The 141927-nt window shown below is 50.3% G+C and overlaps 2 protein-coding genes, 2 long non-coding RNA genes and 1 pseudogene across 8 annotated transcripts; 2 read left to right on the top strand and 3 right to left on the bottom strand.

The window, feature by feature from the left end:
• Positions 1-30692: 30692 nt before the first annotated feature.
• Positions 30693-32716, bottom strand: LOC134760860 (uncharacterized). The gene is made up of 2 exons (XR_010138896.1): positions 32480-32716; positions 30693-32339 (listed from the first exon to the last, which is right to left on the bottom strand). It is a non-coding gene; the product is annotated as an uncharacterized LOC134760860 (long non-coding RNA).
• A 14912-nt stretch (positions 32717-47628) lies between these two features.
• CRYAA (crystallin alpha A) lies at positions 47629-65766 on the bottom strand. 3 transcript variants are annotated; one of them, XM_054542598.2, is made up of 4 exons: positions 65193-65766; positions 51153-51431; positions 49783-49905; positions 47629-48364 (listed from the first exon to the last, which is right to left on the bottom strand). In XM_054542598.2, the coding sequence occupies exons 2-4, from the start codon at positions 51339-51341 to the stop codon at positions 48155-48157; spliced, it is 522 nt and encodes a 173-aa protein (XP_054398573.1). In that variant the 5' UTR covers positions 51342-51431; positions 65193-65766; the 3' UTR covers positions 47629-48154. The 3 variants fall into 3 exon arrangements, with proteins under 3 accessions (XP_054398573.1, XP_054398574.1, XP_024095101.1); XM_054542599.2 differs by having other exon boundaries at positions 51153-51473; positions 65193-65762; XM_024239333.3 differs by lacking the exons at positions 51153-51431; positions 65193-65766 and adding an exon at positions 50013-50409.
• An 18132-nt stretch (positions 65767-83898) lies between these two features.
• On the bottom strand, positions 83899-109834 carry LOC129052335 (uncharacterized). Its single transcript, XR_008517341.2, has 3 exons — positions 108040-109834; positions 92513-92692; positions 83899-84738 (listed from the first exon to the last, which is right to left on the bottom strand). It is a non-coding gene; the product is annotated as an uncharacterized LOC129052335 (long non-coding RNA).
• Positions 102451-102833, top strand: LOC100460490 (large ribosomal subunit protein mL51-like; annotated as a pseudogene).
• Positions 109835-109911: 77 nt separating the features above from the next.
• On the top strand, positions 109912-124702 carry U2AF1 (U2 small nuclear RNA auxiliary factor 1). Of its 3 annotated transcripts, none has more exons than XM_024239329.3 (8): positions 109912-110104; positions 113242-113329; positions 117128-117194; positions 121914-121963; positions 122121-122219; positions 122867-123000; positions 123092-123184; positions 124409-124702. In XM_024239329.3, the coding sequence occupies exons 1-8, from the start codon at positions 110061-110063 to the stop codon at positions 124554-124556; spliced, it is 723 nt and encodes a 240-aa protein (XP_024095097.1). In that variant the 5' UTR covers positions 109912-110060; the 3' UTR covers positions 124557-124702. The 3 variants fall into 3 exon arrangements, with proteins under 3 accessions (XP_024095097.1, XP_024095098.1, XP_054398572.1); XM_024239330.3 differs by lacking the exon at positions 117128-117194 and adding an exon at positions 116216-116282 and having other exon boundaries at positions 109950-110104; XM_054542597.2 differs by lacking the exon at positions 109912-110104 and adding an exon at positions 116216-116282 and having other exon boundaries at positions 113236-113329.
• Positions 124703-141927: the final 17225 nt, after the last annotated feature.

Below are 141927 nucleotides of genomic sequence, written 5' to 3'. Positions count from 1 at the left end.
CACCACCATCACCACTGTCCCCACCACCACCACCACTACCTTCACTCCCACCACCACCATCACCACCACCACCATCACCACCACCACCATCACCACTATCACCATCACCACTATCACCACTATCATCACCACCACCACCATCACCACTGTCCCCACCACCACCATCACCATCACTGCAACCACCACTGTTACTATCACCACCCTCACCATCACAACTATCACTACCATCACTACCACCACCACCACCACCACCACCTCCACCACCACCATCACCACCACCACCACCATCACCACCACCACCACTGCCATCACCACCACCTCCACCACCGCCATCACCACCACCTCCACCACCACCATCACCACCACCACCACCACCTCCACCACCACCACCACCACCACCTCCACCACCACCACCACCACCACTGCCATCACCACCACCTCCACCACCGCCATCACCACCACCTCCACCACCACCATCACCACCACCACCACCACCTCCACCACCATCACCACTATCACCGTCACCACTATCACCACTACCATCACTACCATCACCATCACCATCCTCAACATCACCACAAACACCACCACCACCACCACCACCACTACCTTCACTCCCACCACCACCATCACCACCACCACCATCACCACCACCACCACCACTGTCCCCACCACCGCCACCACCACCATCACTGCAACCACCACTGTTACTATCACCACCCTCACCATCACAACTATCACTACCATCACTACCACCACCACCACCACCACCACCTCCACCACCACCATCACCACCACCTCCACCACCACCATCACCACCACCTCCACCACCACCACCACCACCACCTCCACCACCACCACCACCACCACCTCCACCACCACCATCACCACCACCTCCACCACCACCACCACCACCACTGCCATCACCACCACCTCCACCACCGCCATCACCACCACCTCCACCACCACCATCACCATCACCACCATCACCACCACCACCACCACCTCCACCACCATCACCACTATCACCGTCACCACTATCACCACTACCATCACTACCATCACCATCACCATCCTCAACATCACCACAAACACCACCACCACCACCACCACTACCTTCACTCCCACCACCACCATCACCACCACCACCATCACCACCACCACCACCACTGTCCCCACCACCGCCACCACCACCATCACTGCAACCACCACTGTTACTATCACCACCCTCACCATCACAACTATCACTACCATCACTACCACCACCACCACCACCACTATCATCACCACCACCATCACCACTACCTTCACTCCCACCACCACCACCACCACTATCATCACCACCACCATCACCACTACCTTCACTCCCACCACCACCACCATCACCACCACCACCTCCACCACCACCACCACCATCACCACCACCACCACCACCACCATCACCACCACCACCACCACCACCACCACCATCACCACCACCACCATCACCATCATCACCACCACCACCACCATCATCACCACCATCACCACCATCACCACCACCACCACCATCACCACCATCATCACCACCACCATCATCACCACCATCATCACCACTATCATCACCATCCTCACCATCACCACTGTCCCCACCACCACCACCATCACCACCACTATCACCACCACTGTCATCACCATCCTCACCATCACCACTGTCCCCACCACTGCCACCACCACCATTACTGCAACCACCACTGTTACTATCACCACCCTCACCATCACAACTATCACTACCATCACTACCACCACCGCCATCACCACCACCACTGCCATCACCACCCTCACCATTACCACCCTCACTATCATCACCATCACCGCCACCACCATCACCACCACAAAAACTACTGTTTTCATGATCACCACTATCACAATGAATATCAGATCCGTTATCGCACCAGTGCCACCACCAACAACCCCTTGATACAGTTTTCCAGGAGTTTTTGAGAGACTTATTATGGCATCTCTGTTGGAGATCTCAACAGCTGAAAAGCAGAAACTAACATTTGCCAGCACCTCTCTGCCAGCCACCCTGCTGGGCACCGTCCCTCTTATTAGTTACTTCAATCCTCTGAACAACTCTGCAGTTTGGTCATTGCAGGTCCCATCAGAAGCTGGGGATGAGGGAGTAATTTTCTCAAGGCCACACAACTAGAGGTTGGGAGGAGTTGGGATTGAAGCCCAGGTGTGGTCCCTGCACACAGCCCTTCTTACTTCTGGAAGCCTAACAGCATGGGATGAGTGTGTCTGTGGTGAGAGGGGTTTAACTCCAGGGCCTAAAGCTTCAGGTGAGAGAGGGGCTTCCCTCAGCTCCCTGCAGTAACTGTCCCAAGCCAGATCAGGGCAAGGATGAGCAGCAGAACCAAGGAGAGGAGGCTACTCTAGCCTTGGCTAACGCAGGCCACACGACAGAGCTGTGCTGTGGGCTTGGCTGCCCCCCGGGTAGACCAGCACATCCTCTCTGGACGAGGGCTCCACCAGCAGCCCAGGGCAGCACCAGCCCCTCCCCAGCTCCCCAAGGCCAGCTGACGTTGGCAGGCTGCCGCTGGCACCAAGGTAGGAGGAGGGTGGCTGAAGGCAGCCCCGTCCGGGAGACCCGGCAGCCAGTCGGCTAAGGAGTGCCCCTCCCACAGCACTTAGGGGACTGGCCTTGCCTGCAGGGGCTTCTCTCCCCCTGAAATGCCCTTCTCTCCCGCGACTCCTCCCTCCCTCCTCTCCTCTCTCTCTCGCCTCTCTCCTTCCCTCCCTCTCTTTCTTCCTTCCTTTCTTTTTCCCTATGAAAAACAAATGAACAAAAAACACAAAAAGCCATGCAAACTGCCTGCCGCCGAGGGCTGCTCCGCAGGCTCCAGCACCCACTGGGAACTCCTGGCAGGTGACGCACGGTCGCCACCCTGCTCACGCCCTCCTCTCGCACATCCCAGGGAAGGTCACAAGTGGAGCTGGACAGAGGCCAGTGGCAGTGACCTCTGAACGCTGCACAGTGGCGGGTGGGGCTGTATTCTAAAGAGCTGGGCAGAAATGCTGTGCCTGCTCTTGGGAGCTCCACTCCACCTGGTGGCAGGAACATCCCATTCTAAGGCCAAGGCAAGAAGGCTTGGAGGCCACATGTGACTTATCCAAGGTCACAGGGAGCCACACCTGCCACACCTCTACTCCTCCACTCCACCCAGCTGCCACACTCTGTGCTCCTGGAGCTGGATGAGGTGTGAGCTCTCGCCGGGTAGCGGCCAGTGGGAGACAGGCAGTCACAGGCCATGAGACTGGGCCCTGGGCACTGCAAGCAAAGCCAAACCCTGCTTCCTGGAGTGAACGGAGGAACCCCACTGGGCAGTGGGCCACAATTTCACCATTAGAAATGCATTTCTTTTTAGTTACCACGCTGTTCTGTTGCACAAGTCACCAACACGTACGTTTCCTGGGAGGCCCACACCCCGGGCACAGCATCCCTGCCAACTCTCCAAGGTCAGAACAGCCTGGAGATGGGTGAATGCCTGGGCCCTCCAGTTCCATGGCCACAGAAAGCAGACCAGCCCAGACCCACCCTAGGTGTGTGACAACCCACAGCTCTCTTGGCTCGGGGAACAGGCTGGCATGGGGCAGGCTCCGAGAGGGAAGAGTTCCCTCTCCCAGACCTGGCCAGGGGCAGGGCCAGAACTCAGAGGCCTTTGCCAAACCTTGATTCCAAGCAATGAATATCAAAAACAGTGAACAACGAATTAGCACCAGTTGTCCATATAGTAAAACCTCCTGTCTCCCCACAGCACCCCTCCTGTGACACCTGGGGAGGGCCCCTCCTATCCTGGGCCAGCTCTCTGCGTGCACTGACCTGGTCCAGCCTGCCTTGCTCCTGTTCCTCAGGCCACCGCTGGCTTTCCATTTGTCCTGGGGCTGACACCTTGGGGACTGGGTGGATGACTCAGATTTGCCTTGTGTGTGCCAAGACCAGGGAGCAAGGTCACTGGCTAGCCCCCCAGCACCAAGCAGCTCCGAACTCCCCAGGGGGAAGCAGCTCCGGACTCCCCAGGGGGAAGCAGCTCTGGACTCCCCAGGGGGAAGAGGTTCTGACAACGTTGTTCCCTTTGGCAGCCACACAGGACGGCACCTTAAAGTAGGAGCCCGTGACGACAGAGGCTCGTATGCAGCCAGCTTTACCCAGGCGCCCTCACTCATGGTGCCGGGAGGCAGGCAGGCTGCGTGGGGCCGCGGCACAGGCTCTGGACTCAGACAGGCCACTGTGTCAATTTGGATGAGTGACTCAACCTCGTAGTGCTTCTGTCTCCTCCTCTGGAAGATGGAGCAGGACTGAGTCACTGGCCTGATACTAGGACGAAAAGCAATCCCAACAGAGAAGTTCTAGGTCAGTGTGTGCTCCACAGGAGGCGCAAACACTTCCCGGACGAAGTGCACTCCTTATCCCACTGACAGATTCAGATCTGCAGCCCAGACAGCCAGGTGCTGGCCCAGGGGCAGGAGCACGTGAGGCCAGAGCTGAGCCACAGCTGGGTCCCATGCCCACCGCCCTGACACCAGCCACGCTACTGAGAGGGACAATCAGGCCTTTCCCATCTTCCTACAAAGGTGTGTGTTGTGCCACTGCTCCATGGGACGCAGCAGCAGCCCGGGACAAGCAGGCGAGGACACTCCCAGACACAGGGTATGACTCCAAGCCCCCTGGCAGGGGATTGAGAACTGAGACAGGGAAGTGGGGCCCCCAGCCGCCCTGTGTGGCCAAGCAGGCTGCCACAACGGGCACAGGGCCAATCCCTGCCAGGCAACACTGTTCCACACTGCAGCTACCCCACCGGCCGGAGGGCAACCACAGACGCTGAGCACTTTCCAGACGCTGGGACAAAATGACTTGGAGGCTGGCCGCGGTGGCCTGGCACAGAGGGAAGGTCCGAGGGGACATGGTGGGGGATGCTAACAGCCCCTGCCATTGTCCCTGTGGACAGTCTTAATGGATTTCTTCAGAAACACTGGGGAAGCTAGGAGACAGTTAGCCCCCATCTCTGGCTATGAATCAAGATCAATTTTTAAATATCAGATTCAGAGTGTTCCAGAGAAAATAAAATAAAATAAAATAAGCCTGTGGTCTGTGGTCCTGCCCCTTGCCAGCGTGCTAGGATGGGACGGGCCCCAGACTGGAGTTTGGAGCCCTGGGCCCTTGTCCTTGTTCTCCACCACCTGGATGCAGAGGTCTCTCCTTTCCCATCGGTTTCACAATCCTTGAAATGGGCCCAGTAATGTTTACCCAAAGACATCACAGGATTCGACTCTAAACATGGGACAAAATGTCGTTCAGGATGCTGGCTCGGGAACCTCTTGCACCTGGTCACAAGTGGAGCTGGACAGAGGCTGGTGGAAGTGGCCTCCCAACGCTACACAGTGGGATGCAGGGCTGCGATCAAAGAGCCACTGAGGAACACTGTGTCTGCGCTCAAGAGCTTCATCCCAGGTCTGGGGCAGAAAACGTCAACTCTGTCTCCCATGTTAACAGAAGATCACCAACAACACAAAAAGTCATTTCAAAACACCCCAGAAATTCACACGTCCCACACCCCCCAGACCTGGGGGCAGGTAGCTCTGCTGCTTTCCCTGCCCAGAGTCACCAGGCAGGCTGGGATGCCTGTCTCCTGGAGGGGAAATTGAGCTGTAGATGGGGAGGCCGCGTGAAGCTGAGTCCACATAGCAAACAGCGGGGCCAGGATGGCCCCGGGTCATCTGAGACCTTGCCTGTGGGCCTCCCACTGTCCGCACTTCCTGCCGTCCGTCCAGGTGACGCATTTACTCCTAAGTTGCGGTCACAGCAGGGCCTACCCTTACTTCTCACCCCGTCTCTGTGTGACACTCAGGTCTGACTTTATGACACCAGACGGGTCAACATCCAAAGCCGTGGGCATGAGTGACAGTTCTCCAAGGGGTGACCCCCAGGTCCTGAAGGAGCAGCTCAGCTTCGATGGGAATCTTGTTTGTCGTTGGATGTCAAGGATAGAAGAGCAGAAAGTTTGAGACCCAGATGCTTATGGCAAGATGATAATTCTTGACTCTCTGGTTGAGAAAACAAGACACCTGTTTCTCAGAAGAGGTTTTTACCCATCTGGCAGGTGAAACATTCTTGGGACAAGAATCTCAAAGATTCTTAAATGTCATGAACCAGACCTCTCCTCCCCATCTTTCCCACCCACTGCATATCCCTGATCCAGGTCACTCAATTGCCCGCCACCCCAGCCCCTTCTCTGACCCCAGGCAGCCCCCCACACACATCCTCCATCCGGCGGGGCCAGTTTTCCTTTCCACTGCTGAGCTGGCACCCCCCTGGTCCTCCCAGGCAGAGGGAACCCCGAGCTTCTTTCCACTGCTGAACTGGGACCCCCTGGTCCTCCCAGGCAGAGGGAACCCCGAGCTTCTTTCCACTGCTGAACTGGGACCCCCTGGTCCTCCCAGGCAGAGGGAACCCCGAGCTTCTTTCCACTGCTGAGCTGGGACCCCCTGATCCTCCCAGGCAGAGGGAACCCCGAGCTTCTTTCCATTGCTGAGCTGGGACCCCCTGGTCCTCCCAGGCAGAGGGAACCCTGAGCTTTGAGCTGGGAGCACTCAGCAACAGGAGTCCTCCTGCTTCTCCCTGGACAGACACCATCAGGACCGTCTCTCCAGCACCCGCTCCCACTGCCCTCAAGCCCCACGGACTTGTCTCATCTGAACAGATTTGCTGGTCATGTCTCCGGGAAATGAATGACACCCAGAGCAGGGCCAGTGTTTCCAGAATCTTCCAACATCAGCCTTGAAAATAGCTTTGAAGCTTCAATCCTAGGGCTGCAGAGAGGTGTCTCCCTCATCTAATTAGACCATAAAATCAGTTTTGGCAATAGGGGAAGGGGAACATTTGGCCAAAAGAGTGGAAAAGCAGCTTCTGGAAGGACCCCAAATCCCGGCCACAGACCCAGCCCTTCTTGTTCATGGATCCACGTGGGAGCACGGGTCAGAGAGGAACCATTTAAGAGAAGGGGGTGGCCGAGCGCTGTGGCTCATGCCTGTAATCCCAGCACTTTGGGAGGCTGAGGCAGGTGGATCATGAGGTCAGGAGATCAAGACCATCCTGGCCAACATGGTGAAACCCTGTCTCTACTAAAAATACAAAAAATTAGCCGAGTGTGGTGGTGCGCATCTGTAGTCCCAGCTACTCGGGAGGCTGAGGCAGGAGAATTGCTCGAACCTGGGAGGTGGAGGTTGCAGTGAGTCGAGATTGCGCCACTGCACTCCAGCCTGGCAACAGAGCAAGACTCCGTCTCAGAAAAAAAAAAAGAGAGAGAGAGAGAGAGAAGGGGGTGACTGCTACTGCAGAAAAGAACAATAAACATATGATTAGCAGCGCTGCCTGGGCACCTGCTTGGCCAGAGGCTGCAGTGCCTGGCCTGGGTCATCCCGGCAGCTCACTGGGCAGGTGGCACCTTCCCGCTGAAAGGTGAGGGAAGAAGGGACTGGCCGTGTCCCACTAACTGGCTTAAAAAGCAGAAAAGAGAAACACAACACACCTTCGGAACGGCTCAGCTGCTTCCCTCCCCTCTCTTCACCTCCATCAATGCTCCCAGTGGCTGCGTCCACGTGTCTCCCCATCCCGATTTCACACCACGGGGGTCTGAGTGCCAATTCTGCTGCAGACCCTCCAAAGGCTTGATCGGCTTCTCCCCCACCTACCCCCGCCCTCGGCTAATAATAAAGACTGTCCTGTGATGCAACGGAGACGAAAGACACTTGACCTCCCCCAGCGAGCTCCGCTAGGTCGGCTTGTAGGAGAGGAAACGAAAACATCTGCGCCATGACAAACCTGTTGGCGAGAGTGACAGAGGCGCTGGAGAGCCGCGCCAGTAGGACAGAGAGCTCCAGCACCTGCAAGAGCAGCCACCAGCCCAAAATGGACGTGCCACTTACTCTGGCTTCCAGGCAGGGCTCCGGTCCCAGCAGGGCACCACCCTTTGTCTGCCCCATGGAAGGTGGGCACCAAAGTCCAAGGCTCAAGAAGGAGGAGGTGTAAAGGCCCTTAGCTCGGTCGCCTAAACTAGTCACCTGAGTGTCCACCCACAATCCACTTGAGCCGACCCAGTCTGCCTTGGGGGAGTCCCCTCAAACACCACAGAGGGGCATGTGTGGTCATTGCCTGTTGTCCACCCAATGGCCCTTCCTGCAGGCTGGATGATATGGTTTGGCTTTGTGTCCCCACCCAAATCTGATCTCGAGCTGTAATCCCTGTGTATCGAAGGAGGGACCTGGTAGAAGGGGATTGGATCACGTGAGCAGTTTCTCCATGCTCTTCTCAGGACAGTGAGGGAGTTCTCACAAGATCTGATGGTTTAAAAGTGATTGGCATTTCCCCCCTTGCTCTCTCTCTCTTCTGCCGCCATGTAAGACGTTACTTGCTTCCCCTTCGCCTTCCACCATGATTGAAAGTTTCCTGAGGCCTCCCCAGCCATGTGGAACTGGGAGTCAATTAAACCTCTTCTCTTTATAAATTACCCAGCCTCAGGCAGTTCTGTTTGTTTGTTTGCTTCTTTGTTTGTTTGAGACAGAGTCTCGCTCTGTTGCCCAGGCTGGAGTGCAGTGCCGGGATCTCGGCTCACTGCAACCTCTGCCTCCCAGGTTCATGCCATTCTCCTGCCTCAGCCTCTTGAGTAGCTGGGATTACAGGCACCTGCTACCACGCCCAGCTAATGTTTATATTTTCAGTAGAGATGGGGTTTCACCATGTTGGCCAGGATGGTCTCGATCTCTTGACCTCATGATCCGCCCTCCTTGGCCTCCCAAAGTGCTGGGATTACAGGTGTGAGCCACTGCACCTGGCCTCAGGCAGTTCTTTATAGCAGTGTGAAAACGGGCTAACACACGGGGAGCCCACCTGGATCATGCACATGTGAAGTTTACATTGCCCAGAACCGGATGGTGGATGCAGAAGCCTATGCACGGTTGGATTCTGGGGGTAGCCCAGGAGGGCACAAATGGGTTCTGTCCCCAACAACAGGGTTCCTCCCCACCAGCAGCCCAGCTGGAGCCTGGAACTCCAGCATTAGAACTTTGATTTCTTTTGACTAAGATCTGGAAAGTTCTCATAGATAGCGTGTTGATGTGGCCTCTGGCATTGACCACTCAGTGGGAACAATTCTACCTGCGATTTTCCAGAGAGCTGGTGTGTAGGGGCTGGGGAGAGAGATGATGGCTGTGGGTCCCTGAAGGCCTGGCCTCCTCCACCATCTGCTTCAGCCACTTCCTTTGGGGGTCAGATCAGAGGCCGACAGAAAAGTCTGCAAGTTCCAGGGTAAGGAGGCCGTCTGAGAAAAGCAAAGCAAATTTAACTAAAATTAGGGGCCAGCACCCCACACAGAGAACTTGTAGGAAAATTTAGAAAACCCAAAGACAATTGGCTTTTTTTTATGTTTTACATTTTGTAAGATTGGGTTTTTATACATGTTTTAGACAACTGGCCATTTATATATATGAATCCAAGAGAAAAGCTTTCTCTTTATCGAGACAGAAAATTCAACTCACCTCTCAAAGCCTGGGAAGGCCACTGTCATCTCCCTGTCTAAATAGAGATTCTTCTACAAAAATACTTAGGTAAATTTTAAAATTGCTCTTCTTCAATCGAATCACTCATTTATAAAAGCCACTTCAGACTCTATAGTGTCCCCAGCCCTGGGCAGCCCTGCACTTGCTCTGTGGGGAGAGACACTGAGAAGGGGTGGGTGAGGGGGTGCCCACCACAGCCCTCCTTATGCCGCCCTCGTCACCCACTGGCAGGTCCTGATCAAACGTCTTCCACATCACCGCTGATTCGATTTCATATAAGCAGGGAAAGATTTTCCCCACTGTAAGGTGTCTTGAGTACAACTGACATTACCCTGTAGTGTAATATACCTATTTTGTAGTGATAATTGTTTTTCTTATAATTCATGGATACCAGGACCATGCTGAATGAATAATGAATTTTCTTCCTTCTAATTGCACATGGATCTTATGAACAAAGGGGCAGGCACTGTGCCCAAATAGATCCACGAATCAGGGTCCCAAGAAATGAGTGCCCTTTACTGAAATATTAACAGCAAAGGGGTTTGCATTGACGGGGAAGTCACTGGAGGCTGCATGGCATTTGATTTTCTCTGAGTGGATATTGACTTTCATTTTCGGCCTCTGCCTCTCACTGAGATGGCTCTTCTGTCAATACGTTAGTTCTTCAGATCTCTTTCCCCTTTCAGACACAAGCTGTTTCCCGGCCTGGTTGAGTCACAGGTGCAGACGGTTAAGACTCCCTCATTCATGACCATTCCTGTCCCACCCCTGCCTAAGGGTGATTCACTTCGTGGTGGGACTGAGGAGCTAGCACTGCAAAGGCGGGGCTGTCTGAGAGACCAAGCCTTCTAACGCTAATGATATAAACACGTGCCAAGCCCCAGAGACACCAGAACCCTGGAGCCCTGGAGAACCCTGGGTCTTCTTCCTGGCCACACGCACAGGAGCATGAGATGCAACCCGGGGCATTTCCAGCGGAGGACAGGAGATCCTACAGTGTGGCTCAGCATGGGAGACTTGCAGTAGGAATACCCAGGCCACCTAATCCCAGACACGGAGTTGGGAAGCCACAGAAGAAAAAGCCCAGGACTGGGAAAGCCCTGGAGCTGGAGGGGCCTGAACAGGGAGAAACTGAGCCTCGCGGAGGAGTCAGGGTTTTATCCTGAGGTCCACTGAGAGCCCTCACATGCTCTTGAACAAGGGCTTAACCTCCTCACAATGCAAAGCATAGGCTGGCCAGGCATCCAGCTGCAGGCAGGCAGAGGAGGGCGATGCTCATTTAGACAAGAGGTAGTGGGACCCTATGTGAAAGCTGCACTGTTAGGGGTTGAGGGGAGAGGCCTGCTGTAAGAATATAAGCCAGGAGCCCCACTCCGAGCGTGAGGGACAACACAGCAGAACTGCTGGCCAAGTTCATGCTGGAGCCACCCCACGCCAACTCCTATCGACGGTGAATCTTTTTATGTTTAACAAGGCAGAGCTGAGCTCAAAAGCAAGTTAATGGAGCCTGAAAAAGAACAGAAACTCTCAACAGGAATCTGAAGTTGAAGTCATAGACTCAGGACTTCAGAAGGCAGAAGTAGCAGGAGATACTCTCTCCGCTGGCCTGGTCAATGGGCACTGATGGCTCTGCCTCTAGTCTCAGGCTGAGGCCAAGCTTGCTGCATGGGCCAGGGAGCTGGCAGTGGCTAGGACTGGGCTGTGTAAGCCTTCTCTGCCTGTAACTGGGGGCCTAAAAGAAGCTGTTACCTTCAGGGGACAGAGATAGCCATACAACCAGCACCTGATCAGGTCAGCCACAGAGCTTCAGGTCCCCCGGGGAGGAAACCCCAGTCTGCTGAGGTAGGACTTGGCTCTAAGTTGTGAGCCCATTGGTGGTTGCTAAAACTCACACACAGAGGGGCAAGCAGCGAGGACGAGGCAAAAGCAAAATAAAAAAGGAAACACCTAATTAAGGTGAATTTACAAACTAAACTTTCAGAACACATGAGAAAAACCAATGTCAGGAAACCCAGCAGGTAAACACAACAAATGGGAGAAATTAAAACAATAAATCAACCAAAAGAGTCACAACATTATATATGTTTAAAATCTTCAGAGAGTTGCGAACAAACCAAAAAGGATATCAGTAAAGAATAGAAGAATAGAGGCCAGGTGCAGTGGCTCACACCTGTAATCCCAGCACTTTGGGAGGCCAAGGCAGGAGGATCACTTCAGCCCAGGAGTTCAAGATCAGTCTGGGAAACATAGCAAGATCCTGTCTCTATTAAAAATTTTGAAAATTGGCTGGGCGTGGTGGCTCATGCCTGTAATCCCAGCGCTTTGGGAGGCCGAGGTGGGCGGATCATGAGGTCACGAGATCGAGACCATCCTGGCTAACGTGGTGAAACCCCGTCTCTACTTAAAATACAAAAAATTAGCCAGGCGCGGTGGTTGGCACCTGTAGTCCCAGCTACTCGGCAGGCTGAGGCAGGAGAATGGCGTGAACCCGGGAGGCAGAGCTTGCAGTGAGCCGAGACAGCGCCACTACAGTCCAGCCTGGGTGAAAGAGTGAGACTCCATCTCAAAAAAAAAAAAATTTTTTTTGAAAATTAGCTGGGCATGGTGGCATGTGCCTGCAGTCCCAGCTACTTAGGAGACTGAAGCAGCAGGATTGTTTGAGCACAGGAGTTCAAAGCTGCAGTGAGCTATAATTGCACCACAGCACTCCAACCTCCAATCTAAGCAACAGAGTGAGGCTGTGTCTCAAAAAAAATTAAAATAATAAAAAAAATCTTAAAGGACAGAAGAATATAGGAAAGAACCAATTTTAAAATGTTAGAAAAGAAAAATATGGTCATGAAATTCTTTTAAATCTCAATGGGTGGGATAAATACTACACAAAGAAGAGGGAATTGGTAAATTGGAAGTTTTTAGCAAGAAACTGATGGAGACAATAATATAGAGATGTCAAGAGAAGAAAAATATGAGAGAAAAGTTAAAAGATGAAGCCAGATAGAGAAGATTTAACATTAGCTTATTAGGAATTTCAGTTTTAGAAAATACAGGAAATATCAGTGTGGTACTGTAAGAAGAGGTTATGGCTAAGAATTTTTCAGAACTGAAGACATGAGTACTCAGGGCACACCAAATGCCAAACAGAATAAATAAAAACAAACATCCATGATAATAAAAAAACAAAATTATTAAAAGCTACTAGGAGAAAGACAGATTTCCTAAAAAGGAGAAAAAACCTGCCAATGGACTCATTAAGAACAATATTCCAAGTCTTTCCAAAAGACTTGTAAGTGATGTAATAACATGCTGAAGAAAAATTACTACCAACCTGGAATTTTTATACCCAGCTAAACTGTTCTTCAGCAAGGAGGAACAAAAGTCATTTCAAAAAAACAAAGACAAGGTGTGTTTGCCTTTCACAGACACTCAGTTTCTACTTCAGGAAATACTTCAGAATCCCAGAATGGCTCAGGATTCGATATATCGGGTATTATGGAAGATGGGGTGAAGGAGAGAGTTGAAAGTTGAAACAGGGGATTTGGTTGAAAATGGGGAGGTCTCCTTTGACAAAGACACCCTCCTTGACCAAACTTTAGTCTCCTTTGAGCCCCCTTCTCAACTAGGCCTCAACCTTAGCCCTCCACACCCTTGGGCTGATGAGCCCAGTTTTAGCAAGAAATGAGTTAGGTCAGCTTAGTGAGAATCCCTCCATCTTTGGTATCTGGTCAAATCCCTCATCCCCAACCTTTGATATCTAGGTCTTTGCCCTGCCTTTAGCAAGAAACTTCCTACCCTTGATGTCTGTTATGGCTGAATTGTGTCTCCTCAAAATTTACATGTTAAATTCCTAACCTGTAGTACCTCAGAATGTGACTATATCTAAAGATAGATTGTTTAAATTATTTATTAAGGGCTGGGCATGGTGGCTCACAACTGTAACCTCAGCACATTGGGAGGCTGAGGTGGGTGGATTGCTTGAGCCCAGAAGACAGAGACCAGCCTGGGTAACACAGTAAAACCTCATCTCTACAAAAAAGTACAAAAATTAGCCAGGCATGGTGGCATGTGCCTGTAGTTCCTGAGGTGGGAGAATCACCTGAGCCTGGTGAGCTATAATCACACCGCTGCACTCTAGCCTGGGCAGCAGAGTGAGACCCTGTTTCAAAAATCAATAAATAAAAAACAAAAAAATAAAATAATTTATTAAAGTATAATGTGATATGAATGAGACCTAATCCAATATGACTGGTGTCTTTATAAGAAGAGGAAATTAGGAGACACAGACATGTGCACACACAAAGGGAAGATCATGTGAGGACATAGGGAGAAGACAGTTGAGGAGAGAGGGCTCAGAAGAAACCAAACCTGATGACACCTTGATCTTGGACTTCCAGCCTCCAAAACTGTGAGAAAATAAATTTCTGTTATTTAATGTCCATCCCGCCTGTGGATTTTATTTTGGTGACCCTAGCAAACTAATACAACATGGAATTAAGTTCCTGTTAGTACTTTTCCATCCACTGACCCCTTTGCTTTGCTCTTTGGCTATGAATTCCCAGCTGTCTTTGCTGTATTTAGAGCTGAGCTTAGTTCTGCACTGAGGTTTCCCCCCTACTGCAACAGCTCCAAGATCTTATGATCACAAAGAATTACTATGACTTACAGTAAGTGTGACCATGGAATTGTGATCACTTGAGAAAATATCCAGTTTTTTACAGAGGCAAACTATAATATGTAGCAGTAAAATTGTATAATATTGGGGATCTGCTTCAAAATTTTTCAGCATAGAGAAAAAAACAACTGAATTGGTGGAGCAAATATCCTATATTCTTGATAATTGTGAAATTTGAGTGGTGGTATATGGATGGGTTTCTTTGAACTACTCTTTCAATTTTGAGTACATTTGCAAATTTCATAAAATATTAACATTATACCTATTTTACATTTAATTTTCTGAAGACATACTTATAAGGCATGTCTTATGCCTTATAAGAATTTTTTCAGCACCTCAATTCATTTTTTTGAACACTAATTATCACTGTTCCTTAAAGTAGATAGGTAAATGGTATAGCTCTTAGCTTCTGAAATACTGTGGAAGTTTAATTCCCTGTGGTCAGAGAATATATTCTGCCTGATTTAAATCTTTTTAACTTTGAGAATTGTTTGATTGTCAAAATATTATCTACTTTGGTAAATTCTATATGCACCTGCAAACAATACGTATTTTGCTTTTGTTAGTTGGAATTCTACATAAATGTCAATTAGATCAAGTTGGTTGACAGCATGTTCAAGTCTTCCATATTCTTATGAATTTTCTGTCCACTATTAATAATTGAGAGAGAAGTTTTGAAATCTCTAAGTATAGATTTCTATTCTCTTTTCAGTTCTATTATTATTTTCTTTGTGTATTTTGAAGGTTTATTACTGGGAGTATACAAATTGAGGGTTGTTATTTCTTCTTGGTGAATTAATTTGCTTTTTCATCATCATGAAATGTCCCTCTTTATCTCTGGTAATATTATTCCTTTCCTAAAGTCTACTTTGTTAGTCACTCCAGCTCTCTTGTGATTACTGTTTGCATGGTGTATCATTTTCCTCCTTCCACTTTTATTTCTCTGTCTTTGTATTTAAAGCTAATTTCCTGTAGTTAGCATATAATTGGGTCTTGCTTTTTTAATCTAGCCTGACAGTTTCTGCATTTTAATTAGAATGTTTAAACCATTTACATTTGATATAATTATTAACATAGTTGGGTTCAAGTCTACCAACTTGATATTTGTTTTCTATTTGATTCATCTTCTTTGTTCTTTTATTTTTCCTTTCCTGGCTTATTTCAGATTGGGTTTTTCAGGATTCCATTTTATCCTTAAAAGAAGTTCTTTTTATATTTATTGATGAATAGGCACACTAGTAAAAAAATTAATTTTTTGGGTGTATCTGAAAAAGTATTTTGCCCTCATTTTGGAAAGATATGTTTGCTAAATATAAAATTTTTGGTTATTAGATTCTTTTTCTCTGAGTATTTTAAAGATGTCATTCCACTGCCTTCTAGCTTGCATTTTTCTAAAGAGAAGTTTGCAGTCATCTTATTGTTGTTCCCCTAAATGTAAGGATTCTCCTCCTCTAGACACTCTTAAAATTTTCTTTTTATGATAGGTTTTCAGCAACTTGATTATGATATGCCTTGATATACTTTTATTAGTGTTTACGCTGTTTGAGATTTGTTTTACTTCTTGGACCTGTGGGTTTACACTTTTTATCAAATTTGACAACTTTGGGGGCCATTATTTTTCGTAATGCATTTTCTCTGCTACTGTCTCTCACCCTTCTTTTATTCTTGAATTCCAATTACAAGCATGTTAGACAACATTCCCTGAGGCTCTGTTCATTTTTTCCAGTCTTTTTTCCTCTATATACTTCTGTTTTGACAGGTTTTATTGCCCTGTCTTCAAGCTTACTGATATTTTTTTCTGCAGTTTTTAATCTGCTGTTGATCCCCTCTAGTGAACTTTTCAGTTGCAAAATTATTTTTCATTTCTAGACATCCCATTTGTTTTTCAATGCCTTCCTTTTCTCTTCAGTTTGCATTCATGTTTTCTTTTACATGCTTGAGCATATTTATAATATTTATAATAGTCATTTAAAATTCTTTTATCTACTAATTCTACCATTCCTGTCATTTCTGGGCCTGATTTTATGGACTGATATCTCTCCTAGTTACGGATCACAGTCTCTACTTCACATATCTCACCATATTTTATTGGGTGACAGGCATTTTGAATATAACATTGATAAACGTATAGATTTTTTTTTCCTTTATAAAGAGTGTTGACATTTGTTCTGGCAAGTAATAAAGTTACTTGCAGATGAGGTTGATCTTTCTGAGGCTTGCTTTTACATTTTCTTGGGGTATCTAGAGTCGCCTATACTCTAGAGTTAATTTATTCCTACTACTAAAGCTTGATCCTTTGTATTGTCTATTTTTTTTTTTTTTTTTTGAGATGGAGTTTCACTCTTGTTGCCCAGGCTGGAGTGCAGTGGTGCGATCTCACCTCACTGCAACCTCCGCTTCCCAGGTTCAAGTGATTCTCCTGCCTCAGTCTCCCGAGGAGCTGGGATTACAGGCATGCGCCACTACGCCCAGCTAATTTTTTGTATCTTTAGTAGAGACGGTGTTTCTCCATGTTGGTCAGGCTGGTATCGAACTCCTGACATCAGGTGATCCGCCCATCTCAGCCTCCCAAAGTGCTGGGATTACAGGTGTGAGCCGTATATTGTCTATTGATTGCCCCAAGTGCTCTATGAGGTCTCCAACTGAATAGATGGAGTTCAAATTTCTTGCAGCCTGGTGTGAGTTCTAGGAATTGTTCAGCTTAACACCTCACTGTTCTTTATTCACTTCCTGGAATTCCACCTAGGCATGCACAGATTGGTATTAAGTGAAGGCTCAAAGGGACCTTATGCAGGTATTTGAGTTTCTTTATTTGAGTATCTTCCTCCTCTCTGCTACCCTGTCTCACCTCTGCCTCCCCACAGCCCACTCTCTTCTCAATTCAGCTAGATCGCCATGTTCTGCTTGGATTCCCCCTCCCTGCCTGACAGTATGAAAACTGCCTCCAGCCAGAAAACAGAGTTGATTGTACAACTCACTTCATTTTTTTCCTATCTCTTAGGGATGCCAGCCCTGCACAGCCTTTTGTCCTGATGTCCAAATCCAGTTGTTTTGTCTGCTTTGTCCTGCTTTCTAGTTCTTTTGGCAAAAAACAAAAACAGAAACAGATAGCATAAGTTCCATACTAGCTACTTTTTCATGGCTGGCTGCAGAAATTCTGAAAACCGTTTTCTGTGTTTTTAAAATCACTTTACTTCCTTGAGACTCCTTAGAATTGTAACTTGAGGAGGTTCAAACAGACAATTAAACCACCTGTGACAGATACGTGCTAAGTGCCTGCCAGTGCCGGATCCTGGGAGACTGACTGGGATATACAAGAGCCCCTGGGCCTGACGAAGAGGGAACAAATCTGGGTGTGGCCATCCAGGAATAGAGGCCAAGTCAGGTTGCAGAGCAGAACAATAAGGGATTCATGCAAAGCCCTTCTAACAATCATTGTTTTGTTACTTTATGTGACTGTATTTGCTCCTTCTTTCAAAAATACAAAAAGTAAAATGCAGAATGTACAAATGTGTGGCTCTCCCTGAAGTGGGATGAACTTGGGATTTCCCATGGATACAGCTCCTGGAAAAGCCACAGTTGAGTAGAGTAACCTGGGTCTGTCCATCGCAGGGCTTCACAGTTCTGGGAGTAAAGCGCTTTCTTCTGAATTAGCAGATCTTTGTGAAGTCAAATTTCAGGAACATTTGATTAGACCTAAAGACAGCTGTAGGCCGTGCACCATGGCTCAGGCCTGTAATCCCAGCACTTTGGGAAGCTGAAGCAGGAGGATCGCTTGAGTCCAGGAGTTTGAGACCAGCCTGCGCAATACGGCAAAACTCCATCTGTACCATAAATACAAATATTAGCCAGGCGTGGTAGCACACACCGGTAATCCCTGCTACTCGGGAGGCTGAGGTGGGAGAATCGCTTCAACCCAGGAGGCAGAGGTTGCAGTGAGCCAAGATAGCACCACTGCACTCCAGCCTTGGCGACAAAGCAAGACTCTGTCTCAAAAAAAAAAAAAAAAAGAAAGAAGAAGAAAAAGATAATTGTGTTAGACATTTGCCTGTGCCCACAGCCCTCCCTAGAGAAAGATGCCCACAAACCCTGCCAAGTAGGCAGGCCTTCAGCTACCATGTTTTGTACTCCTCGACCCTAGCCCTTCTCCTCCAGTTCACTGGAGTGGACGCCTGACTCCAACAGTGAATCCACATGCCTGCTGGTGACTTGTAGAGCATCCAGCGAGGGAAAAATTCCTTTGCTTAAAAGGAAATGAACTAGTAAACACCAAATGAACAAAGACATTTCACAGTGACAACTGAAACTCAAAAGACACTTAAAGAGATAGCCAAGAGCTAGGAAGGGGCTTCCGTCCCACAGCCAACCCCTCTGTGAAAAGGAGGGCCTCAGGTCAGACCTTCTCTCCTCACAGCCCCTTCCCGCCCCTTCCTTTCCCACCTCCCACCGCACACTCTTTCTCCCTCTGTTCACTCTTCCCCAACCCTCAGGCACTCCCCGCTCTGAAGGTGGGCGTGCCCTCCCTGGTGCAACGGGCCGCACACTTTCTCGCAATATCCTTTCTAATACATTCCCCCGTGACTTACGTCCAGATTTGTTTTCTATTTGACACTGTCAAGGGCTTCTCCTGTCCCCAGGACCCCTATCCAAGGGGCTGTAGAACAACATCTGGCCATTTCCTGCCCTGCTAGGCCCCCTCCTCCCTGAAACGCTGCTCAGACCCCAGTCCAGACACCCACCTCCCCTGGCCTTCCCCGCACACCTCCCGTCTGCCCTGACACAAGGGAACCTCCCCGCTGCCCCTTCGGAGATAACAGAGATTTAACAGCACGACTACAGTATTCCTGAGCTTCCAGTTAAAGTCAAGTCCGTTGTCGCCACTGCCCCCACGTCCGCAGCTGTTCCACCTGCTTTCCTTCCTTCATGCATGAAGGTGAAACCCAGGCTTGTCCCTGCGTGAACCCAGCAGAGAGGATTCCAGAGCTGTCTTCCCAGAGCCCTCCCCAACAGAGATCCTGACTCACCCCAGGACAGGAGGGCTGAGGCCAAGAGCTCCGCTTCCAGATGCTTCCTCTGCATTCAGCTTCCAATGTCCGTCCTGCCAAGGCACCCTTCAGGAGCAAGCAGGAGCCCGTCCTGGGGGGACACGTCCCCGGCTCTCTGCTGAAACCACAGGGCTGCTGCTGTGAGGACGGAATGGAACACCACTAAGACACAGCAGCCACGAGCTGGGGATCAGACACAGAGGGAAAGCCACCTACAAATAGTCACCGGAGCCAAACCCTGGTCTCAGCCACGAGCAGTGCCCCACATGCGAATACACCCATGGGTGGAGAGTGTGATGAGCCCCCTCCGCAGAAAGCACCCGAGCAGCAGCTAAAACAGGCTGATCCCAGGCCCCAGACCTCAGACTCCAGCCTTCACCTGCGACCTGGCCCTCGGTTTGGCCTGACCCTGCCTCTGTTTGCAAAGGGCCGGTTGGGGCCCCTGGACGGGTTTCCATTCTCCTTTCATCCTCTCTGTGCTCCCCTGAAATTTCCCCACAGGCCATCAGCCTCAGGCTCTGAGACCAGAATGTCACCTTCCCGTCATATGCAATGTGACAATGTCTCTAGTTATTTCCCTCCCCACAGCACAAAGGGTGGAGGGGGCCTGAGAAATGAGGAGGGGGTAGGTACATCGGGGTGCAGCAGAGTCACTCTCGCCTCCGGGGTCCGGCTGCCTGCGTGGAGGTCAAGTCCGCAAGAACGTCCTCTTTCCCCACTGCAGCAGGCAGGCCAGCATCACAGAACCATTCTGGGAAACAGCAGTTCCCGTCCCCTCCTCCTTGCTTCTAAATGCACGGGGCACACATCAGTCCCCCGACTCCTTCAAGTGGCCCAGGTGATCAAATTGGCCAGTTCCAGAGAAGGCTCAACTTTGACAGCCCTGGGTAGGTGACCCAGATGCCCTTTGACGGGTGTCAAATGAAACAAATCAGCACATAGGCGAGCGGGCTTTATCGGAAAGAACATTGAGAGGCAGGATGCTCCATCCGAGAGGCCCACAAGCCTCCGGAAGGCCAGGCGGGGACGGCTCCTCTCATGGGAGGGGGAAGGAGGGAGCAGGCTTGGCAGGGTTGTTGGCGGGGATGGATGGGCCCAGGCAACAGCAGTGTCCGGAGGTTCCTGGGGCTGAATCATTCTGAGGTTTGCTACCGGGAGGGAGGGAAGCTGATTCGATTCTGAGACATCTGGGGAAACCCAGAGGTCCCACGATCCACACCGGGAAGCAGCCAGAGGGGTGCAGAGCAGGGCCCAGAGGCCACAGCTGCAGGGCAGGTGGCTGTGTCACCAGAACCCTGCTGGCAGCCCTTCCTCCCCGGGGAGCTGTGTCTGGAGAGGGGGCTGTGGAGAAGCGCTAGGGTAAGACCCAATCATGCAGTGGTCCTGAGCCCACGGGGTGGGTGCCCTCCTAAGGTGAGGAAGGGACAGCAGAGCCAGCCCCCGCTCTGAGGACCCTGTGGGAGCCAGGAGGGGCCTCGCCAGGCCCAAGCCCCTGCCCCGGCTGTGGGATGCCCAGCCCCAGAGCAATGAGGAATCCAAGTTGCTGCTGAAGGCCTGGGCCATGGTGCTGAGTTCTGGCCGCCCCAGCTCACCAGCAGCGTGGTGGTGGTGGCCAGGAGGACGGAGCTCAGACACCTGGCCCCACACACTGCCACACAGCCCAGCCTCAGGAGGCCACCATCCTACAGGCAGGCCCCCAGACAGAGGGGCACGGGCACAGGCATAGGCCCCAGGTCCCCTGGCCATGGAGAAGGCATCAGGTGAGTGTGTGTGTGTTATGAGGTGTGTGCAGTGTGTGTGGTGTCTGTGTGATGTGTGCAGTGCGTGTGATGCACACAGTGTGTGTGATGTGTGCAGTGTGTATGTGTCTCTGGGTGTGTGATGTGTGCAGTGTGTGTGTGTGTGTGTGTGTGATGTGTGCAGTGCATGTGTGTCTGGGTGTGTCTGGGTGTGTGATGTGTGCAGTGTGTGTGATGTTTGCAGAGTGTGTGTGTCTGGGTGTGTGTGATGTGTCCTCTGTGTGTGTGTGTGTGTGCGCGTGCATGTGTGTATAGCCCCAGGCCCTGGTTTGTCTCCTCTTGCCCTCTGGAAAGTAAGCACAGCACAGCCTGGCCTTCCCCTCAGGGTCGCACCTGGAACGAATGCCGCCCACAGAGCAGATCCCCCCTTTCTGGAGACTGAGCTGCAAGCTGTGGGTTGGTGGAAGCTCGTGGTTGGTGGAAGCTCTGGGTTGGTGGAAGCTTTGGGTTGGTGGAAGCTCTGGGTTGGTGCAAGCTCTGGGTTGGTGCAAGCTCTGGGTTGGTGGAAGCTCTGGGCTGGTGGAAACTGAGTTGGCAGCAGCTCTGGGTTGGTGCAAGCTCTGGGTTGATGGAAGCTCTGGGTTGGTGGAAGCTCTAGGTTGGCAGAAGCTATAGGTTGGTGCAAGCTCTGGGTTGGTGGAAGCTCTGGGCTGGCAGAAGCTCTGGGCAGAAGCCCTGGGTTGGCAAAAGCTCTGGGTTGGTGGAAGCTCTGGTTTGACGGAAGCTCTGGGCAGAAGCTCTGAGTTGGCAGAAGCTCTAGATTGGCAGAAGCCCTGGGTTGGTGGAAGCTCTGGGTTGGCGGAAGCTCTGGGTTGGTGCACGCTCTGGGTTGGCAGAAGCTTGGGGCTGGTGGAAACTCTGGGTTGGCAGAAGCTCTGGGTTGGCGGAAGCTCTGGGTTGGCAGAAGCTCTGGGCTAGCAGAAGATCTGGATTGGTGGAAGCTCTGGGTTGGCAGAAGCTCTGGGTTGGCGGAAGCTCTGGGTTGGTGGAAGCTCTGGGCTGGCAGAGATCGGATTGGTGGAAGCTCTGGGTTGGTGGAAGCTCTGGGTTGGCGGAAGCCCTGGATTGGTGGAAGCTCTGGGTTGATGGAAACTCTGGGTTGGCGGAAACTCTGGGTTGGCCGAAACTCTGGGTTGGCAGAAGCTCTGGACTGGCGGAAGCTCTGGGTTGGCGGAAGCTCTGGGTTGGCAGAAGCTCTGGATGGAAGCTCTGGATTGGTGGAAGCTCTGGGTTGACGGAGGCTCTGGGTTGGTGGAAGCTCTGGGTTGGCGGAAGCTCTGGGTTGGTGCAAGTTCTGGGTTGATGGAAGCTCTGGCTTGGTGGAAGCTCTGGGTTGGTGGAAGCCCTGGATTGGTGGAAGCTCTGGGTTGATGGAAACTCTGGGTTGGCGGAAACTCTGGATTGGCGGAAGCTCTGGGTTGGCGGAAGCTCTGGGTTGGCAGAAGCTCTGGATGGAAGCTCTGGATTGGTGGAAGCTCTGGATTGACGGAAGCTCTGGATTGATGGAAGCTCTGGGTTGGTGGAAGCTCTGGGTTGGTGGAAGCTCTGGGTTGGTGGAAGCTCCGGGTTTGCGGAAGCTCTGGATTGATGGAAGCTCTGGGTTGGTGGAAGCTCTGGGTTGGCGGAAGCTCCAGATTAATGGAAGCTCTGGGTTGGCGGAAGCTCTAGATTGTTGCAAGTTCTAGCTTGGTGGAAGCCCTGGCTTGGTGTAAACGCTGGCTTAGTGGAAATTCTGGGTTGGTGCAAGCTCTGGGTTAATGGAGCTGCTGGAGTCCACTTAGGTCCAAAGCTCCTATACTGGTACACCTGAGTGTCTGGTGAGAGAAGTCTCCAGCAGGAGGACTCACTCCAGAAACAAAAGAGGAGGCTCAGGGTGAGCCTGTCTTGTTTGACTCATTTGTACCAAATCGCACTGGATGGCAGTTTTATCCCGTACAAAAATGAGCACATGCCACATTAGCAGTAATTGTTGTGGGGAGGAAACAAATAGCTAATGACTAAAGGTGCGGGGAAAAATGCTCGAGGCACTGCTGCCATTTCACACCCGTACAGCGCACCGTGCCCTGGCCAGCTGCCTTTGCTGCTAATTATGGGATCGAGCCCAGGAGGTAGGGGGTCTCCTCTAATGGAAATGGGTCGCCTCCCTCCAGGCACTGGCAGTCGTCCCCTTCCTCTCCCCGTGCTGGCCACCCCCCCTCCCTCCCACCTGACACCGTGTTCCTTCTGCCCCTGTCCCCTTCACACGTCACACCTCTCCTTGGAGTTGAAATCGTTGTTCCTGCCATGTATTCTCTCTCTCATCCTTCAGTGGCCCTGAGCAGTCCACTGTAAGCAAAATGACATCAGAAAACCCATGTGTTAAAGAAAAATCCTTCCATTTACCAGAAGGTCTGATGAGGATGCTGCTAAGTGCTGAGTCCCATGTCTTATTTCCAATAGGTTTGGATTGACAGGAATGGGTTGGGGCTGTGGCTTTCCAGGTGGCATCTCTAAATCAAGGCTTTGTGCACCCTGCCCTGGGGTCTGGGTAGCGACAGGAGTGCTGCTGTGTGTTTTCTGGGGCACCCACTATGTGCATGTGAGGGGTGTGTGTGCCAGCACAGTCAAAACTCACAGCCCCTCGGGAGTGGCCTTGGCAGCCCACAGGTGTGCCAGCATTCCCAGGAAGCCAACGTGACCTTTAGTCCAAGATGCTGCCAGTCCTCTTCCAGGAGGTGGGCACAGTGGGTCGAGGTGGCAGCAGCACTGGCTCCTGGTAGTGTGGCCTAGGTGGGCACTCACTGTCTTGAGGAAGGGAGGGAAAACGCTGCAGCTCCTAGACCCAAGCAGGCTGAGCTGTTGCAGGGTAGGGGGATGATACCAACAGTGGCAGTGACCCCAAAAACAAGCAATGAACCCCAGCCCCACCTTCTGCAGTTGTGGCTAAGAGCCCAGTGCACTTCCTGTATCAGGAAGGGACAAGGAGGAGGGTTCAGACTGTGGATGCCCAGGGTTAACAGCACAACGTGGACGTCCACAGGGAAGGGCTGGGGCTCACATGGCATCCGCACCTAGGGGACAATTGCTGGGCATGTGAGTGTTCACAGGGGCTGCAGCCTGAGAGCCCCGCCAGCAGGGGCTGGGAGGCAAAGTCATCCCAGCAGAGAACCATCGATATAAAAAATGCCTGCAAATTAAACAAAAAAAGCCAAAATATGAAAGTCACGGGCAAAAGACTTCATAAAAGAAGAAATACAAAAAGATACTAACCCATGAAAAGATGATCAGGTGTAGTGGTTCATGCCTGTAATCCCAGCACTTTGGAAGACCAAGCCAGGAGGATCAGTTGAAGCAAGGAGTTCAAGACTAGCCTGGGCAACAAGCAAGATTCCAACTCTACAAAAGAGAAAAAAGAAAAGATGCGTAGACTTATCAATAATCAGGCAAATGCAAATTAGTAGACAGTAACTCAGGCGGACTGCAATCGGAGCTCCTGTGGGAAAATCATTTGCCATGATGTGGTAGAGCTGAGCACAGGTACACCCCATGACACAGCGATTCCACCACTAGGACCCAGAGAGACTTGTGTAATAACACTTGCAGCAGCATTTTCTGTAATAGCCAAAAATCAGAAGCAACCCTGATGTTCACCAGCAACAGAATGGATAAACCGATAAACAATGGAATACTATATAGAGGCATGAAAACAAATGGCCCATGGAGAGAAGCAATCCCATCCGGGTCCACGCAGTATCATCTTGTTTACTTCAGGTTCCAAAACCACAAAATGAAGCATGATGTTTAGGGATGCATGCCTGCCCACATGGAAACCCTAAGACAAAGCAAAGGAATGAACATCACAAAAAGTCAAAATGTCTCTTACCTGCATGGTAAGATGCAGAGCCACACAGCCAGGGGTTTTGATCTGTTTTGTCTGTGGCTATATCCCAAATGCTTAGCACAAAGCCTAGCACATAGCAGGGACTCAATAAAGACTTGCTGCATACATGAACGAATGAATGAATGAATGAATGAATGAACGAATGAGATGCGATCCCAGAGGGTGCACAGGCCACTTCTAAGGTTCTGGGTAAGGTTCTATGTCTTAATCTGGGAAGAAGTTCCCCATTCTTTTTTTTTTTTTTTGAGATAGATAGGGTCTTGCTTTGTCGCCCAGGCTGGAGTACAATGGGACGATCACAGCTCACAGCTTCTGCCTCCTGGGCTCAAGCAATCCTTCCACCTCAGCCTCCCAAATAGTTAGGACCACAGGCATGCACCACCATGCCTGGCTAATTTTTGTATTTTTTGTAGAGACAGGGTTTTGCCATGTTGCCCAGGCTGGTCTCGAACTCCTGAGTTCAAGTGATCCTCCTGCCTCAGCCTCCCGAAGTGCTGGGATTATGGGCGTGAGCCACTGCACTCAGCAGGCTAACCATTCTTTAAAATGTGTATCTGTATTGTATGTACTCTACTGTATGTAGCATATATTTTACAATAAAAATAAAATTGTTCTAAATCACAAAAGTGTTTGAAAAAACAGTCTGGGGACAACTCGTATTTATACACGAAAGACGTCAAATAACGAAAGCCCTGTGATTTTAGAGCAAAAAATAGATAAGTAGAAGAAAATAATGAGTACAGAAAGTTCAGGGAAAGGATGTGGAGCCATTATTTTTTCTTTCCTGTATCCCCGAAGAGCCCAGCAAACTGATTTGGGTTTTGTTCCATTTCTTGGCAAATGCAGAGAAACACCACGAGCTTGCCAAGGGAGGTTGGCATGGGCATTCCGTAAAATGCAAGATCCTCCCAGACCCGGTGGGGGCCAGGAGGGAGCTCTGCCACGCCAAAGAGCTCCCGGCCGAGCCAAGCTTCCCACAGCGACGCAGAAGCAAGGCTGCCAACTGGTACAATTACCAAAGGGGCCGGCATAGCATCGGGCTAATGTTTCTGCACAGAGAAAAGAGAGAAGAGGAGTTAAGAAGGGGGGTTGTGGAGGGGGGGAAGAGGAAGAGAAGAGACGTTCTCAGCCCTCAAGTAGACGAATTAGAAAATCATATCAAATAAAAAAGGAACCAGGAGAGACCACATCTCAAACATCAGGAAATGAAAGTAACGTTCCTCACACCCATAATCCCAGCACTTTGGGAGGCTGAGGCGGGCAGATCACCTGAGGTCAGTAGTTCGAGACCAGCCTGACCAATATGGCGAAACCCCATCTCTATTAAAAATACAAAAAGTTAGCTGGGCATGGTGGCAGGCCCCTGTAGTCCCAGCTACTCGGGGGACTGAGACAGGAGAATAGATTGAACCCGGAAGGTGGAGGTTGCAGTGAGCCGAGATCACGCTGCTGCTCTCCAGCCTGGGTGACAGAGTGAGACTCTGTCTCAAACAAAAAGAAAGTAACCTTCCTATGTGTTGGGTTTCCCACCTCAAGTTGTGGCGAGAGCCACCCCACATCCCACTGCTTAGGTCTGAGGGTGACGAGGAGCGAGGGTGACCAGCCAGCCACCCCATCGGGGGATGTCCTGGCTCTGTGTTTTCCAGACTCAATGACCAAGGGCTGCAGTAGGAAATAGATTTTCCACCATGATCCAGTGTGTATCGTATGTGTGTACCTGTGTGTGTAGCACTGAAGTAAAAGTTGTGAACCAATGTATACTTCCACTCCACTCTACTCTATTGCTTCTTTAAAAATGCTGGTGGAGACCCACTGAATTAATTTCACGGGCCACCCATGGGATGTGACCACAGCTGGGAAAAGATCTAAAGGTTTTGATCCTGGGATCTATGCATGAGCTGGCCCCAGCCCACACACTCCCTGAGTGTATGTGAATGTGCCTATGTGTACACGTGTGTGTGCATTGCATGTGTGCACATGTATGCATGTATGTGCATTAATGTATGTATCCGTGTGTGCACATGTGCATGCATGTGTCATGTGTGCGTGTCTGTTGTGTGCATGTGTCTATTGCTCATGAATGTGTGCTCGTGTGTGCATTGTATGTGCATGTTGTTATGTGCATGTGTGTATGTGTTCGTGTGTGTACTCGTGTGTGCACTGTGTGTGCATGTTTGTGTTGTGTGCATGTGTGTATTGCTCGTGCATGTGTGCTCACATGTGTGCACTGTGTGTGCGTGTGTATGTGTTCGTGTGTGTGCTCGTGTGTGCACTGTGTGTGCATGTGTATGTATTCGTGTGTGTGCTCATGTGTGCATGTTTGTGTTGTGTGCATGTGTGCATGTGTGTATTGCTCGTGCATGTGTGCTCACATGTGTACACTGTGTGTGCATGTGTATGTGTTCATGTATGTATGCCCATAGGCGTGCATGTGTGCATTGTGTATGCATGCTTGTGTTGTATGTATGTTCATGTGTGTGTGCCTAGAAATGAGTCCATGTCTTCTGATCATATTTTCAGAGGTGTCCTTGATCCTCCAAACCCACCCCAGTCCGTTATGTCACAGAAGAAGAAACCGAGGCCCAGGGAGGCCTCAGTGAGTCAGGGGCTAAGCAGAGGCAGAAATCCCACCTCTTGACTCCTGCTCCGAGCCGAGCACATGAGCCTGTGACTCAGGGCCCAGTCCCTGCTGAGGAGCTCCAGCTGCCGCCTCAGGCCTATCTGGCCTCCCCAGGAGACCTGCACTGTATCTGCACACTGTCTTGCAGTAAAGGTTCCCAGGCACTGACCGCATCGGCACTGCCAGGAATCCTGGGCAGCAGCCCCAGCAGACCCCAGGGCTGGCCTGAGTGTCCTGTGGAGCCAAGCCCTGGGCCCAACGCCATCCATGGGGCTTCAGCTGCTCAGCTAGCTATGGTGCACGTGGCACAAGACCCATAACAGCAGGACCCACGGCAGCCGTCAGAGCGATGGCCAGGGGATGGGCGGGCAGGAAAATGGAGCCACGGATGGATGAGGCCAAGGACCAACCCAGTCAGTAAAACCAGAGACCTGCACAGAGCCAGCACCAGCTGCACCGGAGGCCACATGAAAAGAGTCCCCAGCACGGGGAGAATTCATGGAGCTCATGAATATTTTAACAGGGCTTCACAGAAAACAGCCCTGGGTACCTGATCCCCAGGTGTCTGATTGCTGGAGTGGCTGCGTAATGACCAGCAGGGTACAGAGGCCTGGGGCACACCCAGTCTTGAAAGAACGGTTGGCTCCTGCTTTGGAAACAGAAGCCTCTGCTGAATTCCACCCTGCCACTGGCCCAGGGGCCTCAGCCCCTGGAGCCCGTCTCCTGAGTGTGGAAGGGTGACAGTGACACCTGCCTCCTGCTGCTCCACACCTGGCCCCTGGGCCGCATTCAGGATCAGTAAGGGTCGGGCCCAGTCCCCTCTCCTCTTGCTCCACCTCCTCCTCATGGGACATCTATGAGTGGGGCCACAGGACCCTGCGGGGGATAGCGGAGGGTTCGGATGCTGAGCAGGGAATCACCTGCCACATGGCTGATCCAATGCAATCATTCTATCAGAATCACTGGGCTACACATGGCCAGGCCCTCAGCCAACCTGAGGGTAAGCCATCACAAGCACCTGCTGTTGGGTGACCTGCAACCGGTTATGTCACTCCAGTCCCACCAGGACCAAGTGAGACACATTCAGCTGTGGGTAACAGAAAGACCAACCCCAACTGGCTTTTGCAAAACCAGAAAAATCCAGAGATGGTTGGACGTGGTTCCCTTTCTCAGGGGTTTCCCCAGCTCTGCCCTCTTCCCTGCATAGGCTTTGCCTGGAGGCTGCCACAGCCCAGGTCTGTGCATGACCATGTCAGACCAGGAGGAAGAAAGGTCACCTTGCCCACGCTCTCCGCGAGGGGAAGCCTCTTCCCAGAGCTGCACTCACTGTTCCTGCAGCTCGGCGGTCTGGACGGATCGCCCAACCTGAGTCGGCCTCCATCTAGGGAAACACCAGGTGCTGACTGCGAGGAGCACCCATCCCTGAACCCACAGTCAGAACAGACTCAATCCCAAAGCAGTGCGGCTACCCCACAGTGGGCGAGATGCTGGAGACAGGAGGTCGGGGACATGATCACGAAGCCCACGTTGGAACAGCATGGACCAAACGATGGTTTCGGCCACATCCCAGTTCCCAGATGTTCCAGACAACCCTCGCATGCGAGACCATCTTGCCTTTGGTGTTCAGATCTCACACATCTGGGTCTGTGCATTTACAGATGCCCTCCCTGGCCCTTAGGAAAGGCTGGCTCAGCCCACAGCGTGCCCCTGGGGTGGTGGCCCCTCCATCCACCTGGCTTGGGCACTGCTGTCCTCTTTTGCAGGTGGCATCTCAGCCTCTCGAGGTCAGCCTCCTTCTCCTTGCCTTGCCTCTCTGCCCCATCCCAGGGCATGGAGCCCTCCCTCAGATCACTCCCAGGGATGTAACAGGCACCAGGCCTCCCTGAAAGTTTGGGGCCCTGGAAGGGAACTTGATGTGAGCAACCGCTGCTTTCCATGGGGGCTCAGCCTCCTCCTGCCCTAGGAGTGACCTCACCCACGGCAGTGAGAGAGTCCTGAGCATGGCTCTCCCACTCCAAGTCCAGGCTTCAACCACTCAAGAGACAGCCAACATCTGCCTCTAAGTCTTCATTCCCTGCCCAAAATATACCTCCTTGGAGCACGATTGGTTGGGCAAATATTCAAAGACATTTGCAAAACACTCCCATCCACAGCCAGGTGGGCTTTCCCTTTGACCCCCATTAAGAACACAGAATTATCCAGGCATGGTAGCACATGCCTGTAATCCCAGCTACTCGGGAGGCTGAGGCAGGAGAGTTGCTTGAACCTGAGAGGCAGAAGAGCTGAGATCACACCACTGCACTCCAGCTTGGGCGATAGAGCAAGACTCCATCTCAAAAACACAAACAAACAAAAAAAAAGAACACAGAACAAGAAAGGCCAGCATTCAGCATTCACACATTCCCCAAGGTCTGTCCCCTTTCTATGCCTTTATTCTCCTCTCCTATGTCGCTTTGCACTGATTAAAAGTTTTGTAAAATTCCTTTATTCCATCTATTTTGAAAAGTATCTTTTTAAATTTTAGCAGGCATTGCTAACTTAAAGTCTAAATATCTCTCCAGAATAGCACAAAATCCTGGTAATCTTTAAATCCCACCTGACCAATGTTTTAGATCATTTTAAAAGCCATCAAATAGAAGTCCTTTGGTATGTATCTTTTGTATGCTGTTGGTGAACTTCTGGTTTTTGTGTATCTGAAACATCTTTATTTTGCTATCATTCTGGAGTGATAGTTTAGCTGGGTATGTAGGGGACTGATTGTTCTCTCAGCAGTTTGAATATAGTATCCTTCTGTCTTCTGACTATATAATTAACAATGACTTTACTTCAGCACATAGAAAAACTCACTCTATCCCAGGGTTTCTGACGAAAAGCTCAAGGTGCTTGTCACTTCCCTCCTCTAACTTGGTGGGACATAAACTCCAAACTTGGTCTTTCTGGGACTAGCCAGATGCTGAAATGTCTGCCCAGCTCTCAGCCTTCAGCTGTTCCTGCTTTCTGGGCTTTCTGGAGTCTTGGCTTGCACATGCAAACTTTAGATATCAGCCAAGGGTTTCAGGGAAATTTGTGCTAGATTTAGGAGCTCCCCTCTCTGTGGCTCCCTTTTTTTTTTTTTGGCAGCCTTGAACTCTGGTCTCTGACCTCTCAGCCTAACAAAACTACTGTTCCACTTCAGCTCCATTCCATACGGGGCAGTCTGAAGAAGGACCTCAGAACAAAACCCAGATAAGCATGGCTCCCTTTTTTGCAAGGGTCATACCTCTTTAGCTTGGGTTTTTTGGGGTTTTTTTTCATGCTTTATGTCACTTTCCAATGCCTTCAAATAATGGTTGTTTCTATTTTGTCCAGAGCTTATAATCAGCAGGAAGGTTAGCAAAACTAGCATTTTCCAAGAAACTGGAAGTCCTTGGTCAAGCTGGTTTAACCCGAAGTGGTAGCACATAGGGGGTTATAAATTCATCGGAGGGGAGACGGTACCCGCCATGGCACAGCTTCGAGACCAATGGCAGCTTCCCTCCATGTGTTCTCTCCCAGCCTTTTGTTGCTTCCTTCTCATTAACCCATGCTTGGAAAGAACGGGTACCTCCTTCCAGGTAGTGAGGAAATAAACATCTGATGTAAAGAAAACATAACCCACAGAGACACAGATCTGCTAAAACCCATCCACAGTTTACACTACTAAAGGCTTCCAGCCGGGTGCAGTGGCTCACACCTGTAATCCCAGCACTTTGGGAGGCCGAGGCAGGTGGATCACCTGAGGTCAAGAGTTCGAAACCAGCCTGACCAATATGGTGAAACCCTGTCTCTAATAAAAACACAAAAAATTAGCCAGGCATGGTGGCGTGCGCCTGTAGTCCCAGCTACTCAAAAGTCTGAGACAAGAGAATCGCTTGAATCTGGGAGGTGCAGGTTGCAGTGAGCTGAGATTGCACCACTGTACTCCAGCCTGGGTGACAGAGTGAGACTCTGTCTGAAAAAAAATTCAAAAAAAAAATAAAACAATATAAATCTTCCAGGTCTTCCAAGAACAGAAACATGTCCCCCGGCTACACATGTGCAGAACCATGGAGGTCCCAGAGTGAGCAGACAGTCATCCCCAAATGCAAACATGAATCTGTTCTGTGCAGAAGCTGCCTCCAGCTTTGAAGTAGTGGTTTCTTGTGTCTCCTCATCAAGGATTTGCAGTGACTTGGGCTCCAGTCTCCCTCAGGTTCCCATATTTCCTGAGTTGTCTGTTTCAGCTGTGCTGATGACACATCGACCTCTCCAACCATGGCAGTGGCCTTGGAGGACAATTCAAAACCATCAGGCCCTTAAGGACAGGATGCAGATCTCAGCAGGCCCTGTATCATTTGTCATCGCTGTTGCCGTTGTTGTTTCAACCTCTATTTATGTGCTGCAGCGTAGTAGACTTGGAAAACGACAGAGATTGTTTCATGTATTCTTGTTAATTAGCTACACTGATTTTTATGTGACTTTTTTTCCACTTTCAAATTCCATCCGCGGGGGAAAAAAGTTTCTTGGATCCAGTCCAGCCCTCCTCTGGTGAGATGGTTAACATCTCCACCCCCACAGCCGTGCTCGTGACAGGTGCACACAGGCACAGCCCAGCCCAGGAGTTCACTATCTGATGATACCTTCCCAAAGGTGCACACCTGTGGGGACTCGGAGAAGAGCAGCTTGTTGGCATCTCTGGAAACAAGTGTGAACCATGGAGCTGAGTTCGGTTCTGAAATCAAAGGGCAAACAGATAATGACGTTGTCCCAAGGAGACCGGCCATGCTTCAGCCAGGCCTCCAAGCACCAGGGGTACCTTCCTGCCACCCAGTCGTTCAGAGATAGCCTCCAATGACCCACCCAGGGACCCACCTGCACGGAATCAGGCGAGCTCATCCCTCCAGATGATGCTGTGTGCAAACAGCGACCTTGAGAGAAAGGGCAGAAGGGGAAGTCAAAACACAAGACAGCGGAAGACAAAATCCTCGCGGCTGATGGAGTGAAGAAGGATGCACCAAAAACTATGAGAATCGGCAACACGAGGGCCACATCCATGTGGTGAATGAAGTGCCCCGGGCGTGCAGAGGAAGGTGTGAGACTATAGAGGCCGCGGTGGTATGGGTTGGCTCCTGACCCACTGCAAATGACAAGCGCCGCGTCCACTGCTCCCACTGGGTACCCTAGACATGCCTTTGTCTCGGTCATCGCACTCAGCCTGGCCTCATGTGACCACTGGGTCTTCTCTGCTGGCTCATCCCTATGGTGTGGTCACTCACAATTGGTAACAACTGCAGCCCGTCCAGGTGGAACTTGTGCGTTTAAGACATCACCACGCACGCGCCATACACAAATGGAGGCCAACGATTGCTTCTTCAGCATGCATGACCCGGTTCAGGGCCTGACCACTCACCTCCAGCAGGTTTAGCCAAATCAACCCTCCCTCCCAGCTCAAAACATTTTTGGTTACTATATTCCAGTCTATGTTCATCAAAGACTGACCGAGGAGCGTCTGTGGACTCAGCACGAAAAAGCTGTCTGACTTTCACCTATTCGGCAGAGAAACCAGCAGGGAAGTATCTTCTCGTTTCTTTTTTAGGCAGCCTCAGAAAACTAGAAAACGTAGCTGAAATAATTCCCCCTTTAAAACCCGCCCTGGTGGCGAGCCCACTGTCTTAATTTGACTGCCTCAATAATTAGTCAAACGATATGGGTGCTCCCCCTCGCCGGCGAGCCTCATCTCCACCCGCTTGCATGCTAATTTGCCAAAAAGCTCCAACTACATTTGCATATTTTTCCATCTAATTTAGCCTGATCACAATTTAGAGCAGGTGCAGCTCCAGCAGGCAGCTTGAGCAATCAGCCAGGCCCCGGTGGGCTGCGCGGGAACTCATTTAAAGGGCCCCTGCCTGTTGGGGCTGGCACAAACCATGCTGCAAGCCCATTCCACACACAGAGAGGCGAGCTCATGGCCTGTGTTGGTTGTCCCCATCAACACTGCCACTTAATGGGCACTACGCACTCAGGATCCCTGAAGAACAGCAAGGGTGCCAGGGAATGCCCTCTGCCCTTCATGAGCTCAGGCCTGGGACACCTGAGTGGCCACAAGGCCAGGGTACCCCTGTGCTGAGCCGTCTGGGGGCCCTGGGGCTACTGCCCAGCTGTGACCAGCAGCAGAGCCTTGATAGCAGCTGCCAGCCCACCCACATCCCCTCGGCGGCAGCCTGCACCTAGCAGGGCCCAAGGAGGCCCTGGAGTCAGCACAGGAGGAGAACCGGGTAAGTTGGAAGTTCAGCAAATGCCTCGAGGCCAGACGGAGACACAGTCGCACTCAGCACTGGCATCTGTGAGCCGCCTGTGTTCACATGTGTCTTGCATTTAGCCCTCACGGGCATCACCCAGCTGCCAGAAGAGCCTGCCTGCAGTGCCCCCACCCAGAACCCAGGCTGCCCACTGCTCTGCTCACCTGCCAAAGAAGACGGCCCCTGAGACCCCCTTCCCTGAGGGTATTCTGGACAGAACCCCTCACCCTGGCCACTGCGCACGTCCAGACCTGGGCTAACACGGGAGTGGATGCATATCAGGAGTCACAGCATGGAGTGGCAGCAGCTCCAGCAGACGCAAGGCCACCCCTGGGATGCCTCTGATGAGGACGGGGACCCGCCATGGGCAGCTCCAAAATACAAAGTCTCCTATCCAGCTCCAACCACGGCCTGCCCTGGCTGACACTGGACATTTGCCACCAGGGGCCCACAAACGTGGGTAAGTTCCCTGCAAAAACCAAGTACCTGGGCTCAGCCCACTCACAGGGACACACACACACACACACACTCTCACACACACAGCCATTCACAGGGACATCACACTCATACACACACACTTCTACACACAACCACTCACAGGGACACCACACTCATACACACACACCCCTACACACAAGCACTCACAGGGACACCCACACTCACACACTCACAGGGACAGCCACACTCCCACACACACACATAACCCCCTCACAGGGTCACACACACACCCCCACACACAAAACCACTCACAGAGACACCCGCAGTCACACACAACCACTCACAAGGACACACACACACACCCACTCACACACACCCATACACAAACACAGAGACCCCCCACACACACACACAACCACTCATGAGGACACCCACACTCACACACACACTCACAGGGACAGCCACACTTACACACACACATACACAGGGACGGACACACACACAAACCACTCATGAGGACACCCACACTCACACCCAATCACACACTCTAACAGGGATACCCACACTCACATACAGGGACAGCCACACTTACACACATACACAGGGACAGACACACACACAACCACTCAGGGACACTCACACTCATACCCACTCACACACGCTCACAGGGACACCCATACTCGTAATACACTCACACATGCACACATACACATTCACTCACACACAGGGACACACACACACATGCTCTTACACATAGGGACTCACACACACACATTCATTTACACAGGGACACACACATGCTTATACACATGCACAGGGACTCACACACACCCATTCACACAGGGACACACACATGCCTATACACATGCACAGGGACTCACACACACATGCTCACATACACCCATTCACAGGGGACTCACTCACAGGGACACACTCACATATGTACGTGGACCCTCATACACACACACTCATACACTCACCCCCACTCACAGGGACACCCACAGTCACACATTCTCACACATACACGCCCACGGGGACACACATACGCAATGAATATCAAAAACAGTCCCACCAACCTCAGAGGCTTCCTGAGAGGAACGTGTACAATGGCGTATGTGAAGCGTCCCCAAATGCAAGGACACGGGAACTCAGGGATGTCATCCATACTTGTCATGGGTGGAACAGTGTCCCCCAAAACATGCATCTAAGTTCCAAACCCCAGAACCTGGGCATGTGACCTTATTTGGAAACAGAATCTTTGCAGACGTAATTCAGTGAAGCATCAAGGTGAGATCGTTCTGGATGAGAGCGGGCCCTAAACCCAATGGCTGATGTCCTTTAAGGGGAAAGGACACAGACGGGAGGGGAAGGCAGAGGCAGAGACTGGAGCTCAGAGGCTTCCACCAACCGGGAATGCTGGAGGAGGTAAGGAAGATTCACCCCGGAGCCTCCAGAGGGAACACGGCCCTGCAGATACCTTGATTTTGGACTTCATGCCTCAGAGTGAATTTCTGTTGTTTTAAGCTGACCAGCTTGTGGTCATTTGTCACAGCAGCCGTGGGAAATTCCCCACAGCACTGCTGGATTCCAGCTGGTTCATTGCAGAAACACCCTTTCCCACAGCCGCAGGCAGGGGCAGGCAGGAAGAGTGAGCGAGGGGGCTCAGGGGGAGAGCCGGGGCTCCCCGCCTGGCTCCTGGCACAGGCCACACGGCTGCAGGCCACTTACTTAATTGGGTTTCCCATCACCGAGCAGGTAAGAGCACTGCGGCTGCCAGCAGGACCCCTGAGCCAGCTCCTGTGTGGAGTGCAGCCCGGCCCTGCACAATCAAAGGCCCAGCACTTGGCCATTACCGGCCATCAGAAATAAGTCAGCCGCCAGCTCCTCCAAGGGCAGCCGCTGCCTTTTATCACCATCAGAGAGCCACTGCCAGAGTCATCGTGGGGTCTCAGTGTTCCTGCGAACGGCAGATGGGATTTGGGGTGTCCTGCCCTCCCACCCCAGTCCTCTAGGTCTGACGTGTCTTCCCCAGGGGGCGCCCTGTCCCCTCAACAGCCAGCCATCTGCAGTTCTGCATCAGGGCTTTCGGGAGCCCTGCCTGGAGACCCACACTGCTCTGGAAAGCAAGGTTTTCCAGCCAGGATGCTTTTGAAATTGATTTCTCTCACTCCTGGCCAAGGTAAAGGCACAGCGCTCACAGGCTCCCGGGGCAGACAGCTCCGCAGAATAATGAGCCACCCCCTCTCTTCACTGCTCCTCCCTCCCGGTGCCCCTGGGGCGTCCTTGAGCTGCCGCACGGCCCCTCCCTCATACCCGTCCCTCCTTCATGCCGTCTCTGACGTCTCTGCAGGTGGCACGAGGAATGCCAGGGCCCGGGGAAGCTCGATGTCAAAGAGGCTGCTGAGCAGCACACAGGAGGGGGCTCCCCTAAGCTGGAGGGTGGAAAGGGGTCTCTCATGGTCAAGTACAAATCAGACACAGAGGGCAGCTGCGCAATGAAGTAACAGCCCAGAGCTTGACCATGGCCGTGATAGTGGTGTGTGCATCTTCCTGTGGGCTGTGTGAGTGTATGTTTGTGTAGGTGTGCATGGGGGCATTTGTGCACGCGTAGGTTTATGTGCTTCTGTGTGTCCGTATGTGTCCACATGTATTGTGTGATGTGTGTACATGCGTGTTTGTATGTTGCATGTGTGTTTGTGTTGTGCATTTGTGTGCACATGTGTGAGGTGTGTGAGCATGTGTTTTGTGTGTTGTGCATGAGTGTGCATGTGTGTTGTGCATAGGTGCACACTATGCAAACATTGTGCTTCTATGTGCATGTGTGTTCTGTGCATATGGGCACACTGTGTGTGTGTGCATGGATGCAATGTGTATCTTTCCTTCTGTTCTGTTCTAATGGCAGCAGCCTGCACAGCAGGTTTGAGGCCCGCCCACCTTTCCTGCCCCTGCAAACTCAGTCCTTAGCCCAGGGTCTCAGAGGAAATCCCACAGAGCAGGGCCTTCTGGCCTCCCCAGCAGCCCGGGAGCTGACGCTGACGGAGCCTTCACCCAGCCCCTGCCACGGGTCCCTCCCCTGAAGGGAGACTCCTTTCCCAGCTCCCATCCTGGAGTCCAAGGGCAGAACGGGAGGCAGGCGCCTGCCCTGTAGAGAGAAAGCCGCCCTGCCCCCAGCAAGCAGCTCCTTGTCCCTCAACCCCTCGGCTCTCCTGTTGCCTCCCCCTTCCAAGCTGGCACTGTCTGGCACCTGTGCCTGCATCTCTGTCTCAGCCCCCTCTCAGACAGCCACACGCTGCCTTGGCTGGAAGGACCTCTGACCCCGTGACCCCAACACCGCGTCAGCTGGGGCTGCCTGCCAGGGACATTTCCCGCCCTGCGCCACTCACAGGCCTCTGCGGATGTGGGCGGGACGGGGTCTGCTCTTCACAAGAGGCTTCCTAGGAAGAACTGACCTGGGCCGGAAGCCGGGGACTGACGTCATTCTGCACGGAGGAGACCCCCCCAGAGCCCCCGGGGACCCCAGCACAGCCCTGGCCTTCCAGACAGTGACGTCTCCTTTTTCAAGTGATTTTACACACAAGCAAATGAAACCCCAAAACTGCTTATGGTAAAGAAACACAGCCGGCTTCCAGCGCGGCTTTTGTGTCTTCCCATCTCAGTCTCCCCTGCTGGGCACTAGCTCCCCGGGGGTCAGGGTGGGTCTCCCACAGCTTGGCAGCACACAGCCCAGAAGCTCCCGGAGCCAGGCCCTTTGCGGATGTTTGCTGCGGCCGCTTCCCGCTGTCTGAAGGGTGAAGGTGACCTTTAAGGCTGAGGTTCGGCAAGTCTCCTGCGGCCAAGGTCTCGGCGGCCAGGCAAGTCCTCTGCTGCCACCTGGTGGTAAGTGTGAGGCACGCTGGTGATGACTGAAAGGAACTGGGGGCTGGAGGCTCCCTGTGGGCACTCGGTCTCCCTCCTTCTGCCGACTGGCAAAGACGGACATCGAATACTCAGAGGGGTTGATAGATCTGCCCAAAGTCACCCAGCATATCACCAGAAGAAAGGGACCAGTGCCTCAGGCTTCCTCAGCGCCTCCCAGTTTTCACATTATGTGTGACACCGCCCAGCGGTGCTGAGTCCTGGCTTTGGGGTCAAACAGACAGGGCGCACGTGGCCCAAGCCTTCACCAGCTGGGGACACCAGGCAGGTGACTCCATTTCTAAGCCTGGGTGTCCTCAGCTAACAATAGAAACAGGCTACAGGCTGCTGTGCAGGCTGCGTGAGAATTGCCGTTACCAGCGCAGCAGGCACAAGGCCTGGCATACAGCAGGTGCTCCATTAATGCTTTTCCTGCTGCTGCTCATAATGATGATGACAATGATACTGATGACAATGATGCCCAAGGTGAAAATGGGAGCAGAGGAGAGCATGGGCCATTTTCACTCCAGAGTCCAGCATCCGGAGCAGTGGAATGAGGGAGAGCCTCCCTGGAGATCGAGAAGCTGAGCCCCCAAGACTGGAGAGGCAGCTTCCAGTGACACTTCTCTCCCCCACTGCCCCAACCTGAGGAGGCGCCGCTGTCCCGCAGCATCTCCCACTTGCACCTGATCTTAGGGCTCACCTGGAGGCACCAAAGCCCAGCTCCCCGGACTCTGCCCCTCCAGACTCTAAGTCAGTGGGTGTGAGTGGGGCCCAGGAGTCTGTATTTGCAATGCACTGCAGGTGGTTCTCCCTGCCTAGCAGGCTTGGGAAGTACTGGCCAATCCCATCTTTCCACGATGGCCGTGTGCCCTGGAGTGAATGGGGCTGGACACTGACACGCAGAGCTCTCTGAATTCAACCTGAATGCATACCAGGGAGCAGCGGGGCAGTCAGACCACAGGGGCCTTGGACGCCAGGCCACACAATGGGAAGCGGGGGAGAGGTGATCAGAGCCTCGGCCCTCAGAAGGCCAGGCGAGGGGCAGGAAGGCCCAGAGGGCGGAGAGCTGGCAGCAGCACCCACGGAGAAGGCTGGTGTGAGTCCCAGGCCTAGCACTGGGTGGGCAGAGGCAAGCTTGGAAAGGAGGCAAGGGGAGCAGGCATCCTCCCGGCTTCAGAAGCTCTCCAACAGCAGCCCATGGGACCTGTGTGGGTAGGAGCAGCCACCAGGGAGCCTTGGCAGCTGCTCAGACTCCAGGAAAGTGGCTGGGCACCATGGCCAGAGCTGCGCCCTGCATTAAAGCTCACATCCATGTGGCCTCCTGCCCTGGGGGGGCGGGCATGGTGGGGGTGGAATCTGGCGACTCACCTGTGACTCTGAAGGGGTCTTGGGTGCAAAGCAACCCCAGCCCCCAGCACAGGCAGCTCCTGAGCCTGGGCCCGTTGAGATGACTTCAGGGTGCAAGCCTAGGTCTCCAGGCCTTGCCATTGGCTGGCTGGGTCCTTGCACAAGTCCCCGCTGAGCCTCTGTCTCATCTGGACAAGGTGGTGATGAGGCTGCTGTCAGATGACCGTGAGCTAGGTGCCTGCGGGAAGTCCGTGTGACCTTGACCTCACAGTAGCCATGGTGACAGTGAAATCACCGAAATCACCTGGGCGGCCCTTGCAAGGAGGGCTGTTCCAGAATAGGCCCCAAGATGGGAGGAGAGGAGATAGGGGCTGCGGCCAGCCTGGGATGGAGCCAGGCTCTGGGCCCTGTATGGACAATCTCTCAGGCGTACCTAGCCTACCCCAGGCCAGAGGTGAAGCAGCCCCAGGCCCCTGAGTTTAAGAACCGCCCGGGTGGGATGTGATTGGAGGGCCGAGGAAGGATGGCATCAGGAGGCCCCAGGAGGGGAGATGGGAGGGGTCACGCTGCATGTCTTGGAGGCCAGATGAGATGAGAGCCCCTCCCCCCACCCCCTCCAAGTCCTTCCTGAGCCTGTGCTGCTGGAAGACCCAACTGGGGGAGCAGAGGAGGTCAGACAGCCCACCAGCCAGGGGAAGTTCTGCCTGGGCTGGCCCTGGTGCTCCGTGCAACTCTCCAAGGAGCCTGATCGAGGATCTGGTGAACCACCCACGGGTCTTGCAGACCCTGCCAAGGCCTAGCCAAAGGCTATGTCTTTGGGCCTGAATGCGTCGGTTCCTGCAGCTGCAACACCACAGCTGCCGCTCCAATGGCAGACATCGTTTCTGCTGCGTCCTGGAGGCCAGGAGTCCAGGGTCAAGGGGCGGCAGGGCCGGTTCCTCTGGGGCCTCTCTCCTTGGCTTGCAGACAGCGTCTCCTCCCTGTGCCCTCACGGGGTTGTCCCTCTGTATGTCTGTGTCCTCATCTCCTCTTCTTACAAGGACGCCGGCCAGATTGGGCCAGGGCCCACCCCAGTGATATCACTTCGATTTAATCAAAGCCCCCACCTCCAAAGACAGTCCCATTCTGAGGCTCTGCGGGTAGGACCCCATATAATTTTCAGGGAGTCACCTTCCAGCCCCTAACAAGGTCCAGGCAGGACCTGCAGTCAAGCAAGACTGCAGGTGTGAGTGACAGCTCCATTCACTGTGCAGCCGGTAGGATGGGACCCTGAGCTACCAGATGTTGGAGTGGGCCCACCTCCCTGCAATGGCTGCCAGGCTGTGCAGAGCAAAGGTGTCCGCTCAGCTGGTCCGGAACAGACCCAGGAGGAGCAGGGAGCCCCAGACACCCCGATTTTCAAAAACACCCAGCCCCAGCCCCAGCCCCAAAGCACAGTAGGTCATTGTTGTTGCCAACCACAGGGCACCCCCTTCTGTACAAATGGGGACTCAATGGCACAACAGCTGGGCAGGTGCTGCTGGAGGGAGGAGGAGCAGGGAGTCTAGGGGAGCCACTCCTGGGACTCAGAACCCTTCACACCATGGCCTGGCCAGACGAACACAAAGAGAGACAAAGGGCATGGCGTGTTGAGGGGTGTGTGTGTGTCTGTGGTGTGTGTGTTGTGTGTGGTGTGTGGAGTGTGTTGTGTGTGTGGTGTGTGTGGAGTGTGTGGTATGTGTGGTGTGTGTGGAGTGTGTTGTGTGTGGTGTGTGTGTTGTGTGTTGAGTGTGTTGTGTGTGGAGTGTGTGGTGTGTGGAGTGTGTGGTGTGTGTGGATTGTGTGGAGTGTGTGGTGTTTGTGGATTGTATGGAGTGTGTGGAGTGTGTGGTGTGTGTGGAGTGTGGTGTGTGTGGAGTGTGTGGTGTGTGGAGTGTTGTGTGTGTGTGGTGTGTGTGGACTGTGTGGTGTGTGGAGTGTGTGTTGCGTGTGGAGTCTGTGGTGTGTGGAGTGTGTTGTGTGTGTGGAGTGTGTGGTGTGTGTGGTGTGTGTGGAGTGTGGGGTGTGTGGTGTGTGCAGAGTGTATGGTGTGTGGAGTGTGTGTTGTGTGTGGAGTGTGTGGTGTATGTGGTGTGTGTGTTGTGTGTGGAGTGTGTGGAGTGTGGGGTTTGTGTAGAGTGTGGGGTTTGTGTGGTGTGTGGTTTGTGTGGTGGGTGTGGTGTGTGTGGTTTGGTGTGTGTGGAGTGTGTGGTATGTGGTGTGTGTTGTGTGTGGAGTGTGTGGTGTGTGTGGAGTGTGTGGTATGGTGTGTGCGGAGTGTGTGGTGTGTGTGGAGTATGCGGCGTGTGTGCGTGTGGTATGTGGAGTGTGGGCTGTATGGTGTGTGGAGTGTGTGGCGTGTGTGAAGTGTATGGAGTGTGCTGTGTGAAGTGTGGAGCGTGTGGTGTGTGGGAATGTGTGGTGTGTGTGTGGAGTGCATGGAATCTGTGGTGTGTGGTGTGTGTGTGGAGTGTGGAGCGTGTGGTGTGTGTGTGTGTGGAGTGTGTGGACTGTGTGGTGTGTGGAGTGTGTTGTATGTGTGGAATGTGTGAAGTGTGGAATGTGTGATGTGTGGAATGTGGAATGTGTGGAGTGCATGGTGTGTGGTGTGTGTGGAGTGTGTGGAGTGTATGGTGTGTATGGAGTGTGTGATTGGTGTGTGTGGAGTTGTGGACTGCATAGAGTCTGTGGTGTGTGTGTGGTGTGTGGTGTTTGTGGAGTTGTGGATTGGGTGGAGTCTGTGGTGTGTGGTGTGTGTGTGGAGTGTGTAGTGTATGTGGATTGTGTGGAGTGTGTGGTGTCTGGTGAGTGTGTGGAGTGTGTGGTGTGTGTGGATTGTGTGGAGTGTGTGGTGTGTGGTTGTGTGGGCTGTGTGGTGAGTGTGTGGAGTGTGTGGTGTGTGCGGAGTATGTGGTGTGTGTGGAGTGTGTGGAGTGTGTGGTGTGTGGTGTGTGTGTGGAGTGTGTGGTGTATGTGGATTGTGTGGAGTGTGTGGTGTGTGGTGAGTGTGTGGAGTGTGTGGTGTGTGTGGATTGTGTGGAGTGTGTGGTGTGTGGTTGTGTGGGGTGTGTGGTGTGTGTGTGGAGTGTGTGGTGTGTGTGGAGTGTGTGGAGTGTGTGGTGTGTGTGTGGAGTGTGTCGTGTGTGTGGAGTGTGGTGTGTGGTGTGTGTGTGGAGTGTGTGGTGTGTGTGGAGTGTGTGGTGTGTGTGGAGTGTGTGGTGTGTGTGGTGTGTGTGGATTGTGTGGAGTGTGTGGTGTGTGTGGAGTGTGTGAAGTGTGTGGTGTGTGTGGAGTGTGTGGAGTGTGTGGTGTGTGGTGAGTGTGTGGTATGTGGAGTGTGTGGAGTGTGTGGTGTGTGTGGATTGTGTGGAGTGTGTGGTGTGTGGTGTGTGTGGAGTGTGTGGTGTGTGGTGTGTGTGGAGTGTGTGGTGTGTGTGGATTGTGTGGAGTGTGTGGTGTGTGTGGATTGTGTGGAGTGTGTGGTGTGTGGTGTGTGTGGTGTGTGGTGTGTGTGGAGTGTGTGGTGTGTGTGGATTGTGTGGAGTGTGTGGTGTGTGGTGTGTGTGGAGTGTGTGGAGTGTGTGGTGTGTGTGGAATGTGTGGAGTGTGTGGAGTATGTGTGGTGTGTGGAGTATGTGGAATGTGTGGTGTGTGGAGTATGTGGTGTATGTGGAGTGTGTGGTGTGTGGTTGTGTGGGGTGTGTGGTGTGTGTGGAGTGTGTGGAGTGTGTGGTGTGTGTGGAGTGGAGTGTGTGGTGTGTGGAATGTGTGGAGTGTGTGGAGTGTGTGGTGTGTGGAGTGTGTGGTATGTGTGGAGTGTGTGGTATGTGTGGAGTGTGTGGTGTGTGGAGTGTGTGGTATGTGTGGAGTGTGTGGTGTGTGTGTGGAGTGTGTGGGGTGTGTGGGGTGTGTGGGGTGTGTGGTGTGTGTGGTGTGTGTGGAGTGTGTGGAGTGTGTGGTGTGTGGTGTGTGTGGAGTGTGTGGTGTGTGGAGTATGTGGTGTGTGTGGAGTGTGTGGTGTGTGGTTGTGTGGGGTGTGTGGTGTGTGTGGGGTGTGTGGTGTGTGTGGAGTATGCGGTGTGTGTGGAGTGTGTGGAGTGTGTGGAGTGGTGTGTGTGTGGTGTGTGCGCAGTGTGTGGTGTGTGGTATGTGGGGTGTGTGGGGTGTGTGGGGAGTGTGGGGTGTGTGGTGTGTGTGGCGTGTGTGTGGTGTGTGTGGAGTGTGTGGTGTGTGTGGAGTGTGTGGTGTGTGGAGTGTGTGGTGTGTGTGGAGTGTGTGGTGTGTGTGGAGTGTGTGTGTGTGTGGTGTGTGTGGAGTGTGTGGAGTGTGTGGAATGTGTGGAGTGTGTGGAGTGTGTGGTGTGTGTGGAATGTGTGGAGTGTGTGGTGTGTGTGGAGTGTGTGGAGTGTGTGGTGTGTGTGGAGTGTGTGTGTGTGGAGTGTGTGGAGTGTGTGGTGTGTGGAGTGTGTGGTGTGTGTGGTGTGTGGATTGTGTGGTGTGTGTGGTGTGTGTGTGGATTGTGTGGTGTGTGTGTGGTGTGTGTGGAGTGTGTGGAGTGTGTGGTGTGTGGTGTGTGTGGAGTGTGTGGTGTGTGTGGAGTGTGTGGAGTGTGTGGTGTGTGTGGAGTATGTGGTGTGTGTGGAGTGTGTGGTGTGTGTGGAGTGTGTGGTGTGTGTGTGGAGTGTGTGGAGTGTGTGTGGAGTGTGGAGTGTGTGTGGAGTATGTGGTGTGTGTGGAGTGTGTAGTGTGGTGTTGTGGAGTGTGTGGTGTGTGGTGTGTGTGGATTGCGTGGTGTGTGTGGTGTGTGTGTGGGGTGTGTGGAGTATGTGGTGTGTGTGGAGTGTGTGGTGTGTGTGGAGTATGTGGTGTGTGTGAAGTGTGTGGAGTGTGTGGTCTGGTGTGTGTGTGGAGTGTGGAGTGTGTGTGGAGTATGTGGTGTGTGTGGAGTGTGTGGTGTGGTGTGTGTGTGGAGTGTGGTGTGTGGAGTGTGTGGTGTGTGTGGATTGTGTGGTGTGTGTGGTGTGTGTGGTGTGTGTGTGGGGTGTGTGGAGTGTGTGGGGTGTGTGGAGTGTGTGGTGTGTGTGGAGTGTGTGTGTGGTGTGTGTGGAATGTGTGGTGTGTGTGGAATGTATGGAGTGTGTGGAGTGTGGTGTGTGGAGTATGTGGTGTGTGTGGAGTGTGTGGTGTGTGTGTGGAGTGTGTGGTGTGTGTGGTGTGTGTGGAGTGTGTGGAGTGTGTGGTGTGTGTGGTGTGTGTGGAGTGTGTGGTGTGTGTGGAGTGCATGGTGTGTGTGTGGAGTATGTGGTGTGTGTGGAGTGTGTGGAGTGTGTGTGGAGTGTGGAGTGTGTGTGGAGTATGTGGTGTGTGTGGAGTGTGTGGTGTGGTGTTGTGGAATGTGTGGTGTGTGGTGTGTGTGGATTGTGTGGTGTGTGTGGATTGTGTGGTGTGTGTGGATTGTGTGGTGTGTGTGGTGTGTGTGTGGGGTGTGTGGAGTATGTGGTGTGTGTGGAGTGTGTGGTGTGTGTGGAGTGTGTGGTGTGTGGAGTGTGTGGTGTGGTGTGTGTGTGGTGTGTGGTGTGTGTGGAGTGTGTGCTGTGTGTGTGGATTGTGTGGTGTGTGTGGTGTGTGTGTGGAGTGTGTGGAGTGTGTGGTGTGTGTGGATTGTGTGGTGTGTTTGGTGTGTGTGTGGGGTGTGTGGAGTATGTGGTGTGTGTGGAGTGTGTGGTGTGTGTGGGGTGTGTGGTGTGTGTGTGGATTGTGTGTGTGTGGTGTGTGTGTGGTGTGTGTGGAGTGTGTGGAGTGTGTGGTGTGTGGTGTGTGTGGAGTGTGTGGTGTGTGGTGTGTGTGGTGTGTGGTGTGTGTGGAGTGTGTGGTGTGTGTGGAATGTGTGGAGTGTGTGGTGTGTGGAGTGTGTGGTGTGTGTGGAGTGTGTGGTGTGTGTGGAGTGTGTGAAGTGTGTGGTGTGTGTGGAATGTGTGGAGTGTGTGGTGTGTGGAGTGTGTGGTGTGTGTGGAGTGTGTGGTGTGTGTGGAATATGTGGAGTGTGTGGAGTGTGTGGTGTGTGTGGAGTGTGTGGTGTGTGTGTGGAGTGTGTGGTGTGTGTGTGGAGTATGTGGTGTGTGTGGTGTGTGTGGAGTGTGTGGTGTGTGTGGAGTGTGTGGTGTGTGTGGAGTGTGTGGTGTGTATGTGGAGTATGTGGTGTGTGTGAAGTGTGTGGTGTGTGTGGAGTGTGTGGTGTGGTGTGTGTGTGGAGTGTGTGGTGTGTGTGTGGAGTGTGGAGTGTGTGTGGAGTATGTGGTGTGTGTGGAGTGTGTGGTGTGGTGTGCGTGTGGAGTGTGTGGTGGGTGGTTTGTGTGGTGTGTGTGGATTGTGTGGTGTTTGTGGTGTGTGTGTGGGGTGTGTGGAGTATGTGGTGTGTGTGGAGTGTGTGGTGTGTGGAGTGTGGAGTGTGATGTGTGTGTGGAGTGTGTGGTGTGTGGTGTGTGTGGAGTGTGTGGTGTGTGGAGTGTGGAGTGTGTGGTGTGTGGAGTGTGTGGAGTGTGTGGTGTGTGGTGTGTGGAGTGTGTGGTGTGTGGAGTGTGTGCTGTGTGGAGTGTGTGATGTGTGGTGTGTGTGGAGTGTGTGGTGTGTGTGGTGTGTGTGGAGTGTGTGGTGTGTGGTGTGTGTGGTGTGTGTGGGGGGTGTGTGGTGTGTGGTGTGTGTGGAGTGTGTGGTGTGTGGAGTGTGTGCTGTGTGGAGTGTGTGGTGTGTGGAGTGTGTGGTGTGTGTGGAGTGTGTGGTGTGTGTGTGGGGTGTGTGGTGTGTGGGGGGGGTGTGTGGTGTGTGGTGTGTGTGGTGTGTGGTGTGTGGAGTGTGTGGTGTGTGGAGTGTGTGGATTGTGTGGTGTGTGTGGTGTGTGTGGTGTGTGTGGGGGGTGTGTGGTGTGTGTGGAGTGTGTGGTGTGTGGAGTGTGTGCTGTGTGGAGTGTGTGGTGTGTGGAGTGTGTGGTGTGTGTGGAGTGTGGTGTGTGGAGTGTGTGCTGTGTGGAGTGTGTGGTGTGTGGTGTGTGTGGAGTGTGTGGTGTGTGTGCTGGTCAGTGGCCGTGGCACGTGCTGTCACTGGGCGTCACAATGGCCGCCCACGCTAATGCCTGTTGCTGACCTTTTGAAACCCCGGCGTCGGTGTCTGTGTTCTCCCGGGTGGAGGCTGCGCCCCCCGTGGTCGTCCTGCTGGTGCCGTCAGGGTCCCAGTGCTGTCAGGGTCCCGGTGCCTTCGGCCTCCGGGATCGAGGGCGCTTTACTTGGCTGAGGGCGCTGGCAGGGCCCACCCGCCGTGGCGTCTGCTTCTCCTCGGGTGCCCTCTGGCCCCCCGATCCCCCTCGGTGAGCGCAGCAGGCAGCCAGGGCCCTCCAGGCCGAGTCTCCCTCCCCGTGGCGGGGTCTGGCATGGCCGCCCAGTGTCTGGTCCCGGGAGGGGACAGAGCGAGCTTCCGCCTCCAGCTCGGGGCCATGATGGGTTGCCCAGGGGAAGCTGCCGAGTTCCAGCTCCTCAAAAGCACGAGTGCCCTTAAAGCCCAGCCCCGAAGGCAGCAGGACGGCCCCGCGGACCCTCGAGAGAACAGGACGGCCCCGCGGACCCCCGAGAGAACAAGACTGCCCCGCAGACCCCCGAGAGAGCAGGACGGCCCTGCAGAAGGAGGCCAGGGCTGGCGTCCCGCCCCGGTGCAGGCGCGGACAGAGAAAGGAGCCCGGCCTGCCTCCATTCCCTGCAGCGCCTTCCAGGTCCCTCCCCGCCCCCAGCTCTCGGAAGAGCTCCCCAGTCCCTTTCCCATCAGAGGCTCTGCCCCCAAAACCCTCTCCTTCCTGCCCAGTGTAGAGGGAGGCGCTTGAGCTCAGGAGAAGGAAGGGACGCAGGCGACCCCATCACTCCGAGGCCGCCGGGTCCAACACGAGCAGGAGACCCCGCTGTCCTCCCTCCCGGCGCCGCCCTCGTGCCCCTCGTGCCCCTCGCGCCCCTGATGGAGACAGCACCAGCAGACGGCGGGTTGCTTGTATCACCTGCTCTTTATTGATTGCCGCGGGCTGCGCTCTCATGGGCGATCCATGTCCCCAAGAGCGGCACTACATAGAGGGGTTGGAGGAAGACGGTCTGAGAGAAGAGGCCGCGAGAGCCCAGGCGCACAGAAGCCCCGGCCCCACGGGCCTCACGCGCCCCGGGAGGTGTGGGCAGGGCCCGCCGCGGAGGGAGGCTGCAGGTGTGTCCGGAAGCACCTGGCCGGAGGTCACCCCCTCCTTCTGGACCCTCAGCAGAGTTGAGGCGCCTGCACCCCAGGGGAGCCAGGCTGCTATCTAAAGGAGTGTGAGGTGCGGTCACTTCCGCCACTGGCCGGTGTCGGGGTCTGGGACACCCTGAGACCCTGAGCTCTCCTGGCTGCTCTCTCAAACCCTCATTCCATGTGAGAAGGTGGAAAGGAAAAACAGGGAAGCAAAGGAAGACAGACACCCCGCCCTCAGGGTGCTCCCCCCATGATGGGCCGGGGCTGCAGGGGAGCCAGCCGAGGCGATGCCTGCTTAGGACGAGGGAGCCGAGGTGGGCTTCTCCTCCCGCGACACGGGGATGGCTCGCTCGCCGTGGGTGGCATCCAGGCCAGTCTGGATCTTGGGGCCACAGAAGGTCAGCATGCCATCGGCGGACAGGGAGCAAGAGAGGGCCGACTGGTCCACGTTGGACGGCAGGCGGTAGCGGCGGTGGAACTCACGGGAGATGTAGCCGTGGTCATCCTGGAGAGGGTGGGGGCGCACAGTCAGAGGGGCCACTGTGCAGGTGACTGCCTCGCCCCATGCCAGAGAGGCTGCCCTAGCCGCACCGACTGCAGAAGGTGGCCAGCCTGCAGGAGCTCTCACAGGGGCCGGGTGAAGCCAGCCCCTGTGAATTTATGGATTCCTGCCCCTGCTTCTCTGGACCTCAGCCTGGCCTCATGGCCACTTGCCGGGCTATTCCCTGCATGGGGTTGTCTCTTCCTGCTCCATGGCTTCACTCCAAAATCGCAGGATCATTCCATACCAGGCCCCGCACCTCATCCAGGCTTCCCCTTCCAGACCCCACAGGACTGCTCCAGCCCAGGTCTCTGCAGCCCTACCTAACGTGGCCAGACAACCCACACGCTTCCACGTCCCCTGGACGCCCTAAACCACAGACTCAGCTCCCTGGGCTGACCTCCTCCTCTACTGGGTGCAAAGACCAAGAGCTGGGAGCTCAGGAAGCATTTTCCGGGCTGTGCTGGGGCTAAGTGGGGGCTTTACCAGGCCCAGGCAAGGGAGGGGCAGCACATGAGGAGGTCAGGGTTCACCCCCCAGCACCGCCTTCTCCAGCCACTGAAAGAGGACCCCGGCCAAAAGAAACCAAGACTTTGGCTAAGAGTTCCACCTTCCAGCCCCACTCTGCTCTCCAGTCCCCTCGGGACACTGTCCATCTGTGACAGTCCATGAGCTCTTCCCGGCTCCGCCAGGAGATGCAGGTCACCAGGACTCCAGTGCCCTGGCTCCCTCAACACCACGGAGACCCGAGGCCTCCACCCGAGCAAGAGCAGGGCATCAGGGTGACTGTAGGGAGAAGCTCCCGTCCCACCTGCCCGGTACTAGCTGTGGGACCCAGCAGGCTGAGGACCCCCTTGTTCCCAGCCGTGCCCTGGAATAATGAGGACACTGGTCCCAAAGGGCTGCTGTGAGACGAAGGTGTCAAAGTCTGTAAAGCATTCCAAGCGGATGCAGCTATGCCATCGGGGACTGGCTTCCTCAGGTAGGGTTCACGTGAAGATGTACATTGGCTAGGAGGCGGCCACCCGGGACACTCCCACTTCCTGGGGTTCTTTCTAAGACCACCCTGGCATCCAGGTGACAGGGATGGAGCTGGCGACGGCTGGGTGCAGCCCGGGAAGGGACCCTAACCTGGATCCCTGAGCCACATTAGCTTGGAATGGTGACCTCTCTCTGTCGCTGGGAGGGGCTGGCTGTGCTCAGGTGGGCATGGCCCCTCCCTTGGGGAAAAGCCAGGCCTGATTCGGGGGCCCCTGGACAGCGCCCCTCTCCCAGGGTAGAAGGCCTGGTGCAGGTGCGCAGGCCCAGTCGTGCCCGTCATGACCCCCTTGTCCTCGCGCCCACCTCGCTCCCCTCTCCCACCTCTCAGCGCCTGGGCTCACCTGGCGCTCATTGTGCTTTCCGTGGATCTCCACAAAGTCGTCCTGCACCTTCACGGTGAGGTCCTCCGGGGAGAAGTGCTTCACATCGAGGAAGATGACGAACTTGTCCCGGTCGGATCGAACCTGAAACCCAAACGTGCCATGTGGAGCTACCCAGAGGGTGCCATCCCTGCTGGGGTTGGCAGAGACAGGGTGGGTCCCGGTTAGCAGAACAGAGACGCTTCGGTCACCTGCCAGCCTCTTCTCCCACACACCAAGTGGGGCAGAGCTTTTGGGGGCCTGTGACTGTCTCCTGGACAGACAGGCATGACCCTCGACCTGTCTCCAAACCCTCAGGGCCAGCGGAGGGGCTGAATGCTACTGGTGGGCCGGCTGGTTGTTTGGCTATGGTCAGGGGGCTGGTTATAGATCGGTTGGCTGGTTATGGGCTGGCTGGCTACTGGTTATGGTAGGAGGGGTCGTTACGGGTTGGTTGGCCCGTTAGGGTCAATCATCTGGCTGGTGATGCTTGGCTGGCTGGCTGGACTCAGCCTGTGGAATGAGGTCACTGCCCTTGGTGTCTTGCTATCTATAGAAGCGGCCGGAGCCTGCTGACAGCCTGCGCAGCTGCCTCTCCAAAATGGACTTCCACATGCTCCCTCTCACTGCCCTGGCTCAGCCTCGGCTCCCTGAGGCATTTTGCGCCCTGGCGTTGATGCCTACTGCAGCAGCCCTGGGGAGGACCCTGTTTATTATGTGCTGGGTGGGACTCAGGCCCTCCAGAACAGCAGAACCCGCACCGCTCACCCGTGGTTCAGAGAGGAGGCCTGCGGTTGGGGGGGCCCATTGCCCGTCCTTTTGGCCTTGGCAGGGCACCTAAGTAAACTTCCCAAGAGCTTTGCTGGCTGTGGGCAGGCCGAGCTCATCGGAGGAGGTGCTAGGAACCCCCTGCTCTCTGGCTTTCGGGACTGTGACCCCCACCTGCTCCCAGGTCTCCGGGACTCTGGAGACTGGCGGAACCCGGGAGCTGGCATTCGCCACCACGCATGCCTGGATGGGCTGCTCTTGGGGTTTCCAGTATGTGGCTGGTGCCTTACAAAGCACACATGAGCCATGAGCTGATGGAGGAAAACAAAGGTGGATTCAGGCTGCTCCCTTGTCCAATCTCTCCCCAGTGCCAGGGGAAGCTCTGCCGCGTGGCTGCAGTGGGGACACAGGCTCTCGCCCAGCCTCTGCAAGGGGATGAAGTGGGGCGAGGCCACCTGTCTGATGGAGGAACAGGTAGTTCCTGAGTAGGAACTAGTAGGAACCAGAGTCCATCGCTCTCCACCCACTGAGGCCACCACCCTCTGAGCAGCGAGGAGAGGCCAGCACCATGGGCCACGTCTTACCTCAGAGATGCCGGAGTCCAGCACGGTGCGGAAGAGGGACTGGCGGTAGTAGGGGCTGATGGTGGACGACAGGAAGGGCAGCAGGTCATACTCAAAAAGGCCCTCGCCGAAAAACTGGTCGAACAGCCGGCTGGGGTAGAAGGGCCCCAGAGCGCGCTTGAACCAGGGGTGCTGGATGGTCACGTCCATGTTCAGCTTTGGTACCACGGGGAGCTGGAGGCTGGCAGGAGTCAGTGGGGCCTCTGGGCAGCGCAGTGTGGAGCTAGGGCCAAGCCCTCCCTATATATGCCACCAGCAGAATGGAGGCATTAAGGGATTTCTCTGGAAAGGCATGAGCTCATGAAGAAGGCTGCTCAGTCAGCAGAAACGTGGCTGAGACAAGTGCCCGCCCCCAGCCCCAGGAGGGGCTGCACGGACTGTCCCCGAGGACTGGACTCAGCTGAGGCCTGCCTGGGCACCCTGGGGCTCCCGGGAGGGCAGACAACCCAAGGAGGAGCCTGTGCCCCACACTCACCTGGGGCGACAATGGAGCTTCTCATCTCCCAGTTACTGGGCAGGGGCTATGTGCCAGGGACCATGCTAGTTCTCTGCACACCTTGTCCTGCCTGGGTGGTCCTCACGGTCGCCAGAGGAAGGAGAGCCCACACCCCGTTAGACACAGGGGTTAGACACATCGTCCTCAGAGTCTCACCGCGTCTGGGCAAGAGTGCACTGGTTTCCAAAGCGGAATGCATCTGTGAACCTCCGTTACACTCACCACTTATAAAAAGTATGCATGCTTGTTAAAACTCCTGGAGAAGAAGCTGAAAGGTGCCATAATTCCAGCACCTGGGGGAGCCCCATGGCATTTCATGCTTGTCCTCCAGGGATCTGCGTGCCTCCAACAGGAAGACGGGCTGGGCTGTGCGCAGATGAGAGTGCCACGTGGTGAGCTTCCCTCTGCGGCCCACCCTGGACACCCAGCCCCATGGCCATCGTCCCCTTGATGTAACGCCTTGAGTGTTACGTCTTGTAATGATGTAACGCCTCGATGTAACATCCCCACGTAACGCCTCGAGCCTTCATGGCATGACCTGCCGTGGCTGTTGAGTTGGGCTGCTCCTGTCAGGGTGGCGACATGTCCCCACATCCCCGTCGCCCATGCGGTCCCACCACCCACATGATCCTGTTATCCACAAGTCCTGGTGATTATTTTGCTCCTCGACCCATGGCCCCTGTCCAGTTCTCACTACGTGTCCAGGCACTCCCGGTTTTGTTTGTTTTTGAGATGGAGTCTTGCTCTGTCGCCCAGAGTGGCGCCCAGATCATACAGTGGCGCGATCTCAGCTCACTGCAACCTCTGCCTCCCAGGTTCAAACGATTCTCCCACCTCAGCCTCCTGAGTAGCTGGGACTACAGGTGACCGCCACCACACCTGGCTAATTTTTTTTTTTTTTTTTTTTTTTTTTTGTATTTTTAGTAGAGACGGGGTTTCACCATGGTGGCCAGGCTGGTCTCGAACTCTTGACCTCAGGTGACCCACCTGCCTTGGCCTCTCAGAGTGTAGGATTACAGGCGTGAGCCACTGCACCCAGCTCACTCCTAGTTTTAAGTCTTTTGATATTTTGGGGTAAACTGGCCCTGGGGAGCATGGTCCTCCCCCACATCCCTCCTGCCAGCCTGGGAAGAGGCCGTGCCCCCTCTCCCAGGCTAGCTTTTCTAGGGTACGGTCCAGGCTGTGGGAAGTTGCTTGGTTCTCTTTGGGCCTCCCAGTTCCTACTCAGCCTCTAACAGATTCGTGCGTGTGGAGTAAACACACACCCAGGACACTCCCGGGCTTTGCAAATTCATCTCCAGCCCATGGGCTCAGAAGGCCACGAAAGGTCAGATGCCCCAGTGTATGCGGATCAGACCTGACACATCCCAGATGGGATCAGGGCTGAAAGGGGGAGCTCCGAGGCGTGCTCCATGGGGAACCTCCATCATGAGCAGCACCCAGCACCAGACCCTTCCTCCTGCATTTACAGCACTGTCTGGGGACACAGGATCCCAAAAAAATCTTGAAATGACAACTTTTGCCCTGCAAGGTTACAATTCCAGAGGAGCGATTCCCTGGGGTGCCAAATTAAGGTGCAGATAGGAAACTCTGGGAGAGTGATGGGTGCCTCCCCCGAAAGCCTACACCAGACCTCTGCCTGTGGGTCCTCAGAGCCACCCTGTGAAGCTGGTCCCAGCATCATTCCCACTTCATAGACCAGGAAGTGGGAGCTTAGAAGGTCAAGCCGCATGCCCAGGTCACTTGGCTTGGAAGAAGGGAAGGGGGCTTAAAGCCACCTTTCCAGTCTGGGGGTCAACATCCAAGCAGTGGCAAGGTCTAGGTGAGGCAGCGGGCGGTCCCACTGTGCTGGCTGCCTATTCCTGGGGCACAGGGAGGGGGAAGAAGAGGCCGTTGGGATGGAAGCCAGCACGCAGCTTGGCCCCGGGGAGGGTCGAGCCAGGCCAGGCGCACGGTCAGTGCTGGGCGGAGCCATGCTGGAGCTTGAAGCAAAAGGAGAAGGCCGTCGTCCTCATCCTGCCTTTATGTAAAATGTTGACAGTTTGTCCACCACAAACTTTTTGCATTCATTTTTATTTACTTATTTATTTATTTCATTTATTTATTTTTGAGATGGAGTCTTGCTCTGTCACCCAGGCTGGAGTACAGTGGCACAATCTCAGCTCACTGCAACCTCTGCCTCCCGGGTTCAAACGATTCTCCTGCCTCAGCCTCCCAAGTAGCTGGGATTACAGGCACACACCACTATGCCCAGCTAATTTTTATATTTTTAGTAGAGATGAGGTTTCGCCGTGTTGGCCAGGCTGGTCTCGAACTCCTGATCTCTGGTGATCCACTCACTTCGGCCTCCCAAAGTGATGGGATTACAGGCGTGAGCCACTGCGCCCGACCCATTTTGATTTTTTTAAACATTGCATCAAAACATGATTTAAACATCAGAACATTGATGGCGGTGTGTTTAGTGCCCCTGACACTTGGTAGGGAGGGAGCAGCTGTGCTGTCCTTCACAGCTGGCCCTGCACATGGTCAAACAGTGGAGACTGCAGGCTGAGGAGGCAGCTGAGGCACCAACCTGGGGCTGGGCACCAGCCCGGTCCTACGGACTGCGCAGCTCTGGGCGCCGAGGATGGGGCAAGGTCCTCAGACACGGGGCAGCGCAAGGTCCAGGCACTCACACCTCTTGCGCCACTCACCACATGCTGTAGGACCTGGCGGCTCAGAGGCTGCCGTGGGATGTCAAACCTCCTGCCACAGGGTTGGCCGGGCCTGCAGGGGCCCTTCTGAGTGAGCCAGCGCCTGTGCACAACAGAAGCAGAAAGGCCTGGACCAGGGAACAGGGAGGGATCTAGGGCCCTAGGGGCCTTTTCAAACCCCGAGTTTAGGTGTCGTATTAGTGTCTTGTGGCTGATGTACCAATCACAGACTTAGTGGCTTAAAACAACACAAATGTCTTCTCTCACAGTTCTGGAGGCCACAAGTCTGAAATGTATCTCATTCAACTTAAAGCAAGACACTGGCAGGGCTGGCTCCTCCTGGAGGCTCAGGGGAATCTGTTTCCTGCCTTCTCTGGTGTCTCAAGGCACCTGCCTTTCTTGGCTCGTGGCCCCTCCTCCACCTTCAAAGGCAGTGATGGGCGGTGAGGTCTCTCCCATCACATCCGCCTGGCAATTACGCTCTCAGCCCACCTGGATAATTCGGGATCACCCCCACCACATCTCAAAGCCGGCTACTTTCAGGAGCCTTAAACCCCGCTTGCTGGCCCAGAGCCTGCCGTGCAAACATCCTCACTTAGTTGATCCACACTGGTCAAGTCCTGTCTCTCAATGCTGTGTTAAACAAAGTCCCTGCTTTTCTGGAGCTGATATTCTCTTGGGTAGAGACAAGCAACAAACAAATAAACAAGTAAATGCACGCTGAGGTCAGTGCATCCACCTGCCAGAGCCCTGCGCCATTCGCCTGGATTCTGGGGAAACAAGACTCTTTTGCTCTGGACCTGGGCTCCTCCTGAAATTTGTGTTGAAGATGCTGCCTCACAGCCACAGTGTGCAGGCAGCGGGCAGGGGGAGGTGACAGCCAGTGCACTGAGGGATATGATGTCTGTGGAAAATGAAAAACCAGAATGAAACCAAAGACAAGTCAGGGTTCTTTTCCTGATTCCCAGCCACTGTCCATGCAAATCATGTCAGCACAAAATCTGCCTCCCCTTTTGCTGGGCTAAGTTCTAGCAATTGCTGCATTCATAGCAGTTGATTCTCGAGGTAGGGATGTTCTATAAAGCTGCTGTGAGCACTGAATTAGTGATGCCTGGATTGCTGAACCATGGCTCCCAGGGGAGACACAGGGTTAGGGTCCTGTGAGCCTCTGGTCCCAATATTCTCGTCAGCTGAGCAATGCATCATTTGTCTTATGAGTGTTTCTGTGTAAAGATGCTTTACTGAGGCCGGGCGTGGTGGCTCACGCCTGTAATCCCAGCACTTTCGGAGGCCAAGGTGGGTGTATCACCTGAGGTCAGGAGTTCAAGATCAGCCTAGCCAAAATGGTAAAACCCCATTTCTACTAAAAATACTAACATTAGCCAGGCGTGATGGTGCGTGCCTGTAATCCCAGCTACTTGGGAGGCTGAGGCAGGAGTATCACTTGAACCCAGGAGGTGGAGGTTGCAGTGAGCTGAGATAGTGCCACTGCACTTCAGACTGGGCAACAGAATGAGACTCCGTTCCAAAAAAAGAAAAAAAAAGATGCTTTACTGAATCTATAAATGTTGATTCACTAACACTGAACTCACAGTCAGCAACCCTGTAGCTCAGCCTGAAGGAAGCTTCTCTAACTCATGTTTCCTCTGTGAGATGCGCTGCAGCTTTCTTACCTTTTGCAGTTTTGTGTGTTTTGTTCGTGATTTTGCTGTTTAAAATGCCCCCAAGCACAAAGCTGAAGAGTAACCAAACAGTAACCAAAACTGTCTTTGGGTTTCCATTTGTATGGCATATTTTTAGAAATCTTTTACTTTCAAACTATTTGTGTCTTTGAATCTAAAGTGTCTCTTGTAGACAGCATATAATTAGATAATGTTTTTAATCTGTTTGGACAATTTCTGCATTTTAACTGAAGTGCTTAATCCACTTACTTAAAAATGCCTCCAAGCACACAGCTCTTCAGCATTGGGCTTGGGGATGTTTTAAAAAGCAAAATCACAAACAAAACACATGAAATGCAAAAATCATGGCACTAAATAGACCTCAAAAGGACACTGGTTGACCGCCTGAGGCTGAAACAAGAGGGCATAGTGTTGCCTTGTTCAGCCTCAGCCAGGAATGTGTGTAAGGAGACAAACGTCTCGGCACTCTCTACACATCTGTGAATGACCAGGAAAACTCTGCAAGTATTGATTTGGGGTCCCAAATAGATTTTTTTGGTAATTTTTTTGTAGGGACAGGGTCTTGCTTGCTATGTTGCCCAGGCTGGTCTTGAACTCCTAGGCTCAAGCGATCCTCCCACCTGGGCCTCCACAGGTGCTGAGATTACAGGCGTGAGCCACCGCACCCAGCCTACAAATATTTTTGACCAAGTAGGTGTCATGGACTGAACTGAGTTCCCCAAAAATTCCTGTGTTGAAGTACGAACCCCAGGACCTCAGAGTGTGACTGTATATGGAGATAGGATCTCTCAAGAAATTAAGTTAAAAGGAGGTCATTCGGGTGAGCCCTAATGCATGTGACTGGCATCCTTACAAGAAGAGGAAATCGGCCAGGTGCGGTGGCTCACGCCTGTAATCCCAACACTCTGGGAGGCCGAGGCGGGTGGATCACGAGGTCAGGAGTTCAAGACCAGCCTGGACAACATGGTGTAACCCCGTCTCTACTAAAATACAAAAAAATAGCCAGGCATGGTGGCATGTAACTGTAGTCCCAGCTACTCGGGAGGCTGAAGCAGGAGAATCACTTGAACCCGGGAAGCGGAGGCTGCAGTGAGCCGAGATCACGCCACTGCACTCCAGCCTGGCAAAAGAGTCTCACTCTGTCTAAAAAAAAAAAAAAAAAAAAAAAAAAAAGGAGGAAATCTGGACAAATTCCAAAAAGAGACACGAAGAACACATGCACACAGAGGAAAGACCACATGAGGGCACAACGAGAAGAGGCCCGTCTGCAAGCACAGGAAGGAGCCGGCCCCGCCAAGCGCGATCTTGGACTCCCAGGCTCCAGGACTGTGAGGCAACAAATGTCTGTTGTTTAAGCCACCCGGTCTGTGGTCCCTGGCACACTGACATCACAGGGAATTCCCAAATCTGGAATGCATGAGTCATGAGGAGAGACTATATTTCTGTAATCTTCACATTAGCACAGTTTTATTTCTTGTTCTAAACATTTACTGAGTGGAAATTGTCCAGTCATGGGGCCACTCCCGACACTGCAGACACAGCCACCTGCATTTGCTTGGAGCGGCTTTGAAGGCCGGGTGCAGGTGCAGGGCTGGAGGGGTTCTTATCTCCAGCCCCGTGGTTCAACATATTTCTGTGCTTAAATGAGAAATTTCACATAACAAAAACAGCACTCACAAAGAAACTGAGCTGGAAGTATTTCAGTTCAGTTATTCTGCATGGCCTCTTGGTGTTTTTATTCTGTGTTTCAAATGAGAGACTGTGAAACCGGAGCACAAACGGAGGTGTAGTGCTGAAGCTGAGATGTTAGCTCATGCATGAAAGAAGTCACTGAATTTGAATATCTTTAACATTGAAATGCATTCTTTTTTCTGTTAATTGCTTTAAAGAATGAATCAAGAAAATCATGATTATCCGTGATTATTACATAACTATCCTGAAAATAATTTTGTGGTATGGAGGATGGAATATTCAAAACTGTGACTCACTCTGGTGTCAAATACCCTGGGGGCACCGCTGGCCTGGGGCTCCTCAAGCTTCTTGCTGGCGTCCAGTGGCCTCTGGCAGCCCTCCAAGTGTGAGCAGACCGAGGCTGTTTGGGGAGGCCTGGAGCCCTTTGGCTCTGCCCTCAGTCTGCCTCTGAGCCAAAACCTGCAGCAGGCCTTGTCACCAGCAACACTGGGACCCCAAAGTTGAGATGATATAGGAAACAACGGTTCCCCCCAGGATGTCTGAAGGGTGAGGTGAGCTTCTTCCTGCACCTCCCACACCACCGCCCAGTGGCACAGGGCCCCCTGGGCCTGCCCGGGACAGCCTGCAGGAGCCCGGCCCCAGCACACAAGCCCCAGGCTGGCGTGAGCTGGATCAGGGGAAGGTCCGCCTAGGGACAGGAAGGGCTGTGGAGAGAGAGGTCTGCCCAGTAGGCCCCAAGGCCCCCTCCCGGAAGATGCTGGCCTCTCCAGGCAGCCTGGCACGGAAGTCAAGGGCTGCGAGTCAAGAGTCATGTGTGTGTGGTGTGTGGTGTACAGTGTACCGTGTATAGTGTGTGTGTGGTGTGTGTGTGTGTGATGTGTCTGGTATGTGCTGTGTGTGTTGTATATGTGATGCGTGTGGTGTGTGTGTGGTGTGTGGTGTATATGTGATGTGTGTGGTATATGTGGTGTGTGATGTGAGTGGTGTGTGTGTGGTGTTTATGTGATGTGTGGGGTGTGTGGAATGTGGTGTGTGTGGTATATGTGTGGTTTGTGATGTTTCTGTGGTGTGTGTGGTGTGTCTGTGATGTGTGTGATGTGTGTATGGTGTATGATGTGTGTGCAGTGTAATATATCTGTGGTGTGTGTCCGTGCGGTGTGTGTGATGTGTATGTTGTGTATCTGGTGTGTGATGTGTGTGGGGTGTGTGTGGTGTGTGTGTGGCACTTCTGTGGTATATGGTGTGTGTGATGTGTGTGGTGTGCGTCCGTGGTGCGTGTGCCTGGGGGTGTGTAAGCCACTGTCTCGGAGATCATTTTTCTCGAATATTTCTACAGATCGAGGCCTGTCGGGAGGTTTTTCGCGGCCTCCGCGATAGTCTCTCCGTGGCTCCCCGGCATTGTTTCCGTGGCCCAGCTTAAGCCTGTCCTCAGCGATTTGCCGCCCCACTGCACCCGAGCTCAATGCCAGCCCCTCACACAAAGGCGACATTCACTTCATCTACAGGATTCCCGTAACGCCAGCAGTCTGCCCCACAAAGGCTGGCGCTGCAGTTTTCCACTCCAGGGCCCCGCGGGGCTCGCACACAAATCCGCCTGTGTAGGGCGGATGGGGCATTGTTGTGGCTCAGCAGGGAATGTGCCTGAGCTAAGCCCTCGCCCTGCTTCTCCTCGAGGTCAGCAGGTTAGACAGGATGGTCCCCCGCAGACCCCCGAGCTGCCCTCAGAGTGGAACGTGGGGCCGGTCATGTCCCGCCAGCCCCTTCCAGAACAAAGCCGGCAGACAAAGTGTGCCATAGACCCCAGAGGCCCTCCGAGGCTGGAGTTAAGTTGGGGAGAGGATCCTCTTTCGGGGGTTTAGAGATAATTGTGTCCCACAGCACACACTGGGCACTCACCACTGCTAGGATGTGCAGGTCATGGGTGATGGGGACAGAGCCAGTGACGTCCCGCCCTCCCCCTGCGGGCCAGCACCTGGTGCGCCCATCACGGGGTATCACTTTTACGGTGGGGGCAAATGCTACTTCATTGAGTTTATTTTTATCACGAAAATGTTTACACAGTCTCAAAAGTAGAGACCGTGGAACGTGAGCCCTTCACATACTCGTCAGCCAGATCCAGCAATTAGGAGGATTTTGCCTGCTTCCCGCTTCTCTTGGTTTTTTTCTTTGCTGGAGTATTTTAAAGCAAGGCACAGACGCCACGTCATTTCACCCCGGCGCACTTCAGGTACCTCTCTTACAAATCGAACATTTCTTTATATAAGCGCAGATTCCCTCTCATGTTTGACAGGATTCCTAACAATTTCTTGATGTCATCTAAAACCTAGTCCCTCATCAGATAACCCTGATTGTCTCAAATATGGTCTTTTACAGTTGATGTGTTTGCATCATGACCCAAAAAGAATCTGCTCACTGCTCTGGTTGTGACGTAGGCATCATTTTTTCTGAAATTGCTTCTGCATTCCTGAAAAGGTCATATGTCTTCTCCTCTTTTGATATGTTAATACAAAGAACTTTATGAATCAGTTGTCTGATGCTAAACCAATCTCACATGATTGGAACCAACCCAGCTTAGTTACTGTCTTAGCCCAGCTTTCCAAGAAGAGGGAGCCTGGGGAGCGTCTAGGTGTGGATGTTTTGTTGGGAGGTACCACCCCAGGGAAGGGAAAGGGAGGTGAGGAAGGGAGGGAGGGTACTTTGCAGAACTGGCTCTTCTCATCTCCAGATGGCCAAATCTGCTCCAAAGGATGATGGCCTCCCTCACCCCGTCCCCAACTTTCTGACGTGTTTTTCTGGGCCCTTCGAGGAACCATGGGGAAGCAGAACCCTTGGGATCGGGGCAGCTCAGCCTGAGGCTTTCACCAGGATGGGTGGGGGCACCCCAGCCCAGGCTTGCCTCCCAGGAGCGCTAGATGGGACGGTGGGTTCAGCTCTGTTATGTTTAGGATTTTCCACCTATTCTCTGAATGCAGCTGGCCTGTAGCTGTCTCTTGTGTTGTCCTTATCTGGTTTTGATACCGAGGTTATAACCACCTTATAAAACGGGGGGTGGGCTGGGCGCAGTGGCTCACCCCTGTAATCCCAGTGCTTTGGGAGTCTGAGGAGGGCGGATGGCTTGAGCTCAGAAGCTTGAGACCAGCCAAGGCAACATGGCAAAACCCTGCCCTTACAAAAAAATACAAAAATTAGACAGATGTGATGGTACACACCTGGAGGCTGAGGTGGGATGATGACTTGAGCCCAGGAGGCAGAGGTTCCAGAGAGCAGAGATTGCACCACTGCACTCCAGCCTGGGCAACAGAATCAGGCCCTGTCTCAAATAAAAATAAACAAATAAAATGGGAGGTGAGGGAACCATGTTTTCTAATTTTCTTTTCTTTGGAAGAGTTTCTATAAAATTCAAACTGTTCTTACTTGTTGGTAAAAACTCACCAGTTAACATCTAGGAATGTTATTTTCTATTTAGGGCTTTTTTTTTTTCCTACTGATTCCATTTTTTAATGGCTATAGGACTTCTGGTTTTTAGAAAATCCTCCTTTGTGTAGGTATCACACTCACGGGCATGCAGCGTCCCCCTGGGTGCTCGGATTCCTTGGTGATCTCCTCCGGCCTCATGAGTGTGGTGGGCAGTTTGTTTTTTTTCTCCTCCCTCTCCTTGTTTATTTGTCTCCACCTTTTTCTTGATTAATTGGGGTGGTTTATCAATTTTATTAGATTTTGGCTTCATTGATCCTCTCTACAGTATGTCGTTTTTTATTTCATTCATTTCTACTCATATCTTCTTTTCTTTTCTTCCTTTTTTTTTGACATGGAGTCTCCCTCTGTCACCCAGGCTGGAGTGCAGTGGTACAATCTCGGCTCACTGCAACCTCTACCTCCCGGGTTCAAGCAATTCCCCTGGCTCAGCCTCCTGAGTAGCTGGGATTACAGGTGCTCACCACCATGCCCGGCTACTTTTTGTATTTTTAGTACAGATGGGGTTTCACCCTGTTGGCCAAGTTGGTCTCGATTCTTTCTTTTGTTCTTTCCTCTGGATTTATTCCACTGTTAATGTTTGTAAATCTAACATGGTAACTTTGCTATAAGTTTTACCTTTTCTTCGCTCAGTGTCAGCGTGAAGATGGTCATTTCCTTTTCTCACCATGGCCGCATCCCACAGGTTTAGCTGGAGAGCTGGGGCTCTTCCCGCAGTGCCCTGGAGGGAGCCGGGGCTGGCCCTGCAGGAGCCGCCGTACAGCCCAGTGAGGGGCCTTCAGACATCCGGGAGCGAAGCCACACAGAGGCTTCTGCAGTCAGTCACCAGGCAAGACTCAACACTCACTGTGTGTTTGTTCTTAGCCCACCTGACCCAGAAATGATTGGAGGCAGGCAAGGGGGGCTCAAGCCCTGGGCATTCGCTGTGTTCAGAGGAATGAACAGTTCCTAGGCCAGTGCTGGAGGAGGGAGAGGAGCTGTTGACGTATCACCCGTGACAGTGACGCCGCTGCTGTCACCACACCAGGGGTGTCCTGAGTGCTTCACCTGAGTGGACCCCACACCCCCCACAGAAACCCTCTGCAGTCAGAACCATGGAGACCCGGGTACCAGGGAAGCAGCTTCGGCACTGTCGGGAAAGTTACAGGAAGCTCCTGGTCGCTTCGAGAGGCAGAGCCCAGGCTAAGCTCACCGCAATGCTGCCCGCTTCGTGTGGTCTGAGCGTGGAACATCTCCCTTTGCTTTTCTGCACAAAACACTGCTGCGCTGCCAGTCCTCAAGATCTAACCTGCGGTTCTAGCCCGCCCCGGGCACTTGTTTCCCCTTCAAAGACCCCTCAGCGGACAATTGTTTTTCACGCCCTCTGGAAGGGAACACTCAGGCCACCGGTGATGGGTGACGTGGCTGAAGGTGTGGGACACAGTGGGCGCTTAGTCTCTCCAGGAATCAACCCAGGCTCGCTGAGGAGGCTTGACACAGCTCTGGGCATGAGGACAAAGCTGGTTTGCCTTTGGTTCCTGAGCAGCACGGCCCACCTTTCCCCACCCAGAGGTTCCGCCCTGCCTCGAGGGGCAATGACACGGGTCGGCCAGGCCTGCAGTCAGAAGCAGGCGCTCTCAGAGCCAGGCTCTGGCTCCATGACTCCACGTGCCTGGTCAAGGCGAAGATGCTAAGGAGCCCCCCCAACCCCCTGCTGCCTGTGGACACCTGGAGAGCGGTGCTTCCAAGGGAAAGCAGGGAGATGGGCTGCTGGGGGGGGTGTTGGCTCCCCCACATCGGGGGATCGAGAGGAGAAGGCAGGTGTGGGGCCTTTGGAAGGTGGCCTGGAAGCAGGAGTGAGTGAGGGGGCGGGAGGTGGGGTAAGGAGCAAAGCCACCGAAGGCTCCTCCATGAGAGGGTTGCTGGTGCAGGCAACTGGGGCCGATCCCACTGAGGATGTCGACTGTGGCACTCCTAGCTCTCACGCGGGCCAAATGGACCGAAGCCCCAAAAGCAGAGAGGTGGGGAATGCGGCCCCTCGGGAACGGCCCTCTTAGCTTCTGTGGGCTCAGAAGCAACTGCAGGGTTCTGGCCAGGGCAGCAACAGGGTCTAGCACCGGTGCCAGAGACCATGACACCCACCAAACCAGGGGCATCTGTCAGGGTTCCCAGGGAACAGAACCCACAGGACAGAGCCGATAGGATAGGTGGACAGAAGGATGAATGGATGGATGGAGGGAAAGAGATTTATTTGAAGAAATTGGCTCGGGCAATTGTGGGGGCTGTCACTTCCAAAATCTGCAGGGCAGGCAGCAGGCTGAAGACTCAGGCAAGAGCTGACTGAGGTCTCGAGTCCAAGTTCTGCAGGGCGGCATGCTGGAGACCCAGGCAGGGTTTCTGTATTGCAGTCTTGAGGGAGATGGCATTCCTTCTTCTTCAGGAAACCTTAGTCTTTGAACTTAAGGCCTCTGGCTGACCGGACAAGACCCACCCACACGACGGAAGGTCACCAGCTTTAAACAGAGTCTACTGACCTAAATATGAATCACATCTACACAGCTGTCCACAGCAACATCTAGATGGGCGTTTGACCAAACCGGGCACCGTGGCCCAGCCAAGTTGATGCATGACACTAACCGTCGCACCGGGGGTGAACCCAGGAAGGTTAACTCATCACTAAACCAGGAAGGTGAGCCTTCCTGCTGCTCTCAGAGCCTTGACGAAAGGGAGCGCATTAGGGTTGAGGAAAGAAAACCTCTTCTTAGATGATTGCTACTAAAATTACCATAACCCCCCAAGAAATGGCTGCACCATGGGTGTTATTTTGTTGTTTTTTTTTTAATCTGTTATTTTTGTACAGACAGGGTATCCTTATGTTGCCCAGGCTGGCCTCGAACTCCTGGCCTCAAGCGATCTTCCTGCCTTGGCCTCCCAAAGGGCTGAGATTACAGGTGTGAGCCGCCACGCCCAGCCATAGGAGTTATTTTTCTCATGTGCAAAGATTTTGGTTTTCAGTCAGTGTGGGTCTGCACTAGCTGGGAAAACTGTCCAGAAACTCATTTGTGACGAGAAAGAACACAGCACAGCCCTGGCGTCCAGAACCACCCTGATGCTCAGGGCCAGGCTTTTGCTTTCCTCCTGGACGTAAACAACCTCCCGGAATGCCAGCTGAGACAGGGGCCACGAGACCATGGCAGAAGGAGACGAAGCAAGGCTACCCGTAATCGTGTCTAAGCACAAAAGCAAGGTCACCGCACAGCCCACGAAACGCTGGATGCCTCTCCTCTTGCTAAATGAGTGGCTGCTGCCCTGTTAGAGAATCCTACCGGGCCCCTGCGCCCTCACCACCCCAATCTAAAACAAACCCCGCCTTAGGCCCTTTCCAAGCCACCCAATCCGTGTCCCATAACACCCTGTTACTGAAATGCCCTCAGTTCCCCACGGGGCATGCAGTCCGGCCTGGTCGCCTGCAGGTGTGTGTGTTGCTGTGGCCTCTGGCTGGGGGGTGCCGCCGGTGGTCTGCCCAGGGTAACTGGATACCGAGTGACAGCCGGCCACACGGGGTCCTGGTCACACACGGTGAACGATGACTCAGCCCTGGTCCTGGAGTTTGCGGGAGCCAGGGGGCCCAGGCCCATCTGCAATTTCCCCTCCTGTTCTCACCAATCAGGCTGTGGCCCCATAACTCCACCAAAATGTCTCTCCACATTGCCACGCGCGGCCCTGGACTCCAGGCCTCCCCGGGCCTCCTGGGCGGCTGTCAGCGGGCCATGCCCCTTCCAGGCGCACTGGCTCCACCCGGCCTCCAGGATGCGCGGTCCCCTGCTTCTCCCGCACCGCGAGCTCCTCCACAGGCTCCTCCCCACCAGTGCTGGGGGCCCCAGGGCTCGGTGCTTGCATCCTCTACTTCCGTCCACACTTGGACCAGCCGGTTGACCTCATCACGTCCTATTTCCTGTGCGCTGGCTCGACCCTAGGCACTCACCTGGCTTCTCCACAGCTCCCTTTGGATGCAGAGCAGTGTCAGACGTAGTGTCCTAGACCCAGCGTGTCTGAAATCGGCTGTTCCCACGGCCTTTCTTATCCCAGCTATCGGAACTTCATTCTTGGTCAGGCGCAGTGGCTTACACTTGTAATCCCAGCACTTTGGAAGGCCGAGGCGGGTGGATCACATGAGGTCAGAAGTTTGAGACCAGCCCGACCAACATGGCGAAAGCCTGTCTCTACTAAAAACACAAAAATCAGCCGGGTGTGGTGGCCAGCACCTGTAATCCCAGCTACTCAGGAGGCTGAGGCAAGAGGATCGCTTGAACCCCAGGAGGCGGAAGTTGCAGTGAGCCGAGATTGAGAAACTGCACTCCAGCCTGGGCAACAGAGCAAGACTCCTTCCCCAAAAAAAAAAAAACAAAAAAAACTTTTTTTTTTTTTAGGAAACAGCCTCTCACTATGTTGCCCAGGCTAGACTTGAACTCCTGGGCTGAAGTGATCCTCGTGCCTGGGCCTCCCTAGTAGCTGGGATTATAGGCAAGAGTCACCACAGCCCTAACCCCAGTGTGACTGTATTTGGAGATAAGAGGAGGTAATCAACATTACATTAGGTCATAAACAGGGGGCTCTAATCCAATAGGACTGGCGTCCTTATAAGGAAAGAGAGAGAGACACCAGGGATGTATGTGCCCAGAGGAAAGGTTCTGTGAGGACACAGAGAAAAGGTGGCTGTCCGCAAACCACAGAGAGAGGCCTCAGGAAAAGCCAGCCCTTCTGACACTTTCATCTCAGACTTCCAGCCTCTAGAACTGAGATAATAAATTTCTGTTATTTAAATCACTCAGTCTGTGGTATCTTGTATGGCAGCCCAAGCAGACTGAGACACAACCCATCCTTGATTTATCAGAAAATTCTGTCACCTCTACCTGCAAAAACTGTCCAGACTTTACCCATTCCTCACCACCCCACCACCTCGATCCAAGACACCACTGTCCTCTGCCTGGATGGTTGCTGTTCGTGCCTCCCTGGGTTCCCATTTATGGCTTTGCCTCCAAGTCTATTCTCCACACAGCAGCTGGGGCAATTCCTAAAACCAGGATTGCATCAGGCCCCTGCTGGACTCCACATCTTGCCTGATTTCCCTTCTTACCCAGGGGAAAAGCCGAATTCTTTACAGGGACCCGCAGTGCCTTACAGACCTAGCCGCAGCCTCCCCTTGTTCCCAGTGCTCCTACCACACTGGCCCCTTGGGGTTCTCCGAGGCCCATGTGCCTTCCTACCTCAGGGCCTTTGCATGGCCTGTTCCTACCGCAGAGAGCTCTTCCTGCAGTTCTCTGCATGGCTGGTGCACTAATTTCCTTGAGGTCTGTACCGAAAACCTGCTGTCGTAATCCATTTTGTGCTGCTATAACAGAATACCACAGAGTACACACTTTATAAAGAACAGAACTTTATTTCCTCCCAGTTCTGGAGGCTGAGAAGTTGGCAGGTGGGACTTCCTGCTGTGTCATCCCGTAGCAGAAGGTGGAAGAGCAAAGAGAGGGCAAGACAGAGGGCGGACCCAATGCACCGTTTCGTAAGGAGCCCAGATTCATGATAACAAACCTATTCTAGCGATTATAGCACTCATCCATTCATGAGGGCCCCGCCTCTCACCTAGTCACCCCAGGGCCGAATCACCTCCCATTAGGCCCGCCTCCCAACACTGTGGCCTTGGGGAATAAGTTTCCAACACATGCTTCTTGAGAGAAGCATTCGAACCACAGCACCTACCTTGTGCGCGACTCTGCCATGGCTTGCTATGGGCAGAGTGTGTCCCCACCCTTCTGACTTGTTGCTTGACTTGTGACTTGCTTTGGGCAATGGAGTGTGAGCAGACATAACTTTGGCCATGTCCGGCTGAAGGCATTCAATGTGCGTGCACGGTTGAGCCCTGCGCCATGAGAAGGCTGTGCCCACATAGACGCTGTTCCCTCTGTCTGAACCTCAGAAGGGTAACACATGGAGTGGCCGTAACCCAACCCAATGCCTGAGGCAGAGCCACCCAAGCAAACCATAGACCCAAGAGAATGGGTGGAAGCCACTGGAACTTAGGGGTGTTTGTTATGTAGCATTACCATAACAACAGCTGACCAATGCATGAGGACTTCCACACATCTCACGCCCTCCTCTCCTCTGGCAGTTCCTTTCCTCCTGAACACACGATATTCTCTAACATTCAGTAGAGTCCCCTTATTTATCTTGTGTATGGTCTGCCTTCCCTACTAGAAGGTAAGCTCCATGAGGGCAGGAATTGTCATCTCTTTTGTTCGCCACTGTATCACCAGTGCTAAATGGGAAGAGGCACTGAACACAGATTGTTGAATGGATGGATGGATGGATGGATGGATGGATGGATGGATGGATGGATGAATGAATGAATGAATGAATGTGGTGGGTCTGAGACTAGAGCGAATTCCTAGGAGCAATGGGAACACTTAAGAGGAGCTGTCCAACCAAGGCTGGAGATCGGGGCGGATGTGTCAGGAACACATCCAAGCAGAAACCCTAGGTGGCCACATTGACTCAGCAAATGAAGGTTCCCAGAGAACTTACTCCCTTCACCAGAGTGAACGCAGCTGCCTAGAATAGGTAGGGCTGGGTGACATTAATAAGGAGAGGGCAAACGTAAGATACTGTATGAATTACCCGAGATGCACACCAGGCCATCAGGATGCCAGGAATAGCTCTCTCCCATGCGTCTACTGTTCAAGCCACTTCCGTGTGAGTGCCAGAGCAATTAGAAAGTAGCTGTGTTTTTATTAAGCACCTACTGTGTGCCACACTGGCTGACTGGATACAGCTATAAAAAAGACAATTCCTGACTTCAGGGGGCTACATTCCCATAGGAGAGACTGGCAAGCAGACAGACTCTGTGACAGGCAGGGAGGAACAGAGCCAATAAGAGATACAAATATAGATATTAAGAAATACATATAGATATCGATATCAATAGTGGTGGCTGGCAAATCCAACATTTATAGACGAGCCAGCAGGCTGAAAACTCAGGCAGGAGTTGAAGATGCAGTTTTGAGGCAGAATTTCTTCTTCTCAGGAAGCCTCATGTTTGCTCTTTAGGTCTTTGACTGACTGGACAAGGCCTACCCACGTCATTCAGGATCACCTCCTTTACTCAAGGTGGACGCACTGTAGATGTTAATCGCATGCACAGAACACCTTCACAGCAACGCTTCGCCTCACGTTTGAGCCCTGGGGACTGGCACCTAACCAAGATAACATAAACTGACAGTGACGTGGCGGTGATGGTCGCATACAGTATGAATGTACTTAATGCCACAGAACTGTACATTTAGAAATGGTTAAAATGGTAACCTTTATGTTACATATATTTAACCACCATTTTTTTTTTTTTTTGAGACAGAGTTTCACTCTGTTGCCCATGCTGGAGTGCAGTGGTGTGATCTCAGCTTACTGCAACCTCCGCCTCCCGGATTCCAGCAATTCTTCCACCTCAGCCTCCTGAGTAGCTGGGATTACAGATGCACACCACCATGCCCAGCTAATTTTTTTTTTTTTTTTTTTTTTTGAGATGGAGTTTCACTCTGTCACTCAGGCTGGAGTACAGTGGCACTATCTCGGCTCACTGCAACCTCTGCCTCCCAGGTTCAAGCAATTCTCCTGCCTCAGCCTCCCAAGTAGCTGGGACTATAAGCGTGTGCCAACATGCCCAGCTAATTTTTTTTTTTTTTTGAGATGGAGTTTCACTCTCACTCAGGCTAGAGTACAGTGGCACTATCTCGGCTCACTGCAACCTCTGCCTCCCAGGTTCAAGCAATTCTCCTGCCTCAGCCTCTCGAGTAGCTGGGACTACAGGCGTGTGCCAACACGCCCAGCTAATTTTTGTATTTTTAGTAGAGACAGGGTTTTGCCATGTTGGCTAGGCTGGTCTCGAACTCCTGACCTCAGGTGATCCACTAGCCTTGGCTCCCCAAAGTGCTGGGATTACAGGCACGCGCCACCACACCCAGCTAATTTTTGTATTTTTGGTAGAGATGTAGTTTTGCCATGTTGCCCAGGCTGGTCTCAAACTCCTGACCTCAAGCGATCCACCCCCCTTAGCCTCCCAAAGTGCTGGGATTACAGGCATGAGCCTCTGCGCCCAGCCTAATCACGATTTTTTAAACCTTTGATGAGGGTGAACATTGATGCCTGAACACCCATGAGGTGTAACCAACTTCACCTGGAACCCAGAAACACCCCTCCCACCACCAAAACGCAGGTGACAGCTGTGGCCAAAATAGGCTCCAACTAGCAGGACTGTGTTTGGAAGCAGCGCTGATCCGTGGGAGCACCGTCATGTGTGGCGCGTTCCCACGCTCGGCCCCCGGCGTGCTCCTGGCTGGCTCTCAAGCCTGGCAGCAAGAGAATCATACAGGACCATTTCCAGTTCTCATCCCCACTGATTTTAATTGTTGGCTGTGGTGGGCAGAATAATGACCCCTACCCCAAGCTGTCCATGTCCCAGTCCCCAGCACCCATGAATGTGCACATTACTCTGCAAAAAAGCAGCTGGAGATGGGATTAAGTGAGGGATCATGAGCTGGGGAGATGCTTCTGGATACCCAGGTGGCCCTGACATCTGGATACCCAGGTGGCCCCTGACACAGGGGTCCTTACAGGAAAGCAGGGAAGGAGGGTGGCAGGAGGGACGGTGAAGGAGCTGTGGGCACGAACACAGTCACGCCTGTGCCATATGCAGGGCCTTGAGTTATGACAGAACAGGGCGGCCTCTAAAAGCTGGAAGAGGCAAGGAGGTGGATTCTCTCCTAGAGGCTTCAGAAGCAACGCAGGCCAGCTGGCACTTTCATTATTGCCCGGCGGGACCCACTTCAGGCTTCTGACTTCCACTGCAAGATGATCAAGTCGTTCTGTTCCTCGCGGCAGCCACAGGGACGTGCGCACAGCTGTAAACGGCACGGTGCTCGTTGAGACCCCTGCTGCTGCTCCATATATTTGTCCTGACGTCCTGGGAAAGGACCTTGGCCTCTTTTTTTTTTTTTTTTTTTTTTTTTGAGACAGGGTCTCACTCTGTTGCCCAGGCTGGAGTGCAGTGGTGCTATCACAGTTCACTGCAGCCTTAACCGCCTGGGCCCAAGTGATCCTCCCATTTCAGCCTCTGGAGCAGCTAGATTACAGGCGCACTTGGCTAATTTTTATTTATTTTTTGTAGAGATGGGGTCTTGCTATATTACCCAGGCTGTTCTCAAACTCCTGGCCTCAAGCAGTCCTCTGGCCTCAGCCTCCCAAAGTGCTGGGACTACAGGTATGAACCACCTTGCTCAGCCAGACCTTGGCCACATAAAGAGCTCTGTCCCCAAAACTGCACACAGCACATAGTCAAGAGGAGTCTGCACCTGCCTCCCAGCGATATATCGGCCAGAAGGCAGACTAATCAGGAGAAGCACAGAATGAGGAGACACTGTTTAAACTGGTGCCAAAATCACAGGTGAAGCCAGTGCATCCTGGCATGGCCTGGTGGACACCTCATGGTTCTGTTCTGTTTAATTCCATGATCATCTCATTGTACCGGGCCCTGGGACACAGAGAGGGGGTCAGTGGCACAGTGCCTGCCCTAAAGGCCTTCCGAGTTTTACAGAGCTGGAAAGGCCGACCTGAGGCTGGCCCAGCAGGCAACAGGAGGATCCGCTGGGGAGCCAGGAGCTGCCTACAATGCCAGACATAGCACTGGCTGCTCACAGGCCTTCACCTGCCAAGGGGACTACAGTCACTGCCGCTGGCCCCACGTGCATTAGGATTTGTTGTTAAATCCCAGGGGCAAGAGGAAACCACTGGGAAGCAGAGGGACAAAGAGGGGTCAGTATCACTAAATCCAAGGGACATGGTGCTTTTTTTAAAGTATTTTTTGAACTGTGGTAAAACGTGTATAACTTAAAATTTACCATCATGGCCATTTTTAAGCATACAGTTCAGTGGCATCAAGTACATTCCAGTCTTGTGCAACCATCCCTGACATCCAGCCACAGAACTCTTCATCGTGCAAAGCAAACTCTGTCCCCGTTCAACACTCCGCCCCCGTTCCCCATCCCCCAGCCCCAGTGCCACCATTCTGCTTTCTGTCTCTGTGAATCTGACTCCTCCAGGGCCTCATCAAAGGGGAGGTCACCTACTTGTGCGTCTGTGACTCAGCCTAATGTTCCTCATTCCTGTCTAGCCTGCATCAGAATTCCCTTCCTTTCGACGGCTGAATGATAGTCTTCCATGGGAACAGACCACATCTAGGGAACCCTTCTTGAGGGCCTGCTGGGAAGTGGAGGTAGCCCAGAACTGACAGGCCCAGGTTCGGCCCTCAAGGAGCTCACAGGACAGGGAAAGCGCCCTGGAGATGCGTCAAGGAAGCCACACCTGCACGGCCACACTCCTGCCTCACCCACAGCCAAGGTTGGTGTTTTTGCTCCAACCCTGGCCAGCCAAGTTCTTGCCCCACCAGGGCCTCTGGGTGAGCTGCAGCAGGAAGAACATGGATAAAACTAATCATTGGCTAGGCGAGGTGGCTCATGCCTGTAATCCCAGCAGTTTGGGAGGCTAAGGCAGGTGGATCACTTGAGGTCAGGAGTCTGAGACCAGCCTGGCCAACACAGCGAAACTCCGTCTCTACTAAAAATACAAAAATTAGCCAGGCATGGTGGTGCATGCCTGTAATCCCAGCTACTCAAGAGGCTGAGGCAGGAGACTCGCTTGAACCTGAGAGGTGGAGGTTGCAGTTGAGCCAAGATCGTGCCACTGCTCTCCAGCCTGGGTGACAGAGGGAGACTCCTTCTCAAAAAAAAAAAAAAAGACTCACCATCGATGCCTGGACCTGCCTCCCTCCTTCTAGGAGCTGAGCGAGACTGCACAGCTGGCGAGGGGTACAAACGGACCCAGGCAGCCGCCTCATGAGGGGCCCGGGACATCTCCACATGTGCTTGTTACAAACAACGTCATACGCGTCTCTGAGAGCATTTCCCTAAGTCAAGTTCCCAAAAGTGAAACTCCTGAATCAAATAATGAAACATCAGTCGCAATGAGAACTACAGCTCCTTCCTCACCCTCCCTATGAATTTGTAAAAGCAGATATGAAATGAACAAGTAGAACACTCACATCCTCTTGTTCCCCTTGGGGAAAATGTACACGTGAGTTTCCCTAAATGCAGTTAGATAAGCATGAAACTTGACACACAGAAACCGATGAGATGATCTACTACGCTTTTGTGGATTTATTCAAAATGTTGCTTCTCTATTAGAAAGAAAAAAGAAAAACCCAAGGTGCCCCACAGCACAGAACTGCTGCCTCCCTCCTGCTTCCACAGCTCCCCTGGCGACATGGCCAGGCTCCAGGCGCTGGCCAGCCCTTGTCTTTAACCCTCTCAGGACACAGATTCAGGAACAAACAAAGCACTTCTCGCCTGTAACTTGAACATCTCAAAACCCAAGGGCTGGCTGGACATGGTGGTTCACCCCTGTGACCCCAGCACTTTGGGAGGCCGAGGGAGGAGGATCATTTGAAAGCTGGAGGTCAAGGCTGCAGTAAGTCAAGATGGCGCCACTGCACTCCATCCTGGGTATATTAGTCCGTTTTCATGCTTCTGATAAAGACATACCCGAGACTGGGAAGAAAAAGAGGTTTAATGGGCTCACAGTTCCACGCGGCTGGGGAGGCCTCACAATCATGACAGAAGGCACATCTTACATGGCGGCCGCAAGAGAGAATAAGGGCAAAGCAAAAGCGGAAAGCTCTTATAAAACCATCAGATCTCATGAGACTTATTCACTACCATGAGAACAGTATGGGGGAAACTGCCCCATGATTCAACTATCTCCCACTGGGTCCCTCCCACAACATGTGGGAATTATGGGAGTACAATTCAAGATGAGAGTTGAGGCTGGGCATGGCGGCTCACACCTATAATCCCAGCACTTTGGGAGGCTGAAGTGGGTGGATCACCTGAGGTCAGGAGTTCAAGACCAGACTGGCCAACATGATGAAACCCCATCTCTACTAAAAATACAAAAAAAATTAGCCAGGCATGGTGGTCTGCGCCCTTAATCCCAGCTACTCGGGAGGCTGAAGCAGGGGAATCGCTTGAACCCCGGAAGTGGAGGTTGTGGTGAGCCGAGATTGCGCCAGTGCACTCCAGCCTGGGCAACAAGAGCGAAACTCCGTCTCAAAGAAAAAAAAAAAAAAAAAGATGAGATTTGGGTGGGGACACAGCCAGACTATATCACTGGGTAACATAATGAGACCCTGCCTCTAAAAATAAAAATAAAAATAAATTTTTTAAAAACCACAAGGGCTGACTGCCAAGGTCGGGGAGCCCCAGGGGGCTGGCCGTGGTGGGGGAATTCACAAGAGAGGAGGGTCTTCACTGCTCCCGACCACCTTACAGCAGGTGTTCCCACATCAGTATCTGTGCATGTTGATGAGTTTGGACACAGAAATTCAACTGAGCGCCGCCTCATTCACATTTGCATCCCCAGGGACTGGTGCACAGAAGGGTTCAGGAAATCCATTTGTGCATGAGTGGGTGTTTTTTTGATTTCCTTGTTCCATGAGACCTGGACAAAAAGGAACAGAAAGTTCTAGCCAGGTGGACATCAGCAGGCCATCACCTGGAGTCCAATCCGGGAGTGTCAATCTGTTTTTCCCACCTGCCACCCCTTCTGCCCACACTTAGGGGTTGTTTGACCAGGGCCACCAGCACCTCACACCTAGCAGACACCCCAGGGGCTTCCAGAACCCTAAGCTCATGGCATCTTTCTGTTTCTAACTTGGAAGTCCACCAGCTCCTGCCATCCCAGAACAGGCTGTTTCCTTGGAGTTCATGCAGAGAATCTCAGAGCTGGGAGGAGGCGAGAGGCCCAGACCACACGTGACCAAGGTCCGACCGCGAGACTGTCAGGGACGGCGACTCTTTGTCCACCGCCCATGCTCTGCTCTTTCTGTTCTCCTACCCAGGCTTTTCATTCCTCTGAGCCTCAGTTTCCCCAACTATAAAATGGAGATGAAGGCAATGACCACTCACCTAAACAGCACCACAGCTGCCGGAGGCAGGATGGTCAGCTCCATGGCCTACAGAGGAGGAAGCTGAAGAAAGAGCGACCGAGGAACTGGACCTCTGAGGGCTCAAAGTCGCACATGGCCTGGGGTGGCTCTGGGAGCTGGAGGGAGGCAGCTGGCTCCATTCTGGCCCCTGATCCATGGGACATCCTCCCCTTGCTGAACGGGCATGCAGACCGGCCACCTCCACCTAGTCACCCCTGACACAAATGCCCACAGCTTCTTCCAGCCCCTACTGAGAACCTACGTAAACGGTCTCAGAGAAACCACGGCCCTGAAACGTCCACAAAGCTACCGGCATGGTGGCTCTCTCAAGCCACTGTCCACACCACCAGCTCATTCTACCTGGCTCACCAAGGACCTGCACTGGGTGGAACTGTGTCCCCCAAAGCGATGTCTTCAAGTCCTAACCTCAAGACCTATGGATGTGATCTTATTTGGAAGTGGGGTCTTTGCAGATGTAATGAGGCTAAGATGGGGTCACACTGGAGAAGGTGGGCCCTCATCTAATGACTGGCGACCCTGTAAGAAGAGAGAAATTTGGACGCACACACACAGAGAGGTCGTGTAAACACAGAGGCAGAGGTAGGAGTGAGGCTGCTACAGATCAGAGTTCCAAGGCTTCCAGCACCCACCAGCAGCTGGCAGAAGCGAGGAAGGGAACTCTCCTAGAATCTCAGAGGGGGCGCGGCTCCGCCCACACCTGGAATTCAGACTTGTGGTCTCCAGAGCCATGACAGAGCACATGTCTATGGTTTAAGCCCCTCATTTTGTGGTACTTTGTTGGGCCGCCCCGGAACACTGATGCAAGCCTGGATTCGTCCATTTTCCCACTGCTATAAAGAACTTCAGGCCGGGCGCGGTGGCTCACGCCTGTAATCCTAGCACTTTGGGAGGCCGAGGTGGGTGGATCACCTGATGTCAGGAGTTTGAGACCAGCCTGGCCAACATGGTGAAACCCCATCTCTACCAAAAATACAAAAATTAGCTGGGAGTGGTGGCAGGCACCTGTAATCCCAGCTACTCGGGAGGCTGAGACACGAGAATCGCTTGAACCCAGGAGGCGGAGGTTGCAGTGAGCCAAGATCGTGCCACTGCACTCCAGCCTGGGTGACAGAGCAAGACTCTGTCTGAAAAACAAACAAACAAAAACTTACTTGAGACTGGGTAATTTCTAAAGGAAAGAGTTTTCATTGACTCAGAGTTCCGCATGGCTGGGGAGGCCTCGGGAAACTTACAGTCGTGGCTGAAGGGGAAGCAGGCACCTTGTTCACGTGGTGGCAGGAGAGAGAGAGCAAGAGCGAGCGAAGGGGGAAGAGCCCCTCATAAAACCATCAGATCCCATGAGAACTCACTCGCTATCATGAGAACAGCATGGAGGAAACCGCCCCATGATCCAGTCGCCTCCCTCCTTCAACGCCTGGGGATTACAATTCCAGGTGAGATTTGGGTGGGAACACAGAGCCTCACCACATCATAGCCATTCTGCGCTCCCTACCCTGCCTCAAGACCTGGAGTGTTTCTGAGAGTGAGCCCAGCACAGGGAGGAGGTGGCTCAGGACACTCAAGTCCTGGTCCAGCTCCCACTCATAGCTGGGGTCCTGGCCGGTGACTCCATCTCCCTTTCTGCTGTCTCCCTGTCTGTAAGACAAGGGGCTGGGCCAGCCATCTCAAGGTCCCCTCCAGTTCCATGTTCCCAGGGCTGAGCAGGTCCTGGGCCTTGGTGTCGCAGAGCCCAGCATCACAGGCCCACCCGGGAGAGGTATCGGGATGTGTCTTTGCCACATCATAAGTTAGGCAGAAAGATGCGTGGGACGTGGCCCTGCCCCTGGTCAGGACGGTGGACACATGCAAATGCCACACAGATGCACCCTGCCCCGACACCGTCCGGAGCACCTGGGTGGCTTCCTGAATGGCGAGGCACGGTGGGCACTCATGGGTCTGCTGTGCACCCCACCTGCAGGGCACGTGCCCAGCAGACAGCAAGGGCTGAATGACAGGTGACAGGATGGCCGCCAGGCAGGCCAAGGTGGGGCCAAAGGCAAGGGTGGCTGCTCGGCTGCAGGGAATGGACACTCAGCCTCTATTTCCTCCTGGGGTGGCGAGGGAGGGGTGAGGGAGGGTCAGACTGGATGTGACCGTGCTTCAGACCTCGCGGGAATCCTGGGAAGGAGTGGAGCCCGCTTCAGCTAAAGGGACAGAGGGGGAGGCAGGGGCCAGACAGCGCTGACCACCTGAGACCCAGGCAAGAGACAGTATGGTGGGTGGGGGCACTGCCCAGTAAAGGCTGGGGGAGAGGACTGAGGAAACCCACCCTCCATCAACGTGCCTGGGAGCCCTGCCAGGTGAGAGCCCTGTTGTTCCTGGATGACTGTGGACCGCTCACTCCGGCCCCTCAGCCCCTACCCAGCCTGCTCCCAGGAGCAGCACGGCTCGGCACCAGCATCTCTCCAGCTGGCAGCTGCTCCACTGGGATCCCCCAAATGCCCTGCAAGCCAAGGTGTGCAAGCCCTGCACACCGAGGGCCGGAGGGCAGCCCCCGTGCTGTGTTCCAGATGGAGGGAGGGGTGGGGAGGGGGGAGCTACACTGGGGAGGGCTGCGCCGGTCATTGCCGGGGAGGGAAAGCCTCAACACCACCCCTCTTACCCCCCATCCCCCGCAGCCTCCCAGCAAGGTTGTGGCCCGCAGCGGACGCTCCCCACAAGGTAGAGCCCCGTTCCCACACCTGGAGCAGCTGCACCTGGAGGTGGGGCTCATCTCCATACCTGGAGCAGCTGCCTACCCCAGGGCAGAAGCCACTGCCCGCAGCCAGGTGAGGCCATGTGGCCAGTCCTGGTCAATGGACTGAGCATGAGGGGATGTGTGCCCAGCAGCAGGGACTACTGTGCACTGAAGGCCAGGGCCGCTGGATTGGGACAAATAAATACAGCAGGTCCTCAAATCCCATTGTTTCATTATAGGGAGCATTGAGGAGGTCTCCCCAGGTCCACGTGGGTTTTCTCCAGGTCCTCCAGTTTCCTCCCACATCCCAAGTACACACCTCAGCCTCACGGCATGTCTACATGGGCCTAGTCTGAGTGAGTGTGGGTTCCCATGGAGGCCTGTCCTATCCAGGGCGGGTGCCCGCCTTGGCCCTGAGCTGCCAGGATGGGCCCTGGTCACCTGCCACCCGGAATTGGAGAAAGCAAGTTGGAAAATGAATGAATACATGAATATAAATTATCAAATAAAAATTATAAAGCCTACGGTAATCACACAAACGCATGACAACAAACGCTGCGTGTGAGGGTGCTCAGGGTGCCGCCATACTCACGGTCGCTTGTCTTTCAGCTGTGCGGTGGGAGGAGGTGCTCCCAACAGCTTGTGCTTTGCAGACATTGATTCCTTGATTTCACCACCACCACTACCACCGCCGTCACTCGCGGACTTCCCAAACATTGGGTAGATAATGATCTCACTTGTTTGTATTAATCTTTCTTATGTAGGTATAGCTACCTCTACATGTAGGGATAGTTTACATTTATTTCAGTGTTTAACATTAGAAGTGTTTGGGTCTTTAGAAATTTGGTGGTGTTTTTTGTTTTCTTGTGGGGTTTTTTTGGAAATAGGGTTTCGTTCTGTCGCCCAGGCTGGAGTGTGGTGGTGTGATCACAGCTCACAGCAACCTTAGCCTCTAAGGCTCAAGCAATCCTCCCACCCCAGCCTCCTAAGTAGCTGGGACCATAGGCACACACCACCTTTCCTGGCTAATTTGGGGGGTATTTTTTGTAAAGATGGGGTTTCATCATGTTGCCCAGGCTGGTTTTGAACTCCTTGCCTCAAGAGATCTGCCACCTTGGCCTCCTGAAGTGCTGGGATTACAGGTGTGAGCCACCACGCCTGTTCTGGCGATGTTTTGAGAACAGAAATATGCCTTGTTTTTTTTTTTTTTTTTTTTTTTTTGAGACAGAGTTTCACACTTATTGCCCAGGCTGGAGTGCAATGGCACGATCTCGGCTCACTGCAACCTCCACCTCCCAGGTTCAAGCGATTCTCCTGCCTCAGCCTCCCGAGTAGCTGGGATTACAGGCATGCGCCACCACACCCAGCTACTTTTGTATTTTTAGTAGAGACGGTGTTTCTCCATGTTGGTCAGGCTGGTCTTGAACTCCCAACCTCAGGTGATCTGCCCGCTTTGGCCTCCCAAAGTGCTGGGATTACTGGTGTGAGCCACCGCGCCCAGCCTATGCCATAGGAATTTAACTCTTGTTTATATCAACTAGCCTATGGTAAAATTGGTTTCATTATATGTTGTCTTGCTTAAAATCAGTTTCCAGGAAGCTGTGATGAAATTGAGGACTTACTGTATGCCACTATCTGTTTAAAAGAAATGATAAGTACCAACCCATGGCCCCTGTTTCCATGGGGCCTAAGATGAAATGCCCAAAGTAAAGGCGATGGCTTCCATCTCCCAGTCCCCCGAGCCTGTCTGAGCTCCAATACTGGTTCTCTGTCCTGTGCCATACCCCTTGGGAAACACTGACTTTCTTCCCCCAATCCAGTGGTCCCAAATAATCATCTCTGTAGTTGCAGGGGTGGAGAAGCTGACTGAGCTGTCACATTCCTAAAAGACGGAGAACTCCGCCCTCTAGTGTCCATCACCACAGCAAGTGGGACATTTCCATTTCCAAAGTGGAAAGATGGTGCCTTTCAAGATGTAACCCCAACGGAGGTCAAGGTCTGAAAGGGGCAAATTCTTTCCATGACTCCAGCCGATAAAGACACCCACAACCCTCCCGCCACTTGCAAGATTTGATCTGAAACCAGCTTCTAACAGCTGCCAAACTAAGATGCCTTAGAGACAAGGGGTAACCAAATTACAAACGCACGTTCCATTTGATGCAGCCATTCCACCTCTAGAACTATATCCTACAAATACAGAGTCGCACATGTGCAGTCACCTGCGCACAAGATTACTGTTGCAGCTGTTGGTGTTAGTGAAAATGTGCACCGTAGAGAGTAGGTGTACCAGCCTGTGCTGTGTGGAACAGCCTGCAGTGATTGAAAAATGAGGAAATCTGCACATTCATGTTCACAGCAGCATCAGTCACAACAGCCAAGAGGTGGAAACAACCCAGACGTCCACCAACAGGTCAACAGATAAACACAATGTGGTCTCTACATGCAGTGAAATATTATTCAACTTTAGAAAGGAAGGCGTTTTGACACATGCTACCACGTGGATGAATCTTGAAGACAATATGCTCAGTAAAATAAAACAGTCACAGGCCGGGCGCAGTAGCTCATCCGAGTTTGGGACCAGCCTGACCAACATGGTGAAACCGTTTCTACTAAAAATAAAAATAAAAAAAAAAAATCGCTGGGAGTAGTAGCATACACCTGTAATCCCAGCTACTTAGGAGGTTGAGGCAGGAGAATCACTTGAGCCCAGGAGGCGCAAGTTGCAGTGAGCTGAGATCGCGCCACTGCACTCCAGCCTGGGCGATAGAACAAGATTCTGTCTCAAAAAAAAAAAAAAAGGAAAAGAAAAAAAGACAGTCACAAAAGGACAAATGATTGTACTTGTTTGAGTTTCTTAGAGGAGTCATATGCATAGAGACGGACAATAGAATGGTGGGTGTCAGGGGCTGAGGGAAGGAGAACAGGCAGTTAGTGTTTAACGGGGACAGAGTTTTGATTTTGCAAGACAAAAAAAAGTTCCGGAGGTTGGTGGTAGTGATGGTTGCACAACAATGCAAATGTGCTTAATATCACTGAAATGTACACTTCTTAGTAAAATGGTTAAAATGGTGAATTTTATGTTATGTGTATTTTACCATTCAAAAACGAAGAAATTTCTTTGCTATTGTGGCACACACACAAAAAGAAATTCTTTGTTTTCGTGTCTCCTTCCTTCTAGAGATATGGAAATATCTCCAACTTATTACATAAAAATAACATGGAGAACAACGAATGTATGATGTGCTAACATTTATGCCAAAACAGGAAATACATATGCAATTGCTTGTAACTACATAAAATATCTCTAGGAGCCGCATGAAACTGGTCACACTGGCTGCTCCTGGTGAGGTTGTAGGAGGCTGAGCACGGAGCCAGCAGGGGACTTTTTGGTTCTTTTTATTTTGAACCATGAGAAGGGATTAACCACACATACAGTAAGCAAAATAAAAATGCCACTTTGGGAAAGAATAAAGCCATTTATGGAAAGCCACGAATATGGGTTGCCCGCATACAGGCAGGTGTAATGGTGGTACAGATCACCATTATTCTGCTGGAAATAAAACTGACCTATATGGACCCCAGGCGCAGACCTGTTATGAACTGAATATTTATCAAAATTAAAATGTTGAAACCCTAACCTCCTATGGTGTTAGGAGGTGAGGACTCAGAGGTAATAAAGTTATGAGGATGGGGCCCTATAATGAGGTTAGTGCCTTTATAAGAAGAGAGAAGAGAGCTTGCTCACTCTCTCTCTCTCCTCACCATCTGAGGATACAATGAGAAGGCAGCTGTCTGCAAATCAGGAAGAGAGACCTCACTAGGAACAGCACTGACCAGCAGCTTGATCTTGAACTTCCAGGCTCCAGAACTGTGAGAAATCAATTTCTGTTGTTTAATCTGCGCATCTGTGGCGTTTGTCACAGAAGTCCCAGCTGAGGGAGATAAGACCTTAAGTCTTCTTAGGGGTTTAACTACATGGTCTGATCAATTACAGATGCTAATAAAACACAAACACCTTCCTTTTAAAAACTGAGATTCACTTGCTAAATGATTTCCCTGTGAGAACTTGTGACAACCATTCATGTGTGATTACATGGAAAGAACATGAAAGTGAGAGCCAAGCCGGGCATAGTGGCTACGCCTGTAATCCCAGCACTTTGGGAGGCTGAAGGGGGGGCAGATCACCTGAGGTCAGGAGTTCGACACCAGCCTGACCAATATGGTGAAACCCTGTCTCTACTAAAAACACAAAAATTAGCTGGGCGTGGTGGTGCATGCCTGTAATCCCAGCTACTCAAGAGGCTGAGACAGGAGAATTGCTTGAACCCAGGAAGCGGAGGTTGCAGTGAGCTGAGATCTCACCATTGTACTCCAGCCTGGATGACAGAGCGAGACTCCATCTTAAAAAAAAAAAGAAAGAAAAAGAAAAAGAAAGAAAGAGAGAAAGAAAGAGCCATCAGAACATGAGACTCCCTGTGCTTTGGGCAGCCAGGGAGATGAGTGTCTGTCTCCCTGGGGAGGGAGAGTTGACAGCTTTCTGCAGACCATGGCAGGGGGGTTGTGTTTCATGTCATGGACTCACAAAGTTGGGGGTTTCAGAAGGGACCCCAGGAATCAACTAGTGCAACTCCCATTCCACAGATCAACAAACCAAGGCCCAGACTGAGAAAGTGACCATCTGAAGTGTCCTTAGGATGGTTTTAGGATGACATCATGCTCCATGCCACAGCCCACCTGATTTGGGCCAGGAGTCCCTCCCCAAACTCTGCCAGCCTCACCTGGCCCCAGACCCCCACCAAGTTCCGGGCACAGTGGTCTGCTCACTGCTCCTCCACATAGAGCTCATTCTCCATCCGCCACCCTGCCCCTGCCAACCCCAGGCCTTCACTCACTCTCAACTCTACATCTCTTCAGGGTCACACCCTCAACACCACAACCGCAGCTGCTTCACCATCTGGGCTGCTCAGGGCCTCCGAGTGCCACGCATTCTCTCCACAGCTCTAAGCACTGTCTGAAATTAGCTCACTTCTTTTCCTATTTTTTGTCTTCTCTTCCCCTCTGAACCTGGGGCCCCTGAGGGCAGGAGCCTGGTCTCATTTGCCCTGGTAACCCCAGTTTCTCAGGCAGCATCTGGTTCATAGGAGGTGCTCAAGAAATATGCAATGGATGAGTAACAAAAGACTGAGTGACTGGCAGCCCCAGAACCCGGGCCTGGCAGAGTGTCATTCCATAAAGCACCGGCCTTTACAAAAGCCTGGCTGTTCATGGACTGCCATGTCTGGTGCGTCTGGGTGGGGCTTCACTGGCCTGGTTGGTGGGCTGATACTGATTTTGGGGTTTTCTCCAATATCATCAGAGCACATCTCCCCTCTCACAGAGGAAGACAAATTCTTTCTTGGGTCTGTAAGACTTTTAAGACTTTTTTTTCTTTTTTTGAAACAGAGTCTCACTCTGTCACTCAGGCTGGAGTGCAGTGGTGTGATCTCAGCTCACTGCAACCTCAGCCTCCCGGGTTCAAGCGATTCTCCTGCCTCAGCCTCCCGAGTAGCTGGAATTACAGGCGGGTGCAGCCATACCTGGCTAATTTTTGTATTTTTAGTAGAGACGGGGTTTCACTGTGTTGGCTAGACTGGTCTCAAATTGCTGACCTCAGGTGATCTGCCCACCTCAGCCTCCCAAAATACTGGGATTATAGGCGTGAGCCACTGTGCCCTGCCTGTAAGACTGTGTAATACTTAATACTAAGTTATGTGTGCCACTAGCATGTACACATAATCATTTTCTCCTCCTTTAAATAAAAAATGAGAAAGAACAGACACATGGTACAGGGTCTGAGACAGAAAACCACTCTGGCCAGCAGCAGCATCGAAGGCACAAAGCAGCCTTTGGTTCTGCCAGGAGGCTGTTCCTCTGCCACTGAGAGAGCCCATACCCGCATCCCAGTGGCTCCAGATGCCAGCTTCTGCCAGCTCTCAGGAATGTTTTGCTCCTGATCCACTTTTGCATCTACTTCCTGATGCACTGGCTCCAGCCTAGCCGACATGCACGGCAGCAGAGAGATGGCTGTCACATCGGCTGCTCAAGCAGTCAGAGGCCAAGTGGAATCCTGGCACTGGGGAGAACGTTCACCACAGCGATGGAGCTAGTCTGTGATTCCGCTTGAAAAGCCACCTGCTAGGCAGTTTGTCTGCTCTCAGCCGGGCACCCTCACGCACCTGCAGTGGCGACAGGTGGGTCTTGTTGCTGTGGGCTGTCCCGATGCAATGGGCTGTAGCTGTCCCAATGCACTGAGCTCTGTGCTCCAGCGGGCTGGCCCAGACACATTGCAGCAGTTGGCAGAGCTGAGAGAGGAAGTGTGCAGTCCCCTGGCAGCCTCAGCTCAGGGCTGGCCTACAGTCACGTCTGCCACACCACTGCTCAAAGCCATTCTCCTAGATGTGCCACACTCAAACAGGGGAAACAGATGCCACCTCTTCAGATGAAGAGCTGCAAAGTCATCGATTTAAAGAGCAGCAAACTCATATCGTCATTTCTTTCTTTCTTTTTGAGACAGGGTCTTGCTCTGTTGCCCAGGCTGGACTAGAACTCCTGAGCTCAAGTAATCCTCCTGTTCACAGACCAAACTGAAGGTAGACCACCTACGCTCATGTCCCAGTAACAAGATGCAGATGAACTAGGAGAGAAGGGAGTTTTTATTTCTGTAACCAGTTACAGAGAGAAGGCCTGGAAATTATCACCAGACCAACTCAAAATTACAGCGTTTTCCAGAGCTTGTATACTTTCTCAGCTCTATGTCTACCTGTAAGTGTGCATTCATCTAAAGATGTAAGTGATTAACTTATTTTAATCTATAACTAAGATCTGAGTCCTGAAGACCTTCCTCTGGAGCCTCAGTGAATTTAATTAATCTAGCTGGGTCCAGGTGCTGGGGTGAAAACCCGGATCTGGCCTCCTGCTAAGTCATGGAGGCTTGGGGAGTTCCTTTAGTCTTCAATAAAGCTTGTTTGTGGAGGCCTGGGGAGTTTCTTCAGACCCCCAATAAAATTTGTTTAATCCTAAATGAGTCCTGTTAAGAATTCCTTTGTTATCTCCTCATGCTTTAAAGCCCAGGAAAGGCCTGGGCAAAACTCTTGGTAGGCTTTTGTTACATTCCAGCCTTCGTATAAGGGCGCTGGCTCTTTCAGCTTTTAATATTTAACTTAACCACTTGGTCAGTACTGAAACAGTTGTTATGGAGGCCTGTGTTAGTGAGACCTGGCCTGCCACACCTCCACCTCAGCCTTGCAAGTAGCTGGGACTATAGGTGTGTATGACCACAACCGGCTACGAAGTCCTATTTCTAAGGTGCATGGAAACAGTGAAGGGAAAATCAAGGCTATTTTCGCAAACAAAACATTCAAACAAACCATTTACAGCAGAATAAACAAATAAAAGCAAGTACTATAGATTGCATAGCCCCCATCAGGGGTCTGAGGCAGGACTCCAAAGGCAAATATACTGATATTTCTGCAGCCAAATTCATCATGCTAAGTGGAACAAATATCCCATAAGCAGGATTACAGCTTTTGCTTCCAGCTGATTTATATAGTAATGCAGTAGTTCATGGAACAGCACGGTAACCACATACCATAAATTTTCCAGTACTTCTTACTCCCAAGGACAATGTTCACTAAAGCTTCCAACACAGGTTCAAGTGAAGCTAAATGTCTGTGAAAGAAAAAAAAGTCGTTTAAAAGCAAATAAAATTTCAGGGCCCTCTAAATTTATTATGCCAAAGGGGATGTTAAGCCCTGGAGACTGAGTCAGTAGCATATTTGCAAATTCTGCTTCTTAGATTACAGCTTAACTCTCTTCCCCAGGGTCCTTGTTCTGGATATGACTAGGAGAAACATGAAGAGCTGCAAAGTTATTGATGTTCTGAAAAGCTGCAAAGTCATATTGTCATATTTCTTTCTTTTTGAGACAGGGTCTTGCTGTGTTGTTCAGGCTGGATTGGAACTCCTGAGCTCGACCGGGCATAGTGGCTCACACCTGTAATCCCAGCACTTTGGGAGGCTGAGGCGGGTGGATCACTTGAGGTCAGGAGGTCGAGACCAGCCTGACCAACATGGTGAAACCCCATCTCTACTAAAAATACAAAAATCAGCCAGGCGTGGTGGCAAGTACCTGTAATCCCAGCTCCTCAGGAGGCTGAGGCAAGAGAATCGCTTGAACCTGGGAAGTGGAGGTTGCATTGAGCCAAGATCGCGCCATTGCACTCCAGTCGGGGTGACAGAGCGAGACTCGTCTCAAAAAAAAAGAACTCCTGAGCTCAAGTAATCCTCCCGCCTCAGTCTCCCAGAGACCAGATCTCCTCCTTCCCATCACTGATCTCTGTTACAGATTAGCTGCCTCCTTTATTGTCCTGTACCCAACTCAGATCAGATGGTGCAAAGACCTCATGACTGTTGCATCTTCAGTGTGGAAGATTAAATACACCTTTCTTCTTCTGCTGCTTTTTTTTTTTTTTTTTTTTTTTTTGAGACAGAGTCTGGCTCTGTTGTCCAGGCTGGAGTGCAGTGGTGTGATGTTGGCTCACTGCAACCTCCGTCTCCTGGGTTCAAGCAATTCTCCTGCCTCAGCCTCCCGAGTAGCTGGGGTTATAGGTGCCTGCCACCACGCCCAGCTAATTTTTGCATTTTTAGTAGAGACAGGGTTTCACCATGTTAGCCACGCTGGTCTTGAACTCCTGACCTCAGGTGATCTGCTCACCTTGGCCTCCCAAAGTGCTAGGATTACAGGCATGAGCTACTGTGCCTGGCCAAATACACCTTTCTTGAAAGAAAAAGACCACCTCGACTAATCAGACCACTGTAACTATGCATTAAAGTCTAAAGATGTTGAAATTCTGGTAAGCTTCCATAAACTTTATCTATATACATGGTCCCAAACTTCTACACTTGAGAACACTGACTTCCATTCTTTGGAATCTGTGCTTCCTGGATGGATGGACTTAAACTTTGCACTTGAATAAACTCTCCTTAAACTAGATTCTGGCCCTTTTGATTATTTTAGGTTGACACCTGTATGCATACATGTAATGAATCAGGCTACATCTGGCTGCTTGGGGGTCTTGGCAAAGGGGGCACAGCAGTGATGCATTGCTGAGGTCATGGGGCTGGAGGCAGCATGGAGGATGGGTTAAAGAAGAGTCTCTGAAGTCCTGGGGCAGCACCGTGTCAATGGGCTTCTCGGCACTTCCTCCCACATCACCGGTGCCACACCTAAGCATCTCTCTAATTCAGGGGTCCTCCTGCTCACTGATAAATGTCCTTGAAGCCAGCAATTAGCAGGCCACAGATATTGCCAGATAGTCTGTGGGGACTCCCCAGGGTCCACATCTCCCCCACCTTTCCCCTCCCATTCTCACTGGTATTCAGCCGATTCCAGCAATTTCTCCTTCACGCGAGGCAGACACAACAGGTGCCCCATTTCTAGGTTCAGCATCTCTTCTCTGTGACTTTCTCCTGACTCCACTTTTGGTTGATAAACTTTGAGGGTCAATAATGCAGTTTGCTATCACCTTCTTCTGCCATAGACGGGCTTTATCTCCAGGTTTGGTTTCAAGAATTGTTTTAAGTCAAAGTGCTCATGCAGTTGTGAAAGGAAAATCTCTTGGGCCCCCAAAATCACGAAGCTAAAGGGAAAAGTCAAACTGGGAGCTGCTTATGGCAAACCTGCCTCCCTTTCTACTGCAAACCACCCCTCTGCTCACTGAGATAAATGCATATCTGATTGCCTCCTTTGGAGGGGCTCATCAGAAGCTCAAAAGAATGCGACCACTTGTCTCTTATCTATCCATGACCTGGAAGTCCCCTCCCGGCTTTGAGTTCCGCTTTTGCTTCGAGTTGTCCCACCTTTCCGGACCAAATCAATGTTTATCTTACATGTGTTAACTGATGTCTCAGGTCTCCCCAAAGTGTCTAAAACCAAGCTGTGCTCTGACCACCTTGGGAACGTGTTGTCAGGACCTCCTGAGGCCGCGTCACGGGTACGCGTCCTCAACCTTGGCAAAAGAAACTTTCTAAATTAACTGAGGCCTGTCTCAAATGTTTGGGGTTCACGCAGTCAACCAAGCGCACATTAGTGGAGCTGTCCATCCTGTCCGAGCATTTGTGACTGTGCGAATGGCAGCTTTGTGAGTGAACTCAGTCAGGAAGCCCTGCTTTCTGTTAATGGCAGGACTCCCCCTTCCCCCCAAAAAAAGCATTTATATTCACTCTTATTGGAGTGTAAAACTCCCTTCACAAATTGTGGAAAGTAAATGTCAGAAACATTGCTTTTCAAAAGACATTCAGGAAAGGAATGTGTGGAGCAGCTGTGCAGAAATAACAAAATGTTCGTTTTTCTTCCAGACCAGCTTATCTGCAGTGAATTCCTGGCACTGATACAAAGGATTATTAAACCATGCAGAAAACATGGCTCGGGTTCCCAGTATATGTTCCCTTGCATACTAGCATACGCCATTCACACCAGTGGCTTTTTCCAACCACAACTAGCTTTGGCCAGCATCATCCCGTGCCTTTCCTCCTGGATGCCTGTTGTGACTCTCCGCAACCATCCTGCCTGTCTAGAAAGGAGCACAGGTGAAGCTGCCTGACTCATCAGCTCCACAAACTTGTTCTAAGGTTTTGTTGTTTTTTGGTTTTCAGACAGGATCTCTCTCTGTCACCCAGGCTGAAGTGCAGTGGCACCATCTTGGCTCACTGCAGCCTCAACCTCCCTGGGCTCAGTGATCCTCCTACTTCAGCCTCCAGAGTAGCTGGGACTACAGGCATGCACCACCATGCTTGGCTAATTTCTGTATTTTTTGCAGAGATGGGGTTTTGCCATGTTGGCCAGACTGGTCTCAAACTCCTGGGCTCAAGCAATCCACTTGCCTTGGCCTCCCAAAGTGCCGGGATTGCAGGCGTGAGCCACCGCGCCTGGTTGAGACTAAGGTTTTCAGAGGATACAAATCTATCAATGTAATTTTCAGCTGTTTCCTGATCAGAAAAGAAGCCTTTCCACCACAGCTATGCAGATTGTTTTACACCACACTTCTTGAATATTCATGCTCACCTTTAAAGTTCACTTCTTCCTGCTGTATTCCAGCTTCTTTCATAACCAACAAACCACTCCTTGGCATACGGTGACTTCTTCAATGCCAACTCCATTCCATCCGTTCCTGGTCAAGATCCCCCTCCCTGCACCACACCCCACTGGCGCTGTGTTTTCCATATTTCAATGGCTCTTGCTAATCACAATTATTGTAAATTTTCAACTGTTTGTCTTTTTTTTTAATAGAGAGGGAATCTTGCTATGTTGGCCAGGTTGGTCTTGAACTCTCAACCTCAAGCAATCCTCCCACCTCAGCCTCCCAAAGTGCTAGGATTATAAGCATGAGCCACCATGCACAGCCCAACTGCTTGTCTTTTGATGGCTTCCCAACATCACTGATGGTTTCTGCACTATTGACAAAGAGAGTGTTTCCATGTGTCCTTCCCACAGTGAGCACTCAGTACATGTTACCCTTTTTGTATGAATTCACAGTGCAATGAAACCCATGGTCACAAAAAGACAAATGAATTTTAAAAATTAAAGCATACACATTGTCAGCAACCAGCAGAGGTGCCTGTAACAGAGGGAGTGTTGGGATGCTGCCAACACCTCGGGTCAGGTCAGCTTTTGCAAATTTTGGCACAAAGTTTACAGATTAAAAAAAAAAAGCCCTTTTCATTTTCACAGCTTTTTGCTTTTTGGAATGCTGACAAGGGTCGATGGGTCTGTTCCATCATGGAATCAGGATGAAAACACAGAATTGGAGTCCTCAAAGCAACCCCAGTCTAGTAGGACAGAGATGTCAACACTGCATTAGAGCATCATTCAACGAGGGCAGTTTCTGATGCCTCATAGGCACCTACAAGTGCCAAGCTTCCTCCACTCCTCAAAGGCAGGTTGGCTGATCCTATTAGCCAATGGAAACCCTGAGTCTAGAGAACTTCATAATGCAGGTCATGCAGCAGGAAGTGGCAAAGCAGGATATCAGATCCAGGTCTGTTCAACCTTTGCAGGTAAGGAGGGGAAGCTGTGAGAACCCAAAATGCATTGCACATCTGGGAGGGAGATGACTCCGAGGAGGCCTCAAGGGCCAAACTGGAATGCTGGGAAGGAGGGAGTGGGTATGGGCCCTGGAAGAACACACTGTGCACAGGTGGGAGGCTCCCAGGACCAAGAGCTGAAAGTTGCCCGGCACATTCCAGGGACTGGGCGCCATGGAGGGCTCCCAGGAAGAAACAGCAGGATCGAATCTGTATTTCCCATAGAGCCCTCTGGCAGAAGGACAAATGGTCACCTAGAAAAGGAGGAAACAGCACAGATACTGCTGTAGTGATCCAGGTACACTCAGGAATGGCCAAGAGCAAGAGGAGGAAAAGGAGCAGACATGGTTGAGAGAAGCCAAGGAACTAGAATGGATGTGAATCAGACAACTTAGGGCAACCCAGGTGGGCTCAGGCTGTAGATGACTGGCATTTACTAAATGCTTGAACAGAACATCAAGAGATGGGAGGAGGAGGATAAAATGAAGTCAGCTGGAGACCTGTTGCGCTGAGGTGCCTGACAGACTTCTAAGAGGAGATCTGCCTTCTGAATTTGTGTCTGTGCACCTGCCACAGTATCTGACACATCAGACATGCCCCCAAAAATATAAGATGGACGGACGGACAGATGGATGGATGGATAGATGGATGGATGACTCAGTGGGATGGATGGATGGATGGATGGATGGATGGATGGATGGATGGATGGATGGATGGATGGATGGATGAATAAATGGGTGGGTGAAAGGACAGATGGATGGATGGATGGATGTCTGGGTGAGTGGATGGATGGATGGATGGACTAACAGACAAATGGGTGGATGACTAGATGAGCGGATAGATGGATGAAAGGACAGACATATGAATGAACAGATGAAGGGAGGAATGAATTCTCAACTTTAAATAATGAGATTTAGAAAATATGATTAAGTACAAAGTTTATTCAAGCCCAAAGCTTAAGGATGGCCACCTGGGAGCCTAGATTCAAGTTCCCCTGAATAGCTGCTCCAATTAGCAGCAGTGGGTTCTTTTTTTTTTTTTTGAGACAGGGTCTCACTCTGTCACCCAGTCTGGAGTGCAGTGGTGTGATCATGGCTTACTGCAGCCTCAACCTCCCAGATTCAAGCAATCCCCTCTCCTCAGCCTGCCTCAGTAGCTGGGACCACAGGCACATGCCACTATGCTTGGATAATTTTTTCAAATTTTTTATAAAGACAGGCTCTCACTATGTTGTCTCAAACAAAAACAAAACAAAAAGTCCCACACTCCTGTCTCTCTGGGCCTGATAACTTTGGCACACCTCACATAGCTCAGACTGCTCTGTGCTATTTTTTTCCCCATTTCTCCCCTTTTCATCAAGACCTTTCAAAGAAGGCCTCATAGAAAAATGCAAATTGCTTTGGCTCCCTTTATGTTCAGGAGTTTAGTTCTGAGTTGCTAGGAAGGTTAATTATCAGATGGCCTTGTCCCACATAGGGGAGGGGAGATGTATTAAGCCATTATTACATTGCTATAAAGAAATAACCAGCTGGCTGCACTGGCTCGCGCCTGTAATCCCAACACTTTGGGAGGCCGAGGTGGGCAGATGGCTTGAGCCCAGGAGTTTGAGACCAGCCTGGGCAACATGGCAAAACCTCATCTTTACAAAAAATTCAAAAAAAAATTAGCCAGGCATGGTGGTACATGCCTGTAGTCTCAGCCACTCGGGAGGCTGAGGTGGGAGAATCACCTGAGCCTCCGGAGGAGAAGGCTGCCGTGAGCCATGATCGTGCCACTGTACTCCAGCCTGGGTGACAGAGTAAGAACCTATCTTGCATGAAAATAAATCAATAAATAAATAAACAAATAAATAAATAAATGAATAAAAATAAGAAATACCTGAGATTGGGTAATGTATAACAAAAGAGGTGTAATTGGTACATGGTTCTGCAGGCTGTACAGGAAGCATGGTGCTGGCATCTGTTCAGCTTCTAGGAAGGCCTCAGGAAGCTGACAATCAGGGCAAAAGGTAAAGGGGGAGTGGGCATGTCACAAAAGGAAAGCAGGAGCAAGAGAGAGAGAGGGAGAGAGTGGCAGGTGAGGTGCCACCCACTTTTAAAAGACCAGATCTCATGAGAACTCACTGTCATGAGGACAGCACCAAAGTGAGGGTGCTGAGCCATTCGAGAGAAATCCACCACTGTAAGCCAACCACCTCCCACCAGGCCCCACCTCCAATGTTGGGGATTATATTTCAATATCAGATTTGGGTGAGGACAAATATCCAAATTACATCAGGGAAGGACACCTCTCAGTGAGGAATCTGAAGAAAGCCAAAAGCCAAATTGGGATGGCATCGCAGGGTGGCAAAAATGAGACCTCAGTCAAGTCATCAATTTATGTAACCGCTGTTGCCTGTTGAATCATCTCTAGTCTTCAGAATACCATGAATTTGGTTTTCTTAGGAGAAGTAAAACAATGAGAGATACAGCCGGGCATGGTGGCTCACGCCTGCAATCCCAGCACTTTAGGAGGCTGAGGCGGGTGGATCACTTGAGGTCAGGAGTTTGAGACCAGCCTGGCCAACATGGTGAAACCCTGTCTCTACTAAAAGTGCAAAAAATTAGCCAGGCATGGTGGCGAGCACCTGTAATCCCAGCTACTCTGGAGGCTGAGGCAGGAGAATTACTTGAACCTGGGAGGTAGAGGTTGCAGTGAGCCAAGATCAAGCCATTGCACTCCAGCCTGGGCAACAAGAGTGAAACTCCATCTCAAAAAAAAAAAAAAGAGAGAGAGAGATACATAGTAGAAATATAATGCACATAAGAATTATCATCAAAAAGAAATGTGTATGCCAGAACAGAAAAAAAACATTCAATTTATGAGTGAACTAAAAACATCATAAAATTAAAACCCAGCCCTTCTTTAAAGACTTGTTGTAGCCAGGAAATAATTAAGGATTGCAGGAAAATAATAAAAACTCAGAAGCAATCATCAGGGCTGGAATCTATTAATAGGTATAAAATTGTTTCCTGCTGAAACATAATTTTTCTCTCTCAGATTCCCCATTTCTACCAAAGATAAATCTCAGTGGGACCAAGTTACTTGTAAAATAAGTTTTAGCATGGTACTCAGCTTCATTATTTGCATAAAGTGGAACAAGAATCGTGACTGATCATAAAGGTTCTTTTCAAGTTGGCTTTGAAGGAATTTTCATAGAGAATTTCAGATTAGACTTTTTAATCTGAGGCTTTAAAAAGCCAAAGATTCATCTTCAGATTGTGCCTGTAACACCTGCATGAACTGGGTGAGTCCCTCTTTTCTCAAGGCCCCAAAATATTTGAGGTTCCTGGGCCTGTCAGAAAGGGACATTATTTACTTACCTCATGATCAGGAACCTTGTAAGGGAACTGTATAGATAAGGTACATGGCCACTCTTTCCAAGTAGCTTTTTATTGGCTCTATAAAGCCAACCTGAATTCCTCAGAGCAGTTTGGTCATATCTGAAAATATGCCACTCCAGTCAAAGCCTTGCTAGAATAACCAGTGTCTTCAATTGTGTTCTGTTAACAAAGGAAAAAAAAATTTTACTAAAATTATGCAAATAATTATATTACAATAAAATAAGAATACTCATTCATAGTTTCTGAATTCTGGAGAAATCAGGTAGAAAGAAAGATAAATGCTTCAATTTTGCTCACAAAAATATATTTTACCCAATTGCTATAAGCTCTAAACAGATTTTTTTTTTTTTTTAAGTTTTCGGCCAGGGGCTATGGCTCACGCCTGTAATCCCAGCACTTTGGGAGGCCAAGGCGGGTGGATCACCTGAGGTCAGGAGTTCAAGACCAGCCTGGCCAACATGGTGAAACCCCATCTCTACTAAAGGTATGGTGGCGCACACCTGTAATCCCAGCTACTCAGGAGGCTGAGGCAGGAGAATTACTTGAACCTGGGAGGCGGAGGTTGCAGTGAGCCAAGATTGCACCACTGTACTACAGCCTGGGCAACAAGAGTGAAACTCCGTCTCAAAAAAAAAAAAAAGTTTTCTTAACTCTTGAAAACAAAACAAAAAGAGTTAGCAATGTTTCAACAAAAAAGTCATAAAAATAATTTCAGTCCATCAGTTCAGTCCAGTGTAATTAATTATTGTAATGCCTGATGCTGGGTTAGCAATCTTCATGAATGCATCAGTTTTTCATTAGCGTTCTGGAAGTTTTTACCTAGTCCAATGGTATGATCTCTAAGTTTATTAGAAACCTGTATTCAAGAGTACTTCTCAGTGTCCTTTCCATGAATTTCCTTGAAGAAAAGATAAACTTTGGACTGTAACTGATTGTAAACCACTTTTTGTCTTTTTTCTTTCTTTTTTTTTTTTTTTTTGAGATAGAGTCTCCCTCTGTTTCCCAGGCTGGAGTGCAGCAGTGCGATCTCAGCTCACTGCAATCTCCACCTCCGGGGTTCAAGCGATTCTCCTGCCTTGGCCTCCTGAGTAGCTGGGACTACAGCTGTGAATCCATCTTGTCCTGGACTTTTTTTGGTTGGTAGGCTATTAATTATTGCCTCAATTTCAGAGCCTGTTATTGGTCTATTCAGGGATTCAACTTCTTCCTGGTTTAGTCTTGGACGGGTGTATGTGTCCAGGAATTTATCCATTTATTCTAGATTTTCTAGTTTTATTGTGTAGAGGTGTTTATAGTATTCTCTGATGGTAGTTTGTATTTCTGTGGGATCAGTGGTGATATCCCCTTTATCATCTTTTATTGTGTCTATCTGATTCTTCTCTCTTTTCTTCTTTATTAGTCTTGCTAGCGGTTTATCAATTTTGTTGATCTTTTCAAAAAACCAGCTCCTGGATTCATTGATTTTTTGAAGGGTTTTTTGTGTGTCTTATCTTCTTCAGTTCTGCTCTGATCTTAGTTATTTCTTGCCTTCTGCTAGCTTTTAAATGTGTTTGCTCTTGCTTCTCTGGTTCTTTTAGTTGTGATGTTAGGGTGTCAATTTTAGAACTTTCCTGCTTTCTCTTGTGGGCATTTAGTGCTGTCCAGCGCTGTTCCATTGCTGGTGAGGAGCTGCATTCCTTTGGAGGGGGAGAGGCGCTCTGATTTTTAGAATTTTCAGCTTTTCTGCTCTGTTTTTTCCCCATCTTTGTGGTTTTATCTACCTTTGGTCTTTGATGATGATGATGTACAGATGGGGTTTTGGTGTGGATGTCCTTTCTGTTTGTTAGTTTTCCTTCTAACAGTCAGTACCCTCAGCTGCAAGTTTGTTGGAGTTTGCTGGAGGTCCACTTCAGACCCTATTTGCCTGGGTATCAGCAGCGGAAGCTGCAGAACAGTGAATATTGCTGAACAGCAAATGTTGCTGCCTGATCGTTCCTCTGGAAGCTTTGTCTCAGAAGGGTACCTGGCCGTGTGAGGTGTCAGTCTGCCCTAACGGGGAGGGTGCCTCACAGTTAGGCTACTTGGGGGTCAGGGACCCACTTGAGGAGGCAGTCTGTCCGTTCTCAGATATCTCAGACTCCGTGCTGGGAGAACCACTGCTCTCTCCCATTCTGGCTAAATGAATGACTTATTTTACACAGACTTGTGATCCTATTTTGATATCAATTTTTTTCCTTCTTTTTTTTTTTTTTTTTTTTTGAGACGGAGTCTTGCTCTGCCGCCCAGGTTGGAGTGCAGTGGCGCGATCTCAGCTCACTGCAAGCCCCGCCTCCCAGGTTCATGCCATTCTCCTGCCTCAGCCTCCAGAGTAGCTGGGACTACAAGTGCCCGCCACCATGCCTAGCTAATTTTTTGTATTTTTAGTAGAGACGGGGTTTCACTGTGTTAGGCAGGATGGTCTCGATCTCCTGACCTCATGATCCGCCCGCCTCGGCGTCCCAAAGTGCTGGGATTACAAGCGTGAGCCACTGCACCTGGCCTCTTTTTTCTTTTTAGATGGACTTTCGCTCTGTCACCCAGTCTGGAGTGTAGTGGTGCGATCTCAGCTCACTACAACCTCCGCCTCCTGGATTCAAATGATTCTCCTGCATCAACCACCCAAGTAGCTGGGATTACAGGTGTGCACCACCACATTGGGGTAATTTTTGTATTTTTAGTAGAGATAGGGTTTTGCCATGTTAGTCAGGCTGGTGTCGAACTCATGACCTCAGGTGATCCACCCACCTTGGCCTCCCAAAGTGCTGTGATTATAGGCGTGAGCCACTGTGTCCGGCCATATTTTGATATCAAATGTTTTAAACCTTTGATATTTGACATACTTCCCAAAATCAATTTTTTTTTTTTTTGAGATAGGGTCTCACTCTTTTACTCAGGCTGGAGTGCAGTGGCACAGTCATGGCTCACTGTAACCTCTCCCTCCTGGGCTCAAGCAGTACTCCCACCTCAGCCTCTAGAGCAGCTGAGACTACAGATGCACACCACCACACTCGGCTTAATTTTTAAATTCTTTTTTTAGAGATGAGGCTTGATCATATTGTCCAGGCTGGTCTTGAGCTCCTGGGCTCAAGCGATCTGCCTTCCTTGGCTTCCCAATGTGCTGGGATTACCAGTGTGAGCCACTGTACCCAGCCAAAAATCAAATTTCAAATTCTAAAATTAAGTCTTTTTGACCTGAACTAATGTGGACATAACCTGGACATAACAAATAGAAACCCCTGGAAATCCAAATAGTAGGCTTACTTGGTATGTTAGAATCATACAGGAAGCATTGTCAAATAAACAATAGCGTTTAACTTTCTTTGAGTTATATGTGTATCACACAAGTATAAATGTGTGATTAATATTTGTTCCAAAATTATATGAGATTTCTAAAATTTTGATATGTCCTGGTATATGTTATCATATACCATATGATAATTATGATTATAATGTTACATTGTCAGATGTCACAGAAATAACCAATTTTCCTTGTCACAGGCATCTTTAACTATGGCTACTATAAAGCTTTTGTCATCCATAGACAATTACTGTTTTACTTTGATTCTTTTCGAAAAGTGGTTTATGGCCTGGCATGGTGGCTCACACCTGTAATCCCAGCACTTTGGGAGGTCGAGGCTGGTAGATCACCTGAGGTCAGGAGTTTGAGGCCAGCCTGGCCAACATGGTGAAACCCCGTCTCTACTAAAAATACAAAAATTAGCCGGATGTGGTGGTGGGCACCTGTAGTCCCAGCTGAATGCTACCTGAGGTACAAGGAGGAGCTGGTACCATTCCTTCTGAAACTATTCCAATCAATAGAAAAAGAGGGATTCCTCCCTAACTCATTTTATGAGGCCAGCATCATCCTGATACCAAAGGCTGGCAGAGACACAACAAAAAAAGAGAATTTTAGACTAATATCCCTGATGAACATTGATGCAAAAATCCTCAGTAAAATACTGCCAAACCAAATCCAGCAGCACATCAAAAAGGTTATCCACCATGATCAAGTGGGCTTCATCCCTGGGATGCAAGGTTGGTTCAACATACGCAAATCAATAAACATATAATCTTTATTGATTTAACATTATATGTTAAGTCAGCATATAAACAGAACCAAAGACAAAAACTACATGATTATCTCAATAGATGCAGAAAAGGCCTTTGACAAAATTCACCAGCCCTTCATGCTAAAAACTCTCAATAAATTAGGTATTGATGGGACGTATCTCAAAATAATAAGAGCTATTTATGACAGACCCACAGCCAATACCATACCGAATGGGCAAAAACTGGAAGCATTCCCTTTGAAAACTGGCACAAGACAGGGATGCTCTCTCTCACCACTCCTATTCAACATAGTGTTGGAAGTTCTGGCCAGGGCAATCAGGCAGGAGAAAGAAATAAAGGGTACTCAATTAGGAAAAGAGGAAGTCAAATTGTCCCTGTTTGCAGATGACATGATTGCATATTTAGAAAACCCCATTGTCTCAGCCCAAAGTCTCCTTAAGCTGATAAGCAACTTCAGCAAAGTCTCAGGATACAAAATCAATGTGCAAAAATCACAAGCATTCTTGTAAACCAATACCAGACAGAGAGCCAAATCATGAGTGAACTCCCATTCACAGTTGCTTCAAAGAGAATAAAATACCTAGGAATCCAACTTACAAGGGATGTGAAGGACCTCTTCAAGGAGAACTACAAACCACTGCTCAACGAAGTAAAAGAGGACACAAATAAATGGAAGAACATTCCATGCTCATGGATAGGAAAAATCAATATCGTGAAAATGGCCATACTGCCCAAGGTAATTTATAGATTCAATGCCATCCCCATCAAGCTACCAATGACTTTCTTCACAGAATTGGAAGAAACTACTTTAAAGTTCATATGGAACCAAAAAAGAGCCCGCATTGCCAAGACAATCCTAAGCCAAAAGAACAAAGCTGGAGGTATCACGCTACCTGACTTCAAACTATACTACAAGGCTACAGTAACCAAAACAGCATGGTACTGGTACCAAAACAGAGATACAGACCAATGGAACAGAACAGAGCCCTCAAAAACAATACCACACATCTACAACCATTTGATCTTTGACAAACCTGACAAAAACAAGAAATGGGGAAAGGATTCCCTATTTAATAAATGGTGCTGGGAAAACTGGCCAGCCATATGTAGAAAGCTGAAACTGGATCCCTTCCTTACACCTTATACAAAAATTAATTCAAGATGGATTAAAGACTTAAATGTTAGACCTAAAACCATAAAAACCCTAGAAGAAAACCTAGGCAATACCATTCAGGACATAGGCATGGGCAAGGACTTCATGTCTAAAACACCAAAAGCAATGGCAACAAAAGCCAAAATTGACAAATGGGATCTAATTAAACTCAAGAGCTTCTGCACAGCAAAAGAAACTACCATCAGAGTGAACAGGCAACCTACAGAATGGGAGAAAATTTTTGCAATCTACTCATCTGACAAAGGGCTAATATCCAGAATCTACAAAGAACTCAAACAAACTTACAAGAAAAAAACAAACAACCCCATCAAAAAGTGGGCAAAAGATATGAACAGACACTTCTTAAAAGAGGACATTTATGCAGCCAACAGACACATGAAAAAATGCTCACCATCACTGGCCATCAGAGAAATGCAAATCAAAACCACAATGAGATACCATCTCACACCAGTTAGAATGGTGATCATTAAAAAGTCAGGAAACAACAGGTGCTGGAGAGGACGTGGAGAAACAGGAACACTTTTACACTGTTGGTGGGACTGTAAACTAGTTCAACCATTGTGGAAGACAGTGTGGTGATTCCTCAAGGACCTAGAACTAGAAATACCATTTGACCCAGCCATCTCATTACTGGGTATATACCCAAAGGATTATAAGTCAGGCTTCTATAAAGACACATGCACACATATGTTTATTGCAGCACTATTCACAATAGCAAAGACTTGGAACCAAGCCAAATGTCTATCAATGATAGACTGGATTAAGAAGATGTGGCACATATACACCATGGAATACTATGCAGCCATAAAAAGGATGAGTTCATGTCCTTTGTAGGGACATGGATGAAGCTGGAAACCATCATTCTCAGCAAACTATCGCAAGGACAAAAAACCAAACACCGCATGTTCTCACTCATAAGTGGGAATTGAACAATGAGAACACTTGGACACAGGAAGGGGAACATCACACACCGGGGCCTGTTGTAGGGTGGGGGGAGTGGGGAGGGATAGTATTAGGAGATATACCTAATGTAAATGACGAGTTAATGGGTACAGCACACCAACATGGCACATGGATACATATATAACTAACCTGCACATTGTGCACATGTACCCTAGAACTTAAAGTATAATTAAAAAAAAAAAAAAGATTTCAAAGAGCAAATTCTTTTACTCTAAAATAGAGCAGAGACTCAGTTCCCAATCAAGAGACATAATAAAGATAGCATGAGGCAAATTCTCCCAGCCCCATTTTTTTTTGCAATTTATTCAAAAGGTAAACAAATCTTTTACTTTTTTTTTTTTTTAAATGGAGTCTTGCTCTGTGGCCCAGACTGGAGTGCAGTGGCACAATCTCAGCTCACTGCAACCTCCACCTCCCAAGTTCAAGCGATTTTCTTGCCTCAGCCTCCCAAGTAGCTGAGATTACAGGCATGTACCACCATGCCTGGCTAATTTTTGTATTTTTAGTAGAGACAGGGTTTCACCATGTTGGTCAGGCTGGTCTTGAACTCTTGACCTCAAGTGATCCACCCACCTTGGCTTCCCAGTGTGCTGGGATTACAGGCATAAACCACCACACCCAGCTTACTATCTCTTATTAATACAACATGAAATTCTTATTCAATGGAGAAAACAAAATTTAACTTTTATATTAGTGTATTATCAATCATCCATTCTCAGTCAGCTTTGACCATACAAAGTAAGATTCCCGAAAACCTTTTACAAACTCTTACAATTTTCTTTTTCCTAATTTTTAAAATAGCAGTGATAGGGTCTCACTATCCTACCCAGGCTGGTCTCAATCTCATGGCCTCAAAGTGCTAGAATTACAAGGATGAACAACCATGCCCGGCCCAACTCGTACAACTTTCTATTAAAGAGCACATCAATACTCCAAGAAAACCTACTGTTCAGACACAGGGGCCCAGACTCTGGCCTAGCATCACTGTGCTTTTTTTTTTTTAGACTCAGTCTCCCTCTGTCACCCAGGCTGGAGTGCAGTAGCGCGATCTTGGCTCACTGCAAGCTCCACCTCCCAGGTTCACACCATTCTCCTGCCTCAGTCTCCTGAGTACCTGGGACTACAGGAGCCCGCCACCACGCCTGGCTAATTTTTCTTTGTATTTTTAGTAGAGACGGGGTTTCACCGTGTTAGCCAGGATGGTCTCGATCTCTTGACCTCATGATCTGCCCACCTTGGCCTCCCAAAGTGCTGGGATTACAGGCGTGAGCCACCGCGCCCAGCCAAGCAGTCCCTTCTTTAAGCCAATTAATTATAGCTTTTTCATATATTTTGGTAGTGAAATATCACATACACATGACACATATAAACATATAGACATACAGACAGAAGCAGATCTTATAGTTTTTATAAAGAATCTTCTCTCCAATTCCCCATTTCTACCAAAGATAAATCTTAGCAAGACCAACTAACTTGTAAAGTAAGTTTTAGCATTATACTTAACCTGATTATGCTCTCAAATAGTTTTTATTTCCCCCTTTTACATGATCCCTAAGCAACTGTTAGCTAGGCAACACTAAATTGGCACTTCTAAAGGGATGACTGAGGTGAAACAAAGTAGAAAAAATTCACATCTCAAAAGCACAGAGCTGAATTCAAACCAAGGAAGAAGGGTGTAGGTAAAAGCCTAGTTGTGGGTGGCAAACCACCTACATGCCGAGGCAACAGACCGAGGGCACGAGCTGTTCCAGTATAATAAAATATATAAAACAACAAGAGTTATACTAGATCTAGATCATAGACATGATTATATATGAAGATCATTAATCATTCGTTTGTAGCAATTACTCTTTATTCCAATATTATAATAATCCTCGATTTATAATCATAACCTAGGAAAAACCAGGCCATACAGACATAGGAGCTGAGGGGACACAGTAAGAAGTGACCAGAAGACAAGCGTGCGAGCCCTCAGTTATGCCCGGACAGGGCCACCAGAGGGCTCCTTGGTCTAGAGGTAACGCCAGCGTCTGGGAAGACGCCCGTTGCCAAGCGGACCATGGTCTAGCAGTAGCGTCAGTGTCAAGGAAAAACACCTGCTACTTAGCAGACCCGGAAAGGGAGTCTCCCTTTCCCCATGGGAGTTCAGAGAAGACTCTGCTCCTCCACCTCTTGTGGAGGGCCTGACATCAGTCAGGCCTACCCGCAGTTATTTGGAGGCCTAACCGTCTCCCTGTGATGCTGTGCTTCAGTGGTCATGCTCCTAGTCCGCCTTCATGTTCCATCCTGTACACCTGGCTCTGCCTTTTAGATAGCAGTAGCAAATTAGTGAAAGTACTAGAAGTCTCTGATATGCAGAAATAATGGCGCAAGCTCTCTCTCTCTCTCTCTCTCTCTCTGCCTTGGCTGCCAGGCAGGGAAGGGCCCCCTGTCCAGTGGACACGTGACCCACATGACCTTACCTATCATTGGAGATGACTCACACTCTTTACCCTGCCCCTTTTGCTTTGTATCCAATAAATAACAACGCACCCAGACATTCGGGGCCATTACCGGTCTCCGCGTCTTGGTGGTAGTGGTCCCCCAGGCCCACCTGTCTTTTCTTTTATCTCTTTGTCCTGTGTCTTTATTTTTACAATCTCTCATCTCTGCACATGGGGAGAAAAATCCACCGACCCTGTGGGGCTGGTCCCTGCACCTAGTGAAGACGAGGTTGCCAGGAAAAGTATCTCCACCCAAGGTAAGGTCTGTGATGTAAACTGTAAGACAGTGTCTTCAGCCAATGTCTTCCCCATCTTCAGTTTCTAGCAGTTTGGGTGCAGGGAGGGAGACGCCCTTACAAATGGAGATTTCCTTCATATATATAAATTTTTTTACAAAGAGTTTCAAAATAGCCAGCTAAATGCTAGAAAGCCATATTTTGGAGATCAAAGTTACACAAGGGTCTGCATTAGTCAGGGTTCTCCAGAGGGGCAGAACTAATAGAATAGAGGTATATATGAAAGGGAGTATATTAGGGAGAACTGGCTCACACCATCACGGGGTGGAGTCCCATGAGACACAGTCTGCAAGCTGCAGAAGAAGGAAGCCAGGAGTGGCTCAGTCGGAGTCCAAAAGCCTCAAAAGTAGGGAAGCCAACAGTGCAGCCTTCAATCTGTGGCTGAAGGCCCATGAGTCCCAAGCAAACCACTGGCGTAAGTCCAAGAGTCCAAAGGCCGAAGATCCTGGAGTCTGATGTCCAAGGGCAGGGGGAACGGAGGAGGCATCCAGCGCAGGAGAAGGATGAAAGTGAAACTGCCTCTGCAAAAATTACAACTGAGGAAATGACGACAGTGAAAGAGATCAGATCTACCCGACTCCATCTTGCTTCTAACCTTTAGGCTGTCTTTGTTCATTCCTGGGCACAGGCCAACTAACCTTGGGAAGGAATTTAGCTTATAGTTTGACTCTGAAACAAAATTGATAACAGCCATTTCCCAGAAAGATCCGCTTCTTGCCTACGAACCACTCTGCCTTTGTAGGACTAACAAATTAGCTACAAGATTAGAAATTTTAAGTCCCAAGATGGCTGCCTTCACGTTAGTACCCGTGTGAAGTCGGCAGGGACGGTTCCTGTTGTCTTCTTGAGGGCCACATCTGGTCCTCATTCTTGGGCTTACTTGGTGTGCCGTTGAAAGGAGACACTAGAGAAATGGCAGGGAGCCTCTTATGTGGGGCAGGTAGGCGCCTGTGGGACTGGGTGTGGCACGCAGAAGCTTCTCTCTTGGTGTTCCTAGATTGATCGGTATACGGCTCACCCCCCCACCCCCTAAAGTAGTTGATCCTTGGAACGAGAGGAGGCCCATGTTCAGAGTGTATGACAACATCAGGATCCTGGAAAACTTTGAAAAACACCCCAAAGAACTGATCAGGGACCCCATATGGCTTCGAGGTTGGAAGGGGAATGAATTGCAATGCTGTATGCGAAAGAAGAAAATGGCTGGAAATAGAATGTTCGCTGATGAGCTGCACAACCTTAATAAATGCATCAGCTATCTCTACAAACACTTTAACTGACATGGGAAATATCGATAGAAGAGAAAGCTGAGAACTTCGGAAAAGGCTCATCTGTCACCCTGGAGAAGGGAAGCTGTACTCTTCCTTATGAGGAAACGGTTTTGTATGCTCTCTGTAATAAAATGGGGCTTCTTTGAAAAAAAAAAAAAATTTTTGATTTAAAGGTCATCCAGCCTCTGGCTGTGAGTCCAAACCTCCCGAAATTGCTCCTGGGGATAACATCACCATTGTAATCCGAAGATCAGTGCTTGAGGTATTCTGCAAGACCCTGTACTCGATGAATCAGCTGATACCACACAGATCGGCTATCTGGCTCAGCCAGTTCTGCCATCACACCCAGGAACAGAAGACGGCAAGGAAACCTCACTTTGACTTCCCTATGATTCCATCTCCAGCCGGATCAATCAGCACTCCCACTTCCTGAGCCCCTACCCCCCAAATTATCTTTAAAAACTCCAATCCACAAATTCTTGGGAAGTCTAATTTGAGTAATAATAAAACTCCAGTCGCCCGCACAGCTAGCTCTGTGTAAATTACTCTTTCTGCATTGCAATTCCCCTGTCCCGATAAATCCGCTCCATCTAGGCAGCCGGCAAGGTGAACTCATTGGGTGGCTACAAAAGCCAGAAGACTCAGCAAGCCAGCTTCTCCCACCCTCCTGTCTGTACTAAAAATACAAAAAATTAGCTGGGCATGGTGGTACGCACCTATAATCCCAGCTACTCGGGAGGCTGAGGCAGGAGAATCGCTGGAACCTGGGAGGCGGAGGTTGCAGTGAGCCAAGATCGTGCCATTGCACTCCAGCCTGGGCAACAAGAATGAAATTCCATCTCAAAAAAAAAGAAAGAAAGAAAAAGAAAAAGAAAAGAAAGAAATCTTGCTGGCTGTACATGGAGTACAATCCACATTTCTGTCCAGCCATATGTTCTAGGACCTCAGCTTCTCAGCTGAGCACCTATACATAAAGGTCCAAAAGCCCTGTATGCCCCCACAGACAGGAAACTACAAGAATCAAAAGCTGTTCACGGAAGGAAAAAGGATGAATAAAAAATGTGTTCCCCAAAAGGTCCAGAGTTACAAGAATAATTTAAAACAAACATGGCCAGGTGCAATGGCTCGAACCTATAATCCCAGCACTTTATAGGTGGAGGCAGAAGGATTACTTGAGGCTGTGAGTTCGAGACCAGCCTGGCCAACATAGCAAAATCCCATATTTACAAAAATTAAAATTATAAAATTAGCCAGACATGGTGATGCCCACCTGTAGTCCTAGCTACCTGGGAGGCTGAGGCAGAAGGATCACTTGAGCCCAGAAGTTCAAGGTTACTTTGAGCTATGATAGTACCACTGTACTCCAGCCTGGGTGACAGAGCAAGACTGTCTCTAAAAATAAAAATGAAAAAGAAACAAGACTGGCTGGGCGCAGTGGCTCACACCTACAATCCTAGCACTTTGGGAGGCTGAGGCGGGCAGATCACCTGAGGTCAGGAGTTTGAGACCAGTCTGGCCAATATGGTGAAACCCCGTCTCTATCAAAAAACACAAAATTTAGCCAGGTGTGGTGGTGCATGCCTGTAATCCCAGCTACTCAGGAGGCTGAGGCAGGAGAATTGCTGAAACCTGAGAGGCGGAGGCTGCACTGAGCCGAGATCGTGCCACTGCACTCCAGCATGGGCAACGCAGCAAGACTCTGTCTCAAAAAAACAAAAAAAAAAAAACAAGACTGGAAATTGAACCCAGGCTGCAAACATGAAAGCAGAGACTCATAGCCTCTGGCCCACAGGCTGGAGCACTCACAAACCCTGCAGGGGCTCCAGAGCAGGCAGTTTGAGCATTTAAAGGGTTTTAACTTGTTTCAGATCTGATCTCAGCTGAACTAATTCCCTGGATGTTAGCATTTTATTTTTTTAATTTCCCTCCCTCCCTCCCTCCCTTTCTCTTTTTGGCAGCATCTCGCTCTGTCACCCAGGCTGGAGTGCAGTGGCACCATCTCAGCTTACTGCAACCTCCACCTACTGGGTTCAAGTGATTCTCCTGCCTCAGCCTCCCGAGTAGCTGGGAATACAGGCACATGCCACCACATGTGTTTTTAGTAGAGATGGGGTTTCACCATGTTGGCTAGACTGGTCTCAAACTCCTGACCTCATGTGATCCACCAGCCTTGGCCTCCCAAAGTGTTGGGATTACAGGCTTGAGCTAACATTTCTTTTCTGGCCTATTTCTTTTATTTTTTATTTTTTATTTTTGTTGTTGTTGTTGTTGTTGTTTTGGGTTTTTTTGAGACGCAGTTTCCTTCTTGTCGCCCAGGCTGGAGTGCGATAGCGCCGTCTCGGATCACTGCAACCTCTGCCTCCCGGGTTCAAGTGATTCTCCTGCCTCAGTCTCCCAAGTAGCTGGGATTACAGGAGCCCGCCACCACTCCCCGCTAATCTTTTTTTATTTTTAGTAGGGACGGGTTTTCACCCTGTTGGCCAGGCTGGTCTCGAACTCCTGACCTCAGGTGATCTGCCCAACTTGGCCTCCCAAAGTGCTGGGATTACAGGTGTGAGCCACCGTGCCCAGCGTCTGTTCCAAATTTAAATATACTTTCCCCTTTTTGAGAGAAGGAAATGTGTGCATTGTGGAATTCCAAAAACACCGCTTAAGAGATGTATGGGAGCTGAGGGAACAGGCAGAAAGAGATGAGTTTAGATCATCCCAGAGGCAGAAGGAGAAGCAGCAGCTGGAAACAAACAGGAGAAAGCCTCCACGGTCTTTTTGTTTGTTTGTTTGTTTTTGTTTTTGTTTTGAGACGGAGTCTCACTCTGTCGCCCAGGCTGGAGTGCGGTGGCGCGATCTCGGCTCACTGCAACCTCCGCTTCCTGGGTTTCATGCGATTCTCTGCCTCAGCTTCCCGAGTAGCTGGGATTACAGGCACCCGCCACCATGCCTGGCTAATTTTTGTATTTTTAATAGAGATGGGGTTTCACCATCTTGGCCAGGCTGTTCTTGAACTCCTGAACTCGTGATCCACCCGCCTTGGCCTCCCAAAGTGCTGGGATTACAGGTGTGAGCCACCTCACCCAGCCTGAAACTACTTCTAAATTTTAAAAAGAACTGTGGATGGCTGGGCGTGGTGGCTCACACCTGTAATCCCAGCACTTTGGGAGGCCAAGGCTGGTGGATCATCTGAGATCAGAAGTTCGAGACCAGCCTGGCCTATATGGTGAAACCCTGTCTCTACTAAAAACACAAAGCATTAGCCAGGCATGGTGGTGGGTGTCTGTAATCCCAGCTACTGGGAGGCTGAGGCAGAAGAATCACTTGAACCCGGGAGGCGGAGGTTGCAACAAGCTGAGATTGTGCCATTGCACTCTAGCCTAGGCAACAAGAATGAAACTCTGTCTCAAAAAAAAAAAAAAAATTGCCAGGCAAGGTGGGGGGCGCCTGTAATCCCAGCTCAGAAGAATCGTTTGAACCCGGGAGGTGGAGGTTGCTGTGAGCCAAGATCACGCCAATGCACTCCAGCCTGGGTAACAGAGCAAGACTCTGTCTCAAAACAAACAAACAAAAGAAATAGTTTCAGATAATCTTTTGTTTTCTTCTTGCAAAGAAATGACTTCATCAGAACTTCTTTTAGAAGCTTCTAAGTATCATTGAAAAATAGCTCTCTCGGTTTTTAAATTTTAGACACAGCTTTTTCCTATTGAGTGTATAAACTAATTTAGGTATTTTAAAGGCACCCCATTTTAGCTATTATAGTCTAGGGTCTTCATGGGTTAAGTGAGACCGTGTTTCTAGATATTGACAGAAGGTGGCACCATAAGCATTGTCCATGAATCCAGCTGCCATTTCTGCAGATGGATGTCTCCTCTAGAAGCACAAGTGCCCATAATTTAGATTTTCCTTCTGAATGACCAAAAATGCCTAAGGGGAGGAATTTTGGTCACTAAAGAAGAAAGTGGCCAAGCGCGGTGGCTCACGCCTGTAATCCCAGCACTTTGGGAGGCCGAGGCCGGGGGATCACGAGGTCAGGAGTTCAAGAGCAGCTTGGCCAAGATGGTGAAACCCCAACTCTACTAAAAATACAAAAAATTAGCAGGGCATGGTGGCAGGCGCCTCTAATCCCAGCTACTTAGGAGGCTGAGGCAGAGAATTGCCTGAACTCAGGAGGCAGGGGTTGCAGTGAGCCGAGATCATGCCACTGCACTCCAACCTGGGTGACAGAGCGAGACTCTGTCTCAAAAAAAAAAAAAGAAAAAGAAGAAGAATGTTTAGATTTGTCAGTTGAACCAAGTTTCAGAATATGGCCAGTTTTAAAGATGACACTTGCTCCTTGACCAAATTTCGAATGAAAGAAAAGGCTGCAAACTCTAAAAAGACAAGCAAAACCTCAGAGAGAAGTGAAAATCACAAGCCTGCAGTCAGCAAAATCTCTAGAGAATAAAAATAGAAACTCCTACCTTTCAGTGGAGCTTCAGTTCTAACCCTATCAAATTATTAGTGCGTAAGTCTCAATCTTCAACTAAGCTGGGAGGATTCAGATCCCAAGACTGGCCTTACCAGAGACCCCTGCCAGCCCCAGTGAGGTCGAGTAAATAATAGTCGTTTGTGCTGGTACCAAGGCTCCAACTATTGATGAAGTAGTGGCAATCCCTGAAGGCCTGCTTCAGGTCCTATCTGGGTTGCCAAGATGTCAACCTCAAATAATGAAATTCAGGAAATATGATTAAGTATAGAGTTTATTTGAGCCCAAAGCTTGAGGATGGCTACCTGGGCACATGCCCCTAGGTTGCCCTGAACATATGTCCCCATTAGCAGCAGTTACAGTGGGTTTTTAAGGAAAAGGAAGAGGCAGTCCCTAAGTTGTTAGCAAGAATTTGCATTAAAATAACAGAAGGTGCTGATTGGCTATGCATCGTTCTTAGTATCACTAATTCCATGTGAACAAGAAGATAATGGGTGAGGCAGCCTGTCAGGAGCAAAAATTCCATCAAACAATTGCCCTGGACAGTTGCTTCTATGGTGGAAGAGGCGCTGAATGAAGTCCCACACTCCTGTCTTTCTGGGCCTGATCATTCTGCACACCTCACAGAGCTCAGACTGCCCTATTTTCCTTTTCTCAGGAAAAATGGTGGATGGTACTGGGGCCCTGGTCTGATCATCTACCCTGGTTCTAGTAACCAGATTAATTCCTTGTAATAGAGCTGTGGATTTCAGTTCAGTTCCCACGCATAGACCTTACCTCTGCTTTCTCCGACCACTTCTCCCCCACCCCAGGGACTTCACAGCTGAGACCCTCTTGCCAGCTTCCAACTCTCCAGCAGTCTTTGTTCCCAGACCGTGACCTGAGGCTGCACTTTCTGGACATGACCACCTGCTGGACTGGCATCTGTCTTGTCACTTCTCTGGCCTCACCTCTGCGAAAGGAACACAAAACTCAGGACCCCAGTTCACTCTGTCAAAAGGAAAAGAATGAGCTGAAAGCTGAGTCATGTAAGCAGCTGCCTTTCCTTTCGTTCCTAAGCAGACGGCTACAGATAAAAGGTTCAACATCCGCTTCTCTTATGTAAAGTGCTGATTTGCTGAGGAGTGAGCTGTACACAGTCGACTGTTCCCGACCTGCTTCTTTTCTCTTGCAACGTGTGGATTACCACACTGTTCCGCTTTCCCCTCCAGCCCACTTTTCCCCTTTACTGAAGCCCTCAAAGTCATCTTTGGAGAAAGACACAGACCACAGACTGTTTCTGTGATACCGTGTTTTTTTTCCTCCCAGGCATTTTCCTTAACCTTGGCAAAATAAACTTCTAAATTGATTGAGCCCTGTCTCAACATACTTTTTGGTTTACACCTCCGAGGCCCTACTGTTTCTAATACAGGTTTCCAGTTTGCTCATCTTTCCCAGGTAGGAAGATGCTCTGTTGCCAAGAGAAATGCAATTCTAACACGTAAATCCGCCCAAACACTAGAGCTCAGCATTCAGCTCTAGCCGAGCTAAGAGGATCCCATGGTCCTGCCCCACAGTCTGGGGCTCATCTTGTGGAGGAGGTAAGTAAAATAGGCGCTGTCTCTCTGACTTCTACCTAACCAGAGTTGATAGTTGCGTTGGAAATTAGGTAAATCGCAGGTGAGTTGATGAATGTGGGAAACCAGATGAAAATGGCTGCTTGATGGGGTTAGAACGCAGGAGAGGGGAATAGAAGCCTTCCAACGGAATGGTTCCAGCCTTGTGACATGAGGAGACTGAAAGGGTATCCCAGAGGCAGGTCACTGGCCTTCCAGCTCCACCTGTGGGTGGCCTTGGCCAGGCAACTGCAAGAGTGCAGGGCCCCGGGGAGGTCGCACCTGGCAAGCGCTCAGGGAGGGTGAAGCGGAGCGGGGTGTGAGAAAAGAAAAACAACACAGAGCGTCCGAGCTATGTGAGGCGTGCGATGTTGATCCGGCCCGGAGAGACAGGTCTATGGGGCTTCAGCGGTCCCCACCCATGTCTGGCAATTGTTTAAAGGCACTATTGCTCCGGACCCGCTGCCTTCACCTATGAACAACCTTTCCTGGAATTATGATATAAAGAACAACGTACAGCCAATTAATACCTTCTGTTATTTTCATGTAAATTCTTGGTAAGCTATTTAAGAACTGCCCCCCTCTTAAGTTTTATAAACCCACTTGTCACTGTTGCAAATCCTATGTTCAGGGCAACTTGAAGCTATGCTCCCGGGTTGCAATCTTCAAACTTGGCCCAAATAACCTCTCTACTTATATCAAGTTTGCCTCAGCTTTTTTTGCTTTTAGGTCGACGGTTCCCGCCCCGCAACGGTGCAGGGAAGGGGACGCCCGCACTTCCTAGAGCTCCCTTAGCAGGGGTCGAGCTGAGCGCCCCCCACCGAGCCCCAGGCGGCTCTGTGGATAAGCCCCTCGTCCCCGGGTTCGGTCTGCACTGCCAGCCCCCAGTCCCCGGCGCGCAGGATCCACCAGGGCCAGCGCCGGGCGGCCGAGAAGGCAAGAGAGATAGGGCCGGGAGGAGAGGGCACCGGCAGGGGGCGCGGGTTCCCAAGACCGAAAAGGCGGAGCCCCCCACGCGCACTACGTGCTCCCTACGCGCATGCGTCCCGCCCACGCGCAGGCAGCACCTCGCCTGATTGGGTAGCGCTGCCACGTCGGGGTGGGGAAGAGCGTCGTCGCGTCCGGGTGACGTCTCCCGCGGGCGTCGGCAGGGTCGGCGGCGTCGGCAGCAGTGTCGACGGCAGCGGCGGCGGCGGGTGGGAAATGGCGGAGTATCTGGCCTCCATCTTCGGCACCGAGAAAGACAAGTGAGTGGGAGCCCCCCGCCGGGGGTTGGGCGCGATCGGGGCGCAGGGTGGCTGAGGCGGCTGGAGGGCGACCGGGGAGGCCCAGGCGGGCCGGCGCGGCGGCGGCGGCGGCGGGGGAGGGGCCCGCGGCGGGAAGGAGCGGTGGCCCTTCCGGCCCCTTGCGCGCCCTCCGGGGCCGCGCGCCGCCGCCGCCGCCTCGTGGGCCGCGCGGCGGAAAAATGGAGCGGGGAGAATGAATGGGGCCTCTTTTCGGGGCGCCGCGGCCGAGCTTTCTCTGGCCTGGGGGTCTGGACTGGCTGATCGCCCGACTTCCGGGCCTCCGAGTCGCCGGCTCCCGGAAGCCACCTCGAGCCGCGCCGAAAGTTGGCTGGAGCATTCGGGCCTTTTCGATGTGGACACGTTTGCTCCAACTTTCAGCTGTGAATGTCCTGTCGAGCAAGTTCTGGTACCAGCCTCGCCAGTATTCAGTCGCTTATCTAATTTAGGGTCCTAAGCGTTGGTGTTTTATCCACTGAGCCAGCCTCTTGCCTGTTTAAGCGACCACTGGGCCGGGAATAAGGAGATATGACAAGGAAAAGTATGGTGGAGACTACTGGATTAACTATCTAACCACAAGAGACGTGATCCGCTCTTAAAATACAGGTGCTCCTCGATTTACGATGGGCTTGCGTTCCGATAAACCCATCATGAATCGAAAATGCCTTTAATACCCCAATAAACCCATCATCTAAGTTGAAAATTTGTAAGTCGGTGACTGTTCTTGAAGACACAATTCTGATATAAGGAAAAAGATGTTTTGATTTTTTCCTTAAGGTTGCATGCCTTCCCTAATCAATCGTTAGGTTAAAAGCAAAACATTTAATTTCAGCTTTAATTGCCACCTTGGCACGTACTAATTTCCAGTGAGTTGGCTGTAGTTTAGACTAAATGGAACGTTTTCAGACGTTTGAAGGGTAATTCTTACTTTGAAAACCTAAAGACTCAGCATCTGGCTTAATCTACTGTTTAGTTATCTTGGCATTCTTCAGTGCCATACAAAGTTAACATGACTTTATATTTTCAATGATAAACCCCTAAATTTGTCATAGATGTTTTTAATGCCACTTTTTTCAAACGCTATTTAAAATGTTTCTCTTTTCCAGGATGGAGTCTATCTTGTAAAATGTCCTCTTCACACATGGTAGAATCTCCTGTGTTGTTTGGATGAAGAGGCTATATTTCTAGCAAAATTTTAAGCCAAAATCTACCAGTTATAGTCACTCCAGAAACATTTAGTGGGGGTCAACTATAGGTCAGTTTCTGGAGACTTAAACATGGGTAGAATTTGGATATTATCCCTAAGGAACTCACGGTATCATCTTGGCGAATGAATAGACCAGCTGTACTGGAACAAGAGGCTCTTCTGAGTTTAGGGTGAAGAACTAACACATGTAGGATTGGGGCATCATTAATTTCGCCTTTTCATATTTGCATGTGGCATGACTTCTGTCTTGTAAAAGTCTGTCTCCCTATATTTCTGCTATAAGAAACCACATTTCAATCTATTGGGCTATACTATAAAGGTCATGGTTTTAATTCAGAAAAGTTGATTATTTAATCTAGGTTACTTGTGTTTTCTTTTCAGGGAGACGTGGGGTTTTAGCTTCCAGGAAACAGGATCAACTCCTAAAAAATGAAGCTGATGGTTCATATTAACTTTAATTATTATTTAAGCTAAGAATAAAATATAGATCTCTACCAATTAAAAAATATTTAGCTTATTATATGTTTGAAGTTATAGATGTTTTCTAGATTCAGGGATATCCTAATAGCTTGTCTGTGGTTTAATTGTGTGGAATAATTGGATATTAATTGTTGAGGCCCAGGGCCTGCCCATTCTGAGGTAGTTTTTAAATAAGCTTTCTTTATTTTTAGATGACTTCCTAAAGATATGCTATTGTCTAATCAAGTTAAATAATCTCAAGACGTGTAAGTTTGCAAATATATATAATCACTTTCCTCTCCTGATAAATTTGGACTTTCCTATCTTTATTGCTACCTGATAATAAATCAGTAGCTAGTCAGTCTTCATGGTCCATGAGATTTCACTGAGGCTGAGGCCCTTCAGTCTTAACTCTGGATTGACTGTTTAAAACATAATGGCACTTGGTAAAAACTGAGGTTGAGGCCCTTCAGTCTTAACTCCGGATTGACTGTTTAAAACATAATGGCACTTGGTAAAAAAAAAAAATTGAATTTTGAACAGAGTCTGTCTGGTAAGATGTCCTAATTCATCAGAGATCAGCTTCCCTCCCTGACGTTGCTGGTACACAGGCATGATTGCTGGTTCCATTGGATATGGATCTGGATTGTCAGCGTATTTGAACAGTATTAAGGGAGGGTTTTGCAGTAGAGACAGAGGTGACGTAAGGTGGTTCCTAAGGTGGGTTCGGTCAGTCCCCTAATAGTTGGTTTTCCGTGTGTTGAGACCAGGAGAATTGATTTACTTCAGACCTATTTTTTGAAACTCCCTGTTGGTCTGGTGTCATGGGTTTAGAGAGACTCTGAACTTCGTTTTCTGTTTTCCTTAGATAATGATAGCACTTCATGAGCACCATATGTGAAGCACACATACGTTCTGTCTGACTCTCAGAACAGTGCCACATTGGCATTGTCATCATTTACAGATGACATCTGAGAGCTAGGGTGACTTGCCCAAGCCCAAGCAGCTGGTAGCAGAGTTGGGATCTTAACCCTCACCACACTGGTGTTTTCAAGAGAGAACTTCATCGTGGAGAACTGGAGAACAGATACTGCTTAAGTTACATTTAGTTTTAGACTAATTTAATACTCCATTTAAGAAAAAAACAGAACAGCTGTGCAGTTAGGAAAGTGGAGGGGGTTTGAATGAGGAAGAGGCAGGTTAGAGTTAGAACCGTCTTTGCTGAACAAGTAGTGTGTTTGAAGAAAGGGAAGTTGAAGTTACGTTGTCCTAAAATACAGCAAGGAAGAGGAGGTGCTTAATACCACGGAAAAAAGTCTGTGTCATGTTTCTGTGAGGTTAAAAGTAATTTGATAGTGTATGTCATGCTGCTGACATATTTCCATGTGTTTGATATCTTCCCAGCAAAATAATCAGCTCTCATTTTCCCTTACAGAGTCAACTGTTCATTTTATTTCAAAATTGGAGCATGTCGTCATGGAGACAGGTGCTCTCGGTTGCACAATAAACCGACGTTTAGCCAGGTTTGTTTGCCTTTTTTTTTTTCATGTAAATTATAAAAACTTCATGTTCTTTTCAAAGACAGTTAATTTCTACATATTAAGCAAGTCATTTTTTCTCTAGTAGTTGTATTTTCCATTTGTGTTCATAAGTGTGTTCTTTTATTTAAATAAGAGTGAGGCAGGTGAACCACTTTCAGTGGAAGGTCTGAGACCACCACTCCTTGTTTTTATCATTAGAGAAACTTTAAAAATCAGTTTTTGATGTTTGTGTGTTGGCTGTGCCTGATATTTGCTGCCCTGCCATCTTCCCTACCCCCTCTGATAGACATGGGTCCAGAGGGGGTGGCCGTGCCAGCCTTGGGTTAGCCTCTTCCAGGCACCAGTGGACACGGAGTGGGCTTTCTGCTCTTTGCTGTCTCCAGACAGTAGAGGTGATGGAGCCACCTTACAAGCTAGCATGATTGTCACCAGGCCCATCATGCTGCTCGAGCTTCTCTGGCTGCGTCCTCACTTTCACATCCCTAGTTGAGGAAACAGCGAGTTGCATCACGTCATGGAAACATGAAAAATAAAGCTGAAAGGTAGAAAATGGGCCGTAAATTGCTCTTAGCGGGTCTGTTTGGTTAATTGAGGAGTGCCTGTTATCTTGGGCTTAGATCCGCTCTGAGTTCAGTTCACTCAAAAGTTGTGATTTTTGATAGTTTTATTTTTGGTTAATTGAAGAAAAGGCAAAGGTTGGTACACTATAAAGGATCACTTATGGATTAAAGGGAGAAGGCACCTTTAATCGAAGCAGAAAACTTGTGCCCAGGTTGATGAGAACATTTGAAATTTGAAAATCAATGCCCAAGTCTTTCCAGATGGAGGGTTGGGGAAATCCTTCCAACCCACCCTTGAAGTCTAAATGTGCAGCCTCTGAGCTGTTGAGTAGCTATTATGCGTGGCCCCTGGGAGCTGCCAAGCTCTGCCTTTGAGCTCGCATCTGTCTGTTAAGTTTTCCTGTAAGCATTTAAGAAAATCTACCACTTGGTATAAGTGAGCTGGGAGAAGGAAACATGGGTTTTTTTCCGGTTGAAGCCCATGGACGACCCCACAGCACACGGTGTTTTTAGAAGGGAAGAGGATGATGGCTTTTCCCTCCATTATGCTAATTACCAAGTGGTTAGTATAATAGCAGTCTGTCTTTTGATAGCTCTGAACATGTGTTTCTTTTTACAAATTTCAAAATCTTGGAGAACTAGCTTTAAATTTTCTGTGTATTGTAATTGTTTTTTCTTTAATGTTTTGATTTATGAACCGAATCTCCCCTAACTAAACCAGTGGCCATGGATTGTGCTATAAGCAAGCATCTTAAGTGACCACCCAGTTCTTTGATTTTGGGGGGTGTCCCAAGTGTTGGGCTGAGAGAAATCAGCTGTTCCCTATTCTAAAAGTTTTCTTTAATCTGGCCGGAGGCACTTTCTTTATGTTTTTCTGGATCATAGATTACCTGAGAATGTGAAATGTGAAGTTAATTTAGGCACTCCGGATCAGTGCTGGGGAGAGCCCATTGGAGCTCGATGGGGTCAGTAGTATGTGTCAGCTTAAGCATCCTAGTTTGATGTGTGGGTTTGTTTTGGTTGGTTTTAGGCAATCCTAGCCACCCTTGACTTTCCCATTAGACTGTATTGCCTCTTTACGTTAAGCTTCCTTCATTAAATAGCCACTGCCAGAATACCTGAGTGAGACCAACTGAATTTTACTGTTGAATAATTGGGCTCAGTTTAGCTTTTCATCAGGGTTGTCATGCTACGGTCATTTCAGTTCAAAGCTGAGTCAAGTCAGCTTTGGGAAGCCTCCCAAGGCCTGAGTTCAGTTGACTCAGGGCAGTACTTGACAGCTTATGGAAGAGACGGGGCCCTGATGCAGGTTTGAGTGGTTCAGTGTGGACAGTTTGTCAGACCTCCCTCTTAGGTGGGGTGGGCTTCCCACCTGCACACCTTTGACTGAGGGACTCTTCATACAACCACTCCCCTTTAAACAGAGCTAGAAATGGAGCTGGCTGGTTTTGTAAAACCACCACTTACAAAACTACTTCACATGGATATTGTTGAGACTAAACATTTATTTTTCTAAATCATGTGAGTGATTGCTTTAGCTTGTAAATCTCTAGCATAATTCAGGGTGGGTTTCTTTATAAGCTGCTTACAGTGATATGGACATTAAGATTCATGTAATATATTAGCCTACTAACTTAAACATGGTTTGTTTTTTCAGACAACTTGATTTTAAGAAGAACGGTACAGTGTAAGGTTTCAAGTCTGCCTGATCCAGTTTAAAGCACAAGGGCTAAAAGGATTTTTTTCCTTAAAAGAAGGATCGGAAAAGAGCAAATGTTTTAAGCTATTGTATTATGTAAACAGAGATCCCACCAAGAAAGTGTAAATCAGAGCCGGGTGTCCATGACAGTTGACAGACCTGTTTGGTGTGCCTGTTTTGCTAGGAGACCAGAGAACTTGATGTACTGCAGACAGCTGAGTTACGCATTTGGTTTTGAAAAATTATCTTGTGTGAGGAATATGATTATAACGTGAATTTTTCCACATCTTGGTGTCTGCTAGCTTGAAGTACAAGAAAATGTTAGTATTCTACTATTTATCTTGCATTAAAACCCTTTAACATTGAAAACGTGGGACTGCTCACAACAATACAGTTTCTTCTTGGTTGCTGGCTGACTTGACCCAAGTCACTGCTCAAACTCTGTTTTCATAATATGATGGTTTTGGTGTACTCTTCAGAAGACAAATGTCTGACTTGCGGGAAAAAAACAAACGTTTAGCCATTTGCAAACAAATTGTCTCTTTGCAATTGTCTAATATATGCACAGCAGCCAGTAGAATTCCCCTTTTTATTTTTTTTTCCCCGCAGACCATCTTGATTCAAAACATCTATCGTAATCCCCAAAACAGTGCACAGACGGCTGACGGCTCACACTGTAAGTCCCACAGTTGGAGAAATTTTTTTAAAACAATGGTGTTAAAGAGCCCACTCTTAATTGAGACAAATAATGTTGGCTTCTGAGCTGCTGACATAGAGCTGTTGCAAACAGGACAAGGTGCTGGAACTCCTTGGCGCACACAGCAAGAACTTGATACTTGGCCACGTTCAGCAGGCTTTTCCCTTCTAGGGAGGGTTACTGGCCCGGCCACCTCCATTGATTGACATTTGTCATGAGAGCAGGTCCGTCCATGTGAAACGAATTTCAACATTTTGAGCTGTTCACTGGTCTTTACAGTGACTGAACCCCTGGCCTTTATGAAGTTCTTTGTGTAAAATTAAAACTCTTAGGAATATTAAGGAATCAATAAGGTAAGTTGCCCAGTAAGTGTGGGTTTTATTTCACCATTATAATTTTTCCTCCAGGAAGTGGAGATTTCATGATATGTAACAATTGTATTTCTCTAATACAGTCATTTTTTCCATCAGTTTATGTAAGCATTATTCTTTCCGAGTTCATTAAAAATTTTCTGCCACATCTAAGAACATTTTGGTGCCAGCCTGGCAAACTATTTGTGCTTTCACCTGAATTGGAATTTTGAAAGGAGAGTTTTCACGTTCCGCAAGCAGAAGTACAAGATGGGCATATCATGAGACCTCCGTTACACCACAGTGTTAGGGGTTCAAGGCGGCCGCCAACTGAGAAAACGCCTCTGCTTCTCCAGAAAATAACTTGCTCTCTTTTCAGCACTGAATCTCAACTGAAGCACTTGCCAGAGGCAGCCGGTTAAGTGTTTACCTTTAATTTTCCATAATATAAAGTTGTTGCGTTTTGTATTTCAGACCATTGCCCTCTTGAACATTTACCGTAACCCTCAAAACTCTTCCCAGTCTGCTGACGGTTTGCGCTGTAAGTTCATACAAGTTCCTTCCCCGGTTCCCTGGGCTTGCGTGTCAGAGCTCAGTGTCCACTCCATCTGGTCTGCCGTGCTAGTGTCAAGGACCACGTTTCACTAGAGGTGGCAAGGAGCTTTCGTCCCACTGACCCCACGGAAACCTCTGTTGGAGATTTGAACTCCCACCGTGTGTTAAAAAGGGAAAAAAGTAACTGGAAAGGGTGCCCTTTAAAACAGTCTGGAGCTGGGCCGGGCGCGGTGGCTCACGCCTGTAATCCCAGCACTTTGGGAGGCCGAGGCGGGTGGATCATGAGGTCAGGAGTTCAAGACCAATCTGGCCAACATGGTGAAACCCCATCTCTACTAAAAATACAAAAATTAGCTGGGCGTGGTGGCGGATGCCTGTAATCCTAGCTTCTAGGGAGGCTGAGGCAGAGAATCGCTTGAACCCGGGAGGTGGGGGTTGCAGTGAACCGAGATCGTGCCGCTGCACTCCAGCCTGGGCGACAAGAGTGAGACTCCGTCTCCAAAAAAAAAAAGAAAACCAGTCTGGAGCTGCTGCTGCCCCTTCTTCCTTTACTTTGGCCGTCATCCTAGAGGGAATGTACTGGAATTAAACGTCAAGTCATATTCTTCCCTCTTAGAGCAACAATATTTGAATGTTTCTCTCACTTTCTGGAATTTTAAAAAGCAAACTTTAAGTTATTTTTTCAGATTTTATTTCTCATTAGCCTTTTTTCCTTGAACTCCATTTTTGAGTGCACCCTGTAGTTGTGAGAACATTGTTCTGAGAGCATTCCCCAAATGAGGGTCTGCAGCTTGCACTGACCCCTGAGTTCCTCACCCACCAGCCCCGTGCCGACCCGTCTCACCCGTGTGGGGGTGCTCCACTCAAATAGGCCCTTGGCAGAAAAGATTGTCCTTTCTGTCCACACATTGCCTGGGTACAGTCTCCAGCTCTAGGAGATGGAATTGGTTTGCTCCATTTAGAAATAGATCGAAACTGGGCATTCAGTAGATGCTACCAGTATCTTCCTGTACTGGGAAATACTAAATTTAGGTTGTGAATATTTACTTAATGATAATTTTTAGAAAAAGAGATATCATAGATGAGTATGATTGGAAAGTTCAGAAAACTAAAATTTGATTTTTACAGCCATCCAACTATAGAATCATTGGAATTTAGTCATTTATGGATAAATTAAAATGAATACCTGGACTCTTGTTAAAATCAAAAAGTCCAAACCAAAGATAGGCACTTCCCATTCACCATTCTGTTTTAAAGCAGTAAAAATTGAGGTGCCCTTGGATATCCACAAGCCTAAATTGTGTATACCCTTGAACCAGAGCCCCTCAGTTAATGGGGTGACCGACATGGGGTAGATGATCCCAGGGGGCATTCCCTTCTCGAGCTGGCCCCGCACTCGGAGGCCTGGGGATTGTGCTTCCTTGCACACAGTGGTGCGCATTTCTATGTGTGGATGAGATTTTCTTGTCAACTTTTCCTGCCAGACACTAAATGCTTTTCAGTGCTAATACTGACCTGATAGTAGAGATTTCTTTCCCTGAGTCGGATGGTAGCAGGATTTACTTGGTAACCCTTGGTTTAAAATACCTGTTTTTTTGTTTGTTTGTTTTCTTTTGTTTTTTAAGGAAATAAGATCAATAGGCGGAGGGAAATGTTTCTATATGCACTTATTAAATAATTTTTGTTAACAACCCTGCCCTGGGATAAAAGTGAATGGAAGTACATGACTGAGTAACAGTAATTAATTTTTTGCCCTGATCGTTTATTTGGGGACTGTGTATGCTTTATTGACTGACAATAGAATGTTGTATTAGTTTTCATTGTGTCTTTATTTGCAGTTCACAGCACTTTTGTTTTGCATATGCTACAAACTAAAAGTTTAGCAATTACGTTATATTCCAATTCTGGGGTCCAGATTGTACAAATTAGATGAAATTCTAATTCGTCATTTAGGAAGAAATCAATTACCTAAAATTACTGGCTCTTTTTAACATACCCTTTAGTATGTAGAAAAATAAGCTTCAAATGCGTGGGTTAAAGTTAACTATCAATCCCAGTTTAAGAGTGATATTTCTGTAAGAAAACTGCTTTATTTTCCAAGTTGTAGTATTTAACATAGGCTGAGTCACTATAAGTTTTTAATTGTATCTTAATGCAATTGTCTCTGCCTTTCAAGTCACTTTTGATTGAAACATTTTAAGCAGAATAAATATAGCCAATAATTTAAAATAATCACCCCAAAACCATTTCTCAAAGCTACTAAAACTTTGAGCATGTGAATAATTTTCTCCTCTTCACATTCTTCTGATGTGGGAAGGAAGTGAATTTGAAATATTAAAATCTGCCCTTTGGAATAGGCTTCTTTGGCCCGTTTTATAACTTGATTTCTACTCGGGGAGGAAGGTACATTCCCAATAGCTTTTCAATTGGGATATCCTGTGATATGATTGGCAGGCTGTCCGAGTAGTTACACTTAATAAAATTTGGGTTTGAAAGCAGATTCCTGGAAGTTCAAAAATAACTAAAACAGCCCCAGATAGGTTAGAAAGTGAACTTAAATCATTCTCAGAATTAGAAAATAAGAAGTTATTTTTTATCCTTAAAGATAAAAAGGGGGCCGGGCACAGTGGCTCACGCCTGTAATCCCAGCACTTTGGGAAGCTGAGGCAAGTGGATCACGAGGTCGAGAGATTGAGACCATCCTGGCCAACATGGTGAAACCCCGTCTCTACTAAAACTACAAAAATTAGCCAAGATCACGCCACTGCACTCCAGCCTGGAGACAGTGAGACTCTGTCTCAAAAAAAAACACGATGATAAGAGTTTTGAGCAAGCTCAAAGACCTGTGTGCCAGCAGTCAGATGTCCACGTTGGGTGCACAGGCTAAGGCAGCCAGCCCAATCTGGAAACCAGTCAGGCTTTTGCCAGCCCCTAATCTAGCTGATTTGAACATGTTTGTTGATACACCAGCTCTGTGATTTCTCAGGTTTAGAGAACTCTAGAATTTGATAGATTGGGCCGGGCACAGTGGCTCATGCCTGTAATCCCAGCACTTTGGGAGGCTGAGGTGAGCAGATCATGTGAGGTCAGGAGTTTGAGACCAGCCTGGCCAACATGGTGAAACCCCGTCTCTACTAAAAATACAAAAATTAGCCAGGCATGGTGGTGCGCGCCTGCAGTCCCACCTCCTTGGGAGGCTGAGGAAGGAGAATTGCTTGAACCTAGCAAGTGGAGGTTGCAGTGAGCCAAGATCGCACCACTGCACTCCAGCCTGGAGTGGACAGAGACTCCATCTCAAAAGAAAAAAAAATTTAATTAAATTTGATAGAATGATGATGGGGATAGAGTGTAAATTTGCCAAATCTACCCACACAACAGACATGATTTTACCTAATACATGTGAATTATGAAGAATAAACTGATGAAAATAGTTTGGGAATATAAAACTTAAGAATGCTTGCACCGGGCACAGCGGCTCACGCCTGTAATCCCAGCACTTTGGGAGGCCGAGGCAGGTGGATCACGAGGTCAGGAGTTCAAGACTAGCCTGGCCAAGATGGTGAAACCCCATCTCTATTAAAAATACAAAAATTAGCCGGGCGTGGTTGTGGGCGCCTGTAATCCCAGCTACTCGGGAGGCTGAGGCAGAGAATCGCATGAACCCAGGAAGCGGAGGTTACAGTGAGCCGAGATCGTGCCACCGCACTCCAGCCTGGGCAACAGAGTGAGACTCCATCTCAAAAAAAAAGAAAAAAAAAGAAAAAAAAAAGAATGCTTTCATCAGCAAAACATTGTAACATTCCCTTTACTTGAGGGCGTCCACAATACTGTAACGTTGCATGGGAACTGTCCTACTGAATCTTCATGGTTGCTTGGATTTTAATCACATCAGAAGAATTTGAGAGCATACCATGGCTGGCAGTCCATAAAAGACTAGTTAGGAACGTCAGCTTTTAATCGTTGACCCTACTTTCAGATTTCATTTTAAACTTACGGAAGAGGGGAAGACATCAGTGTGCTTAGTTGGCCTTTACTCTAAATCTTAAAAGGAAGAAAATTTTAATATTTCTTAGTTTGAGCCCAGGTGTGGTGTCTCACGCCTGTAATCACAGCACTTTGGGAGGCCAAGGCAGGCGGATCACTTGAGGTCAGGAGTTCAAGACCAGCCTGCCAACATGGTGAAACCCTGTCTGTACTAAAAATTAAAAAAAAAAAAAAAAAATTAGCCGGGCATGGTGGTGGTCGCCTGTAGTCCCAGCAACTCCGGAGGCTGAGACAGGAGAATCGCTTGAACCCCGGAGGTGGAGGTTGCAGTGAGCTGAGATGGTGCCATTGCACTCCAGCCTGGTCGACAGAGCAAGACTGCATCTTGTGGGTGTAAAAAAAAATTCGTAGTTTTGAGAGTCAACTTTTTCCTCACAGTTTCTGAAAATGTGGCCCTTTTGATGCTGATTAAAGCTGGTTGTGATTTTAACACGTTAGTAGCCAGAATCGAGACTGTCATGGGGGCATTTAAAACCTCACCACACTTGACACCATTCACAAGTAGCCATGTGGCTCAGTCTCCTGAGTGCTCCTGCAGAGTGCAGCTCTGCCAGGCTTTTATCTAGATAATCTCTTGTGTGTTACTGTAGCAGTTTGAGTTTAAGCACAAGAGTTCACTCAGTTAACACGTTCTAACCAGCAAGATTTCTGTTGTTTCCAGGTGCCGTGAGCGATGTTGAGATGCAGGAACACTATGATGAATTTTTTGAGGTGAGAGAATTGACCTCTGTAACTAATAGACCTGTTGATCTTCTGTATCTGTTTGGAAGGATTTAAAATGTTTCTCTGCTAATAAACATACATGAGTTATATCTAATGACACTTTGTAATGTATAACGAGTCTTAAACCACTGTGGTCTCCCTTCAGGAGGTTTTTACAGAAATGGAGGAGAAGTATGGGGAAGTAGAGGAGATGAACGTCTGTGACAACCTGGGAGACCACCTGGTGGGGAACGTGTATGTCAAGGTAGGAGCCAGGGCGAGATGGCGGCGTGGCCGCTTAGTGTGCCCGGGCCAAGGCCGACAGGCGAGAGCGAGACAGTGGTGCAGCCGCTTAGTGTGCCCGGGCCAAGGCCGACAGAGGATGGGGTGCCTGCCGCTGTGCACCTTGAGGTCCTGGATGCTCAGGCGCACAGCAGGGCTCGGGTGCACTGGCTCGGCGCCTACCAGCTGCATCATGTGTGGCGGTGGCCAGCCTGCACATGCGCCCAGCCAGCAGAACTGAAGGACGGACCGTACGCCACAGCCATCGTTATTTCAGTGTAGAATATTTAGTACCTGTTGGTTAGAAGCTGTGTGGACTAAGGAAAAGTTAGATTTACTCACATGTTTGGTTTCTTTTTCTTTTTTAGTGAATAAAACTGTATTTGCCTACACAGCCATATTTGCTCCCTTAACCAGTTGAATTTGAAAATGAAAGCAACATTTGGCAAAATCTTGGACTATCTTGAAGTTAATCTCATTGAAAATAAAGGATTTTTCAATTATCCTGTAATACTATTCCACCTTATTATTACCTGAGTGTGTATATCTCTCTCTGACATACTTGGATTGGTAATTGAGAAAGTCTTATTAAAGCGTGGATGGCAAGCACCTCTGTTTTTGTCTTTTCAGTTTCGCCGTGAGGAAGATGCGGAAAAGGCTGTGATTGACTTGAATAACCGTTGGTTTAATGGACAGCCGATCCACGCCGAGCTGTCACCTGTGACGGACTTCAGAGAAGCCTGCTGCCGTCAGTATGAGATGGGGTGAGTGAGGAGTGGCCAGTGACGTGACTGAGCACGGTTCGGGGCCGTGTGCACACGAGGTAGTAAATGTCTCCTTCCAACCCACCCACAGAGAATGCACACGAGGCGGCTTCTGCAACTTCATGCATTTGAAGCCCATTTCTAGAGAGCTGCGGCGGGAGCTGTATGGGCGCCGTCGCAAGAAGTGAGTATTCCTGTGCCTGTTGTTAAGCTCAGTGGCTTCTTTCTCCCCTCACAACCCCCCCTTCCAAAAAAAATTTTTTGGCATAGGTGTCGTTTCTGTTTTTTAAAAGGCAGTGCTTAGAACATAGTACATATTTTTAAATATTCAAATGTCCTCTTTGGAGAAGAATATTCACGTGCACACAGGTAACTTCATTATCCAGCTTCTCAAGTAGAGATCAGATCTTAGTAATCAAGCAAGAGGGTGGTTAGCTGGGCAGCCGCGGACATGAGGCTCGTGGAGAAAGTGGGCATGCAGTTTATTCTCGCAGATATTACAAAGAAGAGGAATAGATGTTGTCACCTCCTTTAGATCAGGGAGGGCTTCCCTGGGACACATTGGAAGAAGAATTGTCTTGGGCCACACATAAAAATACGCTAATGGTAGCTGATAACTTCTTTTTTAATTGCAAAAAAAATCTCATAATGTTTTAAGCAAGTTGATGAATTTGTGTTGGGCCGCAGGTTGGACAAGCTTTTGCTTTACATATTTCACATGTCCACTGGGGTTTCTTTTGGTTTTGTTTGTTGGTTTTAGGGCATTTCATTATGTCTTGGGATCGGTGGCATCCTCCCTTCGGGACACTGGCAGAATCAGGCCCAGCGGTCACATCTCTCTGATCCTACATTTAAATGTCCGACAGTCAGGTCACAGAGCAGAGAAAATCAAGATGTCAGAATTGAACCGATTGAGTTCTGAGTCTGGAGAGGTTCTCATCCCTCTTCTGTTAAACACGGACTAGTAAATAAATGGGTGGTGATTGTTTTATTGTCAGCATTAAAGAAGCATAAAAGAAAAACAGGCCTGCTCTCCTCAGCCCAAAAACCTGATGGACACAATAGCTATGAGCGCCTGAAGCGTGGGGTCAGTGAGGGTTGAAAATGGTATGTGTCCAGCTCATTTTGATTATGATTTCCTGTGATCATTTGAGTTGGTTCTAGAAGAAGACAGAAGATGGAAGGTATTACACCTGTTCACTTTTAAGTTGCACACTTTTTTCTCCTGAAACTTTTAACACCTGAAATCAGGGTGCCTGTCAGTCACGGCGTGCAGTCTCTTCAGCAGTGTTTTTCTTTATCAGTGCCGTTGGCTTGGGGAGATGCGCGTGTTTAGAGTGTGGGTGTGGTTCTGTGCTGCCTGCTCTGGTTTGGATGGCACGGTTTTGTTTCTTTTCCTTGGTTGCAGGCATAGATCAAGATCCCGATCCCGGGAGCGTCGTTCTCGGTCTAGAGACCGTGGTCGTGGCGGTGGCGGTGGCGGTGGTGGAGGCGGCGGCGGACGGGAGCGTGACAGGAGGCGGTCGAGAGATCGTGAAAGATCTGGGCGATTCTGAGCCATGCCATTTTTACCTTATGTCTGCTAGAAAGTGTTGTAGTTGATTGACCAAACCAGTTCATAAGGGGAATTTTTTTTAAAAAACAACAAAAAAAAAAACATACAAAGATGGGTTTCTGAATAAAATTTGTAGTGATAACAGTATTCTTGGTGTAATTTATTTCTTGTGGAAGTTCTTTAAATTTCTTTTTTCTTTATAAATCTGCTAGTCATCTTGGAGGTAAAGATTAATAATATCCATCTGCCACTTTGAGTATAAATGAAATCATATTTTTTATCTTAGGGCATGAAATAAAACACATACCAGGTGAGATCTACATGTTAAATAATCCAGAATTTCTCGAGGCTGTCGTGGAAAACCTTTTGGGGTTTCTTTTGTAACTGGTTAGTGAAGAAATGCTTAGCTGTGATCAGTAGACATGCTGTAGACTGCACTGATGTTGGGAAGAAGGCTGATCCTGTGGTGAGACACAGTGGGTGGGCCCGACCCATGTTACCTTCTTGTTCCTGCGAGTTTGTGTCAAGAACCCAATGCGTCCCTGGGAGGCGTGCTTGGGAGGGAGCGTGGATGCTCGCACGGCACACTGAGGGCCAGTAGTCTGTGTCCGTGTTTCCTTATGCCAATGGCTGTGGGAGACACAGAAGCCTGCGGTGCAGATCTGCCTTTAGTCTTTAGACACTCTGGTGTTACTCTCCCCAAGCTACTCGGGTGGCGCGTGCTGGTGGTGTGACTATGGTGACAGCCAGCTGACCGGTGTGGGGCTCCTGTCACAAGTCAGTGCTGGGGGCCGAGCATTTCATTCCTAAGACCAAAATGTTCCAAGTGAGGCCATCCCAAACCATGCCCAGGTGTCCAGATACCTCATCCTCAAAAACCTCCCAGCTCTGGGCGGGACTCGCCCAGGCTCTCCTGCCCTGCTCTGCTCCTTGTGGGGGCTCAGTGACAGATCCCACTGGTGGAGTAGGGGAGTGGCTGGGCCCTAACTACACACCCAGCAAAGATTGGCAGGACATACTACTTGACCATCTCATGAAAGCCCATTTGTGTGTGATGAACTTCAAAAAGGTGATCCTGTCGATTTACCTGGGAGGCTGAAGTGAGCTATGATCATGCCACTGCACTCCAGCCTGGGCAACACAGTGAGACCTTGTCTCTTAGAAAAAAGTAGGTTTGTATATTATAGTAGTGGGCAGATAATTTTAGATGGGTTGGTGGCAGCGTTTGGTGATGTGGGCAGATAATTTTAGATGGGTTAGTGGCAGTGTTTGGTGATGTGGGCAGATAATTTTAGATGGGTTAGTGGCAGTGTTTGGCGATGTAGGCAGATAATTTTAGATGGGTTAGGGGCAGTGTTTGGTGATGTGGGTAGTGGGCGGATAATTTTAGATGGATTAGTGGCAGTGTTTGGTAATGTGGGCAGATAATTTTAGATGGGTTAGTGGAAGTGTTTGGTGATGTGGGCAGATAATTTTAGATGGCTTAGTGGAAGTGTTTGGTGATGTGGGTTGTTTCGTTTATGTCCTTATACTCCATGTTTCCAAAAAAAGTCAGTACAAACATTTATTTTTTTTACCTTCACTTTGGTCAGTTATGGCCATTTATTGAGTAATTTCCACTCAGTCTGAAGGAGGGAAGATGGCAAAAGTTATACTTTATATTTCTTAACTGCTAAGAATCAGAAAGCTTATTTAAAATATACATGATTTTGAGAGGCTGATGCAGGAGGATCACTTGAGTCTAGGAGTTCAAGACCTGCCTGAGCAACAAACAATAGTGAGACCCCATCTCAACAAAAAAAATCGAAAAATTAGCTGGGTGTGGTGGCACATGCCTGTGGTCTCAGCTACTCGGGAGGCTGAGATGGGAGGACCCACCCAAGCCTGGTAAGCCGAGGCTGCAGTGAAGTGTGATTGCCACTGTACTCCAGCCTGGGCAACAGAGTGAGACCCTGTCTCAAAAAAAAAAAAAAAGTAAATGATAAAATGTGAATCAAAATGCCATAAAAAGTGTCTTCAGACATTGTAGTAAGAGGAGCTCACAGTCACACAGGAAGCGCGTGTCACCCTGGTCCCCACTCCCCCACCCCAGTGTGGGTCTGTGATGCGGTTGACGTGGGAAGGTGAGCATGACCCTGAGTGCCCATGAGGCACTGCTGCCCCTCTGGTGTGCGCGGATCATGGTTGAGGAAGAGCAGCCCAGTGAAATGAGTCCAGGCGGTCCACCAGTGGCAGATAGAGTTACAGCTTTTATACAGGTGCTAGGTAGGGCCAGGCAGATTGTTTTTAAAAAGGAAGAATATAAAAGCCACTTGAAATAATTTTGATTTGTAATGAATTCAGGTCCAAATACCACTGTAAATTGTTTCTTATCTGAATATTATATGACGTTTGCTGAGATATAAAACCAAATGGCAAACAGCTGCCGGAATAAACTTTAAATATGGTATCAGCACATCTGATTCAACAGTGGTGTTGAATTATCTAAGTTACTGTGTGCTCCCTGCAGCACCTTTTTTTTTTTTTTTTTTTTTTTTTTAAGAGACGGAGGCTTGCTCTGTCACCCAGGCTGGAATGCAGTGGCACAATCTCGACTCACTGCAACTTCCGCCTCCCAGGTTCAAGCGATTCTATGCCTCAGCCTCCTGAGTAGCTGGGATTACAGGCACACGCCGCCACGCCCGGCTAATTTTTTGTATTTTAGTAAAGACGGGGTTTCACCATGTTGCCCAGGCTGGTCTCGAACTCCTGAGCTCAGGCAATCCGCCTGCCTTGGCCTCCCAAAGTTCGGGGATTACAGGTGTGAGCCACCGTGCCCGGCCTCCCTGCAGCATTCCTTTGCTTGCTGTTGAGTCAGGAGGCCTAACAAGCTTACCATATGCATGTGTTTGTAAGTAGATAAGAATCATTTTAAATATTTCTAAAACCGTGATTAATAGGGTCATTGCCCTGCTAATTGGAGAAAATCTGTTGCCTTCAAATGAACTGAGTATGGGGAAGGGATTGATGTTGCGCCCATGGCAGTGTCTAAAGGGGTGATGGCAGTCACTGCCTCTTTTCTAGTTCAGCATTGAACTAGAATTTACCAAAAGGGAATAAACCTAAGAATGATTTCTGGAAAAAGTCTCAATTCAAAGCACAGAGGAAGAATAGAATTATAAAACCTGATTCTTGATCCTGTGCGATGGAAGGTAAGACTTTGAGTCTCGGAACACTAACAAGCCATGCAGACGTGGCTATGGATGGCCCTAAAAAGCACTTTCTTCCCAGACCGTGAATTTCACATTCCACGTAAATTTTACCAAAGACGTGATCAACATAAGATTTCTAACTTTTCATTTGCCAAGTGGGACTTTTTAGCTTGCTCTCAAGCTTCACCATCCTTTCATGAAATAAAAGTTTTCTTTGGGAAATACCTAAACATACGTGACAGTAGGGAATGCGGTAATAAAGCCCACATGCTTTACCCTGCGCACCCAAGTTTGCATCCCTAACGCAGAGGACCCAGGAGAGGACAGCCCTCGAGCGTGTTCCACGTTATGACGCTCCCTGCAGTGGTTTGTTATTTCATGTTTCCCAGGCTCCAGGGGTTCGCAGCCACCCAGTGGCCAGCACCGCCAGGACGCTGGGACATGCATGCACGCCGCGGGGTGAGCAGGACACAGTGCCTGCCTGGCGAATGCTGTGCCTCTGCCCTGGAGAAGCGGGGCTCAAATTGAAGCAGCTCTTCCTAGGAACCACCACTCCGTTCCCAGAGCTCCCTTCGGTCCAGACGAGCAGCCTGGGAAGTGAGAGGTCCAGGGGGATTGCGGGGTTAGATTCTCAAGGGCTTTGGGAGCAGCAAAGCTGGACCAGGGCGTGGGGGCAGGAAGGTGAATTTTACCTGCCCTGAAAATCCAGACACCAGCAAAGGGAGTTGTGGTTGACATGGGACAAAGCAAGAAGAAAAGGGACCTCTTTAGCTCTTTATCCCAGTTGACCCACAGAAGCTCTTGAGAAAAAGGAGAGTCTCGCTCTGCAGAAGAGGGAACCGCTTCAGAGACCCTAAGTGGACCAGGCTGTCCCGGCGTGCTGTTCGCTGCAGGTGACAGACAATCTAACAAACTAGCTCCAACAACGAGATGTGTTGGGCTGGGCGCTGTGGCTCACGCCTGTAATCGCAGCATTTTGGGAGGCCAGGGTGGGCAGATCACGAGGTCAGGAGATTGAGACCATCCTGGCCAACATGATGAAACACTGTCTCTACTAAAAATACAAAAAAAAAAATTAGCCGGGTGTGGTGGCACATGCCTGTAGTCTCAGCTACTCGGGAGGCTGAGGCAGGAGAATCGCTTGAACCCAGGAGGCAGAGTTTGCAGTGAGCCGAGATCACGCCACTGCACTCCAGCCTGGCTGATAAAGTGGGAGTCTGTCTCAAAAAAAAAGATGTGTTGGCTTCTGTAATTAGAAAGGCCCGGTGGCCTTGCCCTGCTGAGCTCTGGTCTGTGCCGTGTGGGTTCCACATAACATCTCTTTTTTTTTTTTTTCTTTTTTTTTTTTTATTATTATTATACTTTAAGTTTTAGGGTACACGTGCACAATGTGCAGGTTAGTTACATATGTATACATGTGCCATGCTGGTGTGCTGCACCCATTAACTCACCATTTAGCATTAGGTATATCTCCTAAAGCTATCCCTCCCCTCGGGTTCCACATAACATTAGGTGAATAGCGAGATGGCCGATGTAGGCCGTGACAGACACCCAGCATCTCGGTCGCATAGGCCCAAGTTGGCATCACTTATTTTTCCAACCTGAAAAAAAGGTCAGCTTCCAAATTCTACGAACTGAGTGTGATACTGATCAAAATGGCCCACAAAACTACAGGGGCCTCCCAGTTCTGAATATGGATCCAAAACCCCCACATCCAATATTAGCAAACAGTCCAGCAGCGTGTTAAGGTAAATCTGCCACTAGTGGGTGTGATTCAATCCAGGAAGTCAAGATGAATGCTATCAAATACTTCATCTGTTCTAAGTTTTCTTAGGTTGTTTCTTTTATTTTTTGAGACGGAGTCTCACTTTGTCACCCAGGCTGGAGTGCACTGGCACGATCTCAGCTCACTACAACCTCTGCCTCTCTAGTTCAAGTGATTCTTGTGCCTCGGCCTCCTGAGTAGCTAGGACCACGAGTAGACACCACCACGCCCGACTCATTTTTGTATTTTTTGCCATGGGATTTCGCCATGTTGGCCAGGCTGGTCTCGAACTCCTGACCTCAGGTGACCCACCCACCTCAGCCTCCCAAAGTGCTAGGATTGCAGGCGTGAGCCGCTGTGCCCAGCCAACATTGTTTCTTATGGTTCTCCCAATTATGCTTACGTTGTATCTCTTAGCTGGCTTCCATGTCTGTTATATTTTTAATTAGATGCATGATACATACAGCAAAGTACCTTAAAGCTAAACCTGGTTTAAAAGACAATTGCAAGGTGATCGTCGTGGTCAAGAAGCAGCACAAAGCCAACATCCAGGCCAGCCCTCCCCAGCCATAAAATTCTTCTTCCTCCTAAAAGAAACAACTATCTTGACGTTTGCAATAATCATTTTGTTTTGCTTTTACTATTTTACAAACTACATATGGTTCACTAAACATTATAGTTTTGCCTGCTTTTAGAAGTGGAATCATGTATGATTTTGTCTGGCTCAGCTTGTCCGCAATATTCAACTGTGTTGGGTGTAGCTGGCCTGAGATTTGCAGCTGGTGGGCGCGTCAGTCTGGAAAAAGCAAAGAATACAGCAGTAAGTAATGGTGGAGGTACAAGTGAGCAGTCGCAGCCGGGAGACAGGTGCAGAAAGAGGAGGAGGAGGGCGCGTCTTGGCGTGTGGAGCAGTGAGGGCAGATTTCCTGCAGCAGGAACCAGGAACACACTGGGGTTGTCAGGAAGGACTAGCACCAGGTCCCAACAGCCCTGAAATCCCAGGACTCATGTCCCCCTCACCTACATGCCTGCCATTGGTCCTGCAGCTCAGAGCTGTCTTCACGGGGGCCAGGCTGACAGGGCAGCGCCCACCCAAAATGCTGCCAGCTTACAGGGAGGGAGAGAGAGAGACGGGTGATGAGAGACAGAGAGACTTCTTGCTGGCGCTCTGGCCCCTGACCAGAATGACCTGCAAACTGCACATGCCACTGGGTGAAAGCAGGCCCACAGTCAGTCACTCAGGACTGAGTACTGGGGGGCCCCAGAGGGAGGGACCCTGGGCATCCTTCCCCAGGTGTTGAAGACGTGTGCTGGGAAGGGATCAGGAAGAGCTTGGGGAGGACGTCAGGGAGAGCGCTCACAGAGCCTCATCGGCCATGGGAAGGACCTGGAATCTTTTTTTTCCCTAGAAACAGGGTCTCATCATGTTGCCCAAGCTGGCTTCAAACTCCTGGGCTGAAGCCATCCTCCCGCCTTGGCCTCCCAAAGTGCTGGGAGTACAGGTCTGAGTGACCACACGTGGCTTGTCCCTGGAATCCCTAAGCTGAGTCGTGGGAAGGGTTTGAACAGGAGCATGAAGAGCTCTAATTCATATGCTTAAAGCAGTTTCTTACTGCAGTGTGCGGGACAGACTGCATGCCGGGCAGGAGTGCGGAGGAGAACCAAGCAGACAGGACTGGCCAGGCAAGAGCAGAGGGCGGCTTGGACCGTGATGGGCTTGGGGTGGTCCTCTCAGCTTGGTTTGTAAGCTGTTCTGGTGGGGTGCAGTGATGGGTGACTGGTTTTAATTTTCATATTACTGATGACCAATGAGGCCGGCACATTTTCCTGCCGTTACCATTTGAATGTCTCTCTGTGAAGCCCGGTCTAAGTCTTTTGCCTATTTTAAAATATTGAGGCTGGGCACAGTGGCTCACGCCTGTAATCCCAGCACTTTGGGAGGCCGAGGTGGGTGGATCACCTGAGGTCAGGAGTTCAAGACCAGCCTGACCAACGTGGTGAAACCCCGTCTCTACTAAAAATACAAAAATTAACCGGGCCTGGTGTCGGGCGCCTGTAATCCCAGCTACTCAGGAGCCTGAAACAGGAGAATCACTTGAACTTGGGAGGCAGAGGTTGCAGTGAGCCGAGATCACACCTATTGCACTCCAGCCTAGGTGACGAAAGTGAAACTCTGTCTCAAAAAAAATAAAAATAAAAAAATCGAGTAGTTTGTCATTTTCTTATTTATTTCTAGATGTTTTTTATATACGGTAGAGATGAATCTTTTGTTGATGTGCATTGCAAATATTTTCTCCCAGTCTGTGGTTTGCCTTTTCTCTCTCTAAACGGTGTCTTGATGAAAGCCTGTTCTTAGAATTCATCTAAGTCGATTTATCCATCTTTCATCTGTACACAGTGCTTTTTGTGTTCCGTGTAAGATATTTCTTGCCTCCCTAAGTTCCTGCTGATATTCTCTGTCTTTGTTGTAAGCCTTATATATATATTGTGTGTGTTTGGTTGGTTGGTTTTTTTTGAGATGAAGACTCGCTCTGTCGCCCAGGCTGGAGTGCAGTGGCACAATCTCAGCTCACTACAACCTCCACCTCCCGAGTTCAGGCAATTCCCCTGCCTCAGCCTCCCAAGTACCACAGGCGCCTGCCACCACGCCCGAGTAATTTTTGTATTTTTAGTAGAGATGGGGTTTCACCATGTTGGCCAGGCTGGTCTCAAACTCCTGACCTCAAGTGATCCACCTGCCTCAGCCTCCCAAAGTGCTGGGATTATAGGCGTGAGCCCCCATACCCAGCCTGTTTGCTTTTTGTTTTGTTCTGTTTTTGAGATGGAGTTTCACTCTTGTTGCCCAGGCTGGAGTGCAATGGTGTGATCTTGGCTCACTGCAAACTCTGCCTCCTGGATTCAAGCGATTCTCCTGCCTCAGCCTCCTGAGTAGCTGGGATTACAGGCGCATACCACCACGCCCGGCTAATTTTTGTATTTTTAGTAGAGACAGAGTTTCACCATATTGGCCAGGCTGGTCTCGAACTCCTGATCTCAGGTGATCCACCCGCCTTGGCCTCCCAAAGTGCTGGGATTACAGGCATGAGCTATGGCGCCTGGCCGCTTGTTTGTATATATGTGTGTGTGTGTGTGTGTGTGTGTGTGTGTTTAGTTTTGTTTTTTGAGAAGGAGTCTCGCTCTGTCGCCCAGGTTGGAGTACAGTGGTGTGATCTCAGCTCACTGCAACCTCTGCCTCCTGAGTTCAAGCGATTCTCCTGCCTCAGCCTCCTGAGTTGCTTGAACTCCTGACCTCAAGTGATCTGTCTGCCTCGGCCCACCAAAGTGCTGGGATTACAGGCATGAGCCACCGCGCCCAGCCTGTTAGCTTGTGTTTGAGACAAGGTCTGGCTGTGTCGCCCAGGCTGGAGTGCAGTGGGTGTGATCTCAGCTCACTGCAATCTCCATCTCCTGGACTCAAGCGATCCGCCCACCTCAGCCTTCCAAGTAGCTGAAACTACAGGTGTGCACCACCACGACTGGCTAATTTTTTTATTTTTATTTTTTTATTTTATTTTTTTTGTAGAAACAGGGTTTCACCATATTGCCCAGGCTTGTCTCAAACTCCTGGGCTCAAGCCATCCTCCCACGTTGGCCTCCCGAAGTGCTGGGATTACAGGTGAAAGCCACCATGCCCAGCCCGTCATAAGCTTTAATATATTCACTTTCACATTTAGCTCTAGGATTTATCTTCCATTTGTTGTTGTTGTTGTTGTTGAGACAGGGTCTCACTTTGTCACCCAGGCTGGAGTGTAGTAGCATAATTATAGCTCACTATAGCCTCAAACTCCTGGGCTCGAGTGATTCTCCCACCTCAGCCTCCCATGTAGCTGAGAATACAGGTGCAAGCCACCATGCCAGTCTAATTTTTTTTTTAATAGAAACAGGGTTTTACATGTTGCCAGGCTGGTCTCAAACTCCTGGCTTCAAGTGATCCACCAGCCTTGGCCTCCCAGAGTGCTGGGATTACAGGCGTGAGCCACACATGCAGCCATGTTCCATGTCGGTGTGAAATCAGTGCTTTCCTACATGGATATCCAATTGCTCCAGCAGCATTTATTGTAAAAACAACCTCTACCTTTCCCTGCAGAACACGGCGCCCTCTGTGGTAGTCCCGTCATCATGTGCAGATGGGTTTGTTCTTGGATTCCCTTCTGCTCATGGGTCTTTTGCACGTCCTTGTGCCTTAGGTATATTTCGAATGAACAGGAGTCTACAGGGGCCGGGCACGGTGGCTGATGCCTGCAGTCCCAGCACTTTGGGAGGCCAAGGGAAGTGGATCAGCCCAGGAGTTCAAGAGCAGCCTGGGCAACATGGTGAAACCCTGTCTCTACAAAAAGTATTTAAAAACCAGCCAGGTACAGTAGCATGTGCCTGTGGTCCTAGCTACTAGGGAGCCTGAGGTGGGAGGGTCACTTGAGCCCAGTAGGTTGCGGCTGCAGTGAGCCAGGACTGCACCACTGCACTCCAGCCTGGGCAACGGAGCAAGACCTGACTCAAAAAAGAAAAAAAGAGCCTGTGGGATTTGCTGTTGCATCCAGTGTGGGCTGTGAGAGAGAATTCAAGGATGCCTCTGAGGGTTTTCACCTGAGTAGACTTTTTTTGCCTTATCAACTTTATTTCTGATAAAGCAGATTGGAGAACATGAATCTAGATTTTAAGGCCCAAAGAACTGGTAAGGCCATCCCTGTCCATGGTCTGACCCGGGACTGCCCACCTGCGGGTCAGCTTGGGCGCACACAGTATGCAGGGTTGCTGGCCCTGTGCCTGCCTGGGGGCAGGGAGGGAGTGAGTCCCCAGGCCTCGCACCATTTGAACAGATCAGCGCCCTGCAGTCCAGGCATCTGCACAAGTCAGTGCTGGAGCCTCGGCATGACACGATCAGACAGGTCACACTCCTCTCCAGGGAAGGATGGGGGCGGTGAGGAGAGAAGCCAGGAGTGGCCCCTCATGGAAACATGACACTGTTCCTGTGTTCCCTCACCCAGAGTGGGCTGGGCAAGGCATCAACCATGCCAAGGCTGTCCTCCCGCACCCCGAGGCCACTTCCTTAGTGCCCACTGCCACCCCTCAGGCTCCTCCTGGTTCCACGGACAGCTGGCTTCTTCCCCAGGAAGGTTTTGAACAAGTGAGATCCGTGCAATAATCAGGTTAACTCAAGCGTCACCCGGCAGCCAAGGCTGACTCGCCGCGCCGCCTCCCCGGTCACGTGAGCTCCCAAGCGCTTTGTAAGAGATCAGCTGAGATCCATGGGGGCCTGAAGCTGCAGAGTCTGGAAAATACGATCCCCTCCCATGGCCGGGCTCCCCTCCCACCGCCAGGCTCCTAAGAGAAAACGTGGTCTGAAGCTGAAACCGCCTTCTCCTCGCTAACGCCAAAGAAATTGAAGTCCAGGGTCTTTTCTTTCTAGCACGTCGTGTGTGACAGAACCTTCTCAACCAAACAGTCCCAAGACCGCCCAGATGGCTGTCTTCCCATGCCCGTGCTCCAGGGGCAGCAGGACAGGCCTGGAAACCGAGTCTGCAGGTCTGTGGAGCTTTCAGGAGAGAGCCGGGCCTGGGCCCACCAACCCAGCCTCAGCCATCTTGCCAGGGGTTCTAGCTGCATGCTGACCCGTTAGATGGCATGGTGTGGCTCTCAGCGAGGAAGCCAGCCCCTCACCCCCCTGGGATTCCCCCTCAACAGGGCACCTCCCTCTCAGCAGCATTCCAGGAGCAGCTGGCCTGTTCACACAGCAGGGCATCCTTGGAGCCTACACTCCACCCCGCGCAGCCAAACTCGATTTGGAAAACGCCCACCTCCAAATATGCAGGCACCTCCTCAAATCCCGGGTCTTTTTTTAAAAATGAGTTGAATCAGCCAGGGGCACGGTGGCTCACGCCTGTAATCCCAGCACTTTGGGAGGCTGAGGTGGCAGATCACTTGAGGTCAGGAGTTTGTCACCAGCCTGGCCAACATGGCAAAACCCTGTCTCTACTAAAAACACAACAATTAGCCAGGTGTGGTGGGTGCCTGTAATCCCCAGGGAGGCTGAGGCAGGAGAATCGCTTGAACCTGGGAGATGAAGGTTGCAGTGAGCTGAGATTGCACCACTGCACTCCAGCCTGGATGACAGAGCAAGATTCCGTCTCAAAAAAAATAAATAAAAGTAAATTGAATCAGCCGGGTGCGATGGCTCACACCTATAATCCTAGCACTTTGGGAGGCTGAGGTGGGTGGATCACCTGAGGTCAGGAGTTCAAGACCAGCCTGGTAGGCCGGGCGCGGTAGCTCATGCCTGTAATCCCAGCACTTTGGGAGGCCGAGGCGGGTGGATCACGAGGGCAGGAGATCAAGACCATCCTGGCTAACATGGTGAAACCCCGTCTCTACTAAAAATACAAAAATTTAGCCGGGTGTGGAGGCGGGTGCCTGTAGTCCCAGCTACTCGGGAGGCTGAGGCAGGAGAATGGCGTGAACCCAAGAGGCGGAGCTTGTAGTGAGCCGAGATCACGCCCCTGCACTCCAGCCTGGGTAACAAAGCAAGACTCCGTCTCCAAAAAAAAAAAAAAAAAAAAAAGACCAGCCTGGCCAACATGGCAAAACCCCATCTCTACTAAAAATACAAAAATTAGCCAGGCACAGTGGAACGCACCTGTAGTCCCAGCTACTTGGGAGGCTGAGGCAGGAGAATAGCTTGAACCCGGGAGACGGAGGTTGCAGTGAGCAAGATTGCACCACTGCACTCCAGCCTGGGCGACAGAGTGAGACTCCGTCTCAAAAAAAAAAAAAAAAAGTTGAATCATAGGAAATTGCCATTTTTTTGTGGGTCAAAAGGTCACATTTCAGCAATTTCACGTGGTTCAAACTGGGGCTGATTGTTGTCGTGGGAGGACCACAAAGTCCCGTGGGTAAGAGTGGGCCCAGGAGTCCTGCCGCCTGGTCTCACCCGGCTCTGCTCCCTGTTCCTGCACACTCGTCTTTCTCTTCTGTAAAGGGATGGCCAGGTGGTGCCCCTCCTTCAGCGTTAGGAAGAGCCTGTCAGGTAACACAGGTGAAGCTCCCAGAGCAGGGCCTGGCACATCCGCAATCAGTGCATGGCAGTCAGTTGTTGCCGTTGTCGGTAGCAATAGCATTAGTAACCATAGCCAGGTGGCTCACACCTGTGCTCCCAGCTACTTGGGAGGCTGAAGCAGGAGAATCACTTGAGCCCAGGAGGTCGAGACTGCAGGGCGCCATGAATGCACCACTGCACTCCAGCCTGGGAGACAGAGCGAGACCCTGTCTCTAGAAAAATGAAAGATACAGGCTGGGTGCGATGGCTCACGCCTATAATTCCAGCACTTTGGGAGGCTGAGGCGGGCGGATCACCTGAGGTTGGGAATTCGAGACCAGCCTGACCAACATGGAGAAACCCTGCCTCTACTAAAAAATACAAAATTAGCTGGGCGTGGTGGCGCATGCCTGTAATCCCAACTACTCGGGAGGCTGAGGCAGGAGAATCGCTTGAACCCGGGAGGCGGAGGTTGCAGTGAGCCAGTATCACACCACAGCACTCTGGCCTGGGTGATAGGGTGAGACTCCGTCTCAAAAAAAAAAAAAGAAAAAAGATACAGTATTAGTAACTGAAGGTGGGATGTGGGGGTGTGGGGGTGGGGCAGACACGCAGAATGGGGAGCAGGAACTCTGCTTGCCCAAATGCAGAGTGGAGAGATGGCGTAAAAGTGAGCGAGTGCACACGATACTCTCGGAAAATGACACAGCGTTGCTGGAAGACGTGCAGCCGACCTGAGACACGGACGGCCTGCATTCCTGGGCCAGCAGACTCGCTCCTCAAGTCAAAAGGAATAAATGTAACCAAAGAAGTATGAGACTTACATACCCCAAATCCCAAAACACCACTGAAAGAAATAAGAGATCCAACCTCCTCCTGGACGCCTGGGCTCAGGAACCCTCCCCTCGGAACGATCTTGGCCACCGTTCTACCCAAATCCTCCCCTCCTCTAATACCCAAAGGGCATTGTTGCCATGGCGGCAGCCCCTTCAGCCCCTCGGATGCTCCAGCTCCTTATTCTAGAACTCTGTCAGCAGTTCTTTCTCTCCGGTGATGCCGCCTGTCCATGGACCCACCAGCTTTTCCCTGTCCCTGCCGCCTGCTGCCCATCCTTCCCACGCCACCCAGCGCAGATCCCTGCAAACAAACGCAGCTCAGCCTCCCTTCTGTGCCGTCTCCCACCAACACACTCAGACAAAACTTCGCTCTCACACGTAACCCAGCCTGCAAACAGCCCCAGTCCCAGTGGCTCCCAGCAAAGGGCATTTTGTTCTTGCCCTGCCGTGCTCTGCGGGGCTGGGCCCCGGGCTGCAGGTTGAGGTCAGGGCCGCTGTCCCTGAGGTCTCAGCTGCAAACAGGCACACTCCCTTCTGCTGTGTGTCCCAAGGGGTGAAGCAAACCACGGCTCAGCCCAAATCCAAAGGGTGGGTAAGTTTCCGCCACTGCCATGACTTGGGCAGGGAGAGAGGATCTCGTAAACACACACCACCATCTCCAGCGCTCTTCCCCTGCTCTGCCACGCGGGCCACTCACCACAGCCAGAGAAAAGCACAGCCGTGTGGCCAGGGGACTGGGAAATTAGTGAATGGAAATTTGCAGGGGCCCTCAGTGCTGCCCACCTCTCCTCCTTCCCTTCCCCTTCCTCCTCCTTCCCTTCCTCTTCCTCCTCCTTCCCTTCCCCTTCCTCCTCCTTCCCTTCCTCTTCCTCCTCCTTCCCTTCTCCTTCCTCCTCCTTCCCTTCCTCCTCCTCCTCCTTCCCTTCCTCCTCCTCCTCCTTCCCTTCCTCCTCCTCCTCCTTCCCTTCCTCCTCCTCCTCCTTCCCTTCCCCTTCCTCCTCCTTCCCTTCCTCCTCCTTCCCTTCCCCTTCCTCCTCCTTCCCTTCCTCCTCCTCCTCCTTCCCTTCCCCTTCCTCCTCCTTCCCTTCCTCTTCCTCCTCCTTCCCTTCCTCTTCCTCCTCCTTCCCTTCCTCTTCCTCCTCCTTCCCTTCCTCCTCCTTCCCTTCCCCTTCCTCCTCCTTCCCTTCCTCCTCCTTCCTCCTCCTTCCCTTCCCCTTCCTCCTCCTTCCCTTCCCCTTCCTCCTCCTTCCCTTCCTCCTCCTTCCTCCTCCTTCCCTTCCTCCTCCTTCCCTTCCCCTTCCTCCTCCTTCCCTTCCCCTTCCTCCTCCTTCCCTTCCCCTTCCTCCTCCTTCCCTTCCCCTTCCTCCTCCTTCCCTTCCCCTTCCTCCTCCTTCCCTTCCCCTTCCTCCTCCTTCCCTTCCCCTTCCTCCTCCTTCCCTTCCCCTTCCTCCTCCTTCCCTTCCCCTTCCTCCTCCTTCCCCTTCCTCCTCCTTCCCTTCCCCTTCCTCCTCCTTCCCTTCCCCTTCCTCCTCCTTCCCTTCCCCTTCCTCCTCCTTCCCTTCCTCTTCCTCCTCCTTCCCCTTCCTCCTCCTTCCCTTTCTCTTCCTCCTCCTTCCCTTCCTCTTCCTCCTCCTTCCCTTCCTCTTCCTCCTCCTTCCCTTCCTCCTCCTTCCCTTCCCCTTCCTCCTCCTTCCCTTCCCCTTCCTCCTCCTTCCCTTCCCCTTCCTCCTCCTTCCCTTCCTCTTCCTCCTCCTTCCCCTTCCTCCTCCTTCCCTTCCTCTTCCTCCTCCTTCCCTTCCTCTTCCTCCTCCTCCTTCCCTTCCCCTTCCTCCTCCTTCCCTTCCTCCTCCTTCCCTTCCTCCTCCTTCCCTTCCCCTTCCTCCTCCTTCCCTTCCCCTTCCTCCTCCTTCCCTTCCCCTTCCTCCTCCTTCCCTTCCCCTTCCTCCTCCTTCCCTTCCCCTTCCTCCTCCTCCTCCTCCAACCTCCTCCAGTTCTGAGGGCCCAGGCTTCCGGCCACCAGGGGATGGTGCAGGCCCAGGCCTCTCCCCTCTGCTCGCACCCCAGTGGGGCAGCAGTTTATCCTCTGTCCACTCGTGACGTGTGCACTTTCTGCATACGTGTTATACTCTGAACAAAAGTAACAACAACAAAACCCTCCATCAGCTCGGCCTCTCTGTCCACTTGCTGCTGACCAGCTGTCAGGCCCATTCCTTCGAGGAAACAGGTGATTAGAAGGAAGCTCTTCCACCTTGTCCACAGGACACCAGCATTCCCGCGTCTCTGGCTCTGAGCTTCCCATTACAATGTGGCCGGCCAGGCCCTCCCGGGGGCTCTGCTCCTGCAGTGCCTCCTCTCATGTAGGCAGACACAGAAATGAGGCAGAGGCTAGAAAATGATGAGGGCCGGAGAGATGTGTTTTTCTTTTCTCTTTTTTTTTTTTTTGAGATGGAGTTTCGCTCTTGTTGCCCAGGCTGGAGTGCAGTGGCGCGATCTCAGCTCACCGCAACCTCCACCTCCCAAGCTCAGGCGATTCTCCTGCTTCAGCCTCCCGAGTAGCTGGGATTACAGGTGCCTGCCACCACACCCAGCTATATTTTTTCTTTCTTTCTTTCTTTTTTGTTTTGTATTTTTAGTAGAGACGGGGTTTCACCATGTTGGCCAAGCTGGTCTCGAACTCCTGACCTCAGGCGATCCACCCGCCTTGGCCTCCCAAAGTGCTGGGATTACACGCATGAGCCATTGCACTGGCCAATTTTTGTATTTTTAGTAGAGACGAGAGATGGGGTTTTGCCATGTTGACCAGGCTGATCTCAAACTCCTGACCTCAGGTGATCCTCCCGCCTTGGCCTCCCAAAGTGCTGGGATGACAGGCGTGAGCCACCCCACTTGGCCATTCGTGCACTTTCAGTGGTCAGGTGTAGCTTTTTCATTTTAAAATAGGACCTATGGCTCACATTGATATAACTAAGTGAATAAATAAATGAGGGAGAAGGAAAACTCTGATAATGGAATGCCAAATGGTACATGGAGGAGTGATGGGCTTACAAAACCACGATTCAGCAACCATTTTATTTTATTTTATTTTATTTATTTATTTTTTGAGATGGAGTCTTGCTCTGTCGCCAGGCTGGAGTGCAGTGACACCATCTCAGCTCACTGCAACCTCCAAGTCCCTGGTTCAAGTGATTCTCCTGCCTCAGTCTCCCGAGTAGCTGGGATTACAGGCACGCACCACCATACCCAGCTAATTTTTGTGTTTTTAGTAGAGACAAGGTTTCACCATGTTGGCCAGGATGGTCTCAATCTCTTGACCTCATGATGCGCCCACCTCAGCCTCCCTAAGTGCTGGGATTACAGGCGTGAGCCACAGCTCAGCAACCATTTCAATAAAAACCAATTCAGACAAAATCATCAGTTAAGTGTTAGAACTAGAGAGTGGGCTGGCTGCAGTGGCTTACCCCTGTAATCCCAGCACTTTGGGAGGCTGAGGCAGGTGGATCACCTGAGGTCACGAGTTCGAGACCAGCCTGTCCAACATGGTGACACCCCATCTCTACTTAAAAAAAAAATACAAAAAATAGCCAGGTGTGGTGGCGGGCACCTGTAATCCCAGCTACTCGGGAGGCTGAGGCAGAAGAATCGCTTGAATCCAGGAGGGGGAGGTTGCAGTGAGCCGAGATCACACTACTGCACTCCAGCGTGGGTGACAGAGCAAGATTCTGTCTCAAAAAGAAACAAAACAAAATAACAAGTTAGAGAAACCAGAGAGAGAGACTGACAGATTCATACACCACACCTGCGCACGTGTGTGTGTGTGTCTGTGTGTGTGTGTGTGTGTGTGTGTGTGGAGAGACAGAGGAAGCAAATGTAGTAAAAGCTTAACATTTGAAATAACAATGAGTTTCTGATAATAGAAGCAAAAAAAATTAACATTTGGAAAATCTGGATGAGGGAATATGATATTCTGTATGGTTCTTGCCACTTTTCTAATCTAAAATTACGTTAAAATTTAAAAAAAATTAAAAAGTATTTGGGCTGTGTAACAAATTACTGCAAACTTGTGTGGTTTAAAACAACACACATTGGGCTGGGCGCGGTGGCTCACTCCTGTAATCCTAGTACTTTTGGGAGGCCGAGGCGGATGGATCACCTGATGTTAGGAGTTCGAGACCAGCTTGATCAATATGATGAAACCCCATCTCTACTAAAAATACAAAAATTAGCCTGGCATGGTGGCGCGTGCCTGTAATCCCAGCTACTCGGGTGGCTGAGGCAGGAGAATCACTTGAACCCGGGAGGCTGAGGCTGCAGTGAGCCAAGATCTTGCCATTGCACTCCAGCCTGTGTGACTGAGACTCTGTCTCAAACAACAACAACAAAAACAACACCGTTTATCATCTTTCTCTCCAGCAGGCTGGCTGAAGGCTCTGGGGGAGGCCACCCCACCTTTCCCAGCCCTGTGGAGGCCGCCAGCCATCCCTGCCATTTCTCCTCTGGTGGCAGCACATATC

The sequence above is a fragment of the Pongo abelii genome, chromosome 22, assembly GCF_028885655.2.
Source record: "Pongo abelii isolate AG06213 chromosome 22, NHGRI_mPonAbe1-v2.0_pri, whole genome shotgun sequence".
Classification (NCBI taxonomy): domain Eukaryota; kingdom Metazoa; phylum Chordata; class Mammalia; order Primates; family Hominidae; genus Pongo; species Pongo abelii.
The sequence above is the reverse complement of the archived record's forward strand: the minus strand, read 5'-3'. Positions and strand labels throughout refer to the sequence as shown.

Bases quoted from the DNA above. Each gene is read 5' to 3' on its own strand.
- CRYAA (XM_054542598.2), bottom strand. From the start codon at position 51,341: ATGGACGTGACCATCCAGCACCCCTGGTTCAAGCGCGCTCTGGGGCCC. The intron at 49,906-51,152 runs GTAAGACGTGGC...TTTGGGTTTCAG, and splicing joins TGGACTCCGGCATCTCTGAG to GTTCGATCCGACCGGGACAA. The intron at 48,365-49,782 runs GTGAGCCCAGGC...CACCCTCTCCAG, and splicing joins GAAAGCACAATGAGCGCCAG to GATGACCACGGCTACATCTC.
- U2AF1 (XM_024239329.3), top strand. From the start codon at position 110,061: ATGGCGGAGTATCTGGCCTCCATCTTCGGCACCGAGAAAGACAA. The intron at 122,220-122,866 runs GTAGGAGCCAGG...TTGTCTTTTCAG, and splicing joins TGGGGAACGTGTATGTCAAG to TTTCGCCGTGAGGAAGATGC. The intron at 123,001-123,091 runs GTGAGTGAGGAG...ACCCACCCACAG, and splicing joins TGCCGTCAGTATGAGATGGG to AGAATGCACACGAGGCGGCT.